Genomic DNA, 120,009 nt, shown 5'->3' with positions numbered 1-120,009 from the left:
GACTACAGCCGGGAGTAGAGCAGTCGGACGCTCCGGAGACAAACACGCTAACGTTAGGTTGCTAATGTTAGGGCGCTAACTCTCCTCCCGGCAAAGTAGTCTCCCAGCGGCAGGAAGTGAGGCGGAGGGAATGCTACTTTACAAATGACTGTAGCCGTCGTACATATTTGTTAACGCTGTATCGAGTCTTTCGTCTAAAGGAAGTCGGCATGGTTTCATCTCTCAGGCCCTGTCAGCCCCACTATTTTGCATTATTAAAAATATGCAGTGGGTGGGTCAGACCTGCACCACTTTTTTACTCTCACTTTGTGTTTCAGGATTTATTAGTTATCTTTCGGGTCTTGACTAGGTTGTTGATCAATGCCAACGACTAAAGAAGCCATCTTTCTTTTTAATATTTTCTGGATTTTCAATACCAATCTCATTCAGTCTCCACCACTTTAATTTCAACTACGACATGGTGCAAAACCGTTACAATATGCAGTATTTTATTTTTCATTAGGGTCCCTCATCTTGTTGCATTATTGCTATGATTAGCTAATCCATCACTGGCTGAAGGCTGTGACAGGAACTTATGTAGGGGAGGATAAGTTTAATAGCTGCTGCCGTCTCTCCTGACAGCCTGCAGAAATTAATGAAAGTCAGGAGTTACTCAAAGGTCTGAAGAGACTTTTTTATTGGTGTCTTGTTAGTCACCTCACTTTTCCAATGTTAGAAAAGTGCAACCACCAAACTCCTCTCTTTTGGTACTCCGGCAGTTAAACTTTTATCAGGTTTGGCGACTCACTAGAAGCAAAGGATCCCCTTAATACAGAGGTTGAAGTTAGTTATTGTAGTTTGACCCACTTATCAATGCGGCCAGCAGGTGAAGCAGCAGCGATTGTAAAACACAGATTGGTGCAATTAGCGTAAAAAATCTCACTCCTTCTCTGATTCATAACCCTAATCCAACAGAAATAATACATTCATATATTCAATGTGATTTACACTTAACGAGGATATTCCTTCAGATGTGTATCTTTTAGAAATCATATAAAAAATATGTTCATTATAACCACAGAACTTCAAGTTTTTTCCCGTTCTGTTCAGAATCAAGGTAATCCAAATATAGTTGTAGATGTATATTCAAGGATGATGCCAGTTTGCCCAAATGTGAAGAAATACAGGCTGAAAAACTTGTTGTAACCCATCAGTATGACGTGGATGACATTGAAGCAGCTGCCCTGATGCAACACAGGGTTAAACACCGCCTGCCTGCTACATGCCCACGCCTTCCAGACTCCACGTTTCCAGTGTTCCAACCCCAAGCCAGGATGTCGTCACAGTTATTTCGAGAGAATCTCTGACTTGACACAGCTTCTCCAGGAACAGAGGAACTAAGATAAAACAGTTTCACCGGCTTCGTTATCCCCAAGACGACCGTAGTCACCTTTAAGTGCGTCTGTGGAATTCCACTTTCATATATTCAAGTGCACAGAGGATGCGTTTCTCCTGCTAAGTGTTTCTTTATATAAATAAACTGAGTGACAAATCAATTTAGTAACAATCTGAAAGTAAAGGCGTTTAGTGTTTGCTCATAGCTCAATAACTTTAATATTTCACCACAAGTCTCTTTTGAAGTATTGATCTCAATTTGTGTGATGATCCTGTATAGTAGATGTGTTACTTGTGCATATTATAAATAGTTAACACTAAGACAAAACTGTCAACATTTTAATATAAATTAAGAAAGATATGTCACATTTAAAACCAAAAGTTCCAGTATGAAGTTTTCTTTGAGTGCTGAGAAGACATTGTAGCCCGATGTTGCTACAAACTCACTACTAAGTACAACAACGGAGACTCAGAACTACAGTCATTATTTGAACTACACTTATGCAGATCTAAGATGTCTGATGAAAACAGTCTCTGACAGTTCAGTGTTTGGCGAGTGCAGTGACTAAACTCTTGTGTTCATATAGCCAGTTGTTGCCTTTGGCATCAGTCGTTGTATTTGTCTGTACAGCCTCAGGTAGCGAGGCCGGTTTCCACTTTCATCGGAGCAAAAGAAGGACGGCTGCTCCTTCGAAGTGCCATTCAAATCGGGCATCACCTATGGAAATATACTTCTGCGTTCAGTCATTATTATTATTATACGGATTATAACTTCCGTACTTAAGTAACACCACTTCCGTGGTTATTTGAACCCAAACCATGGTCCTTTTCTAAACCTCACCAACTAGTTTTGTTTCCTTAACCAAACTAAATTGTTTCCTGTGAAGATGGAAGTTTATTTTGAACGTATATCATGCATGTAACGAGCGGAAATTCACACGTGTTGCTAAAACTCTTTCCTAAGATATCATATGAACCGGTATGAGGACAAAATGCTGCAGCTGAGCCTCCACTTACAAACATCACTTAGTTAGTTAATTATTCAACAATAGCCACAGTGTAACACAGTACACCTAAACATGTGGCTGGCGTGCCACCACTATCAAGTGGCTGATTGTGCACCACGACCTTGCATGTGTATATTTGACTGAGTGAGTGCAAGTTTTCATGGGTGAATGTGTGGCAAAAGGGATTCCCATTGATAGGGAAGCCTTTGTGGGCAGGCCATGCATGCATGGATTGTTAATTTCTGGTGGAAGTGCTGGACTGTAAGGAGAAACAAAATCTGATACAGTGAATCCATGGAGCTTCTTTGTAACAAAAAAAAAGGGCACTTGGACATCCGGCAAGTGAGGCAGAAACAGTGCCCTAGCTTAAAATGCAAATGACTTGGTCAGAGGTCCCTTTGCTTCCCCTCACCCCTCTCCCCCATGTCACCCCTCTCTATTCTGCTCAGAGCATAGAGGCAGCATGAAATCCATCCTGGGAGGGGCTATTGTACTCCGGGAAGCAACCGTCAAGCTGGAATGGTTAAGGCCCGGCGCGGGCCAGGGAACCTCTTTTTATAGCCTGAGGCTGTGGGAGAGCTGTGCAGTGCTGCTGAAAAACCAGCCGGCCAGAGGTGTGTGGGTCTCGGGACGAGCCGCCAATCTCTCACTCATCCTTCCTGGTGTCTGTCTCAGGCACTGCTGCTATCATAACAAGGCCTCTCGCTCTGTAGCCACACCGGCTCTCCGAGGCAGGCTCAGGTTTAATCGTCCATGATGGTGTGTGCTCTGCCAAAAAAAAAGGGCCACACGGGTATCAGCCATTCCCATCCTCTCCTCCTCCTCCTCTTGTCCTCTCAGCTGCTCCACTAGCTGTCGGACTGAGACAGAGAGGCACAGACCAGCACACCCACCCCCCAACTGCACTCCATCAGTGGACAAAGCTGCTGTCTTTGCAACATGCTAGCAGAGCTGAGAGTGAGGAGGGAGAAAGAGGAGGGACAGAATGAAGGGAGTAATGAGGGGAAAGTGCTTTAGAGGGACAGCAAATATACACGCCTCTCACCTCCTCGGCTTCAGCAGAATGTCCTCCGGGAAGCTTCAGGCACTCCCTGGTGACCCTTTAATCCCGGTAGCCTCCCATAAACCACAGGTTTTACCACACTGCCGGGTCCGGTCTGGTCATCTTTATGGTCTCCTTCGAAGGCTGCAAGTGGCTGGATTGGAATTCTCCTGTGCTGTTTACTTTCCCACAACTTCTCCCCTGCACCGTGTGCACTAGCAGCTCGAGATGAGGTAACTCTCTCTGCTCCCTCCCTCTCTCTCTTGCTCTCTCTCTCGCCTCTCTGCTTGTGTTCCTCCCTCTGTCCCTCTCTTTTTTAGATGGGTCCTTTCCCCCCACTCAGCCCCTCCAGTCTCATGCTGTCCTTTCTTTGGTTTTCTCCCTCCTCCCACTCTCCAGACCCCTGCTGCTGCTCAGACAGCAGCACAAAGCAAGGCGAGGGCTAACAAACACAGCTGGCCAATGGGAGAGTGACAAAGTCGAGCATGCGGCCAATGAAAAGCCTAGGGGGCCGTGTTTGTACCAATCAGGAGAGTCAATGAGAACAAGTGGGCCGGACAAAAGGAATTAGGGGCAGGGCTGTTTTGCAGCACTTCCGCGTGGGACTGAAGCTGACTGTTCTCACTGTACCGGAGTCAGCTGCATGAATTTCTCATTCATGGCAGAGATTTTAAACGAGATGGTGGTAAACCAAATCATTTGGAGCAATGCATGTGATACATTTGAGCAAATTTAAAGACAAAATGAGACTTTAATAAATAATAATTTACATAAGACAAATATTTGATTCAAAGATTTAAACACTGTCGTTTTAATGAAAATGTTTGTTTTCAGCGTTCAGTTCATGTTTTTAAGAAACTTTCTAACCATGCAGGCTGCGAAACTGTATTTTACCGCAATGATTGTTATAATCTTTACTCAAACAGGAAGTCTCGTGAGGTAAAATGTTACACAAAAACAACACAGTCGTGTTTTTGATGACTGGGAGATATTACATTGACTTACATTCATTTCCTGGAGCTTTAACCTATAAAAATAACCGCTAACACCCTAAAGTTTAATGATTGACTCTATGACTTTATGGGGATGTGCATTTTGTCACACACAGTTGTGTTTTCATGACTTTGGGAGAAATTACATTGACCAACCTAATCCTAAAACCTTAACCTAAACATACCCAAACCTGAGACCAGGTCTATTATGGGGACATGCATTGTCCCCATATGGAAGGTGAGTCCCCACAGTGCAACAGTGTGAACAGATGTATGTCCCCACAAGTCATGAAAACACAAAACCGTCACACATTGCAGATAAAAGAGAAGTGAGTGCCTGTCCTTCAACACAAACACACATTACGCTACATAAAGTATTATAAATGCGAAAGCAGCACAAACTATATGCCATCCTCTGTGTGTTGACTATGTGAACTGGTTGTGTTAATGTGTGGCTATCCGCCTGTAAACGAGTCGACGCTGTATGAAAAACATGAAACAAACACTTTGGTATCCAACTTGAAAATAAATATTAAAACAAGATCTTAAAAGTTTTACTGATGCAAAACTATTAATTATTGCAGAGAAAATATCCTCCAAACACTAAAAGATGCTGTGGTTTGAAAAACATAAACATCTATTTAACAACCCTTTTAGTTTGTGTTTGGTTTATTACTTTGGGTCAGACGTTGGCCAAAGTACTTGTATTTCATCATTTGATTGCTGCCTGTTGGGTCGATTATTTAGTTACACAGCAGCTTCCTCAGATCATCAATTTGTTTTTACTGTGCCAAGGGGGAAATTATGTCTCGGAGCCAAAACACAAAAACAAAGACTTGAAAATAAAACATAATAAATTCATGAAACCAAAACACCGAGCTCGTATAAAACAATGTCCATCGGGGGCAGCGGACCATAAAACCAGGAGCACAGGTTGTGCAGGCCGCCGTCACACATCTGGAACAAAAGATGAGTTTGTAGCATAATCAGGTTTGCGATTGCGTTTCTGAAACTTTTGTCTTTCTTTGTCTTCTCTATAGTTTGCGGCTACACTCTGTGAACGGCCTCTGTTTGCTATTTTCTGCCCCTGATTTCACCCGTGATTCTATCCCTGCCTCTAATCACGTTTAAAACACTGCTGGCTCGACAAGGTCGTGTGGTAACGGCCAGTTACCTCTCCGTCCTCACAATCACACAGTGTCACTGTTGTCCAGAAGATTTATTAAAACACATTGAACAAATACACAGAATACAAATAAAAAGATGACAATTCACTGTTTTTTTTTTTTCATTCAAATGCTATACAGCACAAATATCAGAACCATTAACACTGCTTTTTGAGCTCATTGTCTGTAAATGCTAGATACACTACCGCCTCCCCCGAAGTGAACCGTCACGTCAAACGCTTCACATGCTGTGCATTCGCTGCAACAAAGGTGCCTTTTCTCAGGGTCTTTTGGTAGCTTTTGAAGCCATGTTAATAAGCATGTACATACATTGTTAACATATTTATAATATTAGACTGAAGCCTTTTTTTTCTAACAGACATTACATTCATACCGACTTCAGTTTGATTGCATTTCATTGGAGTGTTTGTGTTTTTCGACGTCGTCTCGTGGTCGTCGCTCCAGAGGGAAAAAAGGGGGACATGATTTTTGATTAATGAGCACGTATGGTGCACTCTGCAGGTCTACGGCAACCCCCTCCAGCAGACATTCATCTTCTTCTTCTTTTGTTTTTTTTTTCCAGTTTGATACATAAATCTGTACGAGATGGACTTATCTCTGAAAAAAAAAAAAAAAGATAATCTTTCAAGTATTTACATGTTTCTGAGGTTCTATCTGTCGAGCAAACCTAATACATGTCATGGTCAAGTAATCGATGGCGTGAACAGAAACACGATGAACCAAACGCCACTGATAAACACGAACGGAGAAGAGCGCGAGGAGAAAAACTCATGGGATTGCGCTTCAAGGTTCATTTCGATGGCGGCTTTTCAAAATCAGTCCGATGATGTTTTTTCAAGTTAAAGCGAGCGGTCGGAGAAATGGTGCGAGGGAGGGGAGAAGGTGTTTTGCAGTAAGAGAGCACCTCGGGACAACCATTTTGAAGTTTGCAAAAGGAGAGTAAGAAAATACGCTCACCCACTCTGTACAACACTAGAGTTTAGAGTCGTCCAATCACAACCGGCATCCCAACAAAGTCAAATAAGTGCTGTCGATGGCGATAACAATACAAACAGGTAATGCCACTCGTCTTTAAAACAAAAACTAATTTGCACTGTCTAAACATTCAATCAATGCCTTCATAAAAAAAAGGAAATATAGTCATCTTTAATTTATAAAATACCATTTTCCGTGGTGAACTGCCACTTTAGCACATAATAGTTGCAGATGGGATGGACTGGATATGTGGCTGTATGTCATGCTAACGCGTCTTCACACCTGGTAAAGCAGTAGGCGGCAACACACACTCTCACCCGAGCTTAACATGAGGAGACTGGACGTGGAGACGTCATCTAAAGAGTTGATGCTGTGCAACATGGGTCCTCTGCACATTCCCGCAGGTGTGGAGTAAAATACAAAGCGTAGACGAACAAATCAGACTGGATCGTCTCCTCTCATCTTCTTTAATGGCACCAAGTGACCAAATGCATTAGATTTTTTTTAAACCCCACCCCCCCCAAAAAAAGAAGCTCATTTTGCGACAGATACTAGACTTAAAGTGACATCGCGCCATGAGCACATCATGTTTCTTATTCAGTTCTAACAAGGAAAGGGAGCAGGGAAAGTCCCTGTGATGTAAGTAAGAGTAGGAAAACGGCCTCTCTCCACTCAGGACTCTTGGGCCGGGTGAGCTCCTGTTTATAGTGCAGTCCCACTGGCCACGGCCCCAGGGTTAAGCTCTACAGCCACTACTAACATTCAAATATAATAAGAATCACAAATATTGTACCATACACAGAAATACTTCTCTGAAATGCGTTTAATAATCATTTTTGCGACTCCCGCAGCTCTCTCGATCCTCCCGTGCGACGCCAAGCCAGGCTTTTGATTTCCTCTGTGTGTGTGTATGTGTGTGTGTGTGTTTTATACTTATTTTCACTATGGTTAGACCTATGTGAGGTAAAATAAACAGCAGTCTCTGAGTATATACAGTACAAGAAGCCAACCCCTTGCAGGTTTTCCTGGAGATCACTTTCTCCAAATGGCCAGCGGGTGGCGGTCTTTAGAGGATTCAGACAGACTGTGTCCAGCTACTGCATACATGATACTAGTTTTTGATGCTTTCAAAATCAATATTTTTATCCACTGGTTACTACATGAATGACAAAAAAAAACAAATATTCATTTAAAGTAACAATATTGGCCCTCGGAGAAAAAAACAAACAATCATCCCATCAAACTATGACTGAAGGCGTCCTTAACTCGCAGGGAACAAGCTCCAGTGGGGCACAGTCACAGTGTACAGTGAGTAGGCAGAACGATTGAAGCAACGAAGAAAGTCGAGGCCGGCGCGAACAAAACACACGTTCCAAGATTACAATGAGCCCCAATGAAGAGCGTTGGAAACTCATCGTTGTGCCAACTCAAGGCTGACAATAAAGATCCTCTTTCCCCCCAGCTCTCCAGCACAGGTTAACAAAAAGCAAACATCTACTGAAATACTTCTATGGGGATCCTTCGAAAGATAAAAGTGCAATTGTTAAGATAGATACGTCTGCGTTAATCAAGAAAAGTCAGGAGGGAGCCGAGGAAAGAGGAGGATGCGGCGGAGGAGGTGGGCGGCTGTCCTCCGCACAGGTTCCATCCCGGGGAGTTTCTAACCTCAGGTGAGTTTTACAGAGCTGGTCTAGTCCTCAATGCAGATGACATCACTAGGTTTGCCTGATTTGAGGTCGGGCGTGGCCACGTCTCTCAAGGAGTCAAGCGACTTCCTGTCCAGATGGCTTGTGGGTGGCGGAGGGCCATTGGAGGACACTGAAGAGGAGAGAGGGTTTTATATCTCAGTGGTTCATTTTCAACTCCACAAATATTCACTTTTTCTTTTTAACATATTGCAGTGATTTATGACATGTAAAAATGATTTTCATTCAGTGGATTTCAAACAGAACAAGCACATTAAAGCATAAATCGTATTAGAAAACAAAACTGAAAGTGAGCATACCCAAAAACGTCTGCAAACCCTCATTGTGTGTGCAACTAAGGTAAGTAAGATAGGTCAAAGTTGAATAAGGACGTCGGTCTGTTAGCTGTGATAGATAGGACAGTTTGGAAGAGAAAACAAAGGAATTGGAATTATTACTCAAATAAGTGTGGCTCACCAGGGGGGTTTGTTCAAAACATGTCTGAATGCCGGTGTTTCTGGGCTTCTTTGTGACACGATTACTGTGTTTGAGATCCCAGATTCATTGCAAACAGAAATGATCAAAACATGCCGATAAGCTGTAAGTTGTAATAAACCAGAATGATCCTTTAATTCCTCTGCACCCTCACATGAATTCAATTTAGCAACCATCCACATTCTTATCTATCAATTATGTGCAACTTCTGTGAGGAAACAAACGTCTAACGTCTTCTATTCTGTCAAAACCATTTATTCACATCAGCTGACGGCTTCATTTCAATTAGCAAGCAGTATGAATTTAAGTTGCACAACATCCTGCTGTACATGGCGATGCTTACCGCTGACGTAGGGCCCCAGAGGCATCTGACTGTAGTTGACCATGGCCTGACCACCCGGCCCTCTGAATGCTCCCCCGAAGCCGCCGCTGTACATCTGGGAGCAGCCGAACGCCCCCTGGATGAAAGGCTGGGAATCAAACGTTAGTTATCCTGCTGCACGTCCCAACTTCACATGAATCCTTTATATCAGTGATTCTCAACTGGTGGGACCCGTTTTCAGTGGGTCGCCTTTGCCTGTGGTTTTATTTTGAAGGGACTTTTGAAGGGAGTGTCGGTTTTTTTACTGGCTCTGGTTTCAACTTGTTTTGCACTTGTCCCTCCATGTCCCAGGTTGGGTCAAACCATCCTAATATGGGGGAGACTGTTTTTATGATAATTAAATTAAACAGCCTACTGACTATAAAATCGACTACTGATGGCACTGCCTGCATGACCGGAAACAACTCGGGGTCCGTGAGGAGAATTGAGTGCTGCTTAATTTTCTGTACAGCACAGTGTTTTTCAGTATTTACCTACTGATGAGGCAATCACAAGAAAAGTTAATTTTGTTTGTTAATTTTGACTTTTTTCCATAGTAAAGTGTTTGTCAACAAGAGAAAGATCTATGATTACAGTGACAGAGCAGGTTTTAGTCCTTCCATACACATTTAGCAAGTGATCTTCCTGCGGTGGTAAAGTAAGCACAAAAAAGGAAGAGAAGCAACCGATAAAAAAAGGCCTAGTCGTGTGCGTGCATGACCAAACTCCCCGTTTTGCTGCTCGTTCTTTCATCATTACACCAGGGAGTTGGAGTCGCTTTTTTCTTTTTGAAGGAACAACATGGTTGCTGAGTCATAACACTTCAAAGTGTTTGGGCCGTGGCTTTTTATTTCAGCCCTGCCGCACGTTTTTAGTGAGCCTTGTTCCCTCCCAACATGCACTGCAGAGTATCATCCAGCCAAGTCCACCAGCGGCTTGTAGTTCTCAGCAAGACAACATGAAATTCCTCGTCTTAAACCAAACGGGTTCAGATAGCGACAAACAAAAGAGGGGCTCGTATCCCTCCTCACCTGCTGTGGCGGAGGCTCGCTGCCCCGGCTGGTGAGGCGGCTCAGGATGCTCCTCTCGGACATCTGCAGGCGCGCCGACACCGGCGGGATCCGGGACAGCATGTTGGGCAGTCGTGTCACGTCAGCTTTCATGTCACTCAGAAGTTCCTCCAGCTGGTTCAGCACTGCGAGAGCACAAACACACACACACACACACACACACACGCACACACACACCATATCAGAAAATGTAAAGCTTGCACATGTGATATATCATTTAGTGAGGGAAAGGTCACAGGGCAACTGCATGAAAAAAACAAATCATTTTTGAAAAAATAAAACTCCCAGGAACTAAATGCCATAACAGATGAATCAATAAGGGTCACAGACAACAACGTGTTCAGACACTTTAACGGCTCCGTCTCATGCAGTCTTTTGGCCTTGGCCTCTTCCCAAACTTTTATCACACTAATCGCTGTCAACAGGTTTTTGACGGTGAGTCAAGTGAACACAAAACGAAGCCGCTGTGTCAAACAGGATCTTCACTGGCTGCCTGTCAGATGCTCCACGCGTATCAGTGCTGAGGGAAACATCTGGATCACTGTCTGGGCAGATAAAACTGCTTTCAATAGAAATCATGTTGTTTTAGTTCCGCTGCATCTTGAAACAAGGGGGCGTGATGAATTGACAACACGGAAATGCGTAGTACTCTTCTGGAAATATTAGATATCTAGTAATATAATAATAATACGTTATAATATATATGGTTGGTGCCTTTATTCGTGGTGCAAAAGCTTGCTTTTTTGTCGCGTAAAATATTCACGCTTCAAGTTTGAAAAAATATATATTATTATTATATTGACGTGCCATTCCAAAAAAATGCCCTTGGTGTGTAAAGAGATTGAGGCTGAAACAAAGAGATAAATTAAACATGATATTACAAAATTCTCTACTTGCATTAGAAATTGATTCAAGTAGTCTTTGTGCACTCGCAGGTTTTTCCACTTGTGTGTTCTACAGCAATTACTAGACTGTATGGATTTTTTTTTCCCTCGTTAAAAAATATGAAAAGACAGACAGAAAAGAAATATAAAGTTTTTCACGAATTATTTTCTCTACCAATAAATAATTACAGGAGGATTTTAGGAGATCAAACCAATGTGTCCTTGCCTCTTTAATTAATGTTTCGTGCATCTGCCAGCAATGACAGTTCTTCACATTTATATCAGTATTTCTGCCCAGTAAATGTCACTGGTGCAGGATTACTTTTTCCCAGTGTACCAGCCGTTGGCAGGTGAGGCCGAAATTCAGATAATTATGACTGTTGCTATTTTTGAATCTGGACCACAGACCTTTGTGCAGCACGGCATTGGCAGGTTTGTTCCCGGCCAGGGACTCTTTGGACAGGTGCTGGTGGGACTCCGCCAGACATTCCACCTCAGTGAAGCGAGTGTTGAGAGCCATGGCCGGGTGGCCGGGATCCTGGGTCATGTTCAGGTACGCCGCCCGCCTCAACTGCTCCTCAATCACCAGAGCCTGCTCCAACAACTGCAGAGAGAGAGAGAGAGAGAGAGAGAGGGGATGCACTTTGAGAGCGAACGTGTTTCAGTTTGCATTCAGATGTAACAAATCCTTTAATCCTTGAATTATTTCAGCCTCCAGTAGTCATTTTTAATTATGAAGCCTCAGGATTGCCTTGAAGCGCCGAGCCAGGAACTTGTTCTTCATCTCCAGGTAGTTGCCCTTGTGAATCTCGGTCTTGAAGGGCTCGTTCAGAATAGCATAACGTGGGTCATTCTGAATGTCTTGCCAACGGGCGTAGCCGTGTCTGAGATGCATTCAAGGTCAAGGGAAACGAATGGCGGCGCAGAGCCTCGTAAAAACTATTCCTCAAATAAAGACGAAAGATTATAAGTCTTTTGCTTGCAGCCCCTCCCCCCCCCCTCCCTCCCCCGGTCATAAGTAATTACATTCTTTGCCAGATGCTGAGCTTCTCGCTGCCACATCTGTTGAAGGATACGTTACGATGCCGGCTAAGAGCCAGTAATCGTGGCGGCGGTGCCAGATGTCGTGCATCTTTCCAGAAGACAGCGCCGCTCGCTCCTCGGTTTGCCACAGGGTGTGCAACTCTGCCGGCGGAAGGAAAAAAAAAACAAGGGGACGAAGACAAAAGAGTTGTTTACGAAAAAAAAAATGTTGCATTCAAGATGTTTCCAGCACATTAAGAGAAGCAAGAGCACATTAACAACACAAACAAGATTCATGACAAAGCACAGCTGTTACCTGACATATAAACAACCTGTAGCGAGACAATGCCGCACAAAGTTGTGCTCAAGGAACAGGGAAGTAAAGACATGCAGACGGGAGGTCCTTCTACTCCAGTGAGCTGCAAACTAATGTTTAGGGGGAGACTTTGTGAGCCTTTGACATTCAAAACAGTTTGATTTACGTGGAGCGTTTACACCCATTTATTTCCCAGTGAAATCAGCGACTAGTGTCGTCATAAATCTCCTGGCTGTTGTTTCATTATTCACAGTGTGTTCATTTGTCTCTCTAAGTAGCATCGCAGCCTCTCTGCTGTTACTTCTGTTTCATTCCTCCCCTTCAGATACAATCTGTTGCTGCAGGTGACACGTTTTTTGGGGGGGGTGAAGGATGAAAAACAAAGTCAGACTCATCCTTACCCGTAAAGCCTCCATCAGCGATATTAAACATGAACTTGGTTTTGTATCCGTTTTTGTCCTCCTTCCTGCTCTCGTCAATCTCGTCCAAAGCGTCTTTGTCTCCATTCAATCGACCCTCTAATGCATCTTCACTCTTCAAATCATCTGCAACAGCTCCGTAAATGACAGAGCGATCTCTTAAAAGACAGATCGATATAATGGACTACCACTAAAGATTCCTTTTGCGTTACAAAAAAAAGTTATTGCAGCTATCAAGGATTCAGAGCATGTGTACCTGGCTTATTTTCCTTGTCTTCAGTTTTTGCCAGAGGAGATTCAGTATCTCCTTTCTCTGAGGACTTCTCTGTTTCTTTGCTGGGGTCCGCTGTGGATAACAAAAGAAAGACTCAATTAAAGAAATACAACCTTGCAGAAAAATTCAAAAAATGCACAGCACATCATCCTGCACCACTGACTTTTAGGGGAGGTTTGACTGGTTGCTGGTTCTGTCTGTTTCAAAGCGGACTCCTTTGAGTTGGCAGGCGGCTCGGCCTTTGCAGAGGGCGACTCGGTTCTGTCCCTCTCTTCTGACGTTTTCTCCTCTGAGCCGGCCTTGCTCTCTTCACTGTCAGACGCCTTCTCGGGTACGGATGCTGGCTCCGCACCGGAGGACTGCCGAGGTAAAACAAAAACGACAGGGCAACAGGAGGAGGAAGAGGAAAGTTGGTAGAGGGCAGAGAGACGAGTTAAAAGGGGTCTAGGTGTGATGAAAGCGTCCTCTGAGGATGATAAGATGAGTGTTGTTGAAGTGAGATGGACCATGAGAGGATGGATAAGACAATACAGTGAAACAGAATGACAGTGACGTGATAGTGTCAGAATAAAAGTACTCACGTCCTGCTCTGACGGCTTCTTGCTGTCTTGCTCTGTGGTCTCCTTCTCTTCAGCGGTACTCAAGAGAGACTCTGTCTTCTCTACAGTCCAGAAAACAACAACAACTCAATTTTTTTTTCTTCCCCCCCTCCAGCAAAAACATGACGTTATCAGCAGCGACACTTTGTTCTGACCTGGTGGGACGGGCGTGCCCGGCTGTGTGGCGACGGGGCTGACTGCCACGGGCGTGTTGGGGTCCGAAGATAAACTCTCAGTCAGCTTCTTCAGCTCCATGCCGATGGGAATCAGATCTGGGGAACTCAGCTTGCCGTTAACGTGCTCAAACTCTTGCACCTACCAAAAAAAAAAGAAAAAGGGATCGGGTCAACTGTGATGAAATAAGAATCCTATTCTTACATGGCGTACGTTCCTCAACTCAGGGGTGAGGAAGAACTCCATAGTAAAGAGTAAAGTGTAAACCAGCTGTTTTGATTTTATTTGCCCGTATCAAGTTGCACAAACTCTTCTTAAGTTCAAACGGAGCCTAGCTGTAATATAAATGTTGTTTTTATTTAATACGCAACTTTGCCACGGACCATGTGTAATAATTGTTCATTAAAAACATCAATCTCAAACTAATAGAGGAGATGTATTCTTCCAGATTTAGCGGCTAACTGCTAGCTAATTCCCATCTACGGTCTACACAAAGACTAATGTCACCATAATGTAATCAATACACGTGAATGTTCAAAATACAATAAACAATACATCTAAAAAATGCATGCTAACTTGATGTATGACCCGTTTAGAGAAAAACTACAGTCTCTGGCCGACATATCTGACCTGACATTTGAAATATGAGACTTAATGACTAAATAATGTTAAGCTAGCATAGTGTTTACCTAATTGACCTAGTTAATAGTAGTTAGCTTCAGCTAACTCTGAAATGTGTCACACACACATCTCTGTGTTTTACATACTGTATATTATTAAAAGAAAGTAATTCCTACATTTACAAAGGATTAGCAGTTATGTTTGCAGTTACTCGTAATGTTAGCTTAATTGATCCTAGGTAATAGTAGTTAGCTTTAGCTAACTCTGAAATGTGTCACACACACGTCTCTGTGTTTTACATACTGTATATTAATACAAGAGTTATTCCTACATTTACAAAGGATTAGCAGTTATGTTTAATATATTGCTTAGCCGGTAGCATAAGCTACGTTTTGGAGACTATTCTACAGTTTGAGATGCTAAAGTGACTTCCTGTTTACATCGTTGACTGCATTTGATCAACCAATTTACACACAAAAATGTACATAAGTCTTTAGAGCGAAGACATTTCTGAAGTTTCAAACTACAAATTACTAAAAACATTTCTTTAACACACAAACTCAAGAAACAATGTGACTTTTCTGAACCCAGGGTATGACCAACATAGCTCATGATATGTTTGATTTGTATGATGAGTAAAATCGAGGGTTCCCCCCAGAACATTTATATTTTCCTTGTGCCTTTATTTGCCGCTGCCTGAATAGTTTGACCTACTTCCTCTAATCTCACAGCGCTCCAGAAGACAGCTTGGCGTTCTGTGTTGAAGATGTCTTCGGTTGCGTAACCCGTTTACCTTTTTCCTGACAAGGGACATGACGCCGATCCTGGTGAGAACATGCTGCCGAGACAGTCCCTCACGCGGGACTCCATCGGCGAAGGTCTCGGCTCCGTCTGCCCCCGGCTCACAGAGATGTCTCATGAACAGAGACACGTAGGCCCTGAGGGGGAAACAAACAAAACCCTTTACACGACACCAGAGATTCCTCTGTGGCTACCAGCACGAACATCCTATTTCAAAAGGCTCCAGCAGGAGAAGCACTTGTATTCGCAGATTTTTAAGACATATAATGTATGAATGCTTTTCCAGGATATATTTTTAAAATGTTGTAAATGTGTTGCAGTTTGATATACAATGGTTTCACACTAACACACAAGTAGCAGAGGCAGGAGTAGTTTTAGAAAAAGGACTATCAGTAATTATACAGTATTTAGTTGTAATTAGAGCTGTGATGTGTTGCCATGATAAGTAGTAATTAATATGGAAAAATTACAGTAGCAGATGTAGTTTTAGTAGTCATATTAATAGCAGGAATGGTAGTAATAGTGGGCCTCATTCATAAACGCACAGATCCGGGATTCAACGATATTTTCTGAATTGAATTTGTTCTTATATTGCAAACAAATCTGGAACCATGTGAACACCGACTGTCTTAGAAATGAAAAAACACATCCTTTAAAAACGCATTCATTAAAAAAAAGGCTTTAAAAGACAACAATATTACTAAATATTGTCCTAAATGTCTTAAATCCTCATCAAATAGTGTCATAATTAGAATATTCAACTTTAACAGAGTGTCCCAGTCCTACCGTACCACACAATCTAGTGCCATAAAAACTGCACATACATGTAGCCGGCAAATCGTGTCTATTTAGAATGATTTGGATTCAAGAACGTCTGCACAGCGATAACAATACAATAGGCTCGTTTGCATGTGCCATGAATCCAAAGGTAATTTTGCATCCACACTTATTTTGTGCTGATAGCAGTTCAACAATAATAGCAATAACAACATTAATAGGAGCACTAACAACTAGCTATGTATAAATCCAGCTTTATAAGTAAAGGCAGCAACACCAGCAGTAGTAGTAGTACTTGTACTTGCAGCATGAGGAGCAATAGCAGTAGTATAGTGATACTAGTGTTTAGGTACAGTTGCTTTAATGCACCAAACACAACTCAGGGCTACTTTTCCTTAAATGTCTACTTGTGTAATGTTTGGCTCTGGCGCTTTCTAAAGTGAAGTAACCGTGAAACTGGAAAGTCCAACCTTTGGAAACTTGATATGAGCGTTCTGGAGCTTTGCCCTGGGCTAACCAATTAAATGTGCCGAGCAAATTAAATAGCCCAGAGCCACCTCTTCACTGAACGGCGGGCCAGCCTTGGCTTTAAAAAAAAAAAAAGGCTCTATAAGTTTAGTTTGAAACAAATAACACGACTTGGAGTTGATGAGAGGCCTCACCTGAACTCACGCTCGCTCTTCCCTCTCAGGTCTCGAACCAGCCAATGGGAGTTGAAAGCGTCCTGAGGAGGCATTCCCCAGCGCATGATGGCATTGAGGAAGGCTTTCCTCTGGCGGGCGTTGAAGCCCAGGACCTTGTGATGAGAAGAAACAGCTTGAGACGTGTGAACATATCTGACATTGAACTACACATGGCTCGCTGTCCGTTTCATATTGTAAAAGTGATCATTCTGTCCTCGCTTACACAGAGTGATGGGCAAAGGCTCAGGATCAGCTGCAGGAAAGTTACGGAGCCAAATTGTGGCCACTTATCCGCAGATTATCCCCCATTAAGCGCAATTTACAGAATGAAGGATGATCCCCTTTCCTCGCATGTCACGCTTCCGAAAACACCGGGGATCACGCCGCCGCTTTCAGATGCAGCGGACGTGAATTCATACCTCAATACTGCCCCCGACGCGAGCCAGTAAGGGGGGCAGAGGTTTGTCTTTCTCATTCTTCATCTGCCGGCGAGACTGTCTGCGTCCACCTAAAAAAAATAATCAAAAATTAAAACGTATTATTATTATAAGGAGCTCTCTCCAGTGTCTTACCACGGGGCACAGTTTGATTAACATGAACTTGTGTGACGAGGGACCTATACTGAGTTGTGTTGTGGTGTCACATCTTAAGATTTTTTTTTTATTTTTTTATTTTTTGCTGCCTACCTTCAGGCCTCTCCTCGAAATCTTCGTCCTCGTCCTCGGACCCCACAGAGTACTCCGACTGATTGTCTGAAAGATCATCCTGCCACTCTGAGCAACACATCACAGAGAAACAGCACATTGCGATCGCTTCTGTTGGCGGCCAGGAGGGGGCGCCATGGCACTGCAGATTACTACAGACCACTACACAGCTTGGCATGCACATACCGCACCACTCGGGTCCTCTGGATGTGAGGTGAGAGTTGCCTCCTCTGACAGTCACTTTCAACTTAGAGGGTACTCTGAGCTGTGATGGGCTTTGAAATCTTTACTCTCTCGCAGTCAACTGCTGTTGAACTGTGGAAAACCTCTTAAAAGTACAACTACCGGATGCATGCCGCTGCAATAGATTAGTTGAACAAAGAAGTGCTTCAAAACCCGCTAAAAACTACATGCATGCTTGAGATACAAGGGAGCTTTAGGCCAGTGTAACACACTCTGTGGCAGATTTAATGGAGGTCAACAGCTCTTGTTGAGACTTACAACCTAAGACGATTTAATTAACACAAGAGATTAATTTCTGTGCTGTTCTCGGCTGAACTGAGAGACCCCGAATTATTAAATTATCTCAATAATGAAGCCGGGCCTGTGATGTGTGAGTGGAACTGTTCTGCTACTGGATTGGCTGATTGGGAAGTTAGATATATCAGAGTGGATCGTACGCCACAACGAGAGCTGTTGACCTGCACTGAGGCCAGCAGAGAGAGTTTGACGCTGGTCTGTGCAACATTATCATAAACCAAGTACAGAAACACGTTTACTGCACCGGCAGTTTTCTCATAATAGAAGTTCACACAGACAAACGGCCCCATTCTTTACTTATTTAGCTCTAATGTTTATTTTAGTGTGCCTTCATTATGGCAACAGACAGATGTGAGTCTTCAAAGCGTCAATACAAATGTCCCACTTTAAAATGCATGAACTAGTCCCTTAAACATGCATTTTTTCTAATAACCAGCAGGGGGCGACTGATAAATAAGTCAATGAGAAAATGACTCTCTTAAATTAATAACCTCAGTAAACATTGTAAACATGAGTTTATGGTCTCAATCTAGTTGCAAGTCTACTTCAATACAACGTGATGTTTATTTAGTAAATGATGGTCCATTTAGAGTCAAATAAACCATAAAGCAGGGTATGCTCTAGGGCGGGGCTACCTTGTGATTGACAGGTCTCTCCCATGGCGTTGTCTGGTCTGAGAGTTGTCTGTGTTTTAGTCTGAGAACTTTAACCCTTTCATATTGTGATTTCAGTTCATGGAGGTTAATTTCAACATTTTGGTCGCCTGAAAAAGCTTTATTGAGCGTTATGTTACTTCACCCTCTAGTGTGGCATCTATTTGTAAGAAAACAAGATGGTGACGGACAATAATCCAATCTGGAGGTTTCAAAACCTAATCCGCAAACGAACGGATAACGTCACCACGGAGCAAAAATAAGGGCAAAACAATTTGGTGTGGTGATATTAAAGGGCCAGTGTGTAGGAGTTTGCAGATTTGGAACGACTCTCGCGTGAAAAGTGTGTAGAGCGGCAACGCGAAAACCCCAAAAAAACACAAATGCCCGTATCTTAGTGCCAGTGTTTGCTTTGTCTGCTGACGGCCGCTGCAGAAACATGGCGGCCGACTGTGAGGAGGACCTGCTCCGATATGAACGACTCACACAAGGATTCTTATGGTCATGCGATTGGACACTGAAGAAAACATACTGATTGACAATATATTCCATATCTGACAATGTACCTAAAGGATAACGCCTACCTTGGTCCTCCTGGGTGGTGTCGTTGTAGTTGACCTGCTTTCGGATGCGTTTGCCTTTGCCCAGGTTGCGGGCCAGGTCCTCCTGCTGCTGCTCGTAGTGGTGGCGAAGGAGCTTCTCCCAGTAGTCCGGGTCCACGTTCTCCTCCTGCTTGATGATCTCCCGCTCCACCTCCTCCTGCACACGGACACACAGCAGGCCAACGTGGATTTAGAGAGAAGATACTAAATATACCGCTGTATGTATGTGGTACAAAAAAACAATCTTCCAACAATGATACCGTCAGCTTTTTTAAATCCTCAACCTTATTTGTGAACAGTTGGCCCTGAAGATAAAATCAGGAGCACGAGGCGTCATAAACTAAATAATACAGTGTTGGAAATGTTCAACTCAAGTATTTTATACGAATAAATGGTCACTCGTTTTTGTTTTTTTAAATCAACTAGTTGAACTGTGCTTTTTCTAAACGCCTTTGTGTTACATATCGCACCTTATGTGTCAATATTTAACCGTGCAATTATGTTTTAATGTGCCGGCACCAAGTAACAAGGCACCAAGTTTACGAGGCTCGGGGTCCCGGCGGACCAATTGTGAAATGAAAAAGCGGCCTGTGACGAAACGTGACAGTTATTTCATTACATTCAGCTTTCTGCACAATGTGTGCGTCCTCCAGGCCTTACAAACATGACCTACACCATTAAACATTTAACAAAATGTTCATTTTGTATTGGTCCAATATGTCCCTTTTGCAATCGCCCCTGTTTAAAATCAGCTTTATCTCATCATTGAGATCTCTATCTGTACGAACATCAGACGGGCTTGAAGAACCTTTCTTCATCCTCACCTCTCCTTCCTCTTCCTTCACCACATACTGAGCCACCTTGAAGGAGCTCAGGTACTCGTTCATGTTCTGGATCTCCGTGTCTTCGGTGGCGTCCCGGCTGCGGTCCAGCAGCTTGGAGATGGCGTCATCGTCATAGTGAATCACGTTGCCCTCCTCGCCCTCTTTGTTGTCACCTGTTGGCGAGAAGCTCCTAGCATAAGACTCGCGTCTAAAGCTTTGAAACTGCAGATTTCATTTCATATTCAATGTTAATGTAAAACATATACAATGTTGTGGCTGGCGCGTTGTCGCGCTCGTGATTATGTTGCTTTGATTGTGACCAAACGTACCCATGGCTCGCGCTGCTGCTTCCATCTCGCCTTTGAAAAGCTCCTCGGTGCCGAACTTGAGGATATCGTCCAGTTCTTGCTTGGACATGGAGCCGGTTTTGGAGCCCAGGCCGGGCCGCACCACCAGGTGGGTGAGCATCATCTTCCTCTTTGCCACCTGAGTGATTCGCTCCTCCACCGAGCCGCGCGTCACGAAGCGATAGATCATCACCTTCCTGTTTTGGCCGATACGATGGGCTCTGCTAAAAGCCTGGGAGAAGGGAAAGAAGGGAAAGAAGGGAAAGAGGGGCCAACGGGAACGGGACGGTTACAGCGGCGGACGTACGAGTGAACAGCTGAATTTAACAAAAGCATCCACACGACCATTATGCAGCGACCAAGACGACTCGGGACTCAAAAGGTCCCGACCTCCTGTGAGAGAAAGTACAAAGGAAATCCATCTCCCCGACGTCACACAGCAATGGAAGCGCATATTGTAATACTAAAAGGCAAGATTGTGTATCTTTGCCTGTATTTAATAAAAATAATACATACTTTCCAAGGTGTGTGAAGAAATCGTATGTATACATTTATCTGTCAAGTTAATGAGATCATCTTGGTTTTATCAAACATAAAGTTTAGTACCACACACTACCAGTCCCCTCTGTGGAGACATACAGCTGTCTATTTATAAAGCATTGATAGGTCTATGTATTTTAATTGTGCTTTTGTATGTATTTTATTCAATTTAATATCTTTTGTAATATCTGAACCTTGAGTCTGTAATAAAAGTTTGATTGATTGATTGACTACCATAAGGTAAACCTGCTCTGCATGTGCATTTATTGTATTATTTAGCTGGTTAGAGTAAATGGTCTCTGAAAGTTCGATCAAATGCCAAAATAGCGTCGTGCTCCTGGAATGTAGAAAATTCCCACATCTGAGTCGCCTTAAAGGCAGCATCGGTCGTGCGATCTGCAGGTCAAAAGCAACAACAGAAGCATGCCAGTCTTCGATTGAAAGTCTCTGGAAACATCCGTACTTGGATGTCGTTGTGAGGATTCCAGTCCGAGTCGTAGATGACGACAGTGTCGGCGCTCGCCAGGTTGATGCCCAGACCTCCGGCTCGCGTCGAAAGCAAGAAGCAGAACTGCTGAGCGCCCGGTGCTGTGGCGAAAAAGTGTTTTTGTGTGTGAACGTGAGTGGAAGCAGTATAGGAGAAGAAGAAGAAGAAAAAGAAGAAGAAGACTGAGAAACTCACCATTGAAGCGGTCGATGGCCTCCTGCCTGAGAGCTCCGGTAACCCCGCCATCAATACGTTCATATTTATAACTCTCGAACTCCATGAAATCTTCGAGCAGATCCAACATCTTTGTCATCTGTAAAAAAGAAATTCAAACACATTCTATTACAAGTTTATGTAGCTGGGATTAGAATGAAATGTTAAATTTAAGAACAATCTGCACTTTCACTCTAAATTATATTTCAGCTGATTCACCACCTAACAACTGGCCATTCATTGGAATGGATAAAACATGGATGGCCGTGTTTTCACGCCACCATTCAATGAAAGCTGCGGCTGCCGGCCCAGACACGACATTCATCCGACTGCTACCTGAGAGAAGATGAGAACTCTGTGTCCTTCATCTTTGAGCTTCCTCAGCATTTTCTGAAGCAGCGTCAGTTTTCCTGAGGACTTGACCAGTTGGTTACCATCGTACGAGCCGTTGGGTGACACAGGAGCTTCCTGCAAAGATTTACAAAAAGTCATCAAATAAATCCAGGCATCAACTGGAGAAACATATAAATACTTATATAAATAGGGTCTTTAAGCCAAGAGACAAAGGTTTAACATACAGGTTGTTGTCTTTCGACTTCTTTAGGCAACATTTATTGAGATTAAATATGAAACTGTGCTTAACATCGCTGCCTTACCACAGCAGCCACTGGGAACAGGTAGGGGTGGTTGCAGCACTTCTTCAGGTCCATCATAATGTTGAGCAGGGACACTTGGTTGCCTCCACTTTTGGAGTTCAGAGCCTCAAAGTTCCGCGTCAAAATAAATTTGTAATATTTCCTGCAGGTCAAAAAATCAAATTGAATCAGGAGAAGAAAAAAAGAAGAATTGCCCATCACTTTTGGTAAAAAAAATGAAACTAAATGTGATTGAAAGCGTGAAAGTGGCGATTACAAGCTAGTAGTTTATTGCATTTAAAATGTGTTATTTGCCAAAATGGCAGCAGCATCTACTGGAAAATCTACTTTTATAAGCTTGACCAAATCAGGCCTCAAGTATATGAAAGGGCTTTAGATGTTGCGTAGGGAACAGCTGACGGGTAAAACCTAAACGGTAACAGCATTGTTGATGGTTTTCTTTTTTTTCTAATTCATATTTACAAAGTCACATGATCGTTGTGGCATTTATAGAAACTACTGTGTATCAGAGATAATAGGACATTTGAAGTCGTATCAGATGGAACGTAAAGCAGCAATGCACTTCTTGTTTTTCTCTATTTCCCGGCGCTTACTTCTGCATGGGGCTGAGCTCCACTCTGACAATCAGCTCTGTCTTCGAAGGCATGTTCTTAAAGACATCCACTTTGAGCCTCCTGAGCATGTGAGGGCCGAGCAAGTCGTGGAGCTTCTTGATCTGGTCCTCCTTCGAGATGTCGGCAAACTCCTCCAGGAAGCCCTCGAGGTTACTGAGCAAAGGTAGAATTCAAAGCAGAGACGACTGCATTGTAATTTATATTTATATTCAAGCCGCCGATTCAAGGAGGGATCTGTTTGATGCACCGGCTTGCAGACACTGGTAAGATGGAGAAGGAGAGAGCGAGGGAATGATAAAGACGGGAGGGAGAGAGGGAAGGCTTACTTGAAGCGCGCTGGGGTGAGGAAGTTAAGCAGGTGGAACAGCTCCTCCAAGTTGTTCTGAAGAGGAGTCCCAGTGAGCAGCAGCTTGTAGTAGATCTTGTACCCGTTGAGGATTCTGAAAAACTGGACAGGACACGTTGTACGAGATGTGACACACGCCCTCAAATATAAGAATGCAGTGACGCATGTGAAGCTTCCTGCGTGTGAAACTCTTAACGTCTTTTTATTTCATGGATAAGTTTATGCACAAACATTTCCTCCTCATATCTGCCTGTGTTCCTGCTCATTTCCTGTTTAGTTTGTTTTCTTTCTTTGTGTCTCCCTGGTAGCGGCCATGCTGTTTCTGGAACAGGCCGCTATCGGTGCCGGAAGCGCTGTTTTACCTTTGACTGGTTGTTCTTCAGTCTGTGGGCCTCGTCCACCACCAGGCAGGCCCACGTGATGGAGCCCAGAATGGCTTGATCTATAGTGATCAGCTCGTAGGACGTCAGCAGCACGTGGAACTTGATGGGCGTGTCTTTCTGCAAGAAAGGAAGAACAGCAACAAAATGCATCTGATTATGACATCTACAGCTACTGCAACGTTTGCTCTGGCATTCCTTGAAAATTAAGGGATCGCTAATGATGCTTCGTGTTCAAATCAAGCTGCACGAGGCAGAAAGATATGGATGTTTTTTCTGGAACTAGAAGATTCAGATCGACCCTGGTCGGTGTGATTTGTTCATTTTAAACAGGGGCACAGATTCCTTTTTGTTCACCAGCAAACGACCCGATGAACAGTTCGCTCGTCGAGGTCAAATCCGCCTGCGAATTCAGCACCACGGACAGCGCCATGGATTTATCAATACGCTGCACTCCTGATATTTCAGAGCCATGGTCAGGGCCATACATTCTAACTCAGTCAGATAGTGGATCAATGAGTCGGGCAGACGAGACCAATATATTTAACTCAACAAGCCGTCTGCTAGTGCGCTCTCTCTGCCGCTATGGGATGGGGGAGGTCAACAAGGGCCACTGTCGTAGTACTCAAGACTCTCTCTTCGAAGGTCTCGTGTCTCGGAGTTAACCCCATTAGAGAAGAAAGGAAAATCCCCACACTTAAAATTCACCTCGGCCGAGGCGAGTGACGAGGAATCTCCGTTTGATTTTCTGCGGGTGTCTTTATGGGAATTCTGATCTTTTTTGATCGGCGTGCCTTCGGTTTCCATGCACGCTCCACATTTCATCATAAATGCATCATGCACTGCGGCACTCGCCCTACTTTGGTCTTGGTCTAAACCTTTAAAAGTCTTGGTCGTGTCTCGGTCTTGATAAACTCTGGTTTTGGTTCACGACTTGGTCTCCTCGCTCAAATCGCCTACTGAGCGTCAGCTAGGAGGTTAACTAAACAATCCTTCTAGGTTCGAAAGAGCTAAAGCAAGGTATTTAAAAACAGTGTCTGGTGTGGCGTATCTGCATGAGGTACCTTCATGCGAAACACCTTGCGTCCTGATTTCACCGCGCTGTCTTCAAAGGTGAACTCGTTCTCCCTGATGATCGCCCGGCTGTCTTTGTCTCCGGTGTACGTCACCACGTGGAAATCCGGAGCCCACAACTCAAATTCCCTCTCCCAGTTGATGATGGTGGAGAGGGGCGCGCTCACCAAGTAGGGCCCCTTAGAGTGACCCTAACAGAGATGGGGGAGGGAAAACATGACTCATCACAGGAAGAAGATAAACAGGTTTCATCATTTACTTCTCTAGACTTGTTTTTTTCCACATGTATCGTAGGACTCTTGCACTCCGAGAGCCAAAATGTGATGTATGCTTTGTAACATGGGCCTAAAAGGTGACGTTCTTGCACCCTCACCTCCTTATAGAGCGAGTAGAGAAACACGATGGTCTGCACCGTCTTCCCGAGGCCCATCTCGTCGGCCAGGATGGTGTCTGTGCCCTGAGCCCAGGAGAACCTCAACCAGTTCAGGCCTTCCAGCTGGTACGGGTGCAGTGTTCCCCCCGTGGCGTTAATGTACCACGGCTGGTGCTCAAACTTGATGGTTGGCTGGTGAATACATGTAAATTGAAGAATTATATATGTGCAGTACAAGATTAAAGATACAGCACCTTTTATTGCGCTAAATCATTAGATTTGGTGGCTTTAAGTGCGTCTGTACATCCCAACTTACATCTATGATGGGAGCATCAGGAGGGACCTCCCTCTTTGGGTGGTCCTCTTTGAGTTTCTTTCCTTTCTTCACCACCAGGGGGCGTTGGTCCTCCCCTATTATTTGCTCCCTGGCAAATAATTGCAGCAAGATGATGAGCCAAGCAGATCAAAAGGGGGGGCATCACAGATAGAGGGCAGGGCAGAGGGGAGACAGCAGCATCTGCCTTCTTTATTTGTGAGTGCCGAGGACTCATCCACCCTCGTACCCACTCCATTAAAGGAGATGTAAGAGCAGACAGGGTTCAAATAACGTGTCCATGCTGTTAACCCACCTGTGGTCCCAGTAAGTGGCTTTGTGACTGTCATAATCGGGGACGTCAAAGTCGTCCGTCTCCCAGGTGCACTGGTCGTAGGGCAGGTCCCTCCACTTGATCAGGTAGTGCACATCGCTGTCCTTATCAAAACTGCGGGGAAGAACAAGCATCAACCAAAAAAACGAGAACTCTGAAGACAGTTGGATGTAAAAAGTAAGAATTCGCCTTTTTATGTAAATGTCCAATCAGTTTTGATGGTAAATGTAGATAACTGAAGCTAAGTGGGTGCTATATGGACTGAGAAAGCTGAGTTATTTTATCACGGAGCAGTGCCTACATGCACCAAGATGCATTGGGTGCCAGTTTCTGACACCCGGACCGCCGGCAGTATCCTCTTGCATTGCTAAATCGACTAAATATCTGCATAAAAAGGTGCCGAATTTTCCCTTCAAGCTCTTTCAAGAACGTTTTTATTGGGACATAACAAATATTACAGACAACAAAGTTACGCATTGCCCTTCCTGCAGTAGTAGCTGCAAAGGGATGAAAGTTAGAAAGCAACTTTTTAGTATGTCTCATATAGTTGTGATCGTACTATGAACTGAATCTGTCTGAAATCTGTACATATGAGTGATGTAAAAATCTGGAAAACATAAAGGAAAAAATGTACTTTTGTCCCTCACTGCTCTTCTTCTGACATGTTAAACCCCCAGCATCTCCCATATTCTGAAATATGCAGTGCTGTGAGGAATAATCTCCATCTACAATGTGCTATTACACATAAAATCAAGACGACACCAAGCATGAACCAAACTGAGAACCATCAAGGCTGTAAAAACGTTGTGTTGTGGCGTAAGACATACGCGTGTGTGTGTAACTGTGAGCAGCCACCTGTGGTTGATTATCCGGTGCATGACCATCCACTCTGGTTTAATGCCGTAGCGGTAGAAGCGCTCCTCCATCGCAGCGTACTGGGGGTCTTTGCTCTTCCTCTTCTCGTTGTTGAGCTCCTCCTCCCCGGAGCCGTAGTCGAACGGCGGCGGTTCGTCCATGTCGTTCTTGCGCTGGTAGTTCCGATACATGACCGTGTGGTACAGCTCCAGCTGCGCAACCACAGACAAGAACCAAACAATCAATTCGGCTCAGCGGCACCTCTGGCAAAGGTTTTGTTTCTTCCAAGACTGCATCGCATCACCTATCCACGGCTGAGACTGATTTGATTAACTACTTCAGGTTCCAAAATGAATTGGATTGAAGGCGAAATAAATTAGAAAAGGAAGGCCGACTTCTCCAGGGCCAAATCTAAACGCAAGCAATTGTTCAGACGTCCCTAAATTAAATGTCAGCTCGGTTTCGAGTGCTCCGAATGGCTTTCGTAATTGTGTTGAAGTTTGGACGTTTTGAGGTGTGAAACTCGGAGACCGAAGGAACGGCTGAAGGAACATGCACTATCGTTTGATTTAAAAAAAGGAAGACCCAGCGAGAAGTCTCTCGGCTCGTTGTGTGTACTTTGGGATTGGACCTACTTCTGGTATCTCACCTGCAGCTCGCTGACCCAGGAGCAGTGCCAGTGCGAGAGGCCGGTCCACTTCACGAAGAACTCCCTCTCCGGGCGGCCCTTGAGCGGAGGGTTGGTCAGCGGATCGGCCGGCGTGCCGTCGGGGCCGTCGGGCGGTTCGGCCGGCAACGGGGGCTCTCCCCATGTCCAGTGCAGAATCTTTTGGACCTTACCTTTGAGGGGAGGGCACTGGGAAACAAAGAGAGAGGCGCTGTGATAGTGCTCCAGAAATATGGTGGTGGATATAAGAGAGGTGAAGGGCATCGTTGGGGGTCAAGGGACCCTCAGAGGGTCTAGAAGGCTCCCCAGGTGATTAAACCTCAGCCATCAGAGTCTTAGTTCACGTTACTAATAGATATCGCCATGAAACTTCCCCAGTTGATTAGTTACATTAAGACAATTATCTTCATTTTAATTTATCTTAATTTCCAGAACAGAAATCTGAGCATCGGATAAAACCGGGTTCACAATGCTTGTGTAATTTTGTTGACATATTTGATTTGCATGTTTTTCTAGAGGGAATTTTCTCTTTTTATCACTCCGTGAATCAGAAAATAATGTCAACAGCCTGTTTTAAGGAATACAATGTCCTATAAATTAGGCAAGCATTGAGTTTAAAGTCGTCACCTAATCATGTCAAAATGTAACATCCATTCCCATTTGTGCTCATCTATACACCAGTTAAATCATCGTAATATGTACAGTTCAATATACAATATATATGTACATTGCAAAAACGTTTAGTTTAAATGTTAGAAAAGTATTACTAAAAGTGAGGTTAGAAAAATACTTATTTTATCCATTTTTCATATATTGAGTTGCACACACATACATGTGAACTCATGCACAGGGATGGCGGACATGTATTTAAATGAATAAATAACATGATATGGCATCCTGAGTTGTGAGCTCACCATGCAGCGCGGACACAGCCACTCCCCGTTGGGGATCTCGGGGAGCGGCGGGTTGAGGCAGTGGATGTGGTAGGACGACGGGCAGGTGTCACAGCACAGCAGCTCCCCTCCGTCTTTACACACTCTGCAAAACTCCAAGTGGTCATCCTCTTCCTCGCATACTGGCTCCTCCTCTTCCTCCTCCTCATCTTTGGCCTCCCACTGGATCCCCTCTTTCTCCTGAGGGACGGCGGGTCGAAGCAGAAGGTTAAACAAAAAACTGCTTTGTTTAATATCACCCAACTTGTTGGTTTTAGAATAAACCTCATTATTGAGTACTTAGTAAGATATATGATGTTAACAGATTGTTTTTCATTGTGTTTTTTCTTTTATGGAGGCAATAACATTAAAATATTGGGGTAGTGAGACCAAAAGGCTTTGCTGTGTGTGGCCTTGAAGTAGTAGCACATAACAAATACACATGTTACCTCTTTGTGACTCAAATGGAAGAATCTGAGAAAAGTGAAAACACTCTTGGCTAAATTAATCACAATCAATTGATTTGTAATCGACCATGGAGGTGTGTAGGTCGACGTTGGTTCTGTTTAAACTGTTTCAACAGAATATTAATCTTAGCATGAAATCCAAACAGAGCAGAAGAAGCTGACACACTGCATGTGGTGGGATGTCTTTGGCTACGTTCACACTGCGATTTACTGCTCAGATCAGATTTCTTGTATTTTTGTTTGGCTTTCATAAGATTGTTTAAATGTGAGCAATTTTAAATTCCAGTATGACTCGGTCACACGGTTAGGAACTGACTCGTGTGACCCACAAGAAGAAAGATGTCCGCCACAGCCCACTGTCATACAGAAGTAGATTTTTCATTTATACGTTGATGCCTCAAACACGTATGAGGTCTCACACCTCGCTGTTCACAGAGAGACTGCGACCTCGAGCCGGGGCTCAGCGACCTGAGCCAATGGCACGCTGGCACTAAGTGTTCGAGAGAGTTTTGAGGGAAATGTTGAAGTGCCCTCTCATCCGCATGGCAAATGACCACTTTCACAGCTCGGCCTTCACAGAATGGGAACTGTGCATATCATTTGTAACCGCGGAGGATAAAGAAATATAACTATTTGAACCAGATTGGTGGAAGGTTGGGAGATTTAATGATTTCATAACGACGGCAGCCTTAACTGGGTCTCATAAATAATTACAATGTCCTGATTATTGGAGTTTTTTTGCGACAAATGTTGCTCCTTATGGTTGAAATAAAACAGATGATCTATTGAACATTTAAATGTGGATGTGTTGTCAATTCAAATGAATGTAAACCTTAAAAAATGTTAACATCATAGGTTGCCGCTGACTGCAGGTGTAGAGCAACGAAAAAGTGAATAAATGGAATTCTGATACGACTGAGAGATCTCACCTGTATCCAAATACTGGACCAAATATGAAAGTGGCCTGAATCATAATTGAAAAGATCAGATTCCAAGTGATTTGTGACATTCACACTGTTGTAAAAAAAAATGTGCAGAAGAAACTAACAGATTTGGCCCACTTTTGCACGTAGTCTTGAGCGAGGCTTGTGAAAACTGAGGTTGTTAGCATGCTTCTTTTTTTTTATGACTTCATAAGTATATTTTTACATGATGCACTCACACAGTGTGGGCAGCTCCATTTTCCCTCGGGGGCCTTCTCCAGCTCAGGGTCCAGACAGACCAGGTGGTACGCTCGGGGACAGGTGTCACACAGGATGATCTCTCCTCCCTGCTGGCAGACCTCGCAGTAGTCCTGGTGGTCCGTCTCATAACCATCGCCGTCTTCCTCTGGAGCGGGTAAAGGTAAAGGAAGGAAAATGCACTTGAATGCCACTGTTATCGACAGCAAATTATGTAAAAAAAAAAAGAAAAAGGACTCTTATAACCTCTCTCCACAGGCTTCCTGTTCATTTTAGAATTCATTTTCAAATGTTACGCACTAATAGTCATAAAAGGCTGAACACAGTAAATTGTCGACCTTCTGCACCCAAAACCAGAGCCTAGGCCTTCCAGTTTCTAAGTGTACTTGTGTCTCCCAATAAGCTGGAGGTCTTTGAACTGCTTCCTTTAAAAAGCAGGTAAAACCCCATCTTTTTTTGTATTCTAATTGTTTTAATTTATTACATTTAATTATTTGATTCAATATTTTTTTTGTATTTAATTATTTTTAACTGCAAAGCACTTTGCTGTCGGTGAAAGGTTCTATTTAAATACACTTTGCTTGATTTGCTACGAGAGTGAGGGCAACAGCTGCTGAGAAAGAGCATCTGCCTTCAGAAAACATTCCCAAAACAAATAAAGCTTAAAAAAAAAATACATTTTAATTTCCTCATTACCCATAATCAAACAGTCTGGTTCTGAGGGATTTAAATGGGATTTTTGGAGGGATGGGGGAAAACACACACACACACACACACACACACACATGTGTAGACAGTAAACATACTTTTCCTTTTTTTACGCCCACGTCGGGCCTTTTTCTTGGTGGCGGCCCCCGAGGTATCAGAAAGCACAGAGGCACTGTGGATGCTGATGTCATCAAAGTCTGACTCCTCCAGGAAGTCCTCCTCACTCTGGAAAAACACACACACACACATACACACACACTAAAGAGCTCAGAGCTACACAAAGAATTAAAATAAACTTTCAAAGTAAGCACAATAAACAGTTTCTGGTCACTTTGATGCCGCTGAAAATATAGAGAAGCGGAGAAGCTCAGAGAATGAAGTAGCAAAGGAAGATGGTCGCGAAAAAAAACAGCCAGACATACCGAGGAAGCTTTCTTCTTCTTCACAATCTGGCCCGACTTTGATTTGGTCTTCTTGGGCTTGGGTTTCTTCTTCACCTCCTTCGCTGTCTTGCTCCTCTTTCTGACTCCCGGTCCTGAGACACACAGGCGCGCTGTAACCGAGCCGAGCTCTCTCTCGCTATTGTTGCTAAAAAAAAACACAACATGTGTTCCAGTCACGGTTCGCCGGGCACTTACCCTTTCCCTCTTTGGTTTTGGCTTTTTTGATTGGCCCCAGCTGAGCGCACGGCTGGCTGCCGCTCACAGGCGGCGGCTGTGCCACGGTAACCGTTTCCACCGCGGCGGCCACGGCGGCGGCCACAGCGGTGGCAGATGCGCCTTTGAACGGGTTGTTGGCGCTGAACTCCCGCCACTTGGCCCCTAACACCGTCATCATCTTTGACATGGGGATCTTGGGGTTCTTCTTGGCAATGAGAGGCCTGGGGGGGGGGGGGGGGGAAACCGAGAGGGAGAAGAGATAACAACGGCGGCTTTTATTATGTCACACTTCATTCCCGTTGATGTCATTTCTACTTCCCCCCACGGGCGCCGGAGGGGGAAGTGGGTCTTGATTTGCCGACATCCCCCGCTGCCCCTTAAGTTTTGTTCTCCCTGCTTTGCTTGTGCGTGCGTCGTGTTTGTGATTTGTCAGGCAACAGCTTGAGGTTTGGCACGCCGGCCTGTGAAAGATAGTGGGTCAGAGCGCCGGGTCCCTGAGCCTCCCGGCTGTCACAGGCATCCAGTAAGCAGCTGACTACTCACGGGGAGCACCGCAGGAGCTCATGCTCCACTTTGTCGGAGCAGAGGCTTAGCTGAGGCCAGACGGCCCCAGGTGAGACGGACTCTTTATACCAACAGCCCGGCTTTCGGGAGAGCAAAGAGAAAAGAGAGCAGCGATCGCTCGTCGCGCCGCTCTCCGGGCTCACCGAGGGCTTTTTGTTTGGAAGTGTCAGTGAGGGGGTTTTTGTTGACGGAAGCAGAGCATTTAACATAAAAAAAAGGGAAGAAAATCCAGACGTAAAATTAGACGCTTGCCTGAGGAACTGGCTGAAAGCCTTGTAGTTCGTGATGGTCGTGTAGTCGTCCTCGGTGAAGCCGTACTGAACGTCCTCCAGGCCCCACTCGGTCATCAGCTGGCCGGATGATTTGGGTTCCTCGGGGGAAAACAGACGGGAGGCATCAAAGTTCATATGTTAAATAGAGTTTAATTAATGTAAATTATGTATCGCCCAGATGCCTTTCAGGAATGGTCACCCCTATTATGAGCGTTGCAATGAATTTAGACAGTTCACAATGATATTTTTCACATTGTTGGACTGCAAGATCACCTAGAAGGAAAGGAGGCACCATATTTAAGCCCCCTTTTTGGGTTGGGTTTCCTCTTTGTGTTGCCTTCACCACACCACAGATACATTCAGCATTGTAACCCACACTGACCTAGAGATTCATTTTATATGTTGTTTTTGTCTTAGTCCCAAATAAAATATAGTTTATATTACTTTAAAAGGAGCAGTATGTGGGATTTAGTGCCATCTAGTGGCGAGGTTGCAGATTGCATCCTACTGAATACCCTTCCCTTTCCACGCATTACAGGGGCCTTCAGGTAACACAAAAACATGAAAGACTCTCCAGAACCAGAGTTTGGTTTGTCCGTTCTGGGCTACCGTAGACCATGACAACCCGCTCCGTATGTAGATATAAACGTCTCATTCCAAGAGCACGAAAACACAATGAATTCTCAGTTTACACTAATGAAAAGTCACAAATATTATATTATATTTCATTTCTGCCAATTAATCCCACAAAATCCTACAAACTGTTCCTTTAAACCTTGTGTGGTCTCCCTCTTTCTTTGCTCACTGATCCTGGGCTTTGACACACTTTCTCCCGACGTGGGAACTTTAAGCCTCCAGCGCACGTCGTACGCTGAGAGAGGATTTGTAAGTGGAATAGGAGTCATCTTTTGTCGAGCACAGAGAAACTTTTAGATTGAACAACATTTCGTAGATTCTGGATTTTTCAATGAGGGAGAAGGAGCAGTTTGTGTTACGTCTTGAGAGATCTTTAAGGATTCATTTGTACATTCTGCCATGTTCATATTTATGTATCTCTTCATAGTACTACGAGTCAATAAATGATCACGGACTGATAGACTCAGACTCACTTTCATGTTCCCGTCGTCATCGTCCTCGTCGTCCTCTTCCTGATCTCTCTTCTTCTTCCTGGGCTTCTTCTCCTTCTTCTCCTTCGGTTTCTTCTTCTTCTTTTTGGTCGGTCCGTACGCGCTGCTCTCGCTCTCGGAGCCGACCTCCGGACGCTCCCGCTCCTCCTCCACCTCGGAAGCCTCCTCCAGGTCGCTGTCCACTCTCGGCTGGATTCCTCCCTGAAGGCGTTTTCACACGGACACGTGAGCGTTATATTATGCACACGTATGAATAAATAAATGCACACACTGGAAGGGATTTTATTTTGTCAGCGTCCATTGTTTCCACTAACTTTTCTCGTAGGTTGTAAAAATGTGTTAACACACTTTTACAATTTTAAGAACAAACCGTAAAAGTCGGGTTACGAGCCGCTACTACCTTCGGTCAGTGTCCCCGTTAGCTCCCCGCTGTAGCCAGCTGGGGCTCCTGCTAGCGCTCCGTTACTGCCCCGCTAACTTCCGCTAGCTCCCCGGAAACCACCGAATGTAGAAGAACCAGGCTCGACACCCGACTTGGGCAGAGGGGACGCGGGCAGTAGCTAGCAGCAGCGCTAGCTAGCAGCAGCGCTAGCTAGCTTACTACAGCGGGGACACTGACCGGAGGTAGGAGCGGCTTGTAACCCGACTTTTACGGTATTTATTTTATTTATTTGTTTATTTTGCAGGGACAATAAAGGCGCACTAATCAACAGTAAAACTGTAAGTGAGCCAGAGTTAGCCAAAGAGGCTAATTTTCATCTGCTGTCCCTTGCCAGATTTTTTGAAAGCAGCCTAAAATTACAACATTTCCAATAACATAATTATATAAATATCATATAATCCTATTTGGATTATCATATGTTTTAGAAAAATCATGATGACTGGATTATTAAAGAAATACTATTTGTCCATTGATCCCAATTAGGACTTCAGAGACCCTTCTGAGTGGCTCTTAAATGCTTCTAGATTTTCCTGGAACACCACACGTTTACTTTGCTCACGTTTATTCATCAGAACTTCAAAGTTCTTCTTCCTATAGTTTATCTCCCGACTCCTGTGCCATATATGCAGCAGCCCGTATGTATACAGTGTTTGGGAAGCGTCGCCTCTGCTAATAACAAACAATCTGCCGCAAGCCTCCAATTTATGATGGAGTGGATTCCATCATCCAGCACATCTGCGTGAGAGCAGGTCTGGATGGTAAAGAACGCTTGGTGCATCTCAATTTTCTCAATTAGGAGAATGTTGCTGCAAGAGGCCCAGTGTCGGTTGTTTGGTAGTCAGTAGCAGGACGTGAGCGCGCGCGAAGCTTCGAACGGCTTCCACTGATCGCTCTCATTCTCCGGTTTAGATTGAAATGTGTGCAGCTGCAAAACTATATTCGCGAAGGAATGAAATTTCACCCGGGTAATCTTCCCATCTTTGATACAGTCAAGAGCTCCTGCCAAAACAGCTATTTTTATAAATGTAAACCGGTAGAATCAGACTTTGAATCTCGATTTTGCTCTCCATCTGAAGACGTGACGGGGACTGACTGAAGCGAGCATCAAAGACAGATTCCTGGCTCCACACCGAATCCAATATCTGCATTCTACTGTTGACGCCACAAACGGAAATCTATCTCCAGCTAATAGGTCTCCTCTGAGACGCGATTTTATCTCGCGATAAAACTGTGGATAATTAAAATATGAAACTCATTGATGAGGGCACATGAGCACGGCATTAAATCTGCCAGGGTTCGGGATTAAAGCTCCCGCAGAGGCCACCCACGCTAAAAACATACGCCGTCAGACGGCTATAAAGCACTTTGGATAAAAGCTTCTTCTTGACGGCATTTGCATGAATTAAATTCCATCGCTCCAAAGTGTCACTGCTTTACTAATATTCTAATTCTCCTGCCTGCGATGAAATGTATAAATTGCTGCATTACGAGTCGACGGTTATCGGCGAGTCGAGACAACAAAGTGAACCAACAAACAGAACACCTCCGGCGTTGCAGCCAATCACCGCTCAGAGCCCATTTGTGGACCGAGCTGCCTTTTTAATACGAGACATCTGGAAGGCTGTATGGATTTAACAGTTAACAGGTGTTGTTTGTGCGATGGAGAGTGTTGCATATGAGCAAATTCACTGGGGTGTGCTCATGATTGAGTGAGTAGAGGAGGGAAAAGTATCTGGTGTTTCTCATCAGTGTGCACTCCATAATTAATCATGTGTGTGTAGTATGTTTGTACATATATATATATATATATATATATATATATATATATATATATATATATATATACACACATCTGTATCTTTCTTTGATCGAAAGAATATTTTTGTGGTATCAGTGTTTTTGTGTTTTAGTATTCCTTTCTTTCTCTTTCGTGTAAAAACGTTCATACGTGTGTGTGTGTGTGTGTGTGTGTGTGTGCCGAGTGAATTAGTGCACAGCAGCCCGCTGCTCTGCCCGCTGCCTGTTGCTCAGCAGGCCCGGTGGCTCCATGGAGAGACTTACAGGCGTTTTGCTCTGCAGCGCAGTGGAAAGGCTCACGTTGCCGCAGCGCCCGCCAACCCCACCAGCAGCCTGGCTGTGTTGCCATGGTGACCAAATTTGAGCAGTGTCTGGCTCTCTCTCTATACCCCCCACCCCCCTCGCACGCCTTCCTTTTCTCTCACTTTCTCTCTTTCACATCTCGCATGCCCCTCGCACCCCCCCTCTCCATTATTTCTCTCTCTCTCTCTTTTTACAGTTCCCCCTTTATTTCTCTCTCTCTCTCTCTCTCTCACTCTTTCATTCTATCCTGCCCCCACCCCCCAATCTATCACAGTGGCAGCCAATGGAACGGCGCCATCCAATCAGACACGTTTGCATAACGAGCTTGTTATGCAGAGGCCCGTGGTTGCAGCGCTGGTGCTCCGGCACCCGTCTAGACAAATCTCATTTATGCATAAGAAGAAGAAGAAGAAGAAGAAGAAGGAGAGAGAGAGAGAGAGAGAGAGAGAGAGAGAGAGAGAGAGAGATGATGGGGGATGGGGATGGAGGAGGGAAAAGCAAAGAAGCAGAACCGCCGTTGAGAGCGACTGCAAAGACGAGTTGGAGCTGAGCAACAGCCTCGCCGTGGCCCAGAGTTCAATGCTGCACACATCACAGGACCGGAGAGAGACACTGGCAGCAACAAAGAGGGCGATTCTACTTTGAGAGGGCAGAAAATCAGATGAGTGCTGATAGCGTAATCAAATTAGGTGCTTCCCACCCATAATGGCTCTGCCTCGGGGAGATTGCCACGGAAAATGAGCGAAGGCGTGGATATTCAATCAAATCTAGTTGCGAGAGAGAGAGAGAGAGAGAGAGAGAGAGAGAAAACGCCGCTGTAAAAACACTTTTACGGCGCCGAGACAACAGCCTCTTCTTTACAGCAACGGCCCTCCGCTGACCCACAACCCTTGAGAGGAAACTGAACTTATAAAAACAAGAGAGGCTCATCTTAAAAACGGTTGTATTTCAGCAACAAAAAAAAAAAATTAAACCCGCGAGCAGCTTCATGGACGTTTTATTGTGGCCAAACTGCAGCCTCTTCTTTTGCCAATAAAATTAACTGCCTTCTATAAACTTCTATTCCCTTGATTTAGTTTTTTTTGCTAAAAGGGACCCAACATCCCTTCATGGCTACATAGTTCCTTTGTTTCACTGCGGATGAGGGAAAGAGGGAAAGAGTGCGTGTCTCCCTGGCTGCCATGGCTCCCACCAGCGGCTCTGACCTGAGACTGGGATGCGCCGCTGACGGTCTCTGACCCCAATTGACGTTTGGCCCCCGTCTGACACCGACCTTTGGGGAGTGATTGCAAGTGAATTACAGCGGCAGCGGCTCCTCGGTGGAAAAGCGAGAGAGGACGAAAGAATAGCGGGGAGGAGGAAAAAGAAAGAGAAGAGATTTGCGAGCTCCTGTGACGCAAAAGGCAGCGAGAGAAGCAGCGGCATCGCGATCAAGGCAAAGGGAGGTGATGCATGTGAGAGGAGAGGGACTGAAAGAGGGGAATACAGAGCAGAGTCTGAGGGAGAGCGAGCGAGGGAGGGAGGAGAGTGTCAGAGGGAGTCCCCCCCTCATTAGCTCAGTGAGACCCAGAGCTCAGTGTTTACCACGAGCAGCCAAAGGGCCGGGTGGCAGCCGGGCCAGCCAAAGCTCCTCACAGCACTGCTGGCATCTCAGCCAGCAGAGGGGAACATCCTGGCTGCGTCGCCGGCACTGTTCAAGCCACCGCCAAACACGGGCGCCAAAGAAATGCAGCGGGAATACAGTGAATTCCTTTAATCGTTGAATTAAAAAAAGCTCGCAGAGATGCAGAGTTTGTAAGTAAATGTAAATGAGACTTTTGCTGCTGTCTTTCTGGTGTTATAATCAATTCTGAAACTCCTCAAAATATATGACCTGATTGGGAATTCCTGCGACAAAGTCAGTTTCACCCTGAGGTTGAGATTTAAGTCAGTTAGGGGTCGACTGGTTGGGTTCCCAGGAACACAAGGGGAATGACAAATCAATGGGAAATAGAGTTAAACACGAGAAATCGGGCACAGAATACGGTGTATCGCATTGACCTCGTTTCCAGCTGTAGCAGGGAGCTGCTGTGTTTTTTATGTTGCAAAAAAAAAGCTAAAATAAACACACTACCTGCTTCTTGCCCAACACCAAATGGCACGCGGACAAAGTTAGCAATGAACCAGATGTTTCCCTCAGCTGAACTCTCAAGTTCCACTTCTAGAAGTCGGTGGAGACCAAAACGGAGCTGAAAGAAGGCCGGATAATGGACTTTGATTTGTTGAGTGGCCGTCAATGAATTACTGACGCTCTCTGTTCTCCGCGTGTGTAAATACATGTCAGAGTCAGGCAGCTTTAAAGCAGCACTTTGTAACTCGATTGACTGAATGACGACTTCATAAGCAATGTAACACACCCTTTGATCAGTTCGTTCAATTAAGACTTCTACACAGCAGGGGCCTTCTTCTTTATATGTTTTTCCAGAACAGCACTGTCACAGAGAATGAGAATATTATGCAGCGGAGAAGCGGCACGCTTTCCACCGGAACAGGATCGCACCGTGAATAAAGGCATCAACCAATAACGGAAATTTAAAAAGTGCACTATAGTGTACAACACAGTATCACTCCTTTCAGCCTCGACAAAAGCAGCGCATGCTAGATCCACTCCTTCTGTTCTTACCTTTCACAATAAAAGTTTGTTTATCAGAGGGAACTCAAAATTCCTTCAGATCCTGAAGATAAAAGGAAACTCTGTGAAGTAGCTCACGGTCGCTTCTTCGGCTGTACAACAGTTTACCGCAGACAGACTGCCAGACTCTGCTCTGGGTCAACAGAAAAAGGAAGATGCTCAAATCTATCTTCCTGAAAAGGTTCTGCATCCGTCGCAAACTCACATCGCAACCAGTATGAACACTTTTGATGTGTTTTTCTTTTTCTTGTTGTTCATATCGTGCTGGTATGTGAATGTCTTTGGGGGATTTTGTGGCCTGATCAGACTGATGTCAGCCCATGTTGGCACATTTTCAATAAAGATAGAAAGGACTCATTTGTTAGCTTTTTCACTTTTGTTGTCATCTTTCTTGTTTTATTGCTGCCTCCTCTATTGTTTGTCTTCACCATGTAAAGTGCCTTGAGTCCCTTTTAAAGCACTATACAAAGAAAATGTATTATTTCACTACTGTTACACTACATGTTAGCACTTACTGCATAGCCGTTATTAGCAATTTCACCCAAATGGCCATTGTTGAACAAAAGTAACATACTGTATCTTAAAAGCTCTGTGATTGGCTTATCTTAGTGATAATACATCTCACCATGACAAATCTGGTTAAATGAAGTCCCTGGTGTGGATGCTGTCTAAATGTTGGAGACTGTCACACCGCTCCGACTCCCACTGCTAGCTTGACCTACAGTCCCTGCCATCAGCAGCGGCCCCACAGGCACAAATCTACAGTCTAAACTGGCCCCTCGGTGACCACAGCTTACACTGGCAGCGACGGGGACGCTGCTGCCAACCTCCCCCCGAAGCCCGAGCCGGTCCACCGCCTCTCATTTGGATTACAGAGGCGGCCCAGCAGCAAAAGCAAAACCTTTGATCCAACCGCTGAGGCATCAAACGAGGTCTGAGGAAGATGCAGCTTGAGCCACGGAGCTAATGGGTCAGAGGTCGTGACAGATGGCGTTGGTAGCGAGTTACACCTTACCTCCTTTTTCCTCTTCTTGACTTTGGGCATTTTCCCCTCTTTCATCTTTTTGGGCTTCTTCATCTTTTGTTGTTTGAGGGAGTCGCTGTCAGTGAAGAAGCTGTCGAGGGGTGTGAGGGGAACGGCGTTGCGCTCACCTTCGTCATCCTCATCTGGACACACAGAAACAAACAATTATCTGATTAGGAACAAAATTGGAGATTTGGCTCTGTGACCAATTCAGCTTGTAAGGAGCCTGAATCTTTGTCTTGACAAATGCAGTTAGGTTTGAACACTGTGATAAGTTGATTACATGATTTGATAAACTAAAGTAAAACCATTTTGATAAGTAACTGTTTAAAAGGTCCAGTGTGCAGAATGTCAGGGGATCTATTAGCAGAAATGTAATATAGTATTCATTAATATGTTTTAATTAGTGTCAAATCCCCTGAAACTGAGAACCATTGTGTTCATTATCTTAGAATGAGGCCTTCATGTCTCCTCTTCAAGGAGTCCGCCATGTTGCACCGCCATGTTTCTACAGGAGCCCTGCAGACAAACCAAACGCTGGCTCGAGAAAAAGTGTTGTGCTAACTGAAGGCCGCTGTAGTTCTCCAGCCCGCTTGGAAAGAGAGAGGGGCATTCAAGTGGTTTCAATATGCAACCTTCCCACTCGATGCCACTACATCCTGTACACCCTCCGAGTCCCAAAACTCGCCCAGGGGATTGAAAAGCAGGTTTTCTTTAACCAGTCACCAAAATCTCACCGTTTATCCGAGCTCAAAGCTGTAAAAAAACGCCAAAAGCCACCAAAACGAAGCTTATAATCGAGATATATCATCAAAAACATTTTATTCTACATGTTTTATTTTAAATCTCGCCACGAATAAACCTTTTGCTTCTACCAGATCCTGTTAAAAAACTATATAATAGTTAAATGTACATATAGAGCACATAAAGCTTTCAATCTCTTTCCAACATTGGGAACACTTGTGGGGAAAAGGTTGGACATTTGTAATATAAATCATCAAAGAAATTCAACTTTCCTGTTTCATGATTTACGCCATGGTAACTATGCTGTATTGCACGAACAATATTTTTTAGTTAACTCTGCTCCGAGCCAAGATTGTGTTGTTTCCATGGAGGTGCAGGACTTGTCTACTGCAGTGAAAAACGAGGCCACACAGGGTAAAATGTGACAGAAGCAAAAATGCCCTAAAACTGAGGTTTAAGTAATTTACCAAAGAATAAAGTCATGTACTTCCAGCATTTAAAATGTGAGGATTGATATATTGTCTCAGTTGTATGTCATTGTAAATGATATATCTTTGGGTTTTTGACAGTTGGTTGAACAAAACAATCTCAATCTTTATTAAAATTGTAAAAATTCAAAATGTTCTGACATTTAATAGACAAAACCATTAATCATAAAGAAAGAAAGGAAGATAAATCAATAATGAAAATATGTGTCCCCTACAGGGATATAGCATACTGTGAAAACAAAGCAAAGGGAAAAGTCACGTTTTTGAACATAAAAATGACAAATCGTTGCCAGGCCAACAGGAGCGCCTGGCAAAATAAACCTCATAATCACACACCATTGAGTGTGGATCAACTTTACCCGTCAGAGCACAAATAGATGGAGCGCCTGCCCTGCCGCTAAATGGGAACTCCCTGGAGGACCACTGAGGTATACTGAGCATATCTTCTGCCTTTAATGCTTGCTGGGACTAAAGCGACCTGCTGCTGGTTGTCAGCTGCACTGTCTCAAAGCCGCTGTGTACAAACACAACGACTGCTGAGCGCAGCTGACTTCAGTGATGCCATAGTCGGTCGCAGAGGAGTAAGGAAGGGGGAGAAAGTCCCCAAACAATACATCGCGATAAAGAGACACAGAAAAGATCCTCGCAGGATGCGACCGGCCCGTAAAGGTCGATCTGCTCTCGTCCTCGTCCCTACGACTGTCTTTCTGTTTCTTTCAGTCTATCCGTGTGCTCTCTGCTGCGTCGCTCATGCAGACGGACTGGAGGGCATGAAATATGCAGCACATGTATCAGAGTCAATCAGCCAACGACAGCCCTGCGGTCTCCCACTCCACTGGGTGGCTGGAGAGGAGGGATTCCTGTGAGGTGGACACACAAACCTCCCCTACCACTTATCCTCTATTTAGCCAAGCAGGAGGTGCACACACACACACACACACACACACACACACACACACACACACACACACACACACACACACTTCAGCTAAGAAAACTAGGGACCCCCTCATGTCCGTCGCCCGGAATAATTTGACCGATAGCCTGTTTTTTTCAGACGTCTTTACTAAAAAAGAACTGTATTAAAAATAAACCAGACGTGTATTCGACATATTTGCAGATTCCAAGAGCTATTCATTTGATCTTTTATACCAAACCACTCGCCAGACAAATCTCATGAATACTTTTCATATCAGCCACGTGGTTAACGTTGTGAAACGATGGGTTGGGTCAAATCATATCGTAATAACGTAACATTACAACTTAACTATCTTAAATCAACAACAACCACATTTAGTGGACTTTTTCACATTTAGTTACATGAATGTGCAAAGCAACGTAATGGGAAACAACGTAATGGAAAACAGCATTATTTAAAAAGCGCACGTTTGGCTTCCCACGGGACACAAACAGCGGCCTCCTGGGTGAAAGTCCTGTGTTTGTTGGATTCATCAACAATTCCATCGTCCCATCCACTGACTCTCCCTTTGGGGCCTTTCTTGATTCTTGTACATGTTTTTACATCGTGTAAATGCAAACTTCAAACAGTCACTCAATATACTACGTTACTTGCTCTGACAGGCAAAAATGTTGCAGAAACATACAATGCACATTTTTCCCTGGTGACTGGGCTGATGATTGAAAATGTAGTAATTATACGTTGAACTATGAACCCTGTTCCCGGACCTCCTGCCAGAGTGACACCGCTTTGGGAATCCCTGCAGTAGACTACATGCACACTCGTGATTTCAAAGCTTTAATCAGTGGCAATGTCAGGTTTGACCACCGGATGAAGTGTCATCCGCTCTTTAGTGCTAATTAGGGGTAACTTGTGCAATAAAACTCCACAGATGTCTGCACAAATTACATTATTTGACTGCAATTAGGGGATTAAGGCAGAATAATTCTGATGTAATATCTATCTATCTATCTATGTATTTATCCATATATCTATCTATCCAGATAACTATCTATGTATGCATCTATCCATATATCTATCTATTCATATACATACATACATATAACTATCTATATATGTATCTATCCATCTATCTATCATATATATATATATATATATATATATATATATATATATATATATATATATATATATATATACATATATATATATGTATTTATATATATATATATATATATATATGTATTTATATATATATATATATCTGTCTCTCTATGTATCTATCCATATATATATATACATATATCTATCTATCTATCTATCTATCTATCTATCTATCTATCTATCTATCTATCTATGTATTTATCCATATATCTATCTATCTATCTATCTATCTATCTATCTATCTATCTATCTATCTATCTATCTATGTATTTATCCATATATCTATCTATCCAGATAACTATCTATATATGCATCTATCCATATATCTATCTATTCATATACATACATACATATAACTATATATATATATATATATATATATTTATATATATATATATATAGTTATATGTATTTATATATATATATATATGTCTCTCTATGTATCTATCCATATATATATACATATATCTATCTATCTATCCATATATATCTAAATATGTATCTATCTATCTATCTATCTATCTATCTATCTATCTATGTATCTATCCATATATATCTAAATATGTATCTATCTATCTATCTCTCTCTCTCTCTCTCTCTCTCTCTCTCTCTCTATCTATCTATCTATCTATCTATCTATCTATCTATCCATCCAAGCCTTGAGTTTAAGTATTCAGCTCTTTTATGTCTCAGACATAGGCAGGCCCTCCTTGCATCTTCACTTTGACGCACAGATGATGACATGGCGCCGATTGAAGACGGCTCTGGCTCTACAGAAAGCACACAGTCCGTCACTCTGCAGCTCTTTCTTTCAACGAGGAAACTCTGACTGACAGGTTGACCGCACGTCGCTGATTAGATACACCCGATGATGCCGGACTGTGGGTCCCCTTTGCTCTGTTTTCTGTACAATGAATCACTGGAACTTGACAGTGGCGATGTCGTGTTACTGGTTTTAAGAGTTCAATCATGTGCAGACCAGACTATGTCCGTTTAGCCGTGCTAGCGGCACGCTAAGGATGTCAGTGTTGGTCTGTTGATTGTCTACAACTTTGGTCCAGACTGAAATATGTCAAAGACTACTGGATTGCTTAGACGAAAAAACGTGTTGAGACATTCTCGGTCCCCAGAGGATGAACACTACAGGCTTTGGTGATTCCCCTGACTCCTCCTGTAGCACTACCGGCTGGTTATAGTCTTCACATATCCCGTGAGATATGTCAACATCTACTGGATGGATTGGCACAACATTGTAGTACAAACATTTGTAGTTCCCAGAAGATAAATCCCAATGATCCTCTAGCTTTTCCCAAAGAGAAATATCTCAACAACAGTTGGATGGATTGCCATGAAATTTGGAACACACATTCATGTCCCCAGTGTGCGTAATACCCGGTCGCAATCAGGAGGGTGCCATCCCAACAACCTCCCCACACACACACTTTGCACACACATCATTAGGGCTTGTATCATTAACAATATGCTCACTCAAAATCGTCTCTCGCCAATAAACGCAAAATAAATATTTTCCAGTTTGAATGCTGCAAACTGCTGCACATTAGCAAGCTTTATAATACATTTAGTGACAATAAAAGTGACAAATAATTATCTGTAGACAGCCCAAAACTGTGCTATTGAGGCTGTCAGGTGTCTCAAGTGTCCATCCAGGGGTCTCAGACCCACCAGTGTAGTGCATTTCACACTACACTGCATCAGATGAACTGCAATTATCTTTTTGTTCAGCGTCATAATTAAGTTGTTTTTTAATTTGCCCCAAACTTTGGTTTATGACCAAACAACCAAAAAGCTGTGATGGACAAAAACATTGAACACATACACAAATGGTCTCTCAGTATCGCACCTCATTTATAGGCAGAGAGGGTGTGACAGCATTGATTGAAAACATGAGAAAGAGAAAAAAAGAAGTCTAAAAGATGTTTAACACCTGCGCTGCCCTGTAACCTGAAACCTGCCTACAGTAAATGGCCTGTGCAGTCCCCAAAGGAAACGCCATCAGGGGAATGATATGCTTTCTGCTTGCTGAGTGGAGCCGGCGGTGCCAGGTGTTGGAAGAGGAGGAGGGGAGGGTCGCTCCGTCATGTGGCTCAGGGAGGTCTGGCACCAGACCCTGTCAGAAAGAGGACCACTTGGCCAAAGAGAAGGGTGGACGGATGGCACCGACACCGCTCTGACCTTCCTGCCAGGGCTCGGCCAGCGGACTGACCCATTACAGGGGAGATTCATGAGCGGCTCCCAAAGTGAGGACGCCGGAGTTCATCGGAGAGCGCATTAGCCCTTTCTCTGTTGGCCCCTGTGTGGAAATATCCACGTAATGTTGCCCAGCAATGCTCGCTAAGGAGGAGCAGGGGGAGAAAGAAAAAAGAGAGAGAGACAGCCATAGCTCGTCCTCTCTTCATTGATCAAGTGCTTATAGCTTAGGCCTCAAACGCCTTCAGACAAAGACATCCATAGAATATTATTAGAAAGTGCAATCATCACAGTGATGGGAGGATAAAGACTGAATAGCACCATTAAAAACACATCTATCATAGACAATACATGCACACGATCCTATACTGTGTGCAATATAAGGCTGGAACGCTGCACCACTCATCTGCAAATACACATTTAAAAAAAATGAAAAAAGCATCTTTCATGCACAGGCGTTGTGCACGCGCAGCAGAGAAGAAGAAAAAAATGGTGTCAACTTTCACAGTGAGGGATCCAAAAATAGACCCCTTTTCCAATTGGGGATAACATTTGTAGGCACACAAAAGCCCATGATAATCTTTCAATTTTAGGGAAGAAGAAAACAATTAAAACAGAAAACTCAAAGGAACAATCAGTGACAGCGTGAGCACCCGGAGTGAAACAAAGGGAATTAGGACACTGTGTGTGCCACAACAAATAAAGGCTAGGAGAGCTTTTAGGGGTCTGACGCCACTCCTCCTCCACATTGTTGCGTTTTAATTGCGTGGAAGCTTCTTGGCGCCGATGGAAAAAAATGTGACCCGGATCCCCCCTGACCTCGTCTGTCGCTCTGATGCCCGTTTGATGGAGGTCGTAAACCGTCCGCTTACTGTATCAGCAGCGTGGCGACCGGTTTGCAACACTTCATCACGGGGAAAAACAGGAGAGCAGAAACGTTTACCACCAAAGAAGAAGAAGAAAAACAATCATACCATCAGAAATGGCATATCCTGTGTTATGATGAGGGATCACGGCGTTAAAGAGCCCCTTTGATAGGTTTAAAGCCAACGACGATATAACCAGGCTGACACATTTTTTGATTGTTTTTGTCACTGTCATTGTCACTGTTTTTGTCTTTTCAAACTGGATTGCAGCTCGCATGTCTTCACTCACCTGCCATAATCAATTCACCTTAGCTCTCTTATACATATTTAAGCAGCTCCAGGGTTATTGGGGACACGCATCATCAGTGCTTGTATTCTCCCTCCGGCTACAAATGGCAGTCATAGATGATGCTTCAACCGCTCAACACTCTCTCTCTCTCTCTCTCTCTCTCTCTCTACGCTGCACACCATCCAGTCTGAGCCTGTTGGTAATGATCTGTTCATGAAAAACATGTATGTATATATAGGAAGACGATTAAAGAATGGCAATGTTTTTAGAATATAGATAATATTAATACTGTGTGGATGAGCAAGGCTCTGCTGTCATCAATGGAGCCAGTGTTTGCTGTGCCAGTGGTTCAGAACACACCAGCATTTGAGGCTCAAGACCTTTATATATAAAAAAAAAAATACATGAATAATGAGCACGAAATGCACCATGGCAACCATGTTGGTGAAAATTATTCATTCATTTTCATCATTTATTATCTCCTACATGTTCCGTGTGCCGTTTTTGTTAAGAGACGCTGCCTGTATGTTCATTTAGACCGTGAACTCTGCTGTTGTGTAGTTTTGTTTCACAAATCGACTGTGGCTCAGTGGTTAGCATGCCCGTCTTTCAATCAGAGGACCGGTGGTTCGAGCCCCGGCTCTGCTAGTCCACGTCAATATGTCCTTGAGCAAGACACTTAACACCTAATTGCTCCCCGTTGCCGTGTCTACGGTGTAAGTCGCTTTGGATAAAAGCGTCAGCTAAATGTACAAAATATCAATGCTGAGCAACTAGGAGGCAGGTTGACAGGACAGGCTCCCAACTTCCCGCTCGTACTCTATTGTTCCAACTTTTCCACGCTCTGTGGTGTGTGGAAGAAACGAGGGCAAAGCAGCATCTTGAGAGTCTGGACATGGAACCATTAAACCGTCTGAGGCTGCAGAGCGAGCGGCGAGAGAAGTGAGGAAACATGAACGTGGGGCCAAAGTGCCACCGTGGCCCGAAGGCCCCCGTGGAACGCACGCCATCGCCTGGACTTTAGGAACGTGGTCTGCCTGAGATGTAGGTTTTTTATAAGGACGGCTCCTCCACATCCCAGTTAGTATGAGTGTACGTCCATATGGCAGCTATATGCTGTTTAGCTGCTCCCCAACCATTTGTTGTGATGCATTGGTCAAGAAAATCTAAATATTACCCTGTCAGAAAAACATAATGTTAGTCAACTTACTGTAACACTTTGACTTTCCCTAAGCAGCCACATGGACACCTGCCATGAAGACAAACACTGCAGCCAAGAGAGAACAAAATGACCACAATTTGGAAAGTGGCTTCTTGTGGACGGGTCATTAATTAAGAAATATTAACACCTCTTGTGCCTCCATTCCTGTTTTAACAGGTTTGATGAGCGACAATGTCACAAATAGGCTCACAACTGGTGAGCAGCCACAAGAAAATATTGCAAAAAAATGTTGTCTTGCAGGGTGAAGCCTCCTATGAAAGAGCTGTGTGTGTGCGTGCGTGCGTGTGCGTGCGTGGAGGATGTGGGTTCCAGTTAATTGTCGGTTAGTGCACGACCCAGAGGCTGGAGGGACGTCGATGACCTCACCGTGGTCATCCAGGGCGCGCGCGTAAGGCTCGAGGAGGAGAAGGCAACACGCTCGGCGTTAAGCGCTGTTTACTGTAGCCCGACACGTGGCTTTCACACCTCTGCGGCCATGCAGTGTGCAAGAAAAACAGTTAAAGTTGGAGCAGCCCGGCTGCTGGTCGCGAGTGCAAAACGGCGGCGCGTCATGTGCAACAAAACGAGCGCGGTTGTTGTCACTGAGCGTTTCTGCTGGTCAAAGCATAAGCCCACGCGGATTCACACTGAATACATTGGCAAGGCTTTTCAAACTTGTGTGTGTTTGGACTCGAGGTAAAACAAATAAATAACAATTTGCTTGTACACGCACGCATATATATATATATGAAAAAACTGCCTCCAGAAATCACGCACGGAGGTTTTCATGCCCTCCAAATGATGATGCGAGGACAGCCAGAGGCAAATCACCCCCCCCCCAAAAAAACACGTCCCCACCTTTTTAAGACACCAGGTCGTGCTAAAACACACACACACGCACAAAAAACAATAATAATAGCATGACTCTGCTTATTGCACCCCACCCTCCTCCGCCTCCTCCTCCTCTCTGGTCTCGGGAACGCAGGACAAGCCCTTTTCCCCGCATTCAAGGCGTAGCGGCGCAGACATAATGTGAAGGACAGCCCGCCTCCCTCACCTGGCATATCGTCTTCAAAATCCATGTCGTCCTGTCCCTCGTCTTCATTGCTCAGCGACCCCGGCATCTTTATCTCATAGCCCCCAAACACCCCTTTTAGGCTGAGAATACTGAAAGTTAACCCTCCAGACGCCGCAGCCCAGGCTCTTTCTTCACCCACAAAAAAAGAAAAAAAGAAATGTATCGTCGCTCAGTTAGAAAATATAAAATAAATATTAATTATATTTTTTTTTTTTTGCAGTGAATCTGGGGGTTTGCTCTCCACGTACAAAAAAAGAAAATAAATTATAATTATAAAATAAAAATAAAAACATTTATTATTTTTCCACTGATCTCTATCCAGGTCTTCCAGTCTGAAAAATAAGAAAGACAAAAATGGAACACACATGCCCAGATTGTGACGTCTGGTCTGTTGCCATGACGATGCATCCCATAATTTCACCCACAACTAGTTAGTCACGCTCTCTTAGTTAACACTTTAACTAGTAGTGTGCGCGGAAAAAGAAAAGAAAAAAAAGGCACGGCGTGCAGCAACGCCAGGCGCCGCGAGCAGGAGGGTCGAGTCCCGCGACGTCGTCCGGAGATTAGACACAAAACTTCTGCTTCACTCACAAACCTTTACTCGGAATGTGAAGCCAAGCTGTGCGCGGAATAAACACGCCACCATTCTGTCTTCTTAAGGGGGCCATGTTTATTACTGTTCAAATATGTCGGTCTAATTCCCACTTATTTTTTTTAAATCATGGCCTGAAACCTATAATGTTGAAATAATCTGCCCTTAAAAAATCGGTCTTCTCGTTTTCTGAACTTCCACTTCTCTTCCACTAGGACCCCCAGCCCTCAGCACGTAAATACACAAGTGCAGCCCGATGGCCGCGCGCTTTGAGAAGCCCTGACGGCCAACAGCTGTGACACAGGATGCCCGCGGCGCGCGTGCACGCGCTTCAACTTCACTTAATGCATCAGAGACACTGCAGGGACTGTTACCATCGCATTTCATTATGGATTTAGTAATTATGACCAGTTTCATTATGTGGCCCCACCTTTCCCCTCCATTACCATAAACTATTCCATTCTACATGTGTATGTTCATGCATTACCTTTGCTGGCTCAGGTTTCTGTATATAGGGCACCGAAGAACAAAAAATAAAAGGTGCCACATAAGGAAAAAAAAGAACTCAAGTATTCTAAATATGGCTAGTTAATTAGGATTGTTTTAATTCATCTGAGTCACACAACACACAGAGGCATGCAGTGTTATGCTCATATCTCTGCCGTGTACAATACAAAATAAATGAAAAGCCAACACAGATCTCTTTTGAAATTTTTATTCAAAGTGTAGTGAGGTTAATCTTCATCCTCTTCCTCCTCCTCGTCCTGGTTGATCTGGAAGTAGCGCAGCTCGTAGCTCTCCTTGGTGTTGGCCACGACCCGCAGCCAGTCCCTGAGGTTGTTCTTTTTCAGATACTTCTTGGTGAGATACTTCAAGTACCTGCAGCACATGAGGGGGAAGGGGAACAATAATTATAGTACAAAATGTGATCATATTAATAACTTAAAACACCTTGAATCAGCTCAAAACTGCTTCCACGTCTGCAGTCTTTAAATGCGCTTAAACAAACTAAAGTGTGTGGACGAAATAATGTCAAACACAACTTGAGACAGTTAAGACAAGTCCGATAATAGCCAGTAATTGTACGCATTTAGCTATAATGCAATAAAACCGTAATGCCATTATACGGTACAGCGAGTGCATTGTGTTATTAAGTGGCCGGAGATGAGGTTCAAGCACACAGATATTAAAGCAGTGTTGCACTTGCAGAGCTGCAGCGTAAACATATTTAAATTAACTTGAGGATAAGGCAGATATATAAATAAATATCATATGCAGAGGTTACAAACTATTCCAGATATATGAATAGCATCTCCCCAGTTGCTTTTCCAGCCTTAACGTCAAGCGCTCCATTTAAAAGAGCCGGTGAGTCCCTCTGGTGGTCGTGTTCTGAGCTCAGACACAAGGTCTGACGTCTAATGCAGCATTTAGGTTTCAGTTTATACCCAAAATAAATACCGGTGCAAAAAAAAAAAAAAAAAAAAAAAATTCTGGTATATTCCTATATAAACATTTTGGGGGTGTTGATTTCAGTGACCCCTTGACTTCTCCTCGTATATTTTTCAAACATTGTAGACTATCAACGTCGCATTAAATTGGGATATTTTGTTTTAAAGCACTGTGTGGGTCAGACAAAGACAGAAGTTTATTTAAAGTTAACCGTAGTGGCATCTTATACCCAAAACATGCCATCTACCCACGCATCGGTAAAATGGACTTTGTTTGTGGTCGCTCATCAGCATCTCCTTCCAAAACGCACCAAAAAACAATGTCCCAGTAAGAAACAAAAATGTGCGTGTAAAATACAATTAATTTAGCTGCTTTAGTTTCAGGTATTGATTTTTTCCTGCCGTTTCGTGGGAAACTTGAACACAACAAAGTCATCAATGTTATTGGTAACACCAGTGCTTTTTATACTAAGAGTCCAACTGCTGTGTTTTATTCTACTATTGTTCTGTCAATGTAGAGCAGTTCCTGACCACAAAATATATTCATGTTCAGCCGAGATCTCAACAGACTTCTACTGATACAAAACAAGCTTGTTCCGAATAGTTGTTTGAAAAGGAACCTTTTAAGCTCACTTAAAAAGGCAAGTTCTGCCATCTCCGTCACATTTGTGGTAGAGCAAACTGAAGTATACCCAGTCGACACTTCTAAGTCTTTATTTTTATAAACAGATCATTTTAGTTCCCGTTCCTAACTCTTGACAGCTTGGTGCATGTGGGTCGAGGAAACAGCCGACCACAGCTTCCATTAAGTGGTAAACCAAAAGCCTTTTACAGCCGCATTTGATCATATGCGAGGGTGAGGACCCAGGACACATTTCAGGTGAAGTAACACTATAATGTGATAATTAAAAAATAATAAAAAGTTCTATTTTTTAGGACAAGATGGTGAGAGTTCCAAATCCTAAAATGCTCCGAGAACATCTCACTGAACACATCTGTTCCTGTCAAATAGCATCTTTGTGCCACTGCACTGATTTATTAGAAGATTAATAAATATCACTGGATATTACATAAATGCAGCATTGTGTTGATGTTTTGTTTACCTCTTGGAGAAGGGAACTTCAGAGTTCACTGCAATCTTGCTCTTGCTCCTTTCGATGGACACAACCCCGCCGCCAAGGCTTCCAGCTTTGCCGTTCACCTTGATGCGCTCCTGCAGGAACTGCTCCTGTTGGGTGCAGAGGAGGACACGGATAATGAGCCTCACACGAGGACCGACAGGCGATACGTTTAGAGAGCGACACCTTGTTAGTTTTCCCATTAAAGCCTCGCTGGATACTTTGTGTCCTTTCTTTGGTCCAAACTGACTGTCACCTTCATATGCAATGACAGCAGTCACTCTGATGAATAATTAAATCAGTCCTACTGCAATATTAACCTCCATTTAATTGTCTGTGTTGTGTTTTTGTTACGTGCATATATTTGTACATAGTAGCTATAAACTTTGTTGTACTTGTTTTTTTGATCATTTTGTCCTATGGAGAGCAGTGGGAAATCCAGAATCAAATTCCTCTTATGCATACATGGACAATAATGCTGAGTTGGACTTGTTATTGATCCCACTGACATGGCAGCAACTTTATTTTTTGGGGGGGGAGGTGGGGTCGTGTGTTAAAACTGCTGCTCAACAGTCGAGATGTGTCTCGTGTCTGTGAACTGGACTACTCACAAAGTTGGCGGCATCCATGATGCCATCCTCCACAGGGTGAGTGCAGTCCAGGGTGAACTTCAGGATCTGCTTCTTCCTCTTCCCACCTTGCTTCCGGACCATCTGCTTCTTCTAGCACAGAAATCCAGAGGGTTAGCCATCAAAGCATAACGCACCATATATACAGTATATATAAATACACACACACACACAAGTATATATAACTTGTCGATTACGACCAGATATCAATGAGCCATCGTACTTCCAAGAGGCTGCACGCGACATAACTCAAAGCAAATGCATTCAAATGAAACTTTACTCGTGATTATGTCTCTGCTAGCTTAGCTACCGTTAGCTTTGGGTTCAACGTTAGCCCAACGTGGCTTTCGCCTTCTCGGTAAACAACGCGTTAAAAAAGAGCCTCGAACACACGCGACCCCTCCACATAGTTGAACACCGATTTAATACACGTCTACGAGCGAAGATGGAAAGGTTAAATGCGTCGTCTGCACACAGTTTATTCGGTGTTTTTTCTCCTCGCTACTCACTATCGGGGCCATGGCTGACGCGTGCAGCAGAAAAGGAAGGAGCGACGGCCGCGCAGGCGCTATAACAGCGGGCCGCACAGTCGATCGCATCGATTTATCTGGGATCGATTACGTAGACGTGGATCCCGAGTTGGCTGCTGCCTGTTACTGCACTAGTTTACTCTAATATGCTCTAATATAGGCTAATATGTGCTATTATATATGCTTTTGTTGTTGTTGTATTGTTGTATAATGCATATTTTGTGTATATCTTACAGGAGCATAAACTTAAGTATTGTTTGAATACAATATTATTCCCTCCACTTACTTGTTTAATGTTTATGAGTCATGTTGCTCAAGGTGCTATGAGGATATTATTTCTTAAAATCTAATGAGATTATTGGCAGCAGTATATATTAACCTGCCAACTGCTGCTGAATCATTTATTTAATCACAATTATCAAGAAGTTCAAAGGCAATTAGTAAATAAATAAATAAAATTGGACTTGTTTCTCACATTTTGCTCTTGAATTTGAACTGGATGACATTATTTATTTTCATAACGATGTATTTATTTACTTTAATGCATGCAACAATACAAAGCTTCATTCATGCAGCACTTTTCTAAAACAATTTTCTTTAAAAAACAAAACAATGCTTTATGTGAGCAGTGGAAAGTATTCCTCGTTCACCATTAAATATTTGCAATGCAGTCGTTTCCACCCCTTTCCCCCTCTTGTCACCCGGCCTTATGAGTCCAAGACGCAACAACACAAGCGTGACTTTAGAATTAGGACAACTATATTTTTAATCTCCTCGTCGCAGCAATATTAAATGTCCCTTTAGCACGTTGGTGGGGGACTTGGCCTGAGGTGTGTGCCGCCAGCTGCCTGGCGGAGGGACCCCACCACCACTATTGAAACGTTTCTGCATTGCTGTCATTCCTGCCGTGGGGGCAGCTGATAGCTGAAAGGTAAGAGAGGCTCTGTGTGCTTTCTGTCCACCAGCTGCATGCACAGTAGCGTTGGTTGGCTGGTCGTAAAGTGCTGGTGTGCCGTTGATGGTATTTATTTGATGTTTTTGGCGAATTGTGTGGCGTCACTGAAGCTCATCACACATCTGACAAGGTAAGAGACTGAATGAAGAAAAAAGAAAGAAAAAAAGAAGCTTGTTCACTCCAATTACATCTGATTCTCAAACAAAATGTTGCATAACAAAGTTGCCTGCTCTTTTATAACAACTGGAATACTTCAACCATTCATTACACATGCAAAAGCTTTTTTTTTAAACTTGTGATTCAAGTGATACTCCCAGTGTCATTATTCCCTCTTTTTATGCAGATGGCCGGAGGAATCTTCACCAACTTGGACAACCTGTGTAATGTGGATTGCACCAATATCCACCCGCTGGTGTGTCACCTGTGCCACGAGCAGTACCAGTCCCCGTGTCTGCTGGACTGCTACCACATCTTCTGTGCCCGCTGCCTGCGAGGCCGGACCAATGACAGCCGCCTCAGCTGCCCCCTCTGTGGGTAAGAGATAGCACTGTGGGGTGGGGGTGGTGGTGGGGATGGTTAAGATGAATTCAATGGGAACATACATCAGAAATCAGCAGGTGATGTTGACACTGACGTTCATCAATGTGTTTTGATGTGTGTGTGTGTAGGATATCTAAGCCTGGATATCACTCCTGTGGTATGGAGGTACAGGGATGTTATGTGTACAGATTGTAAAGCCCTCCGAGGCAAATTTGTATTTGTGATGTTGGGCTATATAAAATAAACTGAATTGAATGAAGCTGTTTGATTTAGTGCAATGTACAATATTGCTCCTTGAATCCTCTGGAGGGGTTCAAACGCTCTGTGTGAAAAACCTAAACTTTCCCACCGGCCCTGTTTTCTCTGGGACCGCGTAGCTCAAAGGGGATTCGTTCCACGTAAGTCGACTAGTGGATTGGTTCGGTCCGTGCAGGAGATTTGAGGAGGATCCCGTTGGTTTCAGAGATTAAGGCTCTCCGCTTTGGGTTTGATGGCGACTGCTCGGTGACCCATTGCCGGCCTGGTCTGGGGAGAGCGGGCCCCGAGTGGTGGGAGCAGCTGCGGGGTCATCCCGGGCCCTCCGGTTTAGTCCTTGCACCCGATGCCCCAGAGAGCAAGTTCCTCTAAGACCAGTCACACAGCAAACAAAGCATACTGGTATTTGGCGCCGGTGCCAGCAGCTTAGGGCAATCAAAAGCAGTCACATGACACCAATCCATTTTATCCCCTATTAAGGAATAACTCGTGGTTACCAGTCACCTTCAGGTCTGCCGTATTCACTTTCCCTTCGTCAAAGCACACAGAGATGTATAGAGAAGCTCCTGCGCTGAGTCTTTTCTACTGCGTCAGATACAACGTGACCCAGATTTTTGGATTCCTCTCGTGTGTGTGTGTGTGTGTGTGTGAACGGTGATGAGTTTTAACATCACTGCATTATGCTACATACAGTTTCACTGATTGATGATTAGTGTTTTTCCTCCCCGTTCGTTTGCAGCGTGGGCACGACAGTAAGGAAAACATACAATCAGCGGAGCAATCAGACCCCCGCTGTAACCGGTGCACACACTGCACCAACAATGCCGTGTTTGTGAAAGTACAAAACACTGATGTGTGTCACACTGAGAACTGATCAAAATCTAAACCCCTCCTGATTAGCCACCTCTGATTCTGCAGAGTCACCGCACATCCTCCTCTTGAAATAGTCCGTCTGCTGGGGCTTTATGTCTGAATTCCTCACCACCCACACGACGACAACGCACCGCGAGCCAACCGTCGTGAATCAAACAGAATTATTTAATTGCCTCGACAAACTGTGGCTGAACCCACATTTAACTGCCTTTTAGCTGTTTGATATGAACCTGTGTTGAGGTAGATATTGTGTACAAGTCAAAGTAGAAACAAAAAGCTTTTATTCTTTGCACGAGGTGCTGAGAAAAAATAAAACAGAGGCAATCATTGGTTCTCTATGGAAATAACCCTGTGGGCACAGAGCCGGCGTGCTCTGCTGGCTGGGCTCAGGCTACAGGGGCTCGCTGCCCGGCGGCTACTATTTCCATCGGCCTGCCAACAGCTGCTCCGTCAAGAAGCATGTAATCTAGGATTTCTCCACTCTGCTATTAGTGGAGCACAATAGATCCCCGTTGCTATGAAAACTAGATAAAACATGCACAGCGGAGAGGGGCCCGAGGAACACATTTAGCGTCACAGCAGCTGAATCAGAATGAGGCACACGGCATTGTGGGTAATATCAAACAGGCCGCTGCAGATGTTGTCGATGCAAACTGGCCTCGGCATCTGCCAGTGTCGTCATTTTCTGACGATTAGTCTTTTTTTATTTTTTACTGCTTGGGTTAACAAGACTTTAGTAAACTGAATATCTTCGGGATTTGAATTGATGGATGAAAGAAGGATTTTAAAGATGACACTTTGGACTCTGATAAATTCTAAAGGATTTTTTTTCTGACAAAATGATCAGTTAAAAAAGTAAATCATGACAAGTTTGAAACCATAGAAATGAAGCCCTCACATACAACTACACTGAAATGTTACCTCACAGTAAAAAGCATCCAGACTTTAAACTAAATCAACAGGCCTGTGTTCATTGTGATGTAAATTATGAATACTCTTCAGATTGATTATGCAGATCAAATATATAAACGTTCCGTCTTTCAATATCTGCCGATTCAAAGAGCCGAGCTAAGCAATCTATTGAGATCGCACTTTATTTAGATGTCGTGCTTCAAAGTGTATAAAAACAGGCATTTGTCACACAGTGTGTCGTTCTCTCAGAGAGGAAAAGAACAACCACTTTAAATGAGATAACAGAGCGCCATCTTCTGGAATGTCACAAGAAATGCACCAAACAATGAGATCAAGGTTGCATCTTTATTAAATCGCAACAACTATGCCTTTTACAAGTGACTGGTTTATTTTCACCGATTCATATACTGTCGGAAACCACCATTCACCCTGCGTCCAACTTAATGTATGAAAATGGAAGAAAATATGGAGCGGTGTAATTACAGTGGGTGTTTTGACATTAACAATTATTAATTCATTCAGTCCTTTTTGGCACTGCTGCTGGCAGTTTCTTCCTCCTCTTGATATCCCTCGGTCTTCATGTCGTTCAGGCCCAGGTCTTCGTTCTGGTCAAACGTGCGGGTGTACTTCTCAATGGTGATCTCGGGATCGGGATCCGGGGCGTACACGTTCTGCATGTAGCTGTTCCCCGCCGGATCGTCCAGGACGATGTGGACGTGCATTTCTCCAGCTATAATCCTGTCGATCTTCTCCCCAAACGCGCGCAGCTTCGCCACCCGGTCGGAGATGCCGCTGTCTCCGCAGATGAAGGGGTTTTTGGAGACGATCAGGTCCTTGACGTCCGTCAGCAGCCCCTCCAGGGTGGTGAACTTCCCGCACACGGCCCCCATCCCCAGCTCAAACTCCAGCTCCGGGATGGCGACGTTGCACGTCTCGGACTTGAGCACGTCCCGCGTCATGTCGGACACGTCGGTGATCTTCAGGGTGATCTTGGTGCCCAGATCCTCCGTGGCGCCGCCGGATTTCACCTCGTTGGTCCGATGGCCACAGCTGTCGCAGTTGGTGGCCATGATGATGACCTCCTTGAAGTGGGGGATCTGGACGAGCTTCATGTTGGTCGAAGCCGGCGCGTTGCACTCGGGGCAGTTGGTGTTGAAGGCCAGGACCTCGCCTCTCATGGTCTCCAAGTTGCTCTCGGCCGGCTCCTCATCCGGCTCCTCTTCCTCATCATCATCCGCCCTCAAACCCAGCTGCGAATCCTGCTGGAGCGTCCTCTTGAAATGGGACACGACGAGAGCCTCGTCTCTCTGAGGGGCCGTGGGGTTTTCCACAAAGCTGTTGCCGGACGGATCCTCGATCACCAGCGTGAACTCCTCCTCGACCTCCTTCAGCTTCCTCAGCTTCCGGATGAATCCCTCTATCTTCTCGGCCACCTCGGGGTCAGCCTCCCGCCGGGCCGGCTGCTCCTGCTCCAGTCCCGTGGCGGCTCTGTCCAGGAGGCCCTCGAGGGTAGAAAGGGCGCCTTTCTGGGTGAAGGGAGGGATCTCAAAATCCAGCTCGGGGATCCTGGTGGTCGCACTGTCTGCTTTCACAACCTCCCTGTTCAAGTCATTCTTTGTTTTGACTTTGAGCGTGTAACAAACGCCCTGGTCCTGTATCCGACCCGCGGACTGGATTTCGGTGTTGGACCAGCTGCAGTTGTCGCAGTTGAAAGAGCTGACGATGACTTCTTTGAAGAACGGGATTTTGGTCAGAAGTAAACGTGTCATACCGTTCTGGTGGCAGTTCATACACATACTCTCGATCTCCGTGGGCTCCCAGTCGTCGTTGTCGGCGTTAATATCCTTAAAGAGGTTCTCACCTCGCACGTTTTCCTCCGTAATAACAGACATTTTACAACGTCGGTTACGTTTCACACTCGGCGGACAAACTGGTTTATTTGCGCGTTCGCTTCTCCTTCAGACGAGTATCTTGCTGGAACTTTCTAGATGACACACCATCGAGCCTCACAACACACGGTAGATGTGGTGCGCACCGTGCTGGACAGCTACTTCCGCATTCTCTTCTTCTACGGTGGAGGCGCGCTTGAGCTAACGGCTGCCCCCGTCAGGTGGTATGCGGTACTGCGGAGTAATACTCAGGTCCGCACAAAGGCCGATCAAACAGGTGTTCAACTGCGCGGCACTGTGGCAGAACTGGAACTTAAATTAAAATGTGTGTAATTATTTGATGTACATAGTTGAATTGTTTAGTTTAAACTTCCCTTGCCTTAAAAAAAAAACATTCATTTTTAAAACCCCTCTGTCATATCTGGAAACATTTCAGTTGTGAGGTCTGGTGTATTTGGGATGCTGTATTATGTGCACTAGGCTTATTTGTTCTCAAATGTAAGATATGTCGTGGCCTTGTGTCTGTGTGTTCACTTGTTGTTATTGTTGTTTTAATTTAAGTTTTTGTTAAAGGGGATGTGGACTGGAATGGATGTTTTATTTTGTATACAGGTGCTGCACTCTGTTTTGATTTTAACTCTCTTGACATGCGGATGAAATATGATCTGTCTATAAATAAAATAGTGGAAACTTAAAGCTCTCCCAGACATGTTTTAAGACACATAGCCTTCAAATATTTTTATTTAAATAATAATCTACAATGTGGATAGGGACTTTAAAAAAAAAGAAAAGTGCATTACATTTTATTTAGCTGACGCTTTTATCCAAAGCGACTTACAATTAGTGCATTCATATACAAATTTAGAACAACAAGAATCAAGAACGTACTATTTCTTCAAAAAAGCAAAACTACAAAGTGCTATAAGTAAGTGCCATTTAAGTAAAGTACTACGAAAGTGCTACTTTCTTTATTCAAGGTATAGTCGCATGAGCTAATCACTGTTCTTCTGTTTTTTTTTATCAGATCAAGCTGTGTTAGTTATTCCTGTTATACATCGACTTGAAGAATAACACTCATACGTGACTATACAACGTGTCAGCTCAGTAACTATCAGTATAACGTGACTGTGATATGTTTTGATTTTCTTTGCCACAGTTACCCATCCATATTAAAAGGGAATAGCTCCCTCCCGCCAGAAGACCGTCTGCTCAGGTTCCTGGTGGACAACAATGCGGACGCTGAGGAGACGGTGCAGTGTGCCAACTGTGACCAGGAAAGTAACAAAAAGGTAAGAATTGACCGACAGACCAACGTCAATATTCACATTAATTGAGGTGAAAGTCCCTTACATCCATGCAACAGAACATAGATTCTGACAGGCATTAGAAATACAAAACACACTTTCATTGCTATGTCATCGCCCCAATTTCAATTATATTTTGTCTTCTTCTTCCATACAGGACGCAGGAGGGATGTACTACTGTAACACTTGTAGCCAGCCGCTGTGCAGCGCCTGCAGGGAGTTGACTCACAAGGCCAGAATGTTTTCCCACCATGAGATTGTGTCCCTGGCCAAACGCTCCAGAGCCAAACACAAGAAGTGCTGTGAGTGCCACCTGTAATATTTACTCCAGAGGAATACCAGGCCAACAGGGCCGTATTACACCAGTGTAGACGTGTGTTAGCACGTATTTCTATTCCACAAACCTGCTCATTGAAATGACAGAATACTTTAGCTCTTGCACTCCTGTGGGCGGAGGTTAAAAGGTGTCTTTGTTTCCACAGCGCTCCACGAGGAGCCCTACATCCTGTTCTCCACAGAGAACAAGTCGATGCTCTGCATCAAGTGCTTCAGAGACATGCAAGTGTGAGTCAAACCAGATCTATGAAGTTCTCCACTTCTTTTATACTCTCTTTTTTTGTATTAATTTCTTGAATAAGGAGTGCAGGCTGACCACATTTCCCTGTTTTAGACATTCTATTTTTAAAAGGGTTTGATCATATTACTGGAAGAATCACCCTCATTATTGTAATACAAATCCCCCCAGCCCTCACTAACCTGTCACCCATCTTCACCAGAGCTGTACACTGCCCACAGCCCTGACCCTCACCCGATAAAGGAGCAACAGTGAAACAAAGCTAGGAAAAGATGGGAGGGGAAAAGTGAAAAGAGGAAGATCGTAGGATCAGTCTGGCGATGAAATCTTCAGTCAATTGAAATGTGTTATAAAGGGTTGCCATTTCCAAAACAATATCTCAGAGATACCTATCAGTTCACACCTGATCTTTTCCAGTTTTAGAAATAACATGACATCTAAACCGAGAGATGGATGGGGCTCGATTAGATTTCCACCGGAGTAGAAAACTGCGTTGAGGTGAACACCTGCCGGAAAACAAAGAAATTATGAAACGATTGCATGAGAGTTTATGTAGCAGAGCCGGATTGTTGGAGGACCCTGGTCCGAGCTGGCCGATGCTACGCTATGATTGGCCTTTTGGAATTGCAGGACTGTGCCTCTAGTCCTCAGCATGAAGTATCTGAAAATCTAGGGCAATAAGGTAACTTCATTTGTGATGACCAGTCATATAATTGAAATGTAGGTAGCGCAATACTGCCATTACAATTCGAATAGTAATGTAAATGTTCTGGGAGCTGTTTTGTTCCATAAAAAGGTTGATATAACCCAGTGGGGTTAATTTAGCAGAGCATTTTGAGTTGCTTTAGTTGTAGTTCAAAGCTGTTCTCTGGAGAGTTAGTGCTCTTCTAAAATCGGTTGGATGAAAGGGATGCTTTTGATTGGGCTTTTATACATATAACAATAGGCAATTATCTAATAATGACGTAATGATGTAAAAAATCCTTCTTAGCATGGCCCATTTAAAAAAAATTAAAATAAAAAAGCTTCTGTTCCTGAATGAAACTTGGGAGGAATTTCTCAACACACCCAGCTCGTACTTTTGCCAAAATCTTGGGTCTACAGGAGGATATGAGCTCCTTATCGCTCTGCACTGGGATGTCCAGAGATTCATTGAACACTGAAAGAAGCAATTGGGTCATTTTATTTTGAAATATAAAAAAAAAATTCTACCAGAAATCCATATGGCCCATATTTTGCATAGCTTTGATTGATGGTAATACTTCTTCCAAGCTTAGTGGAGTTCAGAGCGAAGCTCCGGGGTCTGAAGTGGGCGCCTCAAGATGTTTGAAGAAACGAGGTCGCAGGCGGTGAAGTCTTTCTCTTCTCTTCTCCACATTTAATTCGGTGTTGTTTGTTTACCGCAGGGAGAGTCGGACTCACTGCATGGACATTGAGACGGCTTACATGCAGGGGTGTGACATGCTGGACCAGGCTGTGCTGGTGAGAGAATCCACCCCGTTCATCTACACTTTTGACACCATGAATAATTCCAGCGACATTGTGAAATGTGGTGCAGGTGCACTTGTGTAGCTCATTACAAATCAATTTGAATATATAAACATATAAATGAGCAGTATTTTCTGGCAATATTTTGAGCGTTGCTGAATTAATCTGGGTCGAATACAATTATATTCGGTATACTGCTCATGTTAGTTTTGCAGCACTGAATATGGTTGTTTATATGATAAGATGACATGAGTACAGAGTTCCACTTGTGGGTGCTCTTCAATAATAAAATGAGTGTATTTGTACAGAAAAATAGCCTCGACAATGCTCGTGCAGCTTGAAGTTGTAATAAAGGCTCTGATGACGAATGTGTGGCGGCAGCTTCTGTGGCTTTTTCCTTGACAGCGAACCTCCTCCTCCATCTGCAGGTGGTGAAGGAGCTGCAGACTTCGGCGCGAGAGGCGATCGTTCTGCTGAGAGCAATGATTGGAGAAGTGTGTCTGAATGTGGAGGAAGAAGAGAACGCAATCTGTACTCTGTTCAACAGCTTGCAGGTTATATAATGATATGTGTGTGATGGATTTACTCAACTGTTTATTTCCACTAATCACTCAATGAAAAGAAGAACTCATGGGTTCAACCCGTTTGTGCCCAAAGATATGTTTAATATGATCATGTATTATGATGGTTTAAAGTCTTGAAATTTGGTGACTGACTAAGAAAAGCACACTAAATATGGAATATGGTTGGTATTCAAATATTGTGCAATGAAAAACAAAAACATTTCCAGTTCCAGTTTGCTGCAATAATGTAATGTAATGCTGTAATAATCAAATTCAGGATTTTTGAAAAAGCTGACATTGTGTTTATCAAATGTTTTGTTTTTCATTGCACAATATTTGAATACCAACCATATTCCATATGGAGTACTTTGCAAAAACAGTAGTCCCAAGTGCCCAAAATTATATGTATTATAATGAGAAAAACTCACTTTTAAGCGGTTTGACTGGCTTTGATATAGAGCACTTTAAATGAATAATATTAGATCATTTTTATCTTTTTCAGGTCAAAATGTTTAAAATGTGTCACCAGGCACAAACGTTCAGAAAGTATTAAAATCTCTGCATCTTGTTACGGTGCAGCCGTGCAGTTAATATCATTTGAACACATTGTTTTACACCTCATCGATCCACACTCAATACCTCATGATGACAAAGCATGAACAGAATCTTCTTTTCACAAATGTATTTGGAGAAAAAAAGAACAAAAAAACTGAAATATCACATTAACAAGTATTCAAACCCTTTGCTCTTGCACTTGAAAGGTGTTTCCCATTTCTCCAGATCCTCTTTGAGATGTTTCCACACCTTGTCTGGACTCCAACTGTGGCAATTAGACAATTGATTCGACAGAACGCGCATAAACACACACACACACACACACACACACACACACACACACACACACACACACACACACACACACACACACACACACACACACACACACGTCTCTATAAATGAGAGCAAAAAGCAAGCTGTGCATCAAAATGTCAGAGTGCAAGCAGGTCTTCTTTTCATAAACGCTTATTAATAAATAACCTTGCATCTAAATGTGATGTACATGCACTTAACCACACTCTTCTTCTTGATGTTTCCCCAAACCATTTTAATAATTAACATTTCAAACAGCTGGTGAAGTGGAAAATACATTTTATCTGACTGCCCCGTGATATTTATACACCAAGTCATTAGCTTCACTACTACACCTTCAAGTGTAAATTCACTGTCAGTTACAGAAAACTGGACCAAAACAACTGTCAAAAACATATCTTATCTTCCTGAAACACATATTTCAAATGAATTCATAAATTGAATCTGAAAAATAAGATCAAAATAAATAGTAAAATAAAATTTGAGTCTTTAAATCTTAAATTAATATGCAGTGAGTTTCTCTATCTGAGAGTGTTGACACGGCTCGGCCACTGGAGGTCTCTGTTTACCTATTTGTGAGAAAGGAGTTTGTTTTCTTTGCATTATGAACAATCACATGGAGCAGACGCCACACTGTGTATTTTACGCCTATCTTCTTAACCACAATCTTGAAAATTCATTAGGCATTCGAGAGCTCAAGGCCATTTTCACAGCAGTGTCGGGAATAAAAGGGTTTGTTTTCTCTGTTCTTGTCTGACAGGAAAAACTAGCAGAGAGGAAGAAGATTCTGCTGAAAGCAGCTCAGAGGTAAAGCAAAAATTGAAATATAAGATTTACAGGTCTTAGGTAAAATTTCTTCTGTTGCCTCGAAGCTTGTGTCACAATATTCACCTAATTGAATGCTATTATCCGACTGCCGGCGAGTCACTTGATAGTTTTTCCATTGTGTCGTGCTGCATTATACAGGCATGAACAGCAGCACCCTGTTTGCTCTGGAGTAATCTCTCCATACTTTCTGTTTATGATCCTGAATTAAAAGCACCTCAGTGGGATTACAGGTTTTAAAGCCGATGGTTGCATGCTGCGCCTTGATCCACTTGTGGAAAATATAGCCAACTTAAAAAGAATTGGCATACAAATACACATTATCTACTACATTATAGACATTCTCAAAGCCCCCAAATCCACAACTGCTGCAGGAAACCCTGGATGAGATTTCCTCCGCTTCAAATAGAAAACAGAGCACCTTTAGCGCCTGAAAAGCAACTTGTGTCTGTTATTATGAAGCACACACACACACACACACACACACACACACACACACACACACACACACACACACACACACACACACACACACACACACATCATTGTTTAGTATTGTCACATGAAGAAATTGAGACTTGACATTGGACGACGTCAACATACCTGTTACCCAGCAGTCATTATTCCATATCTGTATATGACAGAAATACAAATTGAAATAAGAAATATATTTGATTGTTTATGTGGAATAAGTATTTTGTGGTTGCTACTGACCAAAAAAGAACCACGAAGGAGATGACCTTGAGGACATATATAGCAAATGGGTTTGTTCCCGAAGTGTAGCTAGTGTTAGTAACCCGGAAACCCAGCTCAGTGTTGCCAACTCTTATCCGACAAAAGTAGCTCACAGCATTAGTCTCAAAAGTTTCTGAATCTAGAATAAAAGTTGCCACGTTGGCAACACTGACACGCCCGTCCCTTCAGACCTCCCCCCAAAGCCACTCTCCCAAAATCATCATTATGAACATAAACACGGCTTTAGTAGCGTGTGGAAGAAGCACAGGCAGGAAGTCCATCCAATCGTTATGTTCTGGCTGAATGTGACACAATTATGTTCTCTCTCTTTTTGCTAGAGCATTTCATTCATTCACTGCTGTCAGGATTACTAACCCTGACTTTAATGTGAGTTTGTGTATTTTCAAGGTGGCAATCTGAGTCGCTCGCTGTGGCGCGTTCTCTGTCCTTCGCGTCATCGGAGGGATAATATTGTGTTGCAGAATCCATTCATGTATAGTGTCTGTATTTTTCTGAGAAAAGGATCATTTGTGGCCACCGTGTTACCTCCTTTGCAGCTGTGTGCTCGTGCAGAAACAAACGGTGGAGTGACACGAATTGAGAAACGACTTTGCGGAAACAGGATAATGACACCCTCCCGTCCATTAATTTAGTATTAACTCACACTTAAATTATTTAAATCCCACAACATCCCCACCGCGGTAATTAAAGTTTGATTCAATGTCCTCCAAGGTTTGCAACTAATTAGTCTCTAAAATCAAATTATTGCACATCAGACAATTGGGAGCATTTGATTGTTAACGTGCCTTGAATGAGCCAGCGGCTCGCAGCTAACAGCGCTAACTGCGCTAATGGTGCTAACTGCGCTAACGGTGCTAACTGCGCTAACGGTGCAAACTGCGCTAACAGTCCTGACTGTGCTAACTGCGCTAACGGTGTTGACTGTGCTAACTGCACTAATGGTGCTGACTGGGCTAACTGCGCTAACGGTGCTGACTGGGCTAACCATGCTGACTGCACTAACGGTGCTAACTGCGCTAACAGTGCAAACCACGGATAAAAAGTGTTGACAGAGGTAAACAGTGTCCTGAGGGGCCGCTGCAGGGTGCTTGTTACTCTTACGGGCCGGCGTCATCAGCTGTAACCGCTCTATGAGAGCCATGCAGAGCGGCAGCAGTGAGCTAGCCAGTGGGGCACGCTAACATACACAAACATGCATTAAAAGCACTCCACAGCCGGCCTGGCTATGTCCCATAAGCTCTGATTACAGAGAGAGAGACATTACTCCCCTATATCTTTACAAAGAAAATAGTTATTTGATGCTATATTAAGGCCTGAATCCCATATGTTGCACCTTTTTTAAGACAAATGATTAATCTGTGAAATATATGGTTAATGAAGCAGAACCAGACATACAATGTATGTGTGTTTTATCTCTTTCTCTAAACTGCTAAACACCCATTTTTCCAAATTCCAGATGAAAAAATAAATAATCAGAATGACTTCCGAGCACTTTTCCTTTTTCGCCGTGTGCTCCATCTGCACCAACGTGTGATTGAATGAGAACAATTTTGTCCATGTGAGTGAGTGAGTGTCTCGAGTTGCACTCTGTGGGGATCTCTAATGAGATTTTTTGTGTCCTCCATCTCTCTCTCTCTCTCTCCGTTGCCTGGAAGCCGTCCAGTGTCTGGGCTCCCGGAAGAGTGTTAAAGGCTATTTATGTCAGGCTTTGTGTGTCCGGCCTGCGTCTGCGTGCATGTGTGTACACAGAGAAGACAGATGGATTAGTTTCGGGAAATATTGGAGTATGTTGTTTTGTGGTTTGCGCCTCCTGAGCTGAATCCTCTCGAGTTTTACGGCAGCCACTAATGTGAAGGTGTAGCGTTACATGTTTGTTTTTATGTGTTCGCAGTCAACACGAGGAGAAGGAGAAAGCACTCAAGGAGCAGCTCTCGCACCTCACTGCCCTCCTCCCAACCCTCCAGGTAGAGTAAGAAAGATCACGCCATAAATCTGAGGGGTCGTGGGATGATTGATGGAGGAGGAAAGAAGAAAGTATGTTCTGATACACATTTGTGTTCAGTTTTTTAAAACTTTTCTATAGTCTTTACTTGTTTGTGAAATACCAATAATCCACCTCGTTTGGGGCCTTGAACAGTTGAGTTATATAAAACGAATCATTCGAGAAGTTTATATTGGAAATTGCTCTCCGGGACCTCCAACACACTTTAAAGGGGGACCTATCTAGACTTAAAGAGACAGACTCTAAAACTGAGCATTTCAGTCAGATACAGGTATATTCAAAAGTAGCTCCGGCTGCCATTAGTGGAGTAGAAGTACAATGTAGCATAAAATGGAGAGACCTAGTTTTGGGATTAATTTAATACCATTTAATCTGAGTGTCGGCCTGTCGGTGTCTCATATTCCATGCAGCATGTTTTGAAATCTAAAATTGACTCTCTGATGTTTTCAGGTGCACCTCGTCACCTGTTCGGCATTCCTCAGCTCAGCCAACAAGTTTGAGTTTCTGGACATGGGCTACGTGAGTGCAGCCACGTAAACAATGGATAATGTTTGTATTGTTGTTGCTTTTCATGAGAATTTGATCATATATATACATATATATATAGAGAGAGAGAGTTGCAGTGCTGCAATACAAGTCATGTGGTTCCAGTAAGAGAGAGTAGTGGGGAGGGGAACGTGAATACATTAACCTTTCTTGTGTGCAAAGATGACGTAAAGTAGATAACTCTTGGACAGCACATTGTGATTTTGAATCCGTGTCTCCTCTACATGCATCACAAAGACCTTGCTTCATTCTCCGAGAGTTTTCTTGGCAGGAGAAAACTTCCAGTGTGAGCTGGACAGAATTGATTCTTTAAAAGGAGGCTGTCCGTAATGTCTCGTCGAGATGAAACGCATCACTGGTGTTCTTGCTTACGCAGCAACTCATGGAGCGGCTGAAGAGGATCGTAAAGCTCCCTCACCGGCTGAGACCAGTGCAGAGCAGCAAAGTGAGTAGCAGCCGCCTTCCTGCAGGGTTCAAAAAGGTGACATCCAGAATGCAATCCACTGCATTGGTTGTTTCACTTGCTCCCGATGCAGTTTAACCCTGAAGCTCGGAACCAATTCTTCTTGTTGAGAAAGTTGAGTTCAGCGCCTTCCAATGGGAGCTGTAGGCATTCATTCATTTGTGTATTCATCGGGGACATAAGACACATTAGTTAAACATCACGATGATGCAAATGTTTCAGATGTAGACAAAACGCTCCTTTTAATCTGCAGTCAAAAGCAGACAAAACAGGTGGAAGACACTTATTAGAGAACACACACAAGCACATTATAGAATAATAAGACTTTACTATGACTACACAACTATAGTTTTACAAGCAACTTATAAAGTATAAGCTTAACTACTAAGAAGAAAGCAAAAAAACAGCAAACAGTCATCAAAAATGATAATATCAAGTGGAGCTTAATTACTAATTATTTTGTTTTGTCAAAAATTGTTGTTTTGTGTGGCAATTTGTCAGACAATAATGGTTGTCAAAAACCATTTTCAGAAATTGACAACCAAATTGGGATGCTCATATATGTCTCGTGAAATTTATTACATGTTTTATATAATAATACAACAATTGGAAATAGGGACAGCAAAATGCAGCAAACATGCACCCTGAAATACATATTATTTTTTATATATTTAATTAAATAGTGATATTTAACTGTTGCTGTTAAAGTCAGAACCGTGCAGTGGAGCACACACACATCTGTGGTGACTTGCAACCGTAGTCCTGCTAGAAGACCTTGAGTAAAGATTGTTTAGTTAAAACATGTTTGTTCTGTGTGTGACAATATTTCTGGTGCAATCATTGCTGCAGCGTTTCCTCCTCACAAATCACCGTTTCTGCTGCCGGCAGGCAACAGCTTTAAGAAATTCAAAAATGTCTACGAAAGCAAAAGCAGATTGTTGACAAATTTAGGTAAAGATTAGCTCTGGTGACTGTGAAGGCCACAGAATATATTACACACATCATTTTCATACTCATTAAAACAGTCAGTAACTCCCACAGAATGCAGTCAGAATAACTTAAATGAAAAGTGACGAGTGGATAATACAACAAGTATTAAGCAATAACTACATTGAAATAAGTGCAGTTGTTTTGGTAGAAGGTCTCTGGTCGGAGTATTATCAATACATCTGATTAATATTTTAGTATTAGTACATTTTCTTAGGAATGCTTCTTAATGGAAACAGCTTGCTGCTCGATAGCACAACGTGTATGTTCGTGTTTCTTTTCCTTTCGAGTTGTTTATTTATTTATTTTGCTTTTAAATGCTGCTGCTGAGAATAATGCTGATGGCTGTAATTATTATAATTGAAATGATGTTATTGTTGTTTGGCTGCTATTTGTATTTATATATTGTGGGGTTGACGATACGAATGGGCCTTAATCGTCCACTCCTGCTGGAATGTCATGTCTTTCTTTCCTCTTTTCTTATTTATTTTTATGCCCGGATTTTTTCAGTTTTTCATATGCAGAATAATTAATATTATGGCAGAAATGGGTGAAAGTATTCGTACAAGTCTAAGTGACGTTTTCTCTGTCTTCCATTAGATCAACACGGACTACAGAAGTGAGTTTGCTCGCTGTCTGGAGCCCTTACTGCTGCTCGGGCAGCGCTGCCCTCCTTCTGTTGTCGGCTCTATAAGCGTTGCAGCAAGGTGAGATCCCTTACCTGCTGCCAAATATCATGTGCACGTAATCACTAAATATTCCCTTACTCTCTGCTTTTATTTGACACTTTTCACTGCCTGAATAAGACTTTGGCATCTTTTGGATTCTTCCAAGAAAGCAAAAAGTCTGGCTGGGCAGAAAATTTCACGCTTGCGAAGCATCCAAAACTTCAAAATCCCCAAATGGTTTTGCAAGTACAGATGGTAGACGGCGACGAGTGAAGTGAGAGGAAAGGAGGCGCCATGCTGAGTCCCAGTATGGAAGTTATTCTGTGTATCTGTAAGCTCTGTACACGGATATGTTTACGTAACTCACCTTGTTGCATGGGGGCTGCAGAGACGCATCCTGTTTTAGAAAGCTCTGGTTTTGTCGCGGCCGGGACACAAAAGCAGCTGAAAACCGGAGTTCTTGAATTAAGATGTTTGATGTTGTTGTTTTGTGTCACATAAACGTTAAGTGTTGTGCGTTGCATTTCGTGGCGGATAACCCCAAACTCTGGGAATGCTTCGACAATGCCGTCAAACCGTTTAACTTCATAGATTTGTTTGAGAATCACATTAAATAACCAGAACATAACGTGTCTTTAAACACCCATCTCTGCTACACAGGCCTACACCGGCTGGCACTATTTTTATCGTAATTTCACAGAACTGTCCAGGATTCATCTGGAAGTTGGCACGCGGGAGCTGCCGGGCCGCTTTGTTCCAGGCCGCTGATGTCACAGCTTTAGAGAGTCTTTAATTGGCGTCAGTGATGGGAGGTCAGAGGCTGGGTGTGCAGAGCGTGACATGTGTAGGGTGGAGAGAGAGAGAGAGAGAGGGAGGGAGAGAGAGAGAGGGAGAGATAGAGAGAGAGAGGGAGAGATAGAGAGAGAGAGGGTAAATGGTTTAGAAAGGTCCTCTGTTGCATCAACACTGTGCAACAAGGAAGGAGTAAGAGCCTGCCAGACCCCAGGTACATTTATATGTATTTTATTATTGTCACGTTCTTGTTGTTTATTCTCTTGTATAGTGTCCAGAGTGTGTGTCTTAGTTTGTAGTGTGATCCCTAAATAGATGTAGCTTTCGTAGTTGAGTGTCTTGAATATTGATTGAGATAGTATGTGCTTCACGGACTGAGTTCTCAGCTTAGGTTTAGAGGAGTCTCTGGCTTTCTACTCTCTTTAGTGAACCTCTGCTGATGCCTTTGACACTGCGAGACAACAGTTGTCACGCAAGGTGCTCGAATGCAACATTTTTTATACTTCAGTGAACAGACGGAGGGAGGAGGTTAGCTTTTCCTCACCGTATGGTCGTTCAGAATGACGCCCACGTGGCGCAGCGTTTTACTCTGAATGTGACTGATTGTGTTGTTGTGTCTGATACTTCAATCGCTGTCTGAAAGCTCCCTTCCTCCACTTGCGGGCCGAGCCGCTAATGCAGGATGCAAACCGGACGGGGATTTGGTGGACGGCCAGCTGGCCAGGCCTTGTTTGTATCGTAGTTTCCCAGAACAGAAGTGGAGTTGTGAAGCCATGTTCTTTCATGCAACTGATGCTTTAGTACTGGCAACGTCTTTTAATTGGTTGAGTTGGGACGCGGTCTGGATGCTCAGAGGACAGCATTTGTATGGCGACGTGAGAGGATGTATTCACACCGAGGTTACTGTAGAATGGCTGCAGGGCACACGGTCCACCGATGTATGTGCATCCAGTTGTTTGGGTATGTGCTGCACATACGTACTTTCACACTCCTGGTGAAGGTGAACAGTATTATGAGTGACAGCAAGAGTGCTGCCGCGCTTCAGACACATGATATATAATCTGTATTCATCCAGGTAGTCTCACTGAGATCAAGATCTATTTTGAACCGACTAAAGAAACAAGAAGGTTGCACTCAGTAGAGTGCAGATCTGCCAGGTGTGTCTGCAGCAACCGCTGCTGAATTGTGTGATAGTATGAAAACAACCCACAATTGGCAAACCCCACGTCTAGACACCAAAGGGTGTTAAGGTTTGACTGCAGGCAGTTTACTCAAAGTTGTTAAATAAGACACGTCATACAATTCCTCCCCAAAACTAGATTAAACTCACCAAGCTGCCTGAGTTCCGGAGAGGTACAGCAGTGTGTGCACTTGGTAGTTTCCGTTAGCCGAAGGCCGGTTAAGAGTAGTGCATGAGGAGTCAGCAGGCAGTACAGAACAGCCAATAAAAGGCGCTTTGAGAAAGTGTGAGTCACCGCAACCTCGAGAGGTCCTTCAGCCTGAAGCCATAACTGGCCGCCCAAAATATTATGCAGTTTGCTGCAGCAGAATGCAGAATGCGGGATCAGCCGCGGACAGACGCTAAATTACACATCCACTCAGTCGCAGACGAACACACGCAAACACGACCGTTACCATGATCCTCCTGGCGGAGAAACAAACAACAAGGACAAATACATAACCAAACATAAGAGCGTGTAAAGAACAGGGATTGAACAGGGGATTTATTGATTTTCTCCTGCAAAAGTATCATGTGGTTCCTTTAAAACATGGATACATTAGAAAATGAAGTCGGCCCATTTTTCAACAAAGTTGTATTTATGAAAAAAAACCTCTGAAATAATTTTGCTATACAGCAACCTAACAATAAGTGAAATGTAATGTAATTGCATAGTATTTAAAAGAAAAGTTTGTGCGAACATTCGACCTCCTTAGTCGCCGTTTAACGGAGAGATGGAAACAACATCAAGATGCTTGAGTGAAGCACTTAGCTGGAGCTGCTCCGAGGCCGAGGAAGTGTCTTGAGACAATAAAGTGTGGATCAGATAGTGGCTGAGGAAGTTATGCAAAACAAAGTAGATGGCATGTAGAAAAAGTATACAAAGTTTGTATATACAGTCAATCTTAAAAGTAGAAAGTAGGTTGAGATAATAGACATTCGGCAGCAGGGTGTTTTGCATACAATATGCACTCAATTCCCAACTGATTACAATGATAGAAAGCCCTGGGAGCCGGCGGCCAGGAAAAATATGAAGAATATAGCACTTGGTTCTGAGTGTTTTGAATAGTGCAATCTGTACATGTACTATATTTATGTAATATTCATACAGTCAGAATAGAGCTGGTCAATTATAGAGTTCAATGAATTGAATATGAGGATTTATTTTCAAAGAGACCGGGGGTGAGACGGATGTAATGTTTCATCCACGGTAATTAGCGAGAAAAGAAAAAATAATACATTCATGATTATTGTTCCCTCCCCTCAGGCACCAGTCCCCTCTCTCCATGTCGTGCCGCTCCCCGTCTCTCAGTGAGATGCCCCTGGGCTCGGTGTGCGGGCGGAGGCCCACCTGTCACCGCAACATCTGCACCAAGGTCCTGCTGGCCGAGGGGAGGGAAACGCCCTTCACCGAGCACTGCCGCAACTACGAGAACACCTACAGGGTGAGTGCTGTGACCATGTGACCATGTGACCAGGGCTGTGACCATGTGACCAGTGCTGTGACCATGTGACCAGTGCTGTGACCAGTGCTGTGACCAGGGCTGTGACCATGTGACCAGTGCTGTGACCATGTGACCATGTGACCAGGGCTGTGACCATGTGACCAGTGCTGTGACCATGTGACCAGTGCTGTGACCAGTGCTGTGACCATGTGACCATGTGACCAGGGCTGTGACCAGTGCTGTGACCATGTGACCATGTGACCAGTGCTGTGACCATGTGACCAGTGCTGTGACCATGTGACCAGTGCTGTGACCAGTGCTGTGACCATGTGACCATGTGACCAGGGCTGTGACCATGTGACCAGTGCTGTGACCATGTGACCAGTGCTGTGACCAGTGCTGTGACCAGGGCTGTGACCATGTGACCAGTGCTGTGACCATGTGACCATGTGACCATGTGACCAGTGCTGTGACCAGTGCTGTGACCATGTGACCATGTGACCAGTGCTGTGACCATGTGACCATGTGACCATGTGACCAGTGCTGTGACCAGTGCTGTGACCATGTGACCAGTGCTGTGACCATGTGACCAGTGCTGTGACCATGTGACCAGTGCTGTGACCAGGGCTGTGACCATGTGACCAGTGCTGGGACCAGGGCTGTGACCATATGACCAGTGCTGGGACCAGGGCTGTGACCATGTGACCAGTGCTGTGACCATGTGACCATGTGACCATGTGACCATGTGACCAGTGCTGTGACCATGTGACCAGTGCTGTGACCATGTGACCATATGACCAGTGCTGGGACCAGGGCTGTGACCATGTGACCAGTGCTGTGACCATGTGACCATGTGACCATGTGACCAGTGCTGTGACCATGTGACCATGTGACCATGTAACCAGTGCTGTGACCATGTGACCATGTGACCATGTGACCATGTGACCAGTGCTATGATCATGTGGCCAGTGTCGTCACCAGTGCTGTGACCAGTGCTGTGACCATGTGACCAGTGCTGTGAACATGTGACCAGTGCTGTGCTGTGCTGTGACCATGTGACCAGTGCTGTGACCATGTGACCAGTGCTGTGCTGTGACCATGTGACCAGTGCCGTGACCATGTGACCAGTGCTGTGAACATGTGACCAGTGCTGTGACCATGTGACCAGTGCTGTGACCATGTGACCAGTGTCGTGACCAGTGCTGTGACCATGTGACCAGTGCTGTGACCAGTGCTGTGACCATGTGACCAGTGCTGTGACCATGTGACCAGTGTCGTGACCAGTGCTGTGACCATGTGACCAGTGCTGTGACCATGTGACCAGTGCCGTGACCAGTGCTGTGACCATGTGACCAGTGCCGTGACCATGTGACCAGTGCTGTGACCATGTGACCAGTGCTGTGACCATGTGACCAGTGCCGTGACCATGTGACCAGTGCTGTGACCATGTGACCAGTGCCGTGACCATGTGACCAGTGCTGTGACCATGTGACCAGTGCCGTGACCATGTGACCAGTGTCGTGACCAGTGCTGTGACCATGTGACCAGTGCTGTGACCATGTGACCAGTGCTGTGACCATGTGACCAGTGTCGTGACCATGTGACCAGTGCTGTGACCATGTGACCAGTGCCGTGACCATGTGACCAGTGCTGTGACCATGTGACCAGTGTCGTGACCAGTGCTGTGACCATGTGACCAGTGCTGTGACCATGTGACCAGTGCTGTGACCATGTGACCAGTGTCGTGACCATGTGACCAGTGTCGTGACCAGTGCTGTGACCATGTGACCAGTGCTGTGACCATGTGACCAGTGCTGTGACCATGTGACCAGTGCCGTGCACTCTGACACAACACATGGTCCGCCTCTCTCCAACTCTCACTCTCATTCCCACCTGTTGTCTTCTGGCAATAAGTCACATGACACACTAACGAGCAGGGCGGTTGAGAAAAACGTTCTCTGTCGGGTTCTTTCCATAATGTTGTCAGACAGTTCTAACAACAATCTGAGCGCCTGTTGGTGGAGAAAACAACAACTTACATTGAGGGTGAGGATTACATTACAGCCTCTTCAGTGGCGTTCTCCCTCAACACTGGACCAATTCATAAAAGATGTTGTCCCCGTTTGTCAATTTCACATGAAATCACGGTTGAAAAATAGCCAAATAACAAATAAATTGTTCACCACGCACACGCTCTTGTTTTAGCGTATTGCTAACATTTGCTATTTAGCCCTAAACACAAAAAGTGCAGCAGATACTCATGGGAATATTGTTAGTTTGGTATATTTTGTTCATGAATCAAAGGATTGGACAAATTACAAATATACCGAGATGATGGCGCTTGATGAAAAGTTTAGAGATCATCAAAGTCGTGCCGTCGGGTGCATTGGATGTCATGGCGAGTGTAGAAAGGGAATTACACTCTAATGCCAAAGTTGCGAAGAACACATTGTTCCCTGTATTATGGGCTGATCATCGAAGAGCCAACTTTTCATTATATTATCAACATATAGACTCATTAGCTGTTTTTCCATTCACATATTGTTATAATCATTTTGGATTATTGTAATGTATGTTGATGTAGCTGAGGTCATTCACTCCAAACCATTTATTTTGCGATTGTTTATTTCAAATTATCTTGACAATGCAATGGAAACATGTTTAATAGAACAGAGAGGATATAAGAAGTACTTTGGGTTTTAAGAATGGTTTTCTGAGTTTATAGCTCTCCTGTATTTGGATCCACATTTGGTTAAAACCGCTGCATCAGCTTCTCTTCCTGGACTATAGGCGCCTTCTCTGGTCCTCAAAGTGAAGCAAAGAACAGGCAGCAGCGTGTTCTCCTCCGGGAGCTCAGCCTGTCTCGTGAACAACGCGGTTTTCACGCTCGGATGCACTTCACCGGGCATCCGGACACCCGGCAGATCTCGGCTGCTTTAAAGACATTGAAGCGCCTCTCGAGCGTCACGTCCTATGTGCTTGCATACTTGTGTGTTTATAGACTCTCCAGACGGAGATTCAGAACCTGAAGGACCAGGTCCAGGAGCTGCACCGAGACCTGACCAAGCACCACTCCATCATCAACACCGATCAAATGGGAGAGATCATGGACCGATCGCTGCACATCGACAGCCAGATAGCGTCCCAGCACTCCACCGTGGAGACGATGAGAGTCATGTTTGAAGAGGTGCCTTGATGATGACCTTTTAGTTTGTACTTTCCTCTGCCAGGCAAAAAAATAGTTCCCACATTTGTCCTCAGTCAGAAGCTCTCGCTGCATACTAACAAGCTAGTTGCAGCCGTTGTTATAAATGTAGACTGCTAGCAGTGCAAACAGAGGGGAAAGAAGCAAATGTCAAGGTGCCCCGAGAGTCCAATGACCGCAGTGAATGTGAGCATCCTCTTTCTGCATTCTCCTCACAGATCTGGGACGAGACTTTTCAGAGGGTCACCAATGAGCAGGAGATCTATGAAGGTCCGTCTTCTCACCCCAAGCTTTTTACGTCTCCGTCTTTATCGTTTTGCTTCAATTGTCTGCGTTTCACTGCTTCCAGCCCAGCTGCACGACCTAATGCAGCTGAAGCAGGAGAACTGTTACCTGACCACCATCACCAGACAGATCAGCCCCTACATCCTGTCCATCGCCAAAGTCAAAGAGAGACTGGAGCCCAGGTGTTGTATTCAGAGGATGGATTACTATATATATATATATATATATATATATATATATATATATATATATATATATACTATATTGGTTGACTGAGGGCAGTAATTGGGAGGAAATTGAAGCCACCAGAGCAGCTTTAATTTGAAGAACATATTATAAAAACATAATGGGGGGATAAAGAAAACACTATAAAAAAAATGGTGCAGGTCTTGTAAAACTAAATTGTAATGCGAGCAAAATCAATGTCTTTTAAAGCCGTGTTGTTTTCCTCTTTAAAAAAAAAACGGGGTTAAACATTTAAGCGCAAATGAATTAGTTGTCAACAAATTCCAAGAAAAGACCAAAACCAACAGTGAAGCATTTCTTCTATGTAGCTTATTCCTTTAGTGACACAGAGCGCCATTGTGTCCCAAATCTATTAAAAGCACATCAGCGAGGCCCATCGCTGCTCTGGGTGACATGTTCCTTCATTACCAGGAACACACACACGCTGTAGTTTATCTTAACTCAATTCCACACACACCGTTCTGCTGCAGTAAATAGTCACCGGAGCTGCAAATTTGTTTTAATCCGCGGCTGAAAATATTCCACAACAACTGCAGGCGTTCGCTCCTGTTTGCATAAAACTACAGGGACCAGCTGTTTTTGGGGAAATTCCTGAGCCTTATAAACAAATACATCTTTATATTTGTGACTTATGTTTAATAAGGACGTACATATTAAGCAGCAGCAAATGGACTCGTGGGCGTGAGCGGCACAGACCGAGTGGAGGGGTTCAGCCATGTTCTGTAACCGCACCGACAACTCACAGGAAATGGTCATATTTCAAAATGTACTTTTTAGGTTTCAGGAGCCGAAAGATCACCACGACGACCGCACAGAAACGATGCTGAAGATCTATGAAGACAGCGCGATGGCTAAAGACAGTCAAGACAGGTACAGACAGTCCTCCACTGTAGTTGTTCTGTTCGTATCGCCTTATGATAAAGGTTCTTGACACTCATTCATTTATCAGCAAACAATTATTGTGCATGCAAAGCTGTAATAGTGTCGACCTTTGTGAGCGTTTTGGCTGCATAACGGTGAATGAGCTGATTGCAACATTTATATATTTGCAGTATTACGAAACAGGGTGTCGGTGGCAACTTTACACACACAAAAATGAAACTCTTCACACAATTCTGAAAACTTGAAGCTTGTGCATCACAAAAAGACTCCTGACACTTTAAAACAAGAGTTTGAGTTTTTCACTCAAATCCACCATGACTGAAATGTTAAGGACCACACTGGAAAAATGTCTCCAGTCTCGACAGATTCCAGGCTTGAGTTGTGATGGATTTTATTTGTAGAACTACGGGGAGGAGAAACAAAAAATAAGTTTGTGTTGTGTTGGTCTTTAGTGATGGGTCGTGTTTCACCGCTCCATCATATATTTGGTACCTTACAAATCTGACAAGAATGACGTAAAGTTTGTGATAGTGGACCCCCTCGGCCTCGGTTTAGCAGTATCGGTGTATTACTCGTTCATTCCTTCTCGACAGTGACAACCAGACCTGCGCCGCAGACCCGGACCGACACAAGAACAACCGCCCGCTGATCCTCGAGTCGGCCGACAGCTCCGTCAAGACCAGCCGCCCGGTCCGGCCGAGAGAGGCGTCCAGCCACAATGAGACGCCTTCATAAAACACCGTGTCGTCCACGCGCCTCGGTGCAGCGCCGGGCCTTAATTCAACCACAACAAGCAGCTCAGGGCGGCGTAGGTCTGGAGGCTCCGAGGTGAGACCTTGGATAGACACTAACGCAGAGGCCAAAGACTGTCGGAGCCGGACAAAGAAAAGAAATAATTACTTTGGTGTTATTTAGAGCCGTGGACTTGTAGAAGCTTCAACGAGAAAACTGAATTTCCTTTCTTTTTGTCGCTCTGTTTGTGCTTTGGCTGTTAAAATGATAAGTATGCTGAGAGTGTGAATTATCGCCCTGTCTCTTACCATGTGTGTGTGTGTGTGTGTGTTGAATTGCTCTTTGCAGAATCTATTCTTTGCATAAAACATTTTCTTTGGGGAGTTAGGGTGGGAGGGAGGCTGATGATGGATGACTGCCCAGGTCTGATTCCCCCGGAAGATTGTTGAACCGGTGTGACAGCACAGATGGAACACAGCAAAGGCAATGACGTGTGTGTCATTCTGGGTGTCAGTGTAGGTCACAAGTTGAGGTGTGTGTCCTCCAAAATGAAGCATTTCCAGGATGGTGTCTGCAGTGGGCTTTTCTTGACTTTAACATCTACATGCAAGAAGCGTAAGCGCTAGAATTTCCAAGGGGTGTAAATGTAACTGGCCTCAACCTCGATTTGCTGCTATTATTTATTTTTTTGACTCCACACTCGTCCTCAATATTGGTTTGCCTCTCGACTACGCCGGTGTCAGCATCGTGCTTTAGCGCATTTTCCCTGCAGGAAAACAGCAGGTATATTTCCTTTATTTTCTTGCTCCCCTTCTCCTTTTCCTCCCATGTATTCTTGAGTAGTGGGACATAAAGGCATTTACTTAATCCCTGTAAAGGCAGCGGGATCCAGAGGACCAGGATAATTTGTAGTGATTTCAGGAGAAAGTGTTGCCGACCCTAACGTGTTTTTTGAAGGACTTTTCTTTTTTTATTCCCCACCTGCTTGCGGAGGCAGAGACGGGAACAGCCCTCTATTCTCGGCACAGGTGAGGATGATAATGAGGAGCCAGACTGATGGCTCCGGCACTGAGAAGGAGAAGGTTATTTACATTTACACGGTAAAGTGGGTTTATTCAGAAGCTTCACAGGAGATATTGGGGCCACGCCGGCCTTAAGGAACAGTCCCGCTCCGCGGAGGAGTCAGGGGTGCAGATTCATTAAAAATACATTTGTGACAGCGGAGTAACAAATGGCTGTGCCTCTGCTGTGTTCCTGTACTCCTCCCCGTGGTCATTCATCATCTCCTCTCATCGAACTACCAGGTCCACGTTCACTGTTCATTATTCTCTCAGTCTCTGCTGGGCTCCCTCACCTACTGTAGAAGAAGAAGTAGGGAACCCCCCCCCCCCCCATCCAAGGTTATTTCACTCCAAGAAAAATACATTCATTTTGGTTTTCATTTCTTTACCAATTATGATGGGTCCCACCTTTGCTCCATCCGCTTTAAAGCAGGCGTAGTACGCTCACAGAAGATATGCTGAAGGGGGTTTCAAGTCATACGATTGAGAAAAAAACATTAAAGATAAGATAGAATGAAAGTTTAATTATCTCTTTGGAGAAATTGGGTCACTGAAGGAATACGAGAGTGTGACATTAAGAAGAATACAATTAGAGCAAATAGAGCAGATTGAGGATGAAACCACAAATGGTTATATAATGAGGCTGAAGATACAGTTAGGAGTCTTAATTATGCTGCCGTGCAAAACTTGTTACCCACATGCAGAACTGCTATTAGCTCCGAAGACTTTACCGACTAATCACAGATATATTTTAATTTGGTTTATGGATTTGTGGTTTTCAAACAAGATGAGAGTAAAAGTGGGGCTGTTTTTGCAGAAAGGAGGATTAACAAGTTAAGTGGATATATGGAACTAAAATTCAAAGGAAAACCTAGATTTTTCAACAGAACTCATGTATTGCAGTTTAACATGATTCTTACACACAACTGACAGTTTTAGAGGTTGTATATGTTTGCTCATTTGTTTAATTGTCAAGAATCAGATGAGAAGATTGACACCATTCTTTTGTCTGTGTGGTAAAAATGAGGCTGCAGCCAGCTAGCTTAGCTTAGCATAAAGACTTGAAATAGGGGGAAACAACTAGCCTGGCTCTGTCCCAAGCATAGACTGTATATGAGAAGTGATAGTCACTGTAATGTTGCCTATTGGTTTGTGGACTGCCGTTTTAAAGCCTCGAGTTCAGCATTATGGCCGTCGCCATCTTGGTTTTTGTCCGTCGCCATCTTGACTTTTTGACATATGTAGGTGACCAAAACAAAAAAAAGTACTCTCATGAACTGAAAACACACTAAAAGGGTTAAAGTTCTAGTACAAAAACACGACAACTCCTAGACTGGACAATGCTGCGGCAGCGACCTGTCAATCACAAGGTAGCCCCGCCCTGAATCACACCCTGCTTTGTGGTCTATTTTACTCTAAATGGATCATAATTTACTGAATGAGCATCATGCTGTTTTGAATAAGGAAGAAAACTAGAGATTGAGACCATAAACTCATAAAAAAATTTAAATCGGAGGAGTCGCCCCCTAATGGTCAGTAGAGAGAATGCAAGTTTAAGGCACTCCATCATTGAGGTTGAACCTGGTCCAAAGGCAGCAATATTAACCCACCAGCAGCTCTAAAACTCACTAATTAACACGTTTTTACTTGTTTTGTTGATTTATATTGTGAGGGTGCTTTTTCTTTTCATACTATTTAATTCACACTTTCTCCTCTCCATTCATTCATTCGTCAGATCTCCGTCTTCAGGTATTGTTTTAAAGAGTCTAATGCACTCTGAATAGTTTTTCTGAATATTTTTTCCCGTCACGGCTTAAACTGTTTACTGAAGTCAGGCTTTTCACAGGAAGTCCAGCTTTTCTTTGCCTCCGTACAGAAATTCTGCGTTGAGATTTTCGTTTTCATAGTGTTGACTTGGTTTCCTTTCATTAACCACTTCCTTGCCCGATGGCGAGGGACTTCTTGACCCCCGTCTCTGCTTGTCTGCTGTGGACCGGAGGCGTAATTGGAATCAATTTTGATGCCGTTATCGGCGGTGACAGATGCGCGAGGCCGTTGTGTGAAAAGGTCAGGGGTTGAGAGAAACCTCCCGGGGGATTCGGGATACTCGACACATAAAAATGTCATTCCTGAATCAATCTCACATGTGGACACGGGTTAAATCTCTGAGGGCGTTCATGACTCTATATGGTAGTTTCCTGACTGTTGGCCAGTGAGCAGCTGCAGGTGGAGGTTAAGTAAGATGTTTAAGATTTTCACTCCATCAATTTGTGGACTGAGCTCTTCCCATGCAGGCCGGTGATTATTTCTTCTGGGAAGCTAAACTCAATTAGAGACATGCAAGTCAAAGCATGTCAATATGTGTATCACTCACTGCCCCCATGCTGTATAATGAACCCCCGAGTGAGCACCAAGGATTCTCCTTTGACCCCAGCAGCACCGAGGGTCATATTTTTACTCCCATCCTTTTGGCCGACAAGGAGAAAACAAGCTATTTGCATTTTTCTTTGCATTTATATGTTGAAAGACATTTATATAAAAAATGATATTCAAGATATTTCAGGAGGCAGTGTCAAAGTCTAGTTTACGCTTCGTTTTCTGAGAATCAAGAAAGAAAACAGAGGATTGGTTCTATTGTATAATACTATATCATATATTTAAAGATAAATAAGATACGATGAAATAAGATGTACTCAAATTTGTCACACACTTGCCAGTGTCACAATCCACATGCACAGATAGAGTACAGATATATGGTAAATAACAGGTAAATTAAGGTTGTATGACTTTATTATTAATTATTTATGCAAATATTGAAAGGCTCAATGTTATTTGAACCTTTATTTATCTCAGGCGCCTCAGTGTCTCGTCACATGAGCAGTGGATTTTCTACATTCTGGTTATGAAGCAGCAAAAGTTGTTATTTTCATGATAACAACATATTTTGTCCTCGAAACCAAAACATCATAAATTTCTTCTTAAAACCAAAAAAATCGATTGGCCGATTTGATTGCAGAAATATTGGTTACCTCGAGATGCTCTGAATGAGACGTTACTTATTGTTGTGCATGTGTGCAGTCCTGAAGCACACAGATTAATTATTACAAAACCTCTTTGGGGATTGTCACTAATGCAACAACAGAGCTGACAAATTGAGTTCCTTTTATTGCATCGGCCAACAACGGCAGCAAGAGACCGAGCGAGTCCTCGACTCGGAGGGATCGCAGGTGAGAGCGAGGACGTGTCAAACCTGCAGGCATGCAAGACTCAGGAGAGGCAGCCCAGCAGCTCTGTATTAATCAACAGCTTGTTGGGCTGCTGGCCATGTGTACCTCCCCGCTCCATCTTCACCTCCTCCTTTCTTCACCTTCTCCTCCTCCTCCTTGTCTTCTTGTTCCCAGCCATGGCCTCCTTTTTGCATCAGCACGAAATGAGCCATAAACATGCAGGTTACCCATTCATTAACATCTCTCCCTCATACTCCCTGCGTCAGAGTGGATGTTATGGAGAAAAAAAAGCACAACATAATTGATTATTGTGAATATTTCCAAGGTAGGATTATGTTACCTTGCTTTTTGGGCCAATTTGGCCAAATTACCTAAACATCTTGCATGGGTTGGAATAATTACATTAACTTCAATTTCAATTATGAGAAACTGTGGTTGAAATCCCTGGCAAATTACAACAGCACATGCACTTTATTTCACCTTTACTGTTAGTCTGAGTCCTTCAGTTTCCTGGCCAGCGATTGGCTGACATCTCTACTGGCTGACCTGCAGTGAGGCAAATAACCAAGACCGTGAAGATGTGAATACATGAGTGCAAAATGTGTAGCCGCTGAATTCTTCCCTTCTTGGTTGGGAGTTTTGGTCATTAATTCATGAGAAACGTTGTATATCTTTGTTCTTTATTTCCTTTTTTTGTGTTGTTTTGCGAATTCGAAAATATGTTGGTGCTTCTCCTGAGTACTATAGTTTACTAAATGTTTGATTAATACTGATCAAAACGATGCAATATGGTGCTAATATTACAAGAAAAGAAGAAGACATTTTAGTGGATTGGTTATTCTTTTATTATTGGCCACTTTATTCTCCATAATGCACGTTAAAAATATATGTTTGCTTGGACACATTTTGATCATCCTCAGCTAACAAAAAGACACAAATTAAGCAAGCAAATTATTTTATTTAATTGTACTTTTTTAGCACCACATGAGAAAAGTTACTGAGAAAATATTGGGTTTATTATTCCGAAATGTTGGACCCATAAAATAAAGTATTAATATTGACTGCAAGGAGTCAATTTTTCTCCCAGGGTGTAGTTTTGTAATTAAGTACTTTTTGAAACTTGTTAATACTCACAATCACACATCATCTACTTTAATGAATTATATCACATCTAAACATGACTGTTGACAGCCTCCCTGAGAATTAACACACGCTTTGTTGCTTTTTGTTCTGCGTCTCGGCCCTGACTTTACAGAGCCAGAATGTTCTCCGAGGTGGTATATTATGTTAGCATGTGTTCATGCATATGAATGCGTACAAGATTGCCGCCCTTGCTGCAGCAGTAATAGACTTTCCGTCCATGCTTTTCCAAAGAGGCCCATGAGGCACAACGACATGCACAAACAAACAACAAGGCTCTTACCTCAAGGACTCGCGGCTCCACTGCCTACACTTCTGAGGACAATGGACCATTCAAGCTAACCAGAGTTAATGCTTTGCAATAATGAAAGCCATCGGGGACAGAAACCTTGACTGCAAATTCACATTCTGTGTGTACTACTTAGATACTTTAATGGAAACTAAATCAGGTGTTGTTACGTTCCAGGTGCATGCCGCGTTATCACTCCAATTACTCCAATAATACTTGCAATGCGAGAAGCAGAAGAACGAAAATAATTATTTTATAAAGCTTTTTTACATTGCTGTGTCACTTTAAGTAAAGTGCTTTGGTGGTGTGTATTGTACCGACTGAAGTGGTTAAATGTTTGGCACTCACTGAAAAGGCTGAAGCTGGTTTGGCTCTGGGAATATGCACAGTAAAAAAAGGACGAGTGCGGTAAAAAAAAAAAAGAAAAGGAAGATGAAAGTCTTCTGGATAAATAAAAGCAGGGCAAAAAAAAGAGAAACGAGAGCGAGTAGAAATATGCGTGTGACCGAGAACAGAGAAGAAGTATACGAGAAAAGAATAGAGAGAAAAATCCATAAGTAGTCAGAATGCTTCATATAACTATGCATACAGATGTAAATGTCAAGAGAATCCTGTAGTTTATCAGGAAAGCTTCGTGCAACAGATGTTCTACATCGGTCTTTATTTTCAAGACAAAAAAAACCCACTTGCCACATAAAATAACAAATCAGAAGCAACCTAGGAATGAAGAACAAACACTCTCGTGTTGGAGAACCAAAACAAAATGCAACAGTGTGAATCATAAAAAAAAAGAAACAGAATTTGGTGCTGCCAACAAAACATGCAGCCCAAAATGTTTCATCTTGTTCTCTTCTAATCTTCATGGTAACAGTCTTTGTGTCTTCTGAGGTAAACAGGACTGGTGCCTTTGAAATGCGTTCAGAGCGCCAGACATTAAGCTGAAGCCACAGCTGCCTGCTGCAGCTAATGAACCAGCAAATCTGTCTTCTTGTCATGTTTTCATATTCCTACACTTTCCAAGAAAAATATCATACTTAATATAGGAATCAAGACTGTAAAAGCTATATTTATTTCACACTTTAGACTCTCTCTTCCATGACGTAATGAATCATTTATCATATGATGTCAGACCCTTCTGAGTTGCCGTACTATCGTAATCCTGGTGCAAAAATGCTTTTAAATATACATTTATCGCAGAAACAAAAGCTGCGGCCTTTCTGCAGGTCTCTGATAATCAACATGGTGGACACCGTGGGGTATTTTATAGTGAGGAGGTTCTCGTTGGCACAGTTAGTGTGGAACGATGTCTTTAAAGAGACAGGCCGGGTTAGTGTGTCTGAACGGAGTTCAGGTATAATTACACGAGATGTGTCAGCGAATGACGGGCCTCCTATGATCTACAGTGATGCTCAAAGTGAGGATCGGGGACTCCCAGGGGTCCTTGAGGAGGTAGTTTCACAATAAGTCGATCCACATTTAACACAATGATGGAAATGATTGAAAATTTGTATAACATGTAAAAACAAAAAGGGACAAAATCTTCAAATTGGAGTCAGTGGTCTAATTTGAAAGTTTGGGATTTAAAGGACTGGAGATCCCCCTTTGCAACAGCCGGGATCATTTCACTCACTATAACGTGACCAACAGAGTTTCCACATGTCCGCTCTGTCATGATTTCGAAACAGGAAGTTAAAACTTACAAAAGAGAACTGACTGACAACAACTAATCCAAATGATGCAGTGAAGTCGACCCTGCTGCCACTCTAACCGCTGCAATGAATGACATACAAAATATTGAATGTGATGGATTTCGAGGTTTGTGTTAAAACCCTTCATTAAACATTTGTGATGTGACAGAACTGTCTCAGTACACAACAGATCAACAGCTCTCAGAGGCTGCTCAGTGCGTGGTCTGTCATTTATTTATTGAGTGTTTGTGCCTCGAGGCCCTTCACGGAGATGACAAACCTAAAAAAGTGAGACATTTAAAATGGTTCGAAATGAGAAACATTTGTTTTTTTTAAATGCACAGTTGATAAAAACATATTTATTCATTCTTTTCCTCAAAACTCGATGTTTTAATGTGATTTTCATAGTAAATACGACTTTGCATAGGTCAACATCAATGGTTTTGAGGTCTTGCTCCGTCATGAGAAGAAAGACATCGAACTTTAATTTGGTCCTTCACCTCAAACATCACAGCTCTTATGAGTAGAAGAAGTACAAAAGGCACACGGAAGCTTCTGAAGGCACGACACTGAACCTTCCCTTCGGTTCTCCTGTGTTAAAAACAGTCATGTGCTTTAATTAAGCATTTGTTGTTCCATAAAGCAAAGAGTAATAGAACAATTATAATTACATGTACTGCCGATCACAAAGAGAAACAGACAAGAAGTCTGTAAGTGCCACATTTGTAAAAAAAAAAAAGAAAGAAAGAAAAAGACTCACTCGGGGGGGAAAGTAAACTGACACAACTGCTCCATTTAACACCTCCCTACTAAAAATAGGCGGTAACAACAGCAGGGGGGAGGAGGTAGAGCAGTGTTGCCTCTGTATTTATTCAGCAGTGATGTGCCAGATCAGCAGAAAAGCACTACAACCTTTGAAGAAGAAAAAAAAATGTATATGGATTTAAATTACACCACATTCAATTCTCAAACCCAAACGGAGCTAATGATTTAGCATAACATAAAGTATTCATTTTGCCGTCAGTGCAATCTGCAGCAGACCGACTCTGTATAGGAAACACAGGGACGGATCGACTGGAGGAACTGCCCGCTGAGCACGGTGCTGCTGCATAAAGAAAAGCCAAACACTGCATTGTTCACCGCCTGGTTCTCTCAGTATGAGCGGACGGCGGCTGGCTTGCTGTCCTGGGCCTGGTTGAAGGGATTGGCCGGCGGCGCGGTAGACTCTTCCTGTTGGTCGATGGACTGGTAGGCCTCTCTGTTTCGTGACACGGAGGGGAAACCTGTGGAGACGAGCCACAAGTCTTCAACACGCACACAACAACCCTCGTCACGCACACTGTTATTTGTGATCATATCTGCGTAGAATCTCTGTTGATGTTGCAGTATGCACATTTGAACCGTCTGCACGAGACGGGAATCTCAAACACAACTTCCTCGTTCTCTTCACACACAGATTCGTGACACGGTTCGGCCGGTTTCGTTATCTCGACTGCATCTGGCCCCTTCTGGTTGAATACAGATTACACTGGTGGAAACTGCCTTTGCCGACAGACAGTGAAGCACACGCTGATGGACGACGGGTTGAGAAATTAGCAAATTACATTCAAGGAAACCTCTTTAAGTGGCTCTGAAATTCCTCCCCTTCTATCACTCTCTTTTTACTCCCACTACCATCTGATTAGCTGCTCGCTCTGCAGCTAATTGAAATGGACAACGGGAACGCAAGGAGTCCGAAAAAAATCGTATGTGAGCAGAATCTTCTCATCCTGGCTGCCTTGTACTTTGTGTACACATGCTTCATAATTCATTCTAGGAGGGCAGTACACTAATCCATCTGAAAAGTCTTAAAAGACTCACTGTGATGCTCTAAAACAAACTCGGACACGGCCGGAATACCAACCACGTCTTTTTGGAAGTTCAAAGACCTGCGCACTCTTACGTCTGCATGGCCCACAGTCCTAGAGCTGTGACAAACATGCACATATTAAAGCTAATCAAACAGGCACTGCCATTGCAGAGGGTTTGGGTAGTTTGCAAAAGTATATTATTTGACTAAGAAAGCACAACTGATGTTTATTATTTTATTTTAAAGCATAAAAAATACATGTATTATTCTTTTTTTAAAGTGTCTCGCTGCTAAACAAGCCTCCAATAACTTAAGTCTTACCCTGAGTGTGCTTTTCAAACAGGTCACATTCATTGTTTATTATAAGTCATCATTACTTTAATTAGGCTGATTTGAGAATGTGCCCCATCATGCAGCTCTGCTTTAAATATATGCAGACAGACTACCCGAACTCAAATGAGGTGTCTGGAGAGTAAAAAATATGAATAATACATAGATGCAAACTTTCACAAACATATAAGCTCACATAATACTAAATAAATATAAACATACTGTACTGACAAACACAGATAGGAATGGGAGGGCAATGAAGACTGATGGAGGTGGGAATTGACAGATTTAATTAATATAAATCACTAAAAAGAGAAAGATGGACCACATAACATTAACAACAGAATAATTGGGAAATAAATAAATAAAAAGTCAGTTTCTTTTTTCTTTTTTTTGCTGCCTGATGTGTGATCTTACTTCCTGTGTGGGAGAGGATGGAAGAGGATGATTGGAGAGGAGAAAATGGTAAAAAAGGAAGAAGTCGGGAATCAATAGCGGCGGCAAATAAAGGCACTGTCAGCACTATCCGTAGTACATCGACTGTCCACAGAGGTCTCTAAGTCTGAGAGGTCAAAGGTCAGCAGAGAGGAGAAAAGACACAAAACAAATAGTCAAATCATAACAGGAAACACATGACACATGACACATGACAGACTGTGAGGTTGAAAATGACGACATGCAAGAGAAGAACAGGGAGATGTACGTTTCGACAAATTATGGCACATTAATGGACGGCGTCACCACAAGCCTGCCGAACATTAAGGCCGTAAACAGTCTGCTAAACCTCCTCTAGTTACTGATGCCATGTCTGTCAAGCTTTACGTTCTAGATCAGTTCGTATAACAGTGATGGATGTGGTACCACTCAAAGTTAGAAGGGATTTGTGGGTCCATGATTTTTGAACAGATGCAAACAAAAGACATGGGCCTTGGTATTGCAGTGCGGAAGCCCAAAATGGACTCAAACATTCTTTTTAATATTGCCATCCCCGAGATCATGAGTTAATTATGTCGTTATCTAAAGGAACACGCTTTGTTTTCTCGAGATAAATAATTAGTTTCCACGAGAACAAAGGTTGTTTCCTCTCATCACTTGCGATGCGGATGTGCTCGTCCCGTACAGAATAATGACGCTAGCTAACTAGCTTACTAGTCTTGAAGCTAACTAGCTTACTAGTCTTGAAGCTATCTAGCTTACTAGTCTTGAAGCTAACTAGCTTACTAGTCTTGAAGCTAACTAGCTTACTAGTCTTGAAGCTAACTATCTCATATACCGACTATTGCTCTTCATGCACACAGCTGCAGCTGTGCTTAATGATAGCAACACTTAAGCAATGTTCAGGGGACGCGTCACAGCCGCTATTGTATTTAGAGACATATAAATAAAAACACAGAACGCGAGGGATTTAAACCGGCATTAGAGCGCCGCCAATCAAATGAATCAACCAGGCTTCTCACCCACATGCACCTGATTGCCGGGTTCCCACAGTGCTCGTTGCAGCGGGGAGCCGCGCTAATGCCGGCTACGCAATCAGACGGCAATTAAAACACACATTGTCGGAAACAAACATTAGCTGCACTCATCAGTCACCGCGCAGCCAATCATAGCCTAATGGATGTACCTGCTGCGGGTCTCTGGCGTTAAGAGTAAAACCACAGATTAATCAATATTCAATTATCCTTCAAACAAGGCTGGATGCAACACAGGAAGGAATTTCATTACTTTCCCCCAGATGGTATCGTGTAATAAATTCCTATTTTAGCCGGTGATATGACAGTTCATGATAAATCTAGTTTATTTTTGTCACTTTTGTTGTTCTTGTTTTTTTCTTCTTAATGAAGGCAAGAAAAGTTTGCTATACTCAGAACTATTATCAAATTAGTTTCACTCCTCTGCCATCAAATCCTGAACTACAAATGATGAACACAAACATGTTTGGTTCATACATATAGATGAAGCCCTGAGTGAGGATTTTCAAGGATTTTCAAAAGGACTTCACAGCTCAGTGGGATTCCTGATGGGGAAAGCTCTCGGCAGAGAGAGTCCAAGTCCCCAAAAATCAATGGCCACACTCGGCCAATCAAAGAGCTCCTCTTGAGCGTCCCATGACCAGTCAATGGAAGAAGTGCACTTAACTCAACGGTCAAGAACGTCACAAAATCTCTATTTCTGTGCACACACACATCCAGGCCTCCATCTCAGTTTATCAATCGACTGCTATGTTTCCATCATGGCAGATCAATTATTGAAAGTTAATTTTCATCCTGCGGGGGTTTTGATACGTCTGGTGGTCAGGATGACACGCAAACGCGATAAACAACTCGTGGCGAAGTGATTTCCTTGCCCGGGCCGAGCTGCGGCTCAGATGTTTCGTTGCATTTAAAGTCTTGTGACTGGAACTAATTTGTTTGACTGTGGAATCAACCACCGGTGGTAAAGCACAGAGCCCTCTCAGTGCGCGCTGCACTTGGCAGGCCTTTCATGGCAAACAGCATAAAACAACACAAGGAGGACCACACCACACCTCCTTTGGTCACAATCAGGGTGTGGGGGTTCTTTTTTATAATGATCTGATTTCTGAAATGATGCATGTACCCGCGAGATAAAACCTTAATTTCTTATGTAATGAGTTATTTTCTGTGTCATCTGCTCCTCAAAAGGGGAATTAGATCACACTTGCATGATTACATAGAAAGAATATTCCAGTATGCTGGATGATAGACTCTGTTTCCACTTTAAGAATCGTATTTTGGGAAGCGTTTAAATTCCCGTTGACGTCTTTATCAGAGCCGATCGGTTTCTTCCCCATAACCAGCCTTATAGTGGCAAATAATCCCTTCCTCAAAAGTCTCCAAGCTCCTTGTGTTGCTGTACTTGACCCAGTTTGCAGCACTTACCAAAGTTAACGTTGTAATCCCCTCCGCGCTCGCGGTACATCTGGTAGACGAAGAAGCAGGACACGGGTTTGAGCAGCAGGTTGAAGATGGCCATTCCTGCGCTGAAGCGGAACTTGCTTTCTAAGCCGAAGTTATTCACCGGGTAAAAGATCCCAAAATGGACGATGTCGGTCAATATCGTCAGGACCATCCCCAACAGAAACTACAGTGAGGGGACACAAAGAGACACACGTCTTTATGGACACAGGAAGAGATGCATGCAGCAAACGGTGTGTGGGAAACAAAGTCAATCCTGTCATTTAAAAAGAAAAGAGAGACATTTCTGAGAGTGGTGAAGGAAGTCAGAATAAAAAATACAAAAAAAACAAAAAAATAAGAAAGAAAACCCTGATGTTTAATATGCGTCCATTACCTTTTTATTATCTGGAACAATCAAAATAATATTACGGGATGAGCGATAATACTCCAATAAACTGACTTGTAATTTGTAATAAACTTTGCATTTTTCTGTGTATTTATTGTATTGTTTATTTTTTGTTTCATCTATTGAACTGTATTGTTTTATGAGTGTTACAAGTTGCATTATTATTATTATCTTAGACACTTGAGAAAGTGAAGCCTGGTGTTAATAACAAAATAAACGTGCAGTCAGCTGCAGAGCGCTTGAGAAAGCGTCTCCTGGTTGATGTAACTTTGAAGCTGCATCCTGATCTAGAAAAGAATCCAGAGACTTTGTTAGTTCTTACTGATTTACTTTGGCCAGCTCAGCCCACAACGATGTCTCCTGAAGGACCCCCGGACTGTAAAGAACACAAGGTGGTCTCTTCCCATCGGCAACGACAGTCAGAATACATTAATGTCAAATGTGTCCGTGAAGGAAACACTGGACCGACATGTTCTTTCTCTTTGTCCCTCCAGCTGTGGAGCGTTTGCTTGGCAGTAACAAACCTTCACAGCCAGCGAGGCGGTTCAGGGCTGCTGAGCTTCAAGTCATCGCCAGACTTCAGATAGATTTTAAATTATAGTTCTTCAATATCTACGAACAAACTGGCCATGAGTTCTGGGTAAATTAAGACTTTTAAGTAAAAGAACGTGGCTGACTGAGCCAATGATATACTTCTTTGTCCTCCTTTAGGTAATGCGTATTTAACTTGTTTTTTGTACTCACATTGTTTATGTGTACTTATATTGTTTATGAGATTTTGAATATGTTTAATGTTCATATAACATTTTTTTCCTTCTTTTTTATTAATATTTTACATTAATAAGCGTTGCTGTACAAAGTAACACATTTGTAATTTGTAATTTTGGGCTAAGCAAAATAAACTGAATTGAATAACGTTATTGAATATCGCCATAAATAAACCCATATTAAAGTGTACTCAGTTCTGCCTTTCTGGCTGCTTTCACTACTACTGTTAACACAAATGGCACTAATTAAAACAAAATGATGATTTTTAAGGACAATTTCTACTGATAATATCATCTTTCTCAGAAGTTGACATTGCATACTAAATGCATGAAAGCCAACACTGCTGTATATTTCCAACAGGTTCGCTCTCTAGAAGCTCTTTTCCTTTTCTTTACTCGCTATACAACATTGTTAGCCAACCATTATGAGCCGTGTTATGTTTATTTTGTCAATAGCTGACACTCGTCAGCAGGTGTCAAACATGTTTGGGTCATGTGGCTGGTAGAGTAACCGTCTTTATATTTGCATTACGCTGATTTATAATCCACATTAAGACCGGCCTTCACCGCCACAGACTAAAACATCTGCGTGAAACTTGTCCCCTGCTGCTGTAAACTGCTGCACCAGGACAGCCACGCTTTAAGGGACGGCTCTCTCTCAATGGGATGCTCACAGGTCGTCCTAGATTCCACGGGCAAATAAGTTAGCACGGATACGCATTGCTGTGCTTATAGTTAGACTCCTGTCCCGGTCACATGATGTGAAGACTGCAGCCAGCGTGAAGGAAGCGGGAGGCGACGACTCACCATGAGCACGGCGTCGATGGAGTCCCTCTGTGCGATGGCCCAGACGCCCACGGCCAAAACACTGAAGTTCCCGCAAGGATAGGAGACGGGGAGCCACGACATGCAGCCCCTGCAGCGAAACACACACACACACACACACACACACACACACACAGTCATACCACGTATCAAGAGTGCACACGTATGGGACGTGGAGGGGAAAGAGCAGGCATGAATCATGGTGGTGAATCAGTCTGTGTGTGTGTGTGTGTGTGTGTGTGTGTGTGTGTGTGTGTGTGTGTGTGTGTGTGTGTGTGTGTTAGAAGAGGAGAGAAATTCCGCAGGTTTGTGGAAAAAAAAACGGTGCTTCCACTCACCATACTGTCAGCAGCCAGTGCACCAGGACTATGGCCTACGACAGAGGACAGAAGACAAGTGTTTGAGGCAGAGAATACATATTTAATACTTTACTGTGGTCAAGGACACTTTAGTGTTCAATTCTAATTCTATCAACTAAAAACTCCAAACATTCTCCACAATGAGAATGTATTGTTTTTCTCAGTTTTATGTCTTTTAAACTGAATCTTTTGTTGTGTTTTGGAAAGATAGTTGGCCAAAAAAGGACATTTTAAAAAAGTGTCTCTTTGGACTTTTCTTAACTTTTTAATAGAAAGAAAATAAAGAATAGCTTGAAGTAACCATTGGATGAAGCCTGAGTTCAGTCGGTCAACTCACACACATCAGAGCAGGAAACTGCAGAACTAGAAACATGTGATCAGTTTGCAGATTGATTTCATGGCTCCACAAATTGCCAGTTTGCATACATTTTATTAAATTATGAAATCAGACAAATTCACAATTTTTCCCTCCAGAAATATCTGAGTGACGGCTCCTTTCGCTGCATTTACACGTCGTCCTTTTCTGGCTTTTCACGTCACATGTTTGAGTTTCTGGGCTTTAATTAAGAGTTTTCCAAACTGCATGATTCTATTTAATTCCTTTTATAACGACACATCTTTGCCTCTAACTCATGACTTTAGGATTACTTTTACACGTAGCAAGTGAAATCAGAAATGACTGACCAGATATTGTTATGTGGTTCATGTGATGAATAATTCAAACTATTTTATTTCCCCATCTGTTGGAAACTTCACTGTTTATGAGTTTGATCTTTTGTTTGAACTTAATATCTAATTTAATCATCACTGTGTTTGTGTTTCTAACCTCCAATAGTGTCCATCACAACACAACTATGCAGTCTATGACCTTTAAGGCACTTTAACATAAATAACTACACATATCATTTAACAACAACAACACAAATACATTTCTAGAGAAAGGTAGTTTCCCCACAGAGGAATGCACCAAAGAGAAGTGAGCAACAGAGTTTGACATGCTGGTTAAAACAAGCTGCCAACATTACACTCGTGTAAAAACTCACCTTTAGATTTATGGCAGGGATTTCCATCACAGGCGGTCTGTTAAAAGCAGCTCTTCTTCCTTTATCCGCTTCACTGCTTCAACTTGTTGAGGGGCAGCGTCATGAAAAGCTGCTGCAGATTGTTTCTTCCTGCACAAACTTCTCTCTGAAACTCCTCCTCCCTTCCGATCAGCCTGCAAACACAAACCATGTGACATCAGCATGACTGCCTTCCATGTGACTCGCACCTTCCCTCCTCCCTCCTTCTCTCCTACCCCCTACATCCTCCTCCCTCTACCACTCTAAGAGGCCGCATAAGCATCAACAGCGTGTCCATTATGAATGATCAGGAATGTAGCGTGTAAAAAATATAACATTGTACCAGGAAGAGTTGGTTTATTCAAAGGTATTAGAGAAGTATAATTTGAGTTTAGTTTTAACTTTGTCAATGGAGCAACATAACTCCATAACGCATCACATGTCAGCCGCTTTTGAAACATTTAGGCAGTAATATGTTTAAATGCATATCTTTATAGTGAAGATGAAAATGACCTCTTTAATGCTTCTTGGCCACATCCCCAGTCATGCGATGGACCAATTCAAGAATATATGCCCCAAAAAAAAATACAGTCATCTTTTCTTCCTGTAAAACAAATTATGACGTTATCTTTGAGCTAGTACCAATCAATATATCAATACATCCATCATCTGCATTGTTTAATGTGTGGATCATGGATGGAGGAAGTAGAATTACTCTGAGTATTTGTGCATTTAAAAACTTTTAGGACCTAATTATTTCAATAACACTTATTCGTGTGTTTGCAATGGGGAGTTGATTTACCTAAAAAATAAATAAATAATAAAAAGGATTATCTGCTGAGTTGCACAAAAAGTATTTGTATTGCAAATACATTGTAATTCCACTATATGGCCACTGTGTGCAATGTGCTTCAGAGCCTAAACAAGACAATCTCCTCACTTTAACATTCTGGGCAAAAAACAGCGTTTGTGGAGAAGTTGCCGGTCAATTCTAAGTAACGGTTTGGTAATGTTTGGTAAAAAGAGGGAGATAACACATGCTTATTGATTAATTAAACGTTGATGTTTTCAGACTGATGCCTGTTTACCGTCAGCTTGTTTGTGACATTTGTTCCAGATACTGTGTCTATCTTTACAACTACTGTTCAGTTTACCATGACATGTATGGATTCATGCTCCCCAGAGGATGCATGGCGTCTATTGATTGTTAGTGACCTCCTGCTCTCATTTTCTGTCTTGTCAAGTCAAACAAATGCATTCTTGTTTTTCCTCTTATCAGGATGAATAAAGTGAGATCTTGTCTTTTACTATCCAACTGTAGATAGTAAAAAAAAAAATCTTTACTCATACTAGTAACGATGAAAACTAAGAAAATTTGACCCAAGTTTTATTAATATAACACATATGTGTGGTCCTTTTTTCTGACTCAAATAGATTACGAGGAAACCTTTTCTTCTATATTTTTACATGTAATTTCTAATCATGTTTACACTCTCAGTCCAACAAAACAGAGATGCTAAGTATTTTTTAATCATAAATTGAAGTATTTTCTATTACATAAAAAAATATTGATTGCTCCAGAAACAGTTGTATTTTCCCAACATCTTCCTCTCACCTCTAAATAATATTCTCTCATCTTTTCCCATCATCTCATCTGTCATCATGTCCCTGAAGTTTAGTAACATTATCGCAGCCACTTGTGTAAAAGCTCTGAACAAGCTGGTGCGGTGACCTTGAGTCCTCTGCAAGGTTAAGAATAAAGTTGCACGTTCATACTCCTTGTTCATGCATTCATAAATAACTTACAGATATCTGCTTTTCGCTTTTCGCTCAATGCACAAGATCATGAGGTATTTGTCACTTCTGGGTTCTGCAGAGGACATTTCTCACTGACCTGCTCGCTACTGGTTTCTTTCTGAAGTGACGTCTTTATTACGATTCAAGCACATCTGACCTTGTAACTCACTGTCAGTCTCAGTGGACGAAGGCAGAAGCCTCAACTTTACAATGCAAATGTAAGACGGCCTGCTTGCCTATTTCATGCTTCTTATACCTGAAAGGAGATGATTCATTGTGGAGCAGATGGCTCTCCAGCTCTCCCTGACCTCCTGATGACCTCCAGATGACCTCTGACCCCTCACCGACACTCTGATTGAAGTGTTTATGCTTTCAAATGAGTCCCTATACGCTGTGACGAATGTCTCTGTGTGCCAAAATGATATTGCAGAGCGACAACTGATATTTAGTTTGAGTAATGTCTTTAACCATCAGAGGAAAAAAGCAACTCTTCGGAGCAATTGCACATAAATAATCCCTTTTACATCCTAGCCTGCTGTGACAGACTTGACAAGTGAACGCTTACATGTAACGCTGGAGCACATCATCGTTCTTTCTTTCCTTTCCACACACTTTTATCGGTTTTCAACACCTCTCAATCCAATGATTTATCGTCTTTGAAGCCGTAGAGAGAATTTCCTGCCGCTTTGTTTGCTGTGGTGTAAACCGTTCTCGCCGCTCCTTTCCAGAGTTCCCCGATCTCAAGAAGTTGAGCGAGGATAGAAACTTTGGTAATTAATTACTTCAAGAAATCCTAAAGAAAGGGAGAAGTGCCTTTGTGGAGCCGGGGATGTGCTCCGTGTAATCTATCACCCGGCTGGCTGTTGGCCAGGATTCAGCAGGGCACTCTGTCAGAGGTAACTATTAAAAATACATCACCACTGCTTTTACTCTGTAGCCGTAAATCAGGATGGCACAATCTCGGTCCGACCGAGCTGCTGGGTTGGGAAAAGAAAAACGAGTGTTGCTTTCTCCATCTAATCAAATATTGATAGATTCTCAGAGAGCTTGTGTGTTCGGATCAGAGACGCGCGGAGAGTTATATTGCTTGCACTTGCCCTAATGTGTCGTAAGCTTCGCGTTAAAAGGTTTTGACACAGTTCAGTTTGGAGATAATGAGCTTCAAAGATTGCAGCGTTCATCTCATCACATGGAGATGGATGGCGTTTCAGTACCGACGCCTCGTCTTCAAGAGAAGGTGATGTGTTTGGAATAGGTTTATGGGACTGAATCCGTTTTATTCTTCTGAAGCACCTCAAAAAATAATTTCCCCTTTTCTCAAAAGAAACAAGATATTAAACGTGTTGCCATCATGCTCTGTTAGCCAGAAAGTAACTGAAAATACTTCATATATATATATATATATATATATATATATATATATACTATATTGTGACCCTTTGGAGAAGCCCGACCCCAAAGGTTGAGAACCACTGGACTCTATAAAGTCGTTAAAACTAGTTTCCGCTTGAGCTGCTTGAGCTGTAAAATGCTGCTTTCACATTGGTGAATCAGTAATAACAATCTCATATATTGTGTGTATATATTTGTATATATATATATATATAGTACATACAGCTGATAATGTTGCTCTACTTGCGGTACTGTACTCTTGATGTGTTTGAACATCATCAGGATCGATATACTTCTTCCATCATTGCTGTGGACGTTGTGTACTCATAACAAAAAATTAGACTGCTATTATGATATATGTATTAGAATAGGATAATCTGTCTATAAATGTAACCTTTATGTAATTTAGACGTATTTAAAAATCTATTTTTGAGTATTACGACAAAAACATCTGTGAAAGTTACTGATTCAAAGCCTGAAAATGTTGTTTTTTCAACAAAAAAAACAAAACATTTGTAATAAATACTAATAGCTGATGTAGATGAGAATCAATGTTGTATATATAGACACAAAATGATTATCCTAGTAAGTGTTTAATCATGAAAACCAACAAAAAAAGACAATATCTGAACAACTGTGTTTAAGTACAGTATAAATAAAACATACATTTAAAAGGAGGTCAAACATCTTTGTTTATCGTTCTACCGTTAAGTACATCTGAAGAGAAGTGATGTCAATTCAACAAAAAGTTGTCGGCAATTCAGACACATTCTTATTTACAACACAGGACAACAGACCGGGTCCAAAAGGCATTTACAAATCATTTTCAGCATTTGTTTGCATCCCAAGAGACGAAATGCAGCCGAGAGCTCACACTCAAACGGTCCCAACGTCATTTTATCAAGAATGACAGCTTGCTACCATTTGAATGTTCCTGAACTAATGAAAGCCCCGGGTTTTGGACTCCAAGCACAGTAATTCAACACTAAACATGATTTGTAAACATAGTTTGACTCAGATCAGCCGGACAGAGACGATCAGCTGCAGGAAAAAGTGTGAAAAAAACCCCATAAAATCAGCTTTTGCTCAAAATTAAACCAATAGACACCATAACTGTGGTGAATATCAACACATAAACGATGAGACGTGTTGACAGCCGAGGGAATCTTGTATACCAATTTTAAAAATGACAGAAAACATTGGTCATTGTGGACTGAGTGAGTTTGGAAAAGCCACTTTTTAAAAACACTTATGCTTCTGCTGTGATGCTGGAGGGAAAACAACTGAATTAAGAAAAGTGCTTAAAAGGTGGCGTGTGTGGCTCATCCCACAATGCAACAGTCAAACAGCAATTCCAGTTGAGATATTTTACTTTAACTGACCAGATGTTGATATTTAGATGTTTTACATTGTGGGAATCGATTTTACAAAAGCGGCACGCCGCCACCTTTCAGCGCCGGGCGTCGTCATGTTCGCGGTGTCGTGTGATTTCATGGCTTCGTCTGCTCCGTCAGAGAGATTTCTCCTGCTCCTCCTCCTTCAAGCTTTTCCACCCTGTCCTCCACCACCTCCTCCTCCTCTTCCTCAGATAGTGATGAAGCCTCCTTGGTCACTGCTGACTGACTCCGGCACCACGCAGCGACCCCTCCGCCTCGTCACGCGCCGCTTCCGGTGGAATTTAGCGTAGCAGCGAAACCCTGAGAGATGAAAACAAATCATGAGGTGAATAAATCAGATGCAAGTTATTAAACGTACATGATCAACTGTTTTACATTAGGTTTAAATCACATAAACAGATAAATCTGCAGTGCTATAGAAGCTAAACGTTATGAAAATGTTGGAACCAGTAGGTGAGAAGGATGCCATCCAGCAAAATGTCCATAATGCTCCTTGTTAACCCGCCTCCAGTAGAGAGAGAGAAGGAGCACAGGGGTCGTTTAGTTGAATGTGTTAGTGGAGCGAGACTCATTGATCCTTTATCTGACTGAGGAAGTTAGAATCTATGGCTCTGAAATATCATTAGCTTAAAGTCGAGATGAAACGAAAAAATGCCTTTTAAACTCCTCAAGATCACATCCCCGCTAATATTGTGAATCTACTTCAAAACATGTGTAAATAAATGTGATATATATACATTTTTTACATCAAAATCAACCCAATTTCAACTCATAACACAATGCCATCCATCAATCAATCGGCGACTTTTAGATAAGAGAGGAGTGTGTGGAGCGATACATTTTAAGTCCACACAGTAAAGTCCTAAAACCATGAAATGAGTTTGCATTTTTGCACTTCTAGTTCCTTTGAATATCAGTCAAAGTGTTTTTGGTTAGATGTTTGAAATAAGGTCTGTGCTTAAAACAAGCTTAAGAGATTTTAACATTTTGTTCTACAATAAATATGACTGTGGTGTAGTTGGTTTCTAGTTTTATAGCAATAGCCTTTTACTTCTGCCGATTGCATTCACGCTTTGAACATCATAATTATAATGCTGTTAATTTGTGAAGATTATCAAGCTGAACAAAACGTGTACGTATCATAAAAGCTTGTTTGCCACAGAACTCGTCTTCTGCAGTAATGCAAGAGCCAATGGAGAAATACCAACTGGCGTTTTTGTCGAGGGAACTAGCGTGATGCTAACTCACAAAATACGTCAGCAGATAAATCCCTGGCGCTGTCCGTGGTGCTGAAGTAGCAAACGGATTTGCAATTGTGATTTTTTTTGTCTCCAATTACGCCCTCTTGTCAGTTTTGACTTGGATCTGTAACCCTCTCTGAACTTTACAGCCGGGGGGGCGGTATTAAAAAATACAAAAGCAAAGGAGTCGTTCGCTCGTCGCTGTTGAATTAAGCAAATCGTCTCCTCCCTTTTGCTAAAAGCTGAACCTAAACTACAAACTAACCCCAGATTAATCAGCTCCAACAGCACGGAAACAATCACCACATGTCTAAACTCACAACACTGTGACATTCAATGTTTCCCACTAAGTCAGTCGGCCACACATTGTGGTCCACTCTAGGGACGCTTACCCGTCACCAGTCACTGACTTTTAAAATAGATCCAAAAAGAGCCCAGAAAGTGGAGCATTGCTTCGAAGCAAAAGGTCGACATTTTACGTGATTGCTCACTTTCTGGCTGAGAGTTAGATGAGAAGAGAGAGAGAGAGAGAGAGAGAGAGCTATCAGAGTGAGTACACCTATTTCCCAAAATGTCAAACTATTCCTTTCAGTAGTGACCTGATGGTGGAGAATAAAAGAGAATCTCTGGTGAGGAAGTTCATTTAAATGTTAGTAAACAAGTGAAATATATATTTAAAATTTGATTCTAAAAGATGAATGTTATATAAAACACCTGTGTTGTGTGCAGTTTGATTTAAGTCGCACAATCACCTGACCTGCACACCTGTTCTCACTTCCCCTCATCAGCCCAGTGGTTTGTATATGGGCCCGGTTCCCCTCACTCTCTTTCAAAAGGTCTATTCCGTGTCATGTGACCGCGGTCTCCTCCTCCTCACTCACCTTCCTCACACATGCAGTCGTCGTAGCATTTGTTGTTGAGGCCTCTGTTGTGAGGTTGACACTCGTGTTGTCTCAAGTCACAACAAGAACCTGTAACGGAACAAACGCGTCACAAATTCAACGACCAAGCACATGAGAAACCGTGTAAAAGAAAGTGACTTTAAGTTATAACGTCTACGAGAAATTGCCTCTGAAAGGCGTCTCACTAGAGACATGAACACACAACAATTTTGGTTGTTTCACTTTAAGTCATTCTTTTTTTTTGTGTTTTTCTCAATGGTTTGAAGTGGGCGGGGCTCAGTTGGGGGTAAAAACAGGATGTCACATGGCCATTTATTAACCAATCAGGATGTGTTTGAAATCCCAAAAAGTGGTTTGGGGTTGTTTGGTTATGAAGCTAATGTGATGGCTGTCGCCATTTTGTTTTTTTGCAACAAGAAGTGACAGGAAGGGTGGAGCTAAGTACAACTGAATGCTGAATAAGACATTTTTAGGCAACTAAAATGTTACAATGAACTCACATGAACTAAAAACACATTGAAAGGGTCAAAGTTCGAAGATGAAAACACGGAGAACACACACCGTAGTAGCGACCTGTCAATCACAAGGTAGCCCCGCCCTAAAGCATACTCTGCTTTATGGTCTATTTGACTCTAAATGGGACCATCATTTACTAAATGAGCATCATGTTATATTGAAGAAGACTTGAAACTAGAGATTGAGACATAAACTCATGTTTACAGTGTTTACTGAGGGAATAAATCAAGAGAGAAGTAGTCATTTTCTCATAGACTTCTACACAATCTGACTTCTTTTTGCAAACAGAGGAGTCGCCCCCTGATGGCCGTTAGAAATAATGCAAGTTTAAGTTAGGTTTAAGTAGATTTGGCTTCAACTGTTCAGACCCGGGGGTTTCCGCCGGATCACCACTGACCTGGGAGGCAGTCCAGGTGGTGGTCACACGGCTCGATGGCGTCGGCGTCCACCGTCACATTCCCACTGCTGAGGTTCTTACTCCGCCTCTTGTCTGCAGCGGGAGAAACAAATGGAATTTGGAGCAGACGTCCATGGGGCCCACATGATGAATCCTAATGACTTTGGTAATCCCCGGACTTTCCCTGTTGCACCCATGGATGTAAAGAATAGAACTGAATACAGCGTTGGGGGCGGGGCTCCCATTCATTCTCATGAAAGTTGCTCAGTGGCGCATGAAGCAAAAAAAAAAGTTTTGTCCCAAGTATAAAATTACGGCGATGGGCCAATGGAGCAAGAGCACTGGCGTTCCCTTAAACTCCGCCTCCCAGCCTCGCTCTCAGGCTCATTCACATGAATGAAGGGAGGAAAATGACTCTGTTGTAAGTGATAGGACTTTTAGGACAGATTTATTTTAATACAGGCTATTCAGGGGTTAGGGTTAGGGGTTAGGGGTGATTTACCGGAGAAAAGTAAATAAAAAAGACGTCTCTTTCCCAATGTATGTCTATGGGAAAATATATAATTTTAGGCAGCTTGGCACCACGTGACGGACCTGGAAATTGTATTTCCACGGTTTGGACACGATGTAACATTTGCTTCAAAGCCCAGCGCTCTTCCTAGGGGCTTGTTTTTGTTTTTTATAGAAATATCTAAACAACTATTGGATGGATTACCATGGAATATACTCCAGACATTCATGGACCAATGAGTTTGATCCCCAAGAGGTCAAACTTTGTCCAATATTCTCATTTTTTTTGACTAAATACCCATAAAACTAAAAACATTCCCAGCAGCCTCCGCTGATTTTTTATTTTTTTGTAATAAAGTCTGAGTTTAATGCAGTTTATTTCCACCCAACCTGTTTATAAATCAGGGTATTTTAATGAAATCACATTCAGGATTGCAGCTAATAACTCACCTTTCTTCCTGGAGGACGGCCAGGAGTCCACAGGTTTCATGTCCTCGTAGTCTGTCCAGTCAAAAAGCGCCATGTCCAGCGTTGGCATCACCTCTCCTTGTCCTTTTCCTCTTCCGGACCTCTGAAAAAAAAACGAAGCGTAACTTGAAGTCAACTAACTCAACTTCACTCACCAAACAGGAGAGAACAAACATGTCGACACGCAGATCCTAATCTCATCTCCCATTAGTTTCAGCGTGCTGTGAAATGTCCGCTTCATTTATGTACTCAAAGACAATTGTGATCAGAATATGAAGATCTTAAATGTTGGCGTTATTCAGCACACAAGCTGCTGTAGAGAATACATTGAAGAGATCAATTCTGTCTCCTCAGATTAATGTTCAGTTACGACAATTACAGCGCAGCAGCAGCAGCGGACGACTCCGGTTTGATTTGTTGACTGTGTTTCTATCAGTACTGCAGGTAAACACGTCCAGGCTGTTGCTAATGAAACACATCAGACTCAGTTGTAATGCCTCATTGATTCATGAAACGCCCACACAGAGTCCACAGAGATAGAAGCAGAGCTACCCGATCGATTGGGAACAGAGAACATGTCTGCCCACAGCCTGGATTATCAATATATATATATATATACACACACACACACACATCACAAGATCACATCGTTTGTATTGTTAATGCATATACAATATACAGATGTAAAAATGTAAACTACAGTCCATTACACACAACCACAGGTTGTATTTCTCAACAGGGCCGCAGGAAAGTAATGCACCCTGCAAAGCATCCTGGGTGGACATTTTAGTTGTGATTTTAGTTCAAATATCTGCAATGTTTAACACAAGTCTACCACTAAGTTTAGATTCATGGCATAGTTCGAGAAAGATACTTTTAAAAGTAATTTCTTACTTTACTTAGAGTATTTTTTTCTCCTTGTGCTTATATTTGAGCATAGCAGAGCTGCCCGTGCTGCCACTGTAGGCGTGTTATTGATCCTGGTTTTATCACGGGTTGCCAGTCTCTTCTCAGACCAACAAGTCCTCCTACTTGAGGCACCAAAAAAATCGTATTTGGTAAAAAGTTTGAGGCATCTGAAAGTATGTGATTAAATAAAAGATCTTTAGAGAAACCAACGTGGACTGTAAAGTCACTTTTGTAAAGAGCCACAGTAGTAAAACAGGAACAAAATAAAAATAAAAGCCTTTATTCTAAGAGAATCAGACAAATGGGGGTGAGTTGTTGCATAAGAGGAGCGGGTCTGATATCTCACTCACAACTAGTATAAATATATACTAATACAAACGCTTGGTCAGTGCTCCATGGCGTCCACAATTAGTCATAAGTGAGTTCTTCAAGTTATTCTCTTCTCCTAAACCGAACTAAGAGGTTTTGATGGAAGTATACTTTGAACATACATGATGCATGTTACGAGTAGAAACGGACACGCGGTCCCTAAAACGTCACCTTTCACGGCTCAGGGAATATAATATCCGGGGACACTGTCGGACTCTTTGTGAGGAAAAAGTACAAGAAGTTGCAAGACTCTCCGGCTGTTCATGGGGATGGATTCTTCATAAATTGTGAACATTTTCAGAATTATACTTCAAATAAAAGGAAACATTTGGAGGTGTTGTTATTTATCGGTTGTTATGAAATGGTTTTACTGGTCCGGCCCTAATTGGGCTGAATGTGGCCCAAGGGTTTGACACCACATTTAGAAATCTAATGAAGCCGTTCTTGTTCTCCAGAGAAAACACAGTTGACATTTAATCTCGCCCCAACACATCATGGAAAAGGAAGATTAACAAAATAAAATGATCCTTTTAATTTTAATGAGACATCGTCTCTGTTTGTTTTTCTAGTGTGCCGTTTTTTGTAACAAAAGAATACTGTGTATTTTCTGCTTTCTCCCTAAATAGTTCAATTCAGCAGTAGAATACCTTTTGGACCGATGCATAAATACATATAAAAGTATCCGTTTCATAAATTAAAATATTTGACCGCAGTAGAAATAATTGCAATTCGGATGAGTGTTCGATGACATCGCTATAAAACAAAACTCCTTCGTGGATTCTTTGTGCATATAACTGCAATAAGAGCCATAAAAACGTCACCGCCGTCACACACAGAGGACGCAGCATATAAATGTTAGACAGTGTGATTAAGTCAGCAGGACGTTGAGGCGTCTCTTGAGGAATAATCGGTCCATGAAAGACATCCATCAAAAGAAAGAAGAATCAAAGTCTTGGTGGAAACAGATCCATACTTGTTTCCTTTCCCCCTCAGGAAATAAACCCATATGGAAATAACAATTACATTAATTGCAGGAGGCTATCTGCTTGTGTTAGGCTGCTCATTAAAGCATCAGCAGAAGATCGAACATTAATTAAGAAGCCTTGCCGCAATGCTTGCGCCACTGGAGCAATTGTTCAAGAAAAGGCGCTTTTTTCTCTTCCGTGGTCCAATAATATGTGACCGCTCCCATAGTAAAGACACACACACACACACACACAGAGTCCTGGAATCTCAGAGTCAAGCAGTCTGCAGACGGAGAACATAGAGAGACTGGCGGAGGGAGGCATCGCTCAACTAGGTGCTGAAAGTCTGGATGCGATGTACATATCAAGCAAGAGTTTTTTCCCCTGAAGTATAATCATGCATGAAATGGAAAATACTCATGCAAAGTACCTCAAAATTGGACAGCACTTGAGTAAATGTACTTTACTTTACATTGCATCACTGGATACAATTTTAAAAAGACAATGTTTGGGGTACAATGTGTATTATTATGTTTTCTGTTCCAATAAACTAGTGAAATGAAGATTAAAAAAGCGTTGTATGTGCGTTTAAGTCAGGTGGTACGATATCCACATCACTGGATTAAATATTGTTTAAAGACGTTTCTTCTGCATTATTAGTTTTAGGAGCTGAATCTGTCCTTCAGCTGGATGACATCACTTTGTGATCAATAACAACAACTGAAGAATCTTTTCAGAAGAACGTCTTCAATCCAAAAACTCAAGTCCAGGGATTCGCTTTTCTTTCCCATGAATTTCATTTCCATCAACATCTGGACTGTCTCCCACGGCGCTCCTCGACAAAACAGCTGTCAATCAAACGGTTGAAATACATCCGATGCGTTTCCCACGGACGCCCTTACAAGCTGCCGGGTGTTTGTAGCAGCAGCTGTGACGAACGTCGACGCTTTCGCTGACATCGGGTTCTCAAAAAGTCTTGTTTGTAACCGTTCCAGAAAACCTGATATTTCCCGCCCCCATATAAATGCTGTTGATGCTGCTGAAGCATCGTGCTGGGTGAGGGTGGCAGGTGGAGAGGGGTGGCCCCAAGACCGCCAAAGAAAGGAGACTCTCCGGGCTCCCGTACATTTTGTCCCGCCATGGTTTTAATAAAAGAGCAGGAGGGTCGTTACAGAAAATGTGTTGCTGGATTCTGAACCGTGTGATTTTGATCCCGGAGGCGTCGTTTTATTATACAGAACGCGGCCGTGTCTCAATACGCATTGAGACCAGGACCCAGCGGCCCGCTGGAGGATATTTTCCGCAGGCAGCACTTTCAGGTCCACACTGTGTCCTTTTTCCGAGATGAGCTATGAGGTTTCGCGGCGGCATAACGGCAGTAATGGGGCCCATTTTCGCTCTATTTCCCCCGCACACTGGGATCACACTGAGGCACAACAGACGCCGCCTTTTTAATAAGCACTCTGGGCTTCCGCTGGGGTTACCTGGGGTTTGGTGGAGGCCGGGGGCAGCGTTGGGGGATGCTCGTTCATCACCGTGGTAACCATGGAGGAGCCGGAGCCGAAGACGGCGGCGATGGGGGAGGGGGCGTCACCGGGCGGGGTCATGCCGAGCGAGGGGGAGGCGGAGGAGGAGGAGGAGGAGGAGGGAGGGTCCTCGAACAAATCCCTGTCCTTAAACGCAGAGCTGAGCTCCGGCTCTGGAAGAAACCCTGGAGGAGAAAACACAAATGTGTTACAGATAATACAGATAATGCGTCATAAATATATTTTACTTCCTTATTAAAGTCATTATTAAAGAGAACGTGGCACTGCGTTCCAAATCGGATACTTTTTCTTTGGACTTCGTCCGCACTGCAGCATATAAAGTACGCATGCAGTATGCATTCAATTGGGACGTTTTCCTTCCTTATGACAATGCGCCTTGAACTTTGACCCCCCTGCTCATATATCAGCTGTGCAGAGGATTGGGGGTCAGAAAAGCATGCTGGCTTGCATACATGTGACTGTAGGACATCCTGGTGTTTTTGGATACTCTGTTTGAGATTCTAAACCTCAACACAGTATCCAAACTAAATATTTTCCTGGAACGCACAGTGAGTCTCTGTAATGTTTGACTCAGATGAAGAAGTACTTGGTGCCAAAACCTTAGGCCTTAAATCCGTGTGTTCCAGTATATTTTGGGTGTGAATGTATGATATAAATTCGTATGTGTTATGACCACCAAATTCAGCATTTTTTAACAAACGTAGAACCAGTCTGCTTTCATTTTTTGTTTAAAAATGTAAAACGGTCTAAATGAATCAAACCTCTATAAAGAGTTAACACAGTTGGAAGACTATGTCTGTCCAGTTAAATGATTAGTTCCTCCAATCAAAACAAAAAAAAGCCCATTTTCTCCCTAAAAACAGGCTCACAGAAAGGTCCATTTAGTTGTTGAAGTGGAGCTTTTGATTGGAACAAATGATCTTCCTCAGACAACTTCCCTAATCAGGAGTTGTCGCAATCTTCATGTCCTGCAGACATGAACTGAAGCTAAATGGATCTTTGGTGGGATGGTTGTGTTTTTAAGGTAAATGGTAGATGGTCTTTTCTAGTCTTCCCACCTCTCAAAGCGCTTTAACACTTCATGTTATTCACCCATTCACACCCTGATGCCGGGGGCCACCATGCAAGGTGCCACCTGCCCATCGGGACGATCTAACCATTCACATTCACACGCCGGAGGCACACCCTGCGGGAGCAATTTGGGATTAAGTGTCTTGCCCGAGGACACATCGACATCCTCCGATTGAAGGACGACCCTCTTGGTGCCCACAGCAGTGAAAAAAAAGACACGTCGTTAAAAATTCAACATCTTTTTGTTCAGGCTCTCGGTTCCTCTGAAATGATCCCACAGAGCTCGCCGTGTGACGCCTGTGAATCATCTTTAGTCGCCACGCAGGGCATTGTTTATGCACAGAGTTGCATTAATGATTGTGCCATCCGATCTGTTCTATTCACAGCATCCCTCTCATTGTTTAACCCTCAGCAGTTCCTCCTGCCACATGCCACAAGGTCTTCCATGAAAACCGCCTGCAGCTCCGTGTTGCTCGTCCAACACGGGACAGTCCTGTGTGTCTGGGCCAGCTCACCTTTTCCGTGCCGCTCCTTGTCACGCCGACTCCCCTGTCTCCTTTGCTCAAAATGGTGTCCGTGTCCGTGTCCATTCCCGTGTCCCCGTCCCTTGCGTGTCCCCAGAAGCTGGTTTTCCCGGGTCTGGGACGGACTCTTCATGCTCATTCGAACCCTGTCTCTGTCCCGGCCCGTCTCCAGTCTCACCGGGCTCAGGCTCTCCAGGCCCGTCCCGTCATCCTCGGGACGGGCGAGCGGGTGCAGCGGCCTGTGGGAGAGCAGCCCGGCCCCGCCTTTGGCGGCGCGGGCCCCCTGGCCGCCGTGCCCTCCGCGGCCCCTGCCGTAGCGGTGGCCCTGCAGGCCTTGCAGAGGGTGCTGCAGGGCGTTGCTGCCGCCTGCTGAGGGCGCCGCCTGTCTCCTCTTGCCGCGAGGAGCTCCGGGCTCAGCGCTGTGGGACAGCGTCAGGGCGGCAAACAAGAACGCCAGGAGGAGACTCCAGGAGAGAGCCATTGTCTGTCCAGCACCACGCCACCTGCTGGAGAGAAGAGGCACATCAATGCTTCACACTCTTGTTTGTAGTTTGATCAATTAGTAACAATCTGACTGGCTTCTACTTAGTGAGATCATTTTGAAGGACTACATCCAGAGCTGAAAGTGAACTCGTTGGGAAAATAATATTCAGCAGTTATTTTTTTAAGCAATTTTTCAAGAGAAAAATGCAAAATATTACATTCATTTATGATGATTTCTTTGTCTTATTTGACCGTGAACTCAATATGCAACCAGAGCTTATGTGGAAGCGTGTGAATAGGGCAGATTTTAGGATTTTTTGACAAACAACGTAACATGAGTACAGGAAACACGTCGCCTATCTGAATCCGCAGAAGTCACGAACATTGCTAATGCGATAAAATAACTCAACAACATTTCAGGACACCAACACCAGTCTCCTGGTTTAAGTCCTGTAATGTTTGACCCTTTCACCTCTTCTCCGTTATAAGTATCTGACTTTTTATGCTACATTACTTAGCATCCTCTTAGCACATTCACATCCCTGCATTTACATTGCATTCAGCACAGATCACATGACGTAAACTGACACGTAAACTGACAAAAAACATATTTTTACATTAATTCTGACAGCAAACCTCCAGCCTAATTAACGTCCCTTTAAAAGAACGTCCTTCAGCTAACTTCAGCCCTCAGGTGTTTCATGCAGAAGCTGCTATCTAAATCCACAGGGGTTTTGTGTCCAATCTTCCGCTGTATTCATTCTCCCTCATCATCGCCGCTCTACAAATTCAGACGGCATCCCCCTTCAGCCTCTCGAGGAGCCGTTTTATCTGGACTCGCTGATAAAGAAAGAGGTGGGCCGACACTTTTTTAGAAATTTACTTCCCAGCCTTCATTCCTGTACATTCGCGCCTCGCTCAGTATGAGATGTTCTCAGTATGTTCAGCTCTCCTCCGACTGCACCTTTCATTACAAGAGTCAACACATGTGAGGTGTGACTGAAATGTGAGGTTCTGTGTGTCTGCATTCGAGGCCTTCAACAAATGTTAATAAAACGATGGGGTTTTTATTCCCATCAGAACATTCAAAGTTACGCTACAGTCGAGGCTCAATTTACATTTTTATTTCATGTCACCTAAAGGTTTATTTGCATTCACAACATAAGCATAAGCCACAAATATGTAAATGCATGCTGTACATACAAACTTGCAAATTGGTGTTTAATGCAAATAAGTCTATGCATTTCCCTTTTTTGGGGTTTTCGCAATTTCCTGAAAAGATGGTTGCAATATACATTTTGGAGAAAAAGTAATTTCAGTTTATTTTAATTTTTTAAAATCAAATAAGAGTAAAATATAAGCGTTTTTTTAAGTTGGTGAAAACAATGTTTTGACTACTATGATGACTTCATATTAGAAAAGCTGAACTAACCTAAGACGCCCTGATGAAGGCAAGATGACCGTTAAAATCAGTGGATGAGGTGAGTAAAACGTGTCGTAATGGAAAAGAGCTGCGTGACATGTTTTACTTTGGTTAGACCTCACAAAGGAACGCCGGTCCTAATTGGTTTGTCGTGTGGCGACAGGTGACGCGTCACTGTGTTGTTTCTAAATGTGATTTCCTTTGTTTTGTCTTTAACACGTTGAGACGATCCATTCGCCAAAGACGCACACGGCGCCTTTATGGCAGGCGACTCCTTTGTGTTCAAATACAAACGGCGGTGCAGAGCATACAGAAAATCAATGAGGGAGAGGCATTGAGCTGCTGGTGTGTGTGTGTGTGTGTGTGTGTGTGTGTGTGTGTGTGTGTGGGCGAGGTGGAGTTAGTGGGTTGATAAGGCCTCTGCTCTTTCATCACACTGACTGGGTTATATAGTTGTTTCTAAAAACAGGGCCGAGGTCGTGTATGCGCGTGTGTGTGGGTGTGTGTGTGTGTGTGTGTGTGGTGACGCCCCCCCCCCCCCCCCCCCCCCCCCCGAGGGATTTGGAGGCAGACTGCGGCGGTTGGCCTCTGGGAGTTCGACCAGCTGTGCAGTTTGCAAACAAGAGTGTGAGTCTGGCTGCTGAGGTGAGACCTTTATCTCCAAACAGGCCGGCAGAGTGTTTTTGGGGGGGGGGGTGCGGGCGACCGGCCGTGTCACACACACAAAAGTGTTTAGCCCGGATTACGATCGGTCTGTTTGACACACAAGGTGCTGCTGCTGGACCCTGTGCGGCCAAAAGGGTCATTTCATTCATGGAAACAAAGAAAACATCCAAACGTAACGGAGGGGAGGGGGCCGAGGGTTGTCTGAAATGATCACATCACATCTCTCTGGGATTTAAAGACATTTTGGGACACACACTTACTTGTTTTAAGAGAGTGAGATGAGAATAAATGAAGCTTCAAGCCAATTAGCATAGCTTAGCATAACTAAACAGGTGGGAAGCAGCTAACCTGGCTCCATCCAAAGGTGACCAAATACCCAGTAGCACAATTTACATGTTACATCTGTTTTCTTATTTTAAAACAGTCAATTCCAGTTGTTATTTCTCCAGGAAGTGACCGACACACAGGGACAAGTTAAATATCTCTTATGTGCTACATATTCACTGAGCAGCAGCAGGATACCGCCCTCCAGTCTGTACAGTAAATGTGAAGCTACAGCCAGCGGTTGGTTAGCTTAGCTTAGCATAAAGACTGGAAACGGGGGGAAACAGCTAGCCTGATATATATATATATATATATATATATCTCAATGAGACCTTCGAGAATGTCGAACACAGTACGTTTTTTTTTTAGAATAACATGGAATTTACTGTTTTATGTAAAAAATAGTCCCACGCATAACCCGATATGAAACCACAACGTGCCTTTATTATACCATTGTTTTCTTCCAACAAAACAAACGATACCAAATACATTAATAACTGAGCTGGTAGAATCCGTTTTTTTGTTAGATTTGGACAAAGCCAGGCTAGTTTTTGTGCTAAGCTAACGGCCCTCAGCTTCATATTTCCTGAACGGACATGAGAGTGGTGTCGTTCTTCTCATCTCTCTCAACAAGCATATCTCCCAAAATCCTGAACTATTCCTTTATAGAAATACTGAGATACACGTTCGGTGGAACATTCCTTTAGCATCAGTAAAATTGGGGAGATTTGTCTTTTAGTGCGGTGAATCAAAAAGAAGAAAAAGAAGACGCGACCCTTCCTCGTCTGAGCCTGTTGACACTCAACATGTTTGAAATAGAATCAACCGAGGTGGAGATAACGGCAGAAGCTGGGCAACGCAACCCTTAGAAAACAAATTCATTTCCCCGACATAAAGGAAAGATGCGACGCCCCCATAGAAACAGAAAGCACCATGCGTCAACCCCATCAAATCTAAGGCCTGAATAGACCTGTCATGTGAAAGAAGGCGGGGGGGGCGATGCTCTGTCTTCCTCTCTCAGACTTTCATGTGCCGCTAACAGGTGGTCCTTTGAGAAGACGCGGGATGGGGACGATAATGGAGCACCCTGGGTGGCACGCCGGGGTTCTGAGCACAGTCTCTCCCGCCTGTGATAAACAACCTCCGCTGACAACACAGCCTCCTGCCGGTCCGTGGTGTAGGAAGAGCAGAGCATCTGCTGCAGAGGAGAAGAGTCCGACTGACGGGTTCCCAAGTGATAATCCACCGTTTGAGCTGCAACATTTAAACCGTTACTTATACTTAGGGGTGTAATATCACACAGATGCACTTAACTCAATATTATGTTCTGTGATTCTGTAAATAAATGTAAATACAGATCCCTGCAGAACCTTTTTTTACTCCAATTTTATGCAAACGGGGGTGTCTTTTTTATACTCGAGCAGTTTTCCTATAATTTGATTTTTTAAAGATTTTAATCGTAGCCCCTGTACGGTGATGTGTATCGTAAATATCGAAGTCGTATCAATACACAGCCGCTGTTCCGTAATAATTGAAAAGGAAGAATTAAAACATGTCACCTGTTTCTGTGCACCAATCAGATTTGACAATAGTCTCGTAGGATCAGTCTCATAGTAGTTCTGCTCTTAAAAAAGTTATAGTGTGATGTTATAGTCATGAATATCCTTAAGGACAATCAAGATTTGAAATCCAAATATTCAAGGACTTTAACAAAATACATGAGATCCTCTTTTAGTTTGATTTGTTTTTTAGGTTGAATTTATTTTTGTTCCCCTCTCAAAATGAATATAGAGCCTGTTGACTACAGGATGTAATTATTTCCACCTTGTGAATACGTGTGTTAGGTTCTCCAGGGCCAGACGTGACCCCGGAGAACCTTTTGTTAATGTGATAGCATCACAACCGTGAATAGTGCAAACAAGAAACTTTACAGGTGTGTCGTTGAAATCAAAAGGAAGAGTTAGCTAGAAGATGGTTGTGGTACGAACAAGGGGGCCGGAGGTATGGAGGTCGGAAGTGGGGAAGGGTTCCCTCGCTCTTTTTGGCGTCCAGACCGGTGTGATCAGATCCCAAGATGGTCTCAAGAGAACCGGACCATGTGGAGGAGCAACATAGCAACATAGCTAACCAAAGAGATTCTGATTGTTGTTGCCGTGAACAAAAAATAATGGACACATATGCATTTGAATGTATGAAAACATTCTTCTATGTGACTTTATTACTATTAGCAAATGACTTTCAGTGAAGAAAAAAAAAAAAATCAGGATGCATAATGATAATATGCTTTAACTTCAAGAATCACAATGTAGATGATATTATAGCATCACCAATGATAAAGAGATAATGTGGTTTTCCCAAATAAGAAAGAACAAAAACAACACTGTGCAATAAAAATGTGTTGAGCACACACACACTCTGGAGTTTTGTCCCACTATTAAGGCGTGTCTATAATCCACTATGAAGTGGAGAAGATGCTCCTGATGTCAGGGGAAATTTACTGTGCCGAAATAAACGAGTAAAAAAAAAGCAACAAATAAATAAAATGAATCTGTAAAGTTCCTCATGTCTCACTCTGAACTCAGTCTTGAGGTTATGTGGAGTTTATGGACGTCTGAGCTCCGCGACGCATGAAGAGAAAACATGAACCGCATTATCACATATAATGAAATCCTAAAATCAATTCTTTTTTTCAGAAGCCAGAGCCGGGGAGCTAAAATTGGTTTACAGTTTGTTGGAAACACAATATATGTATGCGTCTGTGTGTGTGTGTATGTGTGTGTGCCAGTAGTGTGAGACGGCCACCAGGGAAACATGAACGAGTATGAAGCGGTAGGTAATCTTGAAAGAGATTGCAAAGGGGGCTCTACAGGACGGCTGGATGATTAAGATCTGATGAGATCTGAGTCTGTGATCAATGGGGCCCCGTCACACACCAGTTATAGAAATATACTGTGTGTGTGTGTGTGTGTGTGTGTGTGTGTGTGTGTGTGTGTGTGTGTGTGTGTGTGTGTGTGTGCATCTTTTGGCTTCACCTGCTGTGACACCAAACCTCCAGGAGCCATCTGCTCCTGTTGTTTTATCTCTCGTAGCAACCAGCGGGGCCATAAGGATCCAGCAAACAAAGACTGCAGACACATGCTGCTGAGGCTCGAGCTGTCATGTCAGGCAGAGGCCACCTTCAAGGTTTCGTTTCTTCTCTTCCTGGCCACATGCTGAGATTAAAAGCTCCAAAAAAAATATGCTTACTCTGCTTCTGGGGCCGGGCGAGACGAAGAGATGCGTAGCCAGGAGCCAATTAGCGTAGCTTAGCTTAAGGTGGGGAACAGCTCGCATTAATTAATCTACTTTTAACACATTATATCTGCTTTGTGGTGTAAAGCCGGTTATTATTACTATATATAGTCCGACACACAGGTAAATATCTTCTTTTCTGCCGCACGCTTCACTGAGCGGCAGCTTAAACAGAGATGACAGATAACGAAGAAGAGAAAATGCAGGACGCAATTTAATAGTCACAAAGGAAAAATAAACGTCTTATCTGTTGTGACACAAAAACAATCGCGGCGTTGCTTCAAACGCAGCCGTTCCGCTCCGTGTTTAAGTAATGACGCTGAATATTTGATGGGTAATTAAACGCTTGCTGTCAGTTCTCTCATTTCGGGTAAAATACGCCTCCAAATCATCGTGAATATCAGCTCAATAGCGAGCACCCAAATTACAGCTCCAGTTAATGCCTCTGCATGAGGAACACCTCTGCCAAGCTGCAGCTAGCGCCAAAAAAACTTCATTTCCTCAAGGGCCGATGACACTGACTGGCCTCCCGAAATCCTACAATATCAGTGGGATTCACACAAATGGACTGCGAAGGGGGGGAGGTTGCACTCTTTTTAGGTGTGTGGTGTGTGTTGGATGGCAAAGGCCCCTGGAAGCGGCACATGGTGATTTAAAAAAAAAACGAAACAAGAGCCATAAGGAAGGTCCATCTGTCAGCCAGTGAGCCGGAGCAAGAGAGCAAGAAAACACCAATGGATTCACTGGTGATTTGGTCGCAGGTACAACAGATGTGAGACCAGAACGGTGTCGCTGATGCGCGGAAACATCCTGCGACGTGGCCCCTCGTTTGAGCACTGAGGCATGCACACACACACTCTCTCACACACACACACACACACTCTGAGACAATCAGTGCATGCACACAAGTACACACTCACAGCGGGGACACCTCCTCCAGACACCCACATGGAGGCATGTTCCAAAAATGCTGTGAGACACAAACAGCACCAGAAGCACCGGCAAGAGGCGTCCCACAGAGAAGACAGAATGAGAGAGAGCAAAGGGAGGAGGAGGAGGGGGAGAAACTGAGAGGGAAGGAGAAAATAAGATGTAATGCAGAGAGAGAGAGAGGAGAGGGAGGATTCATCCTCTTAATTGGAACAAAGTGTCGGTGGCGTTTCTCGTTTCCTGGCAGATTAGGACACCAGTTGAGGCGCAGCGGAAAACAAAAACTACAAATATTTGGCTTCCGAAGACAAAACTTGCTCTTTGCAAATGTGGACACCTGGGCCCGAGTCTGAGGACGCTCCGCATGGGAACATGAGCGGTCAGCGGGGGGCGGGGGGCTCCTGTTTAGGGGCGATCAAGTGAAGCATGTAAACGCATTATATGAACCCAAAGCCCCCCCCCTCCCTCTCTCTCTCTTTCTCTTTTGGGAGGAAGCGAGCGGCGTTGACTGCCTGCCAAGTCTTCATCAAACAGATGCAGCCACGTTCAGTCAGGGCCAGTTTCACACCACGATGGGGGGAAGTAGAAGGATGCTCACATGTAGCCTTTAGGCTACAACACATAATTAAAGACGTAAAGAGCATCGTGAGTGACAGTCATTAGGATGAGGCGGCTCTTTAAAAGGTGGATTGAGTCCTTGTTGGACACTTTAAGACTGAACATACTACATCTTGCTGGTGGATGATGAAAATTGGAATTATTTCATACACTTTTATTGGAAAACACTCAACTAATTTCCACTCGAGCATCAAATGATGTCCTTTCTCTTTCACAAAATTCACTTTTTTAGTGAACGTGGGCTTTGTTTGGCCCCGAGGTCGCCTCACTGTGGGGTCCCTCCTCTCTAATGATCTCTAAAGCTTCCCTGCTGGTTGACCTGCGATTAATTACCATCAACTCCCCGATGTGAGTCCACAAATATTGCTCCATATAACGTTTAATTTCAGGGTGTCACACTGAGACTCCCAACTTTAATCTCCCCACTATCCTTCTTTTATCTCTCTCTCTCTCATACACTCTCTCTCTCTCTCACACACACACACACACACACACACACACACACACACACACACACACACACACACACAGTGTCACACTGTCTTGGGTGTGTAGGGAGCAACAATGAGCTGTCAAGAAGAGATAATGGCTGCAATCATTTCTGATCCTCCTCTCCATTCATCCGGTGAGTTCCTCGGCGACGTTGACGGGATTATAAAGCCTGACAGCAGGAAACACCGACGATAAAAAATAAAGTTCAACTGATTATCGGGTTTTCCGGCATCAAATCCAATTTGCTTTGCTCTCAATCGTAAAAAGCCTTTTTCTTATCAGTGTAACTGGGAAAAAAAAACATTTGCATTAATTGAGTTTTGGACTTTTGTGATTATGAAGATGCAGCGTTGGTGCGTTTTTACGCGCAGATTGGAATCATGACACTCCAGTAAAGACTGGATATTGTGCGGGTCACTTGTAATAAACCTGTTATATTCATGATTCATTAATTGAGTCTGTAGCTGCGGGGCTATATGGGCAATAAATTGCCTGAGCATCATAAAATAAGCTGTATAAAATGACGTAAATGACCATGAAGTCACTGCAAACTCATTCGAGCGCCACAGAAACAGCCCAAAAAGCCCTTCAGAGGGAAATAAAACGCATAAAAAGCAACGACAACCGCGGGTTCACGTCCAGGGAAACGCAAACAACGCCGAGTGTAAAGATGAAGCCTCCTTACCCGTTTGCTTTGGCTTTGTTGGTTGTTGTAGTTTCCCTTGTGTAGTTGTGTGTGTGCTTTGAGGAGCAGCTCCGTCATAAGGCTGCAGGCTGGCAGCGGCAGCAGCTCCGTAGTCCGCTCTCCGTGCACCCCGGGATGTGCCGAGCATCCGGACCGGCTCCTGCCTCTTATGAGGAGGAGGAGGAGGAGGAGGAAGAGGAAGAGGAGGAGGAGAGTCACCACTTGCTCCGAGAGTGCGCGCTCCCGACTGCACGTCCGCGAGGGAGGGCTGACGGGTTGTCTCTCGGCGGAGGCTTGTCCCACAAAGAGTTAGTATTGGTGTGTTGTTAGTATACCTGTATACCTTATGTTGGTTTTCTGGAAGGAGAGACCAAGATAGCAGAGGCCGAGAGATCTGAATTTATGTATTTACTTCAAACAGAATGTGAATGTCCAAAAATGTCCTCAACTGGGTTCAATAGGCTCAATGTTATCCTCCATTTGTCAAAAGTCCTTATCGGTTATGTGTGCGTGTGTGTGTGTGTGTGTGTGTGTGTGTGTGTGTGCGCGCGCGCGCTTTTGGGCTGCAGTGCAACACTTAGCTCTTACACTTTTACAACGTCAACATTATAAAATGGATCAAACATCAAACCAGAGATGTACTCTTTTTTTAATTTATTTTAATTCCTCGCTTTCTTCTTCCTTGTCAAAACACATATAAGGCAAACTTCTCCTCCCATGTGCTTTCAAAACAAGGCGCCTGCGTTACCCACAATGCAACTCGACCGCTGTCGAAGAACCAGGTCATAAAAACGACATTCACCAACCCAGAAGGCCACAGAAATACTGGGATCTGTTTTATTGTTTCATTCTCTTTAATGTTCAGTTGTATTGAACTGTCTCAGAGCTTCTCAACTCGACATGGAACATCATTTAAATCGCCAAAAGCTCTTAATATAAATAATCTAGAGATTGTTTTGAGATTAAATGGATTTTATTTTGTATTTGTGATGCTTTATGTGCCGTCATGCATAGTTGTTGACGTTCCTTTGATATTCTTTCCTGCTCTTTGTGCAAAGCACATTCCTCTGGCGGTGATAAAGGTTTCATTCATTCATTCATTCATTCAGTCGTCACACAGCAGCTGCAACGCCAAATCAAGGTCCCCCTCTCCGCTTCCTCCCCGCCGTTGCTCGGGACCATTCACCCATCTTTGATCTCAACTGCACACCTGTAAAGTGTCCTGCCTGCATCTTGACAGACAGACATATTAAAACCTGGAACAGTACAAGTCAAAACCTCTTCTGTGGCCGTTTCCGCTCCAGCAGGTGACTCCAGGACGACGTTTGTCCGTGATGACTCACACGGCCGGCAATAAATACCTCGGTGTCCTCAGCCAAGAATCCAACATCTTAGCTATGACGTGGGCCCTCGTCAATGCTCCTGCAGCGAGGCCCCGGAAACCCCAGGGGAAAGTTATTACAGCGGCAGATGAATAACTGCAGCCTTGAAATAACACCTTCCACGATCACATATGAATCAATTAGAATACAGAAAAGGCCAGAGAACCCCTGGGTCGCGTTCAGCAGCGAGCTCGGTGTGGCGGACGTCCTCTGCAGCAGTGAAACCCTCGCGCTGCATTTTTCATGGCCTGTTCCGTCTTGATCTCAGAGTCGGTCGACTGCAGAGAGCCGAGCGAAGCTTTATTCTAAATCTGCACTATGAGCCGGTTGTGTGCCGACAGATTTAACGGCGTTATCTCTTGAGGGAATTGGTTGACATTTACAATTCTTAAGTTTTGTTTTGTTTTGTTTGTCGGGGCCTGAAAAGAAGACAAAAAAAAAAAAAAAAGAAGCATTATTGAGTCCAATGAAACAAGCGTTTTATACTCATTTGGTTCGACTGCAAACAATGCTGACATGCTTCTGAGTGGACAGTCTGCTGCAGGAAGATAACGCACATTCAAAATGCCTTTTAGAAATGTGAACACGTCTTGTATTGTAGTGAGTTCATGCAAGTTCTGCACAGTGGGATCATTTGACTCTATTACATACATATAACACACGTTCCATTGTTTATGTGTTTGTGTATTGTGGTTTCTGGGTAAATAACTTCCGAGGAGGGTCGGTGAACATTCCTGGTACTTAAAAGCACATTAAAAACTGTTTTTTTTTTTCTATTGGCTTTCCGTCTCCCGTCCAGATTTCCACACATTGCTTCATGCTAGCAGTCTTGAGTCTTGGCAAATTTGAGCAAAGAAATCAGCCGCTCTGTAAAGCACAAAGATGGCATTTGAATGGGACCCCTGCAGCTCCTGCGAGACTGAAGAGTCGATGTCGGCGGCACACACACACACACACACACACACACACACACACACACACACACACACACACACACACACACACACACACACACACACGATGGCATCAAAACAAATGTATTCTCTCAGGTCTGGATTCTGCAGCACCGCCATGAAACCCAGGTATTCTCTTCTCTGGGTGGATGAGGGAGATCAGTGATCCTCACCCACGGGGGGTCAAGTTCCAGTGGAAAATAGACACTAGCAGGATTACAAACATGGCGTTGAGACTTTCTATACATCCCCACAGCTACAACGGGCCGACTGCACATCACACCAAGCTGAATACCCTGTAACACCCGAACGCCACCTGCTGAGAATGAGCATAAACACCTTTGAAAGCAATCAGAGAAGCAGAAGCTGAAGAGATTAAAGCGAGAGCGACGAGAGCGACGACTCCGGGATGGCTGCGTCTTTCGGTTACGCCTGTTATTTTTATAGAAATGGGGAATAACATCAAAGAGGTCAAACTAGAAGCAATGGGAACCACTGCCTGTTTTTAATCCCTTAGATGTTGACTAAATTCAGTGAAAATGATCTCCATCTTAACTTTATTACAACGAGAACCAGGTGAATGTGTCGCGTTTGAAGGCCGCTTTAGTGTTTTATGGCTCCTGTTTTACGACACCTGACAGAAGGATGGAGCTCCCTGCACTGCGACATCCAGGCTAACGCGTTCAGCAGAGCATCGGTAATCGGTAAGAATTACCCACGAGACACAAGGAACTCGCCGTATTTACATGTATCCAAAAAGTGGTGACACACAAAGTGCCGTATTGTACGTTCCAGGTCACGTGACCAATCAAATTGATGTTATTGTTACTCAGGAGCCACAAAAGGTTCAGCTACCGTGTGT

General features: G+C 43.4%; 6 protein-coding genes across 6 annotated transcripts; 1 reads left to right on the top strand and 5 right to left on the bottom strand.

Annotated features, from left to right (window-relative positions):
- Positions 1-8,267: 8,267 nt before the first annotated feature.
- Positions 8,268-48,798, bottom strand: chd5 (chromodomain helicase DNA binding protein 5; the record flags this gene model as incomplete). The annotated part of the gene is made up of 41 exons (XM_079217834.1): positions 8,268-8,395; positions 9,101-9,227; positions 10,150-10,313; positions 11,481-11,676; positions 11,824-11,956; positions 12,149-12,257; positions 12,813-12,956; positions 13,087-13,176; positions 13,268-13,463; positions 13,686-13,765; positions 13,859-14,018; positions 15,292-15,436; positions 16,739-16,872; positions 17,179-17,267; positions 17,446-17,532; positions 19,241-19,415; positions 20,083-20,255; positions 20,412-20,661; positions 21,433-21,557; positions 21,652-21,769; positions 22,006-22,137; positions 22,326-22,467; positions 22,919-23,092; positions 23,266-23,387; positions 23,648-23,785; positions 24,730-24,930; positions 25,113-25,304; positions 25,429-25,537; positions 25,742-25,873; positions 26,615-26,826; positions 27,264-27,470; positions 28,196-28,414; positions 29,843-30,009; positions 30,668-30,794; positions 30,992-31,104; positions 31,208-31,449; positions 32,045-32,163; positions 33,174-33,392; positions 39,420-39,571; positions 48,365-48,465; positions 48,749-48,798. The coding sequence occupies 41 exons, from the start codon at positions 48,796-48,798 to the stop codon at positions 8,268-8,270; spliced, it is 6,093 nt and encodes a 2,030-aa protein (XP_079073960.1).
- An 878-nt stretch (positions 48,799-49,676) lies between these two features.
- Positions 49,677-52,727, bottom strand: rpl22 (ribosomal protein L22). Its single transcript, XM_079217798.1, has 4 exons — positions 52,682-52,727; positions 52,155-52,265; positions 51,529-51,653; positions 49,677-49,856 (listed from the first exon to the last, which is right to left on the bottom strand). The coding sequence occupies exons 1-4, from the start codon at positions 52,691-52,693 to the stop codon at positions 49,712-49,714; spliced, it is 393 nt and encodes a 130-aa protein (XP_079073924.1). The 5' UTR covers positions 52,694-52,727; the 3' UTR covers positions 49,677-49,711.
- A 1,273-nt stretch (positions 52,728-54,000) lies between these two features.
- Positions 54,001-77,981, top strand: rnf207a (ring finger protein 207a; the record flags this gene model as incomplete). The annotated part of the gene is made up of 17 exons (XM_079218259.1): positions 54,001-54,191; positions 59,283-59,415; positions 59,588-59,732; positions 59,913-59,994; positions 61,411-61,486; positions 61,921-62,046; positions 63,686-63,732; positions 66,398-66,470; positions 66,959-67,027; positions 67,431-67,499; positions 69,105-69,211; positions 72,451-72,628; positions 75,630-75,815; positions 76,052-76,103; positions 76,183-76,300; positions 77,142-77,234; positions 77,840-77,981. The coding sequence occupies 17 exons, from the start codon at positions 54,001-54,003 to the stop codon at positions 77,979-77,981; spliced, it is 1,887 nt and encodes a 628-aa protein (XP_079074385.1).
- On the bottom strand, positions 56,583-58,145 carry zpr1 (ZPR1 zinc finger). Its single transcript, XM_079219016.1, has one exon. The coding sequence runs from the start codon at positions 58,127-58,129 to the stop codon at positions 56,756-56,758; it is 1,374 nt and encodes a 457-aa protein (XP_079075142.1). The 5' UTR covers positions 58,130-58,145; the 3' UTR covers positions 56,583-56,755.
- An 8,554-nt stretch (positions 77,982-86,535) lies between the features above and the next one.
- agtrap (angiotensin II receptor-associated protein) lies at positions 86,536-93,904 on the bottom strand (the record flags this gene model as incomplete). The annotated part of the gene is made up of 5 exons (XM_079217797.1): positions 86,536-86,666; positions 90,460-90,661; positions 92,458-92,566; positions 92,814-92,848; positions 93,878-93,904. 5 exons carry the CDS (start codon positions 93,902-93,904, stop codon positions 86,536-86,538), a joined length of 504 nt encoding a protein of 167 aa, XP_079073923.1.
- A 4,764-nt stretch (positions 93,905-98,668) lies between these two features.
- On the bottom strand, positions 98,669-108,381 carry draxina (dorsal inhibitory axon guidance protein a; the record flags this gene model as incomplete). The annotated part of the gene is made up of 6 exons (XM_079218038.1): positions 98,669-98,781; positions 100,604-100,693; positions 101,538-101,630; positions 102,498-102,618; positions 106,243-106,469; positions 107,892-108,381. The coding sequence occupies 6 exons, from the start codon at positions 108,379-108,381 to the stop codon at positions 98,669-98,671; spliced, it is 1,134 nt and encodes a 377-aa protein (XP_079074164.1).
- Positions 108,382-120,009: the final 11,628 nt, after the last annotated feature.

The sequence above is a fragment of the Taurulus bubalis genome, assembly GCF_910589615.1.
Source record: "Taurulus bubalis genome assembly, chromosome: 5".
Lineage (NCBI taxonomy): Eukaryota > Metazoa > Chordata > Actinopteri > Perciformes > Cottidae > Taurulus > Taurulus bubalis.
Note: the sequence above shows the minus strand (reverse complement) of the source record. Positions and strands in the feature narration are given on the sequence as shown.

Excerpts from the sequence above, each read along its gene's own strand:
- rpl22 (XM_079217798.1), bottom strand. Across the intron at positions 51,654-52,154 it reads TCATGGATGCCGCCAACTTT|GAGCAGTTCCTGCAGGAGCG; the intron begins GTGAGTAGTCCA and ends TGCACCCAACAG. Across the intron at positions 49,857-51,528 it reads GAAGTTCCCTTCTCCAAGAG|GTACTTGAAGTATCTCACCA; the intron begins GTAAACAAAACA and ends CATGTGCTGCAG.
- zpr1 (XM_079219016.1), bottom strand. The coding sequence starts at position 58,129 with ATGTCTGTTATTACGGAGGAAAACGTGCGAGGTGAGAACCTCTTTAAG.